Source organism: Xiphophorus couchianus, chromosome 11 (genome assembly GCF_001444195.1).
Source record: "Xiphophorus couchianus chromosome 11, X_couchianus-1.0, whole genome shotgun sequence".
In the NCBI taxonomy this organism is placed as follows: domain Eukaryota; kingdom Metazoa; phylum Chordata; class Actinopteri; order Cyprinodontiformes; family Poeciliidae; genus Xiphophorus; species Xiphophorus couchianus.
The window spans coordinates 19422935-19538071 of NC_040238.1; the positions used below are offsets into that span (position 1 = coordinate 19422935).

Below are 115137 nucleotides of genomic sequence, written 5' to 3' on the forward strand. Positions count from 1 at the left end.
ACCGAGCAGTAGAGAAAACCCAAAGAAGCATGAAGTGTCCATGTTCTAAGAGTTGAAAGCGTTAACATAAAAAGGTGTAAAAGTTGAGTGTTTATATTCATTTGTATTGCATTTTCTTTTAGTATTTAATGCCTCCGTTACAGTTGAGAAGAAATGCGTTATATTTGTTTTATTAGACATCTTTGATTACAGTGTAGATAAATTGTATTATATCATTTATCACCATCAGGATAAGGAGCATTAAATTGAACGATAGACTCATCCTCCCCATGTCCTTTTTTGTTTTATCAACATATGAAGATTTTCTTTTACTTTATATACAAACAAAATTATGACGCGTATTACTTTTATTCTGGAGCAAATACAGGACTCGGCACACATGGAAAGTGAAGGTTAGAACAATTCACAGTGGTGCCGAAACAAGACGTGTGGGCATGCACCAGTGACGCAGGTGAACTAAATTTGCGGTGCATTAAAAGAGCTACCAAAAGCAGAGATGAAGAAGTGCATCACTTCCTGTCATAATGAGAATGTTGCAGCAAAGAAAAAAAAAAAAAAAAGATGCCATGGAAATATTTTCTGCCACGAGCTCAGAGCAGAAACACTCCGAAGAGAAACTCATCTTCCAGTGCCTGGCACAGGTTCACTTACCTCAGTGGGAGACAGTCTGATGCTTTTAAACAGATTTATATTTTTGTGGACTCCAGGCTTCATAGAGGCCGATGCCCTCAGTGAACTGCATGGCTGCATCAATTTTGAACAACATAAAAGAAAAAAACAAACACAGTAATGCTGGACCAATCTGCAACACACCTTTTTATTTATTTTATTACACCATCATACCTTAAATAATGTCTTTTTAAAGTGCCTCATCTCATGCACGCTCTTTTTTTTCTCTCAGCTTTATGGTTAGAGTATCACCAAGACGCTTCCTTGAATAAGAGAGTTCTATTGAAGTTGTTTTTTTTTTTCTCTCGACATGCTGCCACCCACGATGCTGTCATCTTGAATGGAGCTCCAGCCTTGAGTTATTACCAGAGGTACCAGAGCTGTCTGCAGCCACAACCTGATCTCCGCTGCTTCCTGCGCAAAGATCATGTGAACAGACAGATCAGCAGGCCGCTGCCATGCTCATCTTGTCACAAATGAATATTTACCTCAGACTCCTCTGGAGAGGTGGCGACATGATGCAACCGCATCTTTGACGCCGGGGTGTGCCAGTGCATCCGGGGATTTATATTAGTGACGATCCAATTGTCCAAAGCTCCTAATTTCCAGACTCTGTGCTCGGACCACATGGATGAATTAGCCCAAACCCGGCTTGGTGAGGAGCTCGCTCCAGGTAGTCGCTCCTGTTTTATGGAGAAACCATTACTGAAAAGGTTTATTTCATTTACACAGGAATAACGAGGCTAATCTGCATCAGTCGTCATATACATCACAACATAGGTCATCTTCCACTAAATGTAGATAGCCTGTTTATAAAATCACTTGTAATTTTTTTTCATGAGTCGATCAGGAGGATAAGAGGCGCTGAGGCGCAGCGGGAATCATCTCTGCCATAAGATCAATTATGCGGAACAAATCCGTTAAATGGTGAGTTGTTTTACAGAGCAACATGTTTACCATAGGAGACACAAGTAAGAGTTTGGAGCTTTGAACCTGTATTTTATTGGGGTTTTGTGCAATAGACCAACATTAAGCAGCACATATTAGTGAAGTGGAACAATTATTCATGCAAACCATAAATCTGGCCCCCTAAAAAATGAAAGAGTGGCAAGAAGAAAGAAATCCATTTATTAGGTGCCACATTTAAGCCACCTGGAGGAGAACTGGAAACTGGAAGAAGGTGTTCTGGTCAGATGAGACCAAAATCTAACCAAAAATGTAACACCTTGTTCACCACAGCAGGGAAGCCGGTAAAGGCTAACGGAGGATATAAAATGCTGGTCAATCATGGAGGAAAACAAAAGACCAAACAGTGGTGTGGAGGTTCGCCCTCCAACAGGATAACAACTCAAAACACACAACCAGAGCTACACCGGGATGTTTAAGATCACACTATATTTATGTGCTAAAATAGCTCAAAGTCCAGACCACTTTTAGCTTGCAGCAGGATGTAGCAGTTAATGTCGGTAAAGTTCTCCACCTTTTCTGCCTGAGCTTGAAGCATTCTGCGGAGAAGAATGATGTTAGAGCTCATAGTTTAACGTTTTTATTCAGTTCTAAGTTTAAATTTTGATTTACGTTGTGCTGCTGCTGTTTCCAGGTAGATAAATCAGTCGTTTAATAATCAGGTGCTTTATTTTGCTCAGTATATTTGCACCAGATTAAGCTGGCTTCCTAAGGTGGAGGTACTCTACCCAGACACACACCTACAGCCCTGGCCTGCAGAAGCTGCAGCGTGGCGTCATTTCAAACAGGAAACGAACCTGCTATCACAGAAACCATCAAGTTTCCCACGTCTTACAAAAGACAAAGTGAGAATAGATGTGTGACCTGATTTCCTCCCCGTTTTCCATTTGATCTTCAGAAGAAAATTAGACCTGAATTCTTCTGAAACTAAACAATTATCTAATTCTGACGATATATTGCTGTCTTTACAAGATGACGAATGTACTTACCTTCTTACCTGCGACTGAAATCATCTTTGAGATGAGTAAAAGGGGGAATGTAGTTATTATTAATAACATTTAAAAGCAAAATAAATGATAGCAGTGCACAGTAAGCTTAGCTAAAAGATTACACAGAGAACAAAAATGAGAAAAGATGAACTCTTTTCGTACAACGTCAAATTATCAACGTGATATGAAAATCCTGAACCTTCACTCGTTTCATTACACAAAATCAACAAAACCTTTTTAAAGATAGAGTTCAGTTTTATTCCTCCTTTTTTTGGAAACTAAGGTTTTGTTGGTTAGTGACTAGCTTACCTGCAGCATGAACTCCAGCATCAGCAGGGCATCACCTGAATCAAATGAATGGTTCGACACCAGGCCTCTGCAGAGCTGAATGACTGGGAGCTGTTGAGTGAATTCAGCCAACAACATTCAAATTCAAAAATACTTTATTAATCCCAAAGGGAAATTAAATGTTGTTGAAGCTCATCTATTCAGATTCTTCAAAGAGTTATTGAAGATGTTGATAACTGTTGGCAGGAAAGACTGTTGTAGCGGTCTGTGTTACAGCGAATCTGAAGAAGCCTCTGACTGAAGATACTCTGTTTTCTCAAGATAGTCTCATGAAGAGGTTGATCAAGGTTGTCCATAACTTTCTTGATGTTGCGTAATGATCTCCAGAAGTTCTATAGCTGTCCAAAGAACTATCAGGAACCTTGAAGGGTCTTAGCTTCCTCAAGAAGTCCAATCTCCTCTTATAGACGATTGTTCGCTTTACCGTCACTATGACTTAGAGTGCTTTAGATGAGATGCCAGAGAAAGTGCTGGACTGACCTGAATTTTGACAAGATAATTAGCTCTCTACGTTGTGTGAAATATGCCTTTTTACCCCTCTAGATGTTGGGAAAATGAGCAGGAAAGAAACTGTTTCATTACATGTTGTTACATTTAGAAGAATGGTTTATTATACTGGACTGTTCTGATATCAAACCTCCTGACCTACTAGCAAAAATCCTAAAGCCACTTACTCTTCATCTTCTTTTCCAGTGAGTTAGCCAGAAATGCCAGCACATTTGTCAGTCACATCACCACTATTGAACATTTTGCCCCAAGGCAACTGCTGCTTGAATAAGAAACCTTCAAACCTTAGCATCCACAGAGGAGTCAGGCGCTATGAAGGCCTCTCGGTATGACTCAGAGGAAGCGCTTGCCTGGTCAACATGACACTTCACAGCAGTACAATATGGGGGCTGCAGCCAATACAGTCATACCACCAGATAAAAACAACAGGATTTTATTACTTCCAGCCTTCCTGCAACTACTTCTGTCGCTTCTAATGCGTTCAATAAGGTACAACACTATGAATCAACAATGGACAAGAAAATGAATCAATAATCAGGACTGAGTAGTAGTAGAGTCTTTGCTTGATTGTGGGCTTAGTTATTTGGAAGTCAGTTCTGTGGTAATACACAGCCAGACCGCACTCACAACCACAGCCATTTGAGTGAAGCAACAGTTGTCTGATTGCAACAGCAGGAAAAAGTCACAGTCCGACTTTTCCCCTGTCACATATGAAACATGTAACATGTGAAAATCAAGTTTTATTCTATGTGGGGAACATTTTCCCACATGCGTTTCACATGGTGCAACCCAGTATAATTTCCTCATATGAAATAAGACAGAAAATGTTTCACATGTGGGACATGCAGTTTCCTCATGTGCAGCACATGCATCAGGGTGGAAAGGCTTTACACCCATGCTTTCTCTAGCATACAGTAAATCAAAGTCAAAATTTACCTTTTTTTCCCCCATTGTGGAAACTGATTCGATGGTACACCAGATTAGCCAGAAGGTCGGTGACCTACAACCTGCGCACTGAACACTGGGGGGGAAAAGAGTCATGCAGAGAGGAAGCGCATATGCAAATATCACTGTTTTTTTCTTTTGCAACAAAGCATAAAGCAACTGCATAGAATACATTTCATAAAATTTCTACACATATTTTATGTAAATTCTAGATATCTACAGATTTAAATTTCCATATTTTTCTCTCCATTTTTGACCACTTTGTACATTTAAATAAAAATAATTTCTCTGGTGGTCAGGATGTAACCACTGAACCTGCAGAGACCAGAAACGTTTAGGAAGATGGACGGGTGGATGAATTTACGAATATAACTTCAAACCTGAGAGGAAATGAAGTCTGCAAATAAAAATCTTTTCTTTCATCTTTTGTGGATGCAGTGGTGCTAACAGACCGAGCGTAAACTGCATCAAAAGTGTTGTATGATAAAGAAAGACACACAGATTTGATTTTTTCCATTTATTATCAAGAGGAGTTTAAGTACTAAAGGACATAAATACAAACTGCAATGAAGACGTTTGTAATAAAATGTTTACATTAATCGCACCCAAATAAAGCAAAGATAGCATCATGAAATCTTTCTTTACCTTGTTTTCTCATGTTTTGTTAGATGGTTTCATATTTAACAGAACTATTGATTTCAAGCCAAATTATATTTAATGTTAATATATTAATATCTATTAAAAGTTGATGGCTATAATTCTATATGCAGAATAAATATTGATAAGATGCCTCACTCAAATGTAACTTAAATCTCATCAATAAAAAAAAAACATGTAACATTATGCAACACAATAAGTCAAAAATGAGTGCAAAGTCAAAACCCGACTTATTGAGGAAAACAGCAGTAAAATCTCTTCAATACTTAAGAGGTAAAACATTTCGAGGTATGATGGTTCACATATGCATTTCTGTAGTTTAGTCTGAAATATGTAAACAACCAGGTGTGAAACATCTTTAACTATATTCCGGTTCAATTTGAAGTAAAGTTTTTAAAAATTCATAAACAAATTTGTAGAAGAGTCGATGTCTGTGAGACAGTGAAGGCACAGAGAAGCAATCGCGTTCAGGTTTACTTGAGCAACTATTTGGCACAACATTTAATCAACAATCTGTCCTTAATGATGTTAACTGAACGTTGCTGAACTTTGTCTGATTCTATGAATGCTACCTTCCCATCATAAACCATTTTTCTCACTGCGTCAGAGAGAATAAATCAAACATTTCACCTTTTCAGTCTTTTTAAAAATATCTCTTTCTTTAGATAAACACTGAAATGTTTGATTTAAAAAAAAGTGTTGAAACAAGTTTACAAAAAAAAAATCACCTTTACTTTTAAATCCAGTTTGTCTAAAATTACCTATTAACAAGAAAACCATAACTGACAAAACAACAATTATTTACTGCATAAAACATAATTACATATAAGAGAAAAAAAACATAATTACATATAAGAGAAAAACAATCGTAATTGATTGAAATATATGCAACTTCTTCAAAATATAATACATACATTATGCCATTTCTTCTGTTTCTGTAACATCATTTGTTGAAAGAAGTTTGATATAAATGAAAAACAAAAGCGACTCTAATACGATCCACCCTTTTGCACAGACAGCATAATCACATGTATTTCCACACCAGTAAAACACAAAGGGGGAATCTATCATCTATCAATATGAAATAAAGAATAAATACCTTCATTCAAAATGTACAAATGCTGGGTTAATTTCAGATATCCTGTTTTATGATGTTTTATCCTGTTTTCAAAAACTAAAACCATTAAGCTAATCATCAACTCCTCCCGACTTCTCTTCCTCATTCATAATGCTCCCTTGCCCTGTTCCATACCTGCCTTGCATTTCAGCGGCTTACGTCACCTAGATTTGATTAAATAACGCTAAACCTTTGACTTTATTTGCATCTACTAGTGTAAAATACATATTCTGCAGCACTGAGCCAATAATAATGTTACCTAATTGTTACCTGACATGATGTGCAGAAGCTCTGTCTGCGCTGGTGAAGATTTACCATTTGGTATGCCAAACTAGAGGAGGCTCTGACTTATTATTTTGAGTATTTCTGCTTATTTGACCATTCAGGAACAATTTATGGACTGCATAGAGTGAATCAGACTTTTATCTCTAGATGGTCAGGGCATTTTGAGGCACTGAAGAAAAAGAACAAGACAGTGAAATCTCAGAAAAGGCAACATAATATGTCCTTATGCAGTAGCACACTAATATTTACATCCTTCATACCGATGCGCCTGCACTGTACAAAACAGTAGTTCATACTTCACGGATATGATGATTGATGTTCTGCGAAATATGCATCATTTTCTCACATTTAGAGCCAAATGCCTAAATATCAGCAAACATGGAAAAATAAGAAACAGTGTGACGGCAGCTGGAGGGAGGAGATTATGGATTCAGAAATATTTCACTTTAATATTGTGTCTGGGCAGAATGATGTTGGGTTACATCTTCCTAACTGGTACAGAAAAGATCTTAAAGTGTCCGGTTTAACTTCATTTCTTTCGTTTTGTTATTTTCAAATTTTATTACTTTGGTATTGTGGTGATTTCCCCTAAATTTCATTGTGCTAAAACTTCTTAAATATACTCTACACACATCTGGGTCCTTAACTGTTAAAGATTTATAGGTAAATTTCACCATCATCTATTGGTCAATAAAAGCCTGCCAAGAGTTTAGTAATATGTTTTAATGTAACTTTAAATTTTTAACTTTTGTGCTATAAAGTCCCTCAATTTCCTATTGATGGGCAAATGACCTAAACCTCACTGTGGTGGTCAGAATGAAAAGTCTTCAGACTTTTTGTATGTTAAAGTAAAAAAAAAAAACTATATACGTTTTCAATTTTAACAAAGAAATATACAAAAGTCTTATTTATTGGCTTATGCAGCAAATGTCTTCCTAACAGTTCTGCATCTCATTTCATAATGGCTTTAATCTCTACAACAGGATGCTTATTGTACAGCTTTAGTCTTAAATATCATACAGTAGAGGCATGCTTTTCTTAATAATGTTATGTAGAGAAGAACAATTGCTATATTTACACATTTCCCTTGCATGCTACCATCCAAGGTGGCACTAATTCCTCCTCTTTTTCTTCCACTTACGAATCCTAACCAGACACCCAGCTGTGCGAGGTGCTCTTCACTCTTTGGGGAAATCCAGCTGCAGGGTCAAAATTAAAGTCTAGCGCCCCGCCGTCCATGAGGGTGTCATGGAGGACCGACTCCAGGTCACATTCCAACCTCTCTATGGGCATGTTGTCCAGGTCGCTGGGTAGCCGCTCCTGATGATGGCTGTGAGGGTGAACCAAGTTCAGTTCCTTGTAGCTGTTGGTGTAGCTCGCTGAAAAGTCATTAGTGTGTGCTAGATGTCCTTGCGGAGGCTGCATGCAAGTCCTCAGCCTGTTTAGTCGTTGGGGAGGCCCTGAGACAGTAGTCAGGCTAGCCAAGGGTATCATGTTGCAACTATTCAAGTCTCTTGAGGGAGAAGGACCTTGCCTATGTATAGATTGTGGGTTTACATGTAGACCTGGGTGACTCTGAGGAGGGGTAATTATTTTAATACCAGGATGACTCGCTATATGGTTGTGACTGTTGTAAGCGGACATGAGACTACTTACTCTTCCAGTGTCAGACACCCTTATGTCACTGGAAGGCATTATGTCTCTACTGGAGCCTGCGTCAGCGGTCAGTAGCTCTTTGAGGAGTCCGGCTGGACAGATGTACTGGTTCTCATAACCTCCAAATCCAGGCTTGTTCTCTGGAAGTGTCTGCATGGGAACAGGCGACAGAGAGTTCAGCCTCACCTGGCTGTACATGCACTTACTGTAGACCTGGCTCATGCCAGGAGATCCGTAGGAGCCGCTCTGAAGCCCGGCGTTGTTCGGGGAACGTGGTGAGTCTGAGCCGTGCTGGGGGGCTTTAGGAGACAGCAGGTGGAGGTTATCCAGCAAACTCTCCATGACCCTTTCTGAGCCGTGTTGGCCCATGGATCCAGACACCTCAGAGAGGCTGGGAAGGCTGGAGGTTATCTTGGTCCCAGATGTGGCGGGGAACAGCATGAGTCCGTCAGAATCCACGATATCCTCCTGCTCAGAAGGAAACGGAGAACGGCGTCCACTCAGAGTGCTGGCGTCGGAGCTGGTGCGGGTTCTGAAAGAGCTCCAGGCTTCAAAGTCCTCGTTGTTGTGGGACTTTGGGCTTCCCAGCCAGTTAGAGTACTGGGAGCCTGGGCTGCTTCCTTCCCCCTCCACGCTTTCCTGCAAAGACATCTGAGGACAGAAAAACTCATGAAAACCTCCCACAGGCCGTCTTAATAACGGAGTTTTGCTGTTTGTCAAAAACCTCATACCTTTTTCTTTGTGGCTCTTCCTTTACTCTTGATAAATTTATTGTTGTTGTCCATGGAGACGGCTCTGCGTCGAGGCGACTTTCCGTTCTTTCCTCCTTCAGGATTCAGCATCCACCAGGAGCTTTTCCCCGTCCCTTCATTCTGTATGCGCACGAAGCGGCTGTGCAGCGACAGGTTGTGTCGGATGGAGTTCTGGGCAGAAAAAATACGAGGAACAAATCAAGCTCAGAAAAATTATTGACTGATGTAAAGAAATTTATATTTAGTTTTTGGTCAAAGAGTGACAAACTGCCTGTCTAAATGACGTATTTATTTTCTTTGGAGGATGATAAAGAATTTTGAAGTGCCTGCTGCTGCAACGTGCAACACAAATAAAATTTGTCATAAAAAAGGAGACGTTGGTAGAAGCCATGATGGTCGAAGCAAAAAAGAACAAAAATCAACGTAACACTGAACGACAACAGACTGCTGATTCACAGCTAAAGAAAATCATTTCCTCCGTATGATGCTGACATTTCTATATGTTAAGTTTGATATGAAGTAATACATTTTTGCTGCACATTTTAAGCAAGCTTAAAAATGCATCAGAGCACCTTCATCAATATGTTTGCTCTGCCCAGAATTAGCCTGAGGCAATTTGCAAAAGACATCTTATGACTTTTTTTCAACAATGATTTTCTCCCTATACTGCTCTGCACGTCTACTCATGACTTTCATCAATTTTGTGACTTCCAACAGCAAATTGGTTGCACTGGATTTCATTAAGGAGTAAATTGGCTTAATACAAATGCACACCACACGTTTCTGATTTTTGACAATAAAACATTTTGAACTGATGTCTTTTCCCCTCCCGTTTCATAATTATGAGCTACTTCCGATGGTTTAATCATATGTTTGTTTTGCATGTCTTATCCCTCACTTATGTCTTCTGAAATAAACTGAAAAAGGAAGCTAATTTTAAACTTAGAATACAAATCATATATCATATTTGTCAAACTTTGATAGGTAAAGCACGAATTCGGACTAGTTTGGAACAACTATGTCTCTATCTTTGTATGTGGTCACATTTGTCTTTGTCAGAGCATCTACACAGCTAAAGCCAACATTCAAATCCTTTTCTTTAATGTTATGTTAGGAGCCCTAAAAATGACTCAGATGATCCTCCTGTGGCAAAACTCAGTAAGTTGAAAGAGTGAAAGACAAGCAGCCCAGCCCTCTGTAGACAAAATAGGGTCCCGTTATGAAATCTTGACGCTCTGGACGGTGGGTGTAATGAAAGACTAACATACAACACAACATGTACCAGCAGGGAATTTCCCCTAAATAACCATGTGAGCCTTTAGTAAAGCCAGATGTCCTCAACCACAGCATTCAACAGGGATGCAAAAAGAATGGAGACAAAGTTGAATCTACAGGCGGATTATTTGAATCTTGGTCCTACACAAGGTCTTAGTCGACTAAATGACCCACATCTGCTGATTAAAAAAAAAAAAAAAAAAAAACGTTGCAAATTATGTGTTTGCAAAATATCAAAACTTTGTTTAAACATTGTTAAATTCAGACTAATCCCCATAGAACGGAGTTCAACGTCAACCTACACATTCACCTAAAGAGGATTAGGCACAATGGGGATTTCTACAGAGTAAGGAGAGGTTACAGAGTTCGCAGCAACGATGGTGAGGGAGGGTGAAAAAGACACAGAATGTTTTCAGCCTGCAGAAGTGGGGTCACTGAGTTCGTTGTGCTGAACATGAGCTCCTCGGCCCTGCGCTGACTGAGACATGCAAACAGGTTGCATGGAAAAGCCGCAGAAAGGAGGAGAGTAGTCCGAAGTGTGGCCCGTTGACCTGTTTTGTGACTCACCGTGACGGCCCCGACGACCCCACCCCTTCTCTTCCACTGACTCCTTTTTTAAAAATAAGGCTTCCTGTGTCAGAGGACATCCTGCACATGGAGGCTGATCGCACACCAAAGGTGGAGTTCTCACTTTCTGCACGGCCACAAAATGCAGAGCTAATTCTGACGTTTGTTCGTTCTATTCGTGACCTTTTCTCCATATTTCTCCCCTTTTTAGATGATCTCAATCTGTAACTGAAGACAGGAAATGAGTCATTATTGGAGAACCTGAGATCTCAGCAGTTTGCAGCACAAAGTTAGTCTGCACACTGACTTTTATTCCATCAACCAGGAGGCATGTCTTGCTGAACCAGGGCTGAGATCTGTGGCCCCGGTAGATCATGGGCTGCATGACTGCACACCTCAGAGGGGCTCCCTTGGCCAAGGATAATCCTCGTCCTTGACAGACCTCACCTCAGCCCTTTGAGAACAAAAGATATCCTCACTGCTCCACTAATTCAGGAGCGTCGCACACAAATTATGAAAGCCTGACATGAGGTGGCCTGTTTTAGTGTTGCTACACATTTCTCTAATCATGTGGGCCTAATTTTTAATGGACTTTGAGATATGCACAGTTCCCAGAGCGGAATATTTACCTGAATGTAAGCCAAGTTTGTCTGATTAAAGCCTTAAATTCCAACCTGATTTATTTAGACTTTATGTGATAGACCAACAGGAAGCAAAGGAAAAAGGACACCCAGTTTGAATATTTTTCCAACAAATTAATATCTGAAAAGTGCGGTCTCCATATATGTTCCTGCCTCCTTTACTCTATTTACCCTTAAATAAAAAAATGTGCAACCAACTTATGTTTCAAAGCATGTCATAGACACAACTAGAAGGAAGAAGTCACCATGGTGACGTGAGGCCAAAATGTAACGTTTTACAAATACAAAATGGGACTCGTGCTAAAATATTAAAACTGCACATCAGATTTAAATCCCCATCACAACTATAAAACACGGTGGAGGCAGAATGATGCTGTAGAGATGCTTTTCTTGAGTAGGGGCAAATGGTTTGAGTTGAAGGGAAGTTGGATGGAGAAAACTGTTGGGCAATCTTGGGAAAAGACTCATTAGAGGCTTCAGAGGAGAAAGATTCACTCTAAACCAGGACAACAACCCTACAAAGGCCCAGTGGTTTGGATCCACGTACATTTATGTATTATAATGATCCAGTCAAAGTCCAGCCCTATTCCCAATTTACAACTCAGGATAACATGTAAAGCACTGCAGGTCTTACTTACTTGCCTCAGTTATGGTCTTAGTTCTTGATTCTCCAACAGGACAACTTTACAAAAATACTTAGCCGAAGTCCAGCCCCATTTCCAATTAAAAATCTGTGCCAAGATATGTTTTCTATTGACATGCTCTCTTTAGAAACTGTCCAAAGTTCAGTTATTATTGTAATTCTCCAGTTGTGCAAACTACACAAAGGAGTTTCGGCTTCAGCAAAAGGTGGCGATAGAAAGTGTTCAGATAGTGGGGGGATAAATACAAATTTATTCCATATTTTCATATTTTTATTTGGATATAAATAATTTCAAACTATTTTTTGATTTTTATTTTAAATTTCAGTCCAGAGCTCTTTCACCCCGAAGCAACCCAGTGACCCCTGGATCATCTGCGATCAGATATTGTCAAGTGGAGCTGCGGCGGCTGCTCCTGCATCAAAGGATTCCTCACGATGGACTTCAAAACAATCGAAGTGACACAGCTGCTGTTTCTTGTGTAGCGAAGCATGAGGCTTGCAGTAACGGTCACAGGATAAGTACACAAACAGGGCCCAGTTGCAGCAACAGGTGCAACCACAGTGAAAGTGGCCTCACTTGCAATTAATCCAAACATGCTACAGCACACCAGAACCAAACCACAGAAAAGGACAGAGGAGTTCTCAGGGGACGGACAGCTGGAGAGCTGCAGCCTCTCAAATTAGGAAGTTGGTTTTGTGTATATGATGGGGGCTTTTACTTAATTATTCATAACAACAGAAAACAGCCGAAATCTTCTGTAGCTATCTAGCTACGGAAGATAGCTAGCTAGCTATTTTCTACATAGCTAGCTATATAGCTAGCTATGTAGCTCTGGCTATTTTCTGTAGTTAGCTGTTGTTATGAATCTATACATATATAGATATACTGTAGATATATATAGACCTATTACGATAACTAATTTTGTTGGACAACAAATTTCCCCACAAGTTATTATGATAAACCATAATATTGTTGTGAGACAATTTTCAAATAATATAATAATGGTATAAAATGCAAGAAAATATTCTCAAAGATCAACACACTTTACATTCTTATGAATCTTTAACACTGGAAGGCATTTTAAGTATCCAAAGCAACAGAAACAGCAAATAAAATAAATTATGACATCACTGTAAACAAAGCAGAACTTCAAGAAAGGGCTAGTTGAGACCAAAGCACCAGACTGAAGGTTTTTGTCATCTAGTTTTTGGTAGAAAGAGAGAAAAGAAGAAAACTATAAATCATGCAAATGGGAATTATTGAGCTAGTTTTATTTTAATTTATCATGTGATTAGTTTATTTACTGCTTATTGCAACAGGCCTAGTCATATAGCTATAGATAGCTAACTAGCCAGCTATCGAGCTAAGACAAACAAACATGTAGTTGTTCCACTTCCCTTTTATCTTAAGCTCTGGCAGCTGATTGACTATCAAGCCTTTTCTTTCAATACTTTTATTGTTTTATGTCAACAATGCGTGCATCATGTACTTTCCAGTTTTTGACCAAAAACTGCCAATCATCAATTCTAGAAAATGAGGAAATGGTGAACAATTGTTCATGTTTCAAATGCAAAGGACCGGTGAATTAATGAAGTAGAGAAGTAGACTGTATTCAGAACTTATGAGTTGGTAGGGAAAATTGGGTGACTAAGATGTTAGTGATACAGTAATAATTGCCTATAACTGTAAAATTGATGCTTGACTGTGCAGAGATCTTCATTTATGGTGAAGGAATCAAGAAATTACCTAAATAGGATTGTTTGAGAACACAATATGGCCAAAAGAGCTCAAAATGTTACACAGTATGCTCCACTCGAAAGAAACTGCATGTTTCTGGAAAGGGTCAGAAAGCCATTTATTTTCTGTTACTACACTAAACTGCAATGAGATCTAAGAAATAACATCCACGACGGACGTAAATGCCCATCTTGTTATTTGTCAAAACCATCGTATTGAATCCTAATACTTGTGCGGCAACATCTGGTGCTGCTTTGCGTACCTGGACGACTTGCTGTAGCTGATGGAACGATGAATGCTGCTCTCTACCAGTTAAACAATGACCGCTCATCAGAATCGTGATCTGTTCACTTGGGTTAAGCAGAAGGAAAATGGTCCAAAGTACACATCTGAATGCCTCAAAAAGAACAAAATGATGTTTGGGCATGGCCTAGTCAAAGTCCCGGCCTAAACTGGACTGAGATGCTGTGGCATGAGCTCTTCACACTGCACATTTAGTAGTTATTTTTGTATCTTTGTCTGATATTAAAATTTGTGATCATCTAAAACATGTGACAAAAAATAAGATTTGTAGGAGAAAAAATACTTTTTTTACACCACTGCATAGTTTTGATGTGATCTTTTTTTTCATAACATAAAACAAACCCATTGGATCAAAGAAAATTTTTTATAAATCTAACTTGTAAAAAGTTGCTGTTTTGCATCAGTACTCTGTTGATTTAAGGTGGAAATGTGCTGAATCAGAGCCATCTTGTAGAATGTACCGGCCACTACAAATCTAAGGTAAATAAAAGAATAGTGAAGCACAAAACGTGACGATTACAGTGAAAGGACAAGCCACTTCCTGATACAGTCTTCCTGTGCACCCCACCCCCGTCTCTCCTCTGACCCCGGATGCGTAAGCGTGGGACCTGAATTGTCTGTTGCAAGGCGGTAAAAAAAAAAAAAGCCTGCTGAAGCGAAAGAGCACTGCAGTCCCTCGAGTTCTGACAACTCCAAGGACAAAAGCAGACTGCTTCATTAACACCAAGCATCAAAAGGAGTGACCTGTTTCCTCAGACGAATGGTCTAAAAGAACGAAGAGCTTTGTATTCTGAGTTCAACTACTGATAAAGAAGAGGCAGACAAAGGAGATCTTCTTTAAGACATGACCACAATCTTGGTAACAATGGGCAACAAAACCCAAACAACTTTTGGATCCATGCATTTCACCGACACAGTACATTTAAGGCCAAGTTTGTTTTGCTAAAAACAGAGAATACAGGAGGGGATTATTATCCAGTACAGGCTGGAGGACAATGTAAAGATCCACATACCACAGATTCCTCTGACTCACACGTGTAGACAGTGAGTTTGGTTAGGGACAATCGCCTGTGCACAACGAGTCAGCTGACTGCTCCTTTTACTCATCCCAAGTTAAACTCACTCCTCTTTAAAAGTCTTCAAGACTGAGAGCTGTTCTTATTTTTTTTTAAATCTGTTTAAGTTGTTGGTATAGTTTTGTTGGTGGGTTTAAGAAGGGTTTTATGTGATAGACCAACATAAAGTAGTGCAGAAGTAGTTTAATTATGTAGTGGAAGGGGGGAAAAAAAGTGAATCGCTTGCAAACTTTTTCTAAATGAAAATCTGCTGTGTGCATTTGTCACTTTGGTGTGAAAAAGGTGAATCTGCACCTCAGTGTCTTTTACAGCCTGCAGCAGTTTTTCCTTCCATCTATCCATTAACTCTGACTACCTTCCCCACAGCATGATGCAACCACTACCATAACTCATGGTGTAGTTGGGTGGTGCTGTCACTCATCATGTTCCTGGTGTAATTTGACCAGAGAACCTTCTCCCAAATGTTTGCTTTTTCCCCCTACAGAACTCATGGTAAACTGAAAATAAGACTTCTTATGGTTTTCTTTGGACAATGGCTGAGCTTCTGCGCTAAAAGATATTGGCCTGTCAACAACGGATTGTCCCACCTAGAGGATTTGAAGAGCGCTCCACAAACATGTAGAATACTGCTTTATATCATAACCTTGCTTCAAACGTCTCTGCACTCTACTTGCTAATTGGCTGACCTCTGAAGACAATTCAGGGTTTCCCCCAGTGTATTATAAGCCTGGCGGGCCACCAGGCTTTACTTGTGCCCCCACCAGGCAAAGCATTGCTAACTTATTTAATTAATTATTTTTTATGTTTGCATTTTTAAGATTTTATAGTTGGTGTTCAGATATTAATCTTCCAATCTTCCATTAATGCATAATTATCAAGTGATATTTTCAAGTCTCTTATCAACTTTAAACATTTCTTAACTCAAAAGCACGACGGGCCGCTGGATGAATGATTGCCCGAGTTCCCCCAACACCGGGCATAGCAACTTTTCTGGGGGAAACCTTGCAATTAGTTGCACTGGATTTTATTTATGGCTATCAGACAAAAGCGTGCCGACACCAGAAGTATGCCATAATTTTCAAGATCCTTTTTTTAATGTGTAGCTATGTATCAGTGTCTTTCCACTTCACAATGTTGCACTGCCTTTTGTTATTGCATCACATAAAATCCCAGTAAAATAAACTGAAACCTGTGGTTGTAGTGGAAATGCTATTGTTACTGGAATGTATATTCATAGAGTGAACTTGCTATGAAGGTAAATTTAAATACACGAATATTTTCCACTCAAGCAGCGCTTCAGATTTCCCTTAAACTGAAAACAGGTTTTGCTAACTTTGCAAAGCCAGTAATAGCTGCTTTCATCAGTTGTAGCTTGTTTATGTATGGGGTGTTGTTAAAAAGTGGAGCTTTTCCACTGGGCAACTCACCTCTTCCTGAATAAATACTTTCAGGCTTATCTACCATTAGTTTCCACAGCGAGTGTACGCAAATATTTGGCACCAGACAGCACAGATCTGTAGTTGAGGGGCCCTCTTGACGCCCATGTCAGATGAGAGATAAACCATTTCATAACACATTCTGCAAGCTGCCACCAAATCCATGTAGGGATTTATCCTCATACCACTGCTGCTGCTAATCCAAACCGGCATAAAAAAAAAGTTTGAGGAACTACGTATAGAAAAAAAATGCTTCGATTAAAAACAAACGGGTGCCTGTTGAACTCAAGGGTGCCACTTCCTTTTCCATCAACGTCACAGTTCGTTGAGAAAAACAGTACCAGTAAAGCGCTTAACGTCTGCTGCACGCTGAACCCGGGCACCTCACAGAGCCACCGACATCCCAGGGGAAGTCCACCACCCCCTCCACCGCCTCCCTGCCAGGTCCCTGGGGCCGTCGCTTGTGGCAAAGGTATCGTGATCGCTGAGCTGCCGCAGCAATTTTTAGAAGGAAAACAAAGAAATCTCCATGACAGGAGAGTGGGGGGGGGGGGCCACAGGAAGCTGTAAAGGCACCGGCATCGCTCTCGTCCTGCGCTCCACCCATCGCCAGTTTAGATTGGGTTAATCACAGGGGCTAAAACCTGACGCCCTCCACCCACCCTGAGGTCACTGGCTTTTCTCCATCCGCCACCACAGGGGATTCATCGGGAGACGCAGCAGGCCAGACATTTCTTTAAGTGTGTGTAAAGAAAAAGGAGGCGGAATAAAACGAGCAAATGGCCTGAAAACACGTTTGTTTTAATATGCACAGTGCCTCACAATATTGCATAATTGTGGAGTGGATATGAAGTGGATGTGTTTTCACCATTCTCTAATCTTAAAAATCTGGAAAGTGTGGCACACCAATATTTGCCCCCCCCCCCGCCCCTTTATTAAATGTGGGCTTTTATCATATCATTTAATATTTGTCAAATTTATTGTTATCCTGATAAATTCGAATTAAAATGATGTTAAATAAAAAAAACTAAACTGACTATTTTATTTTATTTTAAATAAAATACAATACAATTTTGACCATTTTTTGTACAACATGAGCATCAATAGATAACAGTAAATTAAAAAATATGATTAGATGTGCAGAATGTGCAGCTTACTGATATAAATTACCCTTCATTTAGTAAGTGGCGTCCTGAAGAAGCCCGTTTCAAAAGTTTATGTTTTTCAAAGGCAGAATGTTTACAGAGCTATGGATGCTGTGCACAGTTTCCTAAAAACGGAGCAATAAATAGATTTTTTAATCACAACTTTACCATTATCACAGTAGCACCATAAAATATTTCATAAAATTTAACCCACCTCAACCCTTTACCGTTATACACCTAATTAAAAGTGCAAAAATCAAAATTAATCTATTTATCAACAAGATTTCAGCTGTGTAGCATATTTGAAAAAATAAAAATGTTGTTTTTGGTTAACATGCAAAAGACTCTGTTGCAGTAAAAGAAAAAAAAAATTAAAATCCCAATAAAATACATGCAGATGTATGGATGAAATGTGAACGACTTCAAAGCGTATATGCAAGGCACTACACGCTCCATCTGATCCCCTTTGTTTTGTCCAGCAGTGGTGCTCATGTTTTGCCGGCTTGGAGATGTTAACACATGGCCCTGTTTTCCATCCACTCACCAGGAAATGCATCATAGTTCATTGTGGGGGGACTTTAGTGTTTTTTTAACAGGGAAGTGCAAAAATAACTATCAGCCTGTGGTTCCTAAGCCAGCTGGAATGCCAAGATTCAGGAATGCAGAGACAAAGAAAAATGTGTTGATTTGACATTAAACAGGTAGGCTGGGGGGGGGGGGTTGTTCTTGATTTAAAAAAAAAATCCCTTCCAGATTCATTCTTTTAGTTTTTAAGGGAGTGTGAAACATAATTCAAGTTAATTTTTTTTTTTAAATACAGAGGAAAACATTCTATAGACTAAGAAATTATTCACTGGTCGATAAGAGGGAAGAAAACATGCAGTAGAGATGAAGAGTAAACCACAAAGCTACAAGGAAATAAAAGGAAGCCATGGGATTAAGAGGGGGGATCCCTTTATCCAAGCTTTAGCATCCGCTGAGGAAACTCTAGAAGACACGGACGCAGAGATATGAGTGCACAACTCAGGAATGGAGGATGTTTGACGTGGTTCCCAGCATCCCCCCTTTTCCCTGCCTCTTCCCCTCTGACACACTCCACAACGCTGATTGAGTTGTTTGCATCGCCTCCTGTTATTGCCAAGGGAACTTCTAACAGAACCAAAAACAGAAGTAGAAGAAAAAAATCTACATTCCCATCAGCCAGTTCAGCTTTACATCTACAAAGGTGCAGATTGAGACAAGGAGGAGAAAGAAGCTGTAAGGGAGCCGTAAGTCATAGCATGAGAGGCGATCAAGTTTTTCACATGGGGGTGCTGAACAATGGAGACTATATTTGCTTGAGGTTTCCCAAAGGCATTTCCTGACAGCTTTGAAATTACATCTCACTCGATTGCAAGAAGGTTGCGGGAAGCGCTGTGAGGCCAGAACGTAAATTTGACTCACGGTTTGATTGCAGGCTTTAACTTGCCTCATCTTTTTTGCCCACCTTTGACTTTCGTCTGCTGGTTCATTTCTATCTCGTTATCATTGCTGAGTAATTTCCTCACCAGGTGGGACAGTATTTAAAAAAACAATAATAATGGATGTTTGTGCAGACATGTCAACTTGTCTGCCTTCCAGGTTTTTTCGGAGGTTTTCCATACATGTGGAAACCAGATTTCATCAAGTCCTCCTCCCACCAACTCTGACCAACTTCAGAAGAAAAGCGTCTCAACAGCATGATGCTGCTGCCGCCAGGTTTCACCCTGGGGAATGTGTATCATGTAGATATGATAGCTTTTGCCAGAGCCTTTTGCTAACAAAAAGTAAAATTCTGGCAAAAAGCTAAATTCCAACAGGATCTCTTTTAGATTTCTCCATGGCTTTTTTCTGCTCTGTCATAAAAGCTGGATTTCTGAAGAGCTTAACAAACAGACGCCCTGTTCTCCCACCTGAGAAGTGAATGTCTGCAGCTCCTCCAGATCTGCAATGAGCTGTGAAGACCTCAAACCTCTGAGGTCTTCACAAAGCTGAGATTAAATTTAACAGATAGACTCTGTTTTCTGAAAGCTGCTGGGCGATTTTACTTTGAGGTCCCAAAATAAATGGGGGTAAAGGCAAATATATGACACTTAACTTTTTACAGTTTCAAACTCTTTATTCTGTCTACCTCTCATTTATGCCCTACTTTAATGATCTAGCACATAAATTACCAAATATACAAATAAATATGTTAAAGTGTGGAAAAAGTTGAATGTGGTGTGAATATTTTAACAAGGAAGATAACAACACTCCCTGATTTTTTTTATGGCTTTGTTTAGTCGATAATCAATCCAGATGTGCTTCTGTCCTGAGCCGTATGCAACGAAATTTCGTTCTGCATACACCCTGTGCATGCAAAATGACAATAAAGTCAGTCTAAGTCTAAAACCTCTGCGGTCAGCATCAGCATCACTAAAGCTCGTCCGTCATAAAGAAGTCTCAGCTCTCTCACACGCGGTAATAATCTCACCTTCCAGCCCGCAGAGCTGTTGCTGTCTCCCTTGTCCTTGAAGTAGGGCACACTCTTCACCATCCAGTCGTAGATCTGAGACAGGGTCAGCCTCTTCTCAGGTGAACTGTCTATGGCTTTGGTGATGAGGTCAGCGTAGGACATGTTACCCCAGGCGTTGCGACGGGACGAGCTGATCTTCCTCTGACCGGAGGCGCCCAAGGGTGGGACCCCTGAAGGAGGCACCTGTTGCTGAGGCGGCAGCTGGGGACCCGGCAGCTGCTGCTGCTGCTGCTGCAGATGATGATGGTGGTGGTGGTGAAAAACATGGCAATGTGCTTTATCCTCTGCGTATTCTTCATAGTTCTCTTCCAACAAGCCGAGGCTGCTGATGAACTCCGCATTTCCTCCGGGCTCCTGCTGCACTGACGGCGCCGGGGAGGATGTGTTGGACCCGGCGGGGTCGACGAGCTCCGGGCGGTGCAGGGGCCAGGTGCAGGACCGCGGGCGGGGCAGGGGCTCAAAGTCTGGGTCAATATCGACAGGCTGTACCTGCGGTGGGGGCGCCTCAGCCATGTCTGGGTCACACCGGTGCTGCCCTTCACATCAACGTTCACATATAAAAGTGTAGAAAAGGGAAAACATAGGACTTACAAATTGAAAAGTGGATGCTGCGTCCACTGGTGGAATCACAGAAGTAGATAGAAGTGTCCAGTTTATCCGATAGAGATATTGCTCTGGCTTTTGACTGAAGTTCACACCTTCCTGCATCGGTAACTGAACTCTGCCGCTCTGTCACGATTAACAAGTAGCCTGGCAGTAGAGTTTTGTGATGCCTTCACGGTCCGCTCGTGGGCTCGATATTTACATCTCCGCAGCTTGACATGCGTTCTCATGGTGATTGATGATTAGCCGCGTACAAATCGGACCTTTGTTTTAAGATTTATATATTCATCAGACATTAAAAAAATGTATTTGAACTATGTAATAAAGCGAGGGTTAGTTCATTTCCATTTTCAATGCGTTTCAAAATCTGAGCAATTTTGAGACGCATTTACAGACTTTTTAAAACTGGTGGAAACTTTAAGGTTTCTGAAGTTTTACAGATTCCCTTTTTTTTTGTTTCATTGAACAGAATAACACGATTATCTCTACAAAAATGTATTGCTGCATTAAAAATCAATGAAAAGACTCACATGATAAATATACACTGCTGTTCAGCTACAGTGCCTTTCAAACACATCACTGTGCCTTGCAACTTTTTTCCTACTTTGTCACTTTACAGCCACAAAAATGAATTTACGTAAACTGACACAATGCACGCAATAATTGTAAAATGACTCTTCACAATCCTTTTACTGATACCTCTAAACAAGGTTGTACAACCTTCAGAGCTCATCTGATTCTGATAACAAAATCACTGAATCTCAGTTTTAATCCGGGTGTTTATAATGGTCACAGATGTTCGTCAGAGAACATTAGTGAACAAACAGCATCATGGAGATCCGGGAACACAGCAGACAGGTCAGGGGAAACAAATGTGTAGATGATTAAAGTGGAGTTGGGTTATTTAAAAAATCTAAACCTTTGAACATATTATGGAACATTTTTTAACCCATCTTCTGAAATGTGTAAGACTCAGACCATTAATAAGAGAAACATGGTAGGGACAGTATCATGCTGTGGGGATATTTTTCCTTTGCGAGGCCAGGAAAGTCGGTCGGAATTAATGGGAAACTGCTAGAGCTAAATTCAGGGCAAACGTTCACCACCCAGCAGGTAAAATCTAAACCTACGGCTGGAACCAACACAAAACGTCAAAAGGTTTCATTAGTCTGCAAGGAACCAGTAATATCTCCATTCAGTGTTGAATTAGCCTCGCATGTGACTGCACTTAAATCAAACAAACATGCAAGAAAGAGGCTTTCAATTCTTTCTGTCCATTTCAGTCGAATGTCAACAGTTGTACTTTTTGAAGAGGTAACCCAGTTTTATTCACAATGATTTCAAGGATATCAACAAAATAACAGCTTATATCGATATCAAAAGCTAATTGAACCATATAAAAGAAAAAAATGCTAAAATTTTTTACTTGGATGTAATTTCTTACTTAGATGGAAAGTTGTTTTTTTTTTCATATGGCACATTAAGAGGCTACTTGTTTGTAGAAACAGCATCACCTGTCAGTATTGCCATCTAGTGGCCAATCTGAGCCCTTTTAACGCAAATCATTTTCTTACATTACTCAGCCCACACAAACAGAAATAAGGCGCTGGTGCCAACATCCTATCATGCCTTTCGCGCCGTTTGAGGAAACGTGAACAAAAAGTGGAAATGGGGTGCTTTTAAACATCAACCTGTCATGCACCACTTTGTCAGACAATAGCTTGAGTAAAGTGTTTTTAGTGCAGAAGGAATCTGTGAGGCATATTGTTGAGAGCTTGTTTAACTCTAAAAAGCACTTCCCGAACAAAGAATACAAGGTTCAAGGTCTAATGTTCTTACTGTAAGCTGAGGCCCAGAGTACGGGCACACAGGTTTCAGGTTTGGACTGAAGATCTGGAAAAACATTAGGCTAGTAATCACGCTTGTAGGCGTTTGTGTGAACTCAGACACTTAGAAAATACGAAAATATTTACCTCAGCATATTCTTTCTTTAAAAGATCTCTGAAACTCCATTGAGGATATCAGTCATTGCTGAGTAGTACCCGTCGTTGGACAATCAAAAACTAGGAGAGATTTGAAAAAAGTATCTCAAAATCTGTAGTCTTTCAATTGTGTCATGTTAAACTGGTTGAACTTATAAGTAGTATTAAACTCTAATGACTGGCAACTGATCAGATCCTGGAAAACGACGTTGATCAAAATTACATCAGTGAATCCGCTATTGACTAGCTGAGAAGAACAAAATGAAGAGCACCGGGCCTAGTCAAAGTCTGGTGACCTGCAAACGAACCTTCAAAATATCTAGGAGCTGAAAGTGAGAAGTGGGACAAAACTTTGCTCAGACTGAAATCAGTTTGATAGATGGTAACAGCTATCTGAATTAACAATCTTACACTTTTCCAAAAATGTGTTAAAAAACATAAGGTTCAAAATGTGACTTTTTTTGTGGGTGTATTGTACATTCTACAATACAATAGAATGTACTATTTTTCACAAGAGTACATTCTGGTGGAGATCAGAGTTAAAATCTCATGCTGTTATGGAAACTACCAGCACCAATCAGCTAGAGTAAAATCTGGTTACCATGGAGACTGAACAAAGGCTGGTGGAGATAAATTACTGACTGTCAGCTTTCCAAACTCCTATCCTTCCACAAAGAAAACACAATGTGGTTTCATGACATATTTTAATAGAATACAACGTGACAAATTTAACAAAGAAAGGTAAAAATTAAGAGTTGTATGCAGCTATTTCAAAAGATGTTGTATGAGTCCACACTAACTGCTCTTCAGAGAAAGAAACTTGTAATTTTCTGTTTAGAACCTGTGAATGTACACAAGTGCAAGGATGAACAAAGGCAGCAAAGCCCTGCTGAGAACAATGATGTCCCATTTTTGTACGTTTATGTCCAGCAAATATGGGAAACGTCTTTAACCCTCTTGGGTTTAGTTTAGAAACACATCAGCTTCGTTAAGAACCTCCTCCTTTTGGTGAAAATAGTCTCTAAACCAGGAAATGTGCTCCTTCTTCTGCTCAACGGTCAAGTAGGGGTTTTTAGCCAGACCAGCCACAACCAGGTCCATGAAGTGACGCACAGGCCCCTGACGGGGGAAGCCGTCCTCTAAGTGTTTCTCTAAGAAGACGTGCTCATGGAACGGGACACTGGCTTCATCTTCAAGGCCTAACAGAAAGAGATTACAACATCAAAGTGATTAGGAGACAATATTGTATCTGTTTGGTCTTGTAAAAGTTTTTTTTTTCTGATTTTGCCACTTTACAACCACAAATTACAATTGGACATGAAAACTTAACACTCCTCTAGAGACAGATGTAGTCCAAGCTTCTGTTGTTCTCATAATTTCCAGCTACAGTGCCTTGTCAAAGTTTAAAGGGAGTTGAAACCACTTTCCCCCAGATTATTATTGGAAAGACATTTTGAAAATAAGCTCTCATTTTTGTTCCAACTCAAAGTTGTGTGCTTCTTTATGTTGGTCTGAATGCAGTTTGTGGTTGTAAAATGAAAAAGAAATTAAGACGTATAAGTATTCTGTCACTCACCAATTTCATTGTTAATCGGGTACTGCCACAGTTTTCCCTCTTTGGTCCACTGGATCATTTGCTCAAACCCGTTACGTGGCATTTGGTTGGTTAACAGAGATAACTCATTGGCAAAATCTATGTCCCACAGGGTCGGCTTAGCTGGAGATATGACACCAGTGTTATGAGCAACGTCCCACAAAATAACAAAAACTGATTTTTTATTTGACGGCAAATTTATTACTACAGCACAGCTCTTTCTATAACACTGAGTTGCAGCTTATTGACTTGTCCAGCAACAGTCAAATTTGGATACCTAAGCTGTTCTACTGCACGTAATTTCTATATTAGATGCACTAACGGTGTAAGAGATAAAAATAGCCAAACATATATAAGAAGTTATTATTACCAAGTGCCGATTCATCTTCCCGTTCATCAGTGGTTTTAGAGAAGATATTAAGTCTTTTTGCTGGGAAAATATTCCTCCTAGAAATAATATTTAATTTTAAAAAACAAGACATGTTCACTTTATTTCTATTATTAACTGACAGTGTTATGAATGTGCTTACCTTTTCCGAACATTGGCCAGCTCACTGGTAATTCCTCTGTCGTGTACGTATCCTTGTCCATCATCGTCAAATCGGATCTGATTAGCAGGCCAAGCGTTCTGCCGACCAGACGTCTTCCCTACTTTCATGTCAGTTAAAAGAACTCTGAGGAAGTATTACAACATAGTGCTTAGTAAATATAAATAAATTAAGTCTGCTACCATTCTTTAAAATGCAAAGATTCATCAAAACTATCTGCTGATATTAAAAGGCTGACCGTGTTAAAAGACTGAGATGGAAACACTGTCAAAGGATTCATTGGAAAATAACTGACCGGCTTAAAGAATATGAAGAGGAATATCAAAATAAATTTAGTGGAACACAAGAGGCAGTCAGATAGTGTTATTCTGATGCTATCAAACATTTCATTATTGTTGATGCACTGTTTTTGTTTTCATTACACAAATTAAAAACAAAATGAAGTTGCTGGTCCCCATAACACGCCCTCCCAGCTTCTGACTAAAGTTGTTCTTTCCTCTGGTTCTGCTGTCCACCAAGGATAGCCACTGCTTTTGGCTGGCAGAGCCAGAGTTTACTTTGGTGGAAATACAAATAACTGGCTCAGCGAGCACTTGATGGAAAACACCCTGCATGTGTGTGTTCAGCTGATGCACACTCAGACATTGTTTTTGGGGTATTTAGAGCGAGCTCTCGAAAAGGATGAACTAACACATTACTGTTAAAAGCATATATTAATGTATCTATATGCAGGTAACATACCCAAGATTGTTGATATCGCCTTTTTTCTGAGCTTCTGTGAGAAGTTTGCGCTGCCTCAGCTGTTTCAGCAGCTCTGATTCCGCCTTGCTGCGATTAGGAAGGGTGGAGGCTGCAGCAGATGCTGCTGCAACCAGATCAGGATCTAATGCCTCACTAAAAATACAAAATGGAAACAAAAAAAAAATATAGAAAATTTCAAAGAACTGCAGGTCAGTAACCACAGGTTAACTGAAATGACTGTGTAATGGATAGATGGACTGTGTAATTACGTCATCCTGTGAACTTGGAATGAAAACACTCAACAATGAAGCAAAAATAAATGTAGTGTAATAAAATTTGCTTGTAGTAATTTAATTTTTCTACATTTTATCGCTACACAACCTTACTTCAATGTATTTTACTAGGACTGCATGTGCTAGACAAATACAATACAACTTGGGTCACGCCTGTTAGGTATGCTTCCACAAGCATAGTTTGCTGATCTCTCACATAAAACCCAACAAAAATACATAAAAGGTTATGGCTGTAATGTGAGAAAGACTTTAAAAGTTAACAGAATACAAATACGTCTGCAAGGTGCTAAAAATAACTCCAAGGTTTCCTACCTCTGTGCTGAAGCTTGCACTGTTGCCTTTTGAAACATACTTGATGTGCTCTCCATGCCTGCTGCAGCCGATTCAAGACTTTGCTTCGTCTTGAGGTTTTTGAGCCTTCTTTTACTAGTAACTTCAACCTTCATGGCTCCAAGGAGGTCCAAAAGACTCTCCTTCCCACTTTTAGCTCCATCAGTGTTTACTTGTGATGGCTTTGACAAGACCTGTTCAACTTTAACATTGCTGTGCTGTTGACTGCTACCGCTATTATTTGCTTTCACCTCCTCTGCCTCCTCCTGTAGTTGGGTAATCTTTGTTTGAGTGTCTACATTTGCTGCCTCATCTTGGTTAGAGGAGATTGCATTGTCTTTCTTTTCACAGCATCTGACTGAACATGTGCTTAGAGGGTTTACTCCAACTCCAGTTAATACCCTGCGTGAGATGGAAAACAAAAATTACAATTGCAGTAAGTAAAAGGATAGCCAAATAATATTCAATACTAAAAAGTGCCACGCAAGTATGCAATTTCACAAAACCACTGTACAGCTAATTTAGCGATATGGGTCATTGTCTGTTTGGCGGATCGACTTGTGCTCAAGTTGTAATTTCTTGGCTGGTGAGTATCCCCACTTTATATTCTTTCCTCATTATTCATTTATAAAGTAGAAGTCTCTCTTGCAGCAAAACTCATGATGCGGCTACCACCATAATTAACAGGCTAACAAACTCTTTTTCCATGGTCACCAAAAACAAACTGTTTTAAAAGGTTTATTTTAACCACTTCTACCATTAGAAAGTAGAAATTGTTTAACTTAATAGTAATAATTAAATACATCTAATAACTGTCATTTTGTGATTTTGGACAGCAGCCTTTTTATACGTTTCAACTTAAGGTGAGGAAAGTCAATCGAACCACTGGGCTTTTAAAAATTTTGCAAGTTACCAGGTAAACCACAGCCTGGCTAATATGTCAATCAATAAGCCCCGCCCCATCCGCACAGGTTAACCAAGCTAACAGCTAACAGTATGTACTTACCACATGGAAAATGAATGTTAGGTTACGTAAAACTTAAAGATGTTGTGTGACACCATCACATTACAGCGAAGACTTGTAGTCATTTGTTACGAAAATTTATTGCTCATTTATTGCGCTCATATTATTTCTTTGGCAAAGTAAACTCACCTATAAACGTCGTATTTGGCGGAAAACACACAGCCCTCGTAGACAAAAAGTGAGTGGTTTCGTGTCGTACAAAAGGCCCGGGATAAAAATCTATACATATTTGTTTCTCGCAATGTCCTTCCACGCTCCTTACCTTCTCCTCCGTAGTTACACAATAACGCTCCCCCTATGAACGTAGTAATAACAATAGTTCCGGTTGGAGAACTGGTTGTTCTGTAAAGGTTTAGCACGGGTTTTCGTGGTAAAACTTATAAATTCTAATAGTAGACCCTCAAAATTATTTATTTCTTGATATTTCTGCGCAATTTACGGTTCAAAGTGCAACCGTTGTTTTCGTATTTACTTTTAAACAGAACGACTCTTACTTTAGCTGTCAGTTGTAATCTCGCGATCTCTGAACTGGAACGTGACTCAAAATGGCGACAGAACATAGCGCTAATTCATGAGCGGATGTCCCAGCTTGCAGTCTGTGATCAAGTCAGCCGTTAACAACCAGTGATGGATAATACCAGAGAAGAAATAGCTTCGCGCCATTGTCATTTTTATAAATTTTGATATCGTTTGTTTGTCTAAAATCCAGAGTGAACTCGAACGAGAAAGGAAAACTTCACAGGTAATAATGTCAACGGTAGCTACGCTATTAGCATGGGAGCTAACAGGCATATTTTAAGCGCAAGTATTAGTTAATTTAAAAGTCGCCATGAGCTCTAAAGCTAGGACAATTCGTTTTCTTGTGATAAAATTGAAGGACTTTACTGCATGCTTATGTTTGGCGGAACTTGTGTGTTACTACTTGTTCCGTCAGAGTGCCTGACCCGCTCAATATGAAGCGCACTAGTGTTTACATATACTAGTAAAATTAATATAACCCCCAAGAGCAAAATTGCTTTTAGTTTTATCTTATTTTATCTCCTGCTAAATAACATTTAAAGGTGCAATTGAGTGTTTGTTGCTTTGATAGTAAAACGACTGGTGAAATCGTGTTAAATTATTTCTTCCTTGCTCAAATGAAAGTGTCATCCAGCTTTGAAATAGCGCGGATATCTTATGGAAATATGTGCTTTTTTTGTCCTTTGAATAAGGCCTCCTTAATTTTCTTTATTTGGACACCCTGCAAGGTTGCATGTGTAGCACTTATTTGATTATATAGCTGCTCTGTACAAACACAATCCGAATAATTCAGTTAAAAAAAAAAATGTTTATAACAAATAAAAGATATGTTTTTATTAAGTATTTATTTTTCAGTTTTATTTTGCCACTCATAATTCACAATCAACAAGTGGATTTCATAAATTACAATATCATCAAAAAGTTTATTTCAATTAATCAATCAGTTAAATCTTGCATATATGTATTACACAAAGTGAAAAAACCCAAAATTCAGAAAATTTGATAATTACATATGGGCAAAAAAAAACTAAATATGGAAATGTCACGTTGTGATTTGTGCTTTTTCTCAGCTAGATGTCATAGCCATCTAGATAAACAGAAATAGATATTTTATATATAGTGCTTTGTGTAATATGAGTGTATAAATATTAGCTTCACATTTTGAATTCAATTACTGACATAAATAATATTCTGATTCACTGAAACGTATTAAACCAGATTGTTGTTTAGATTGATCCTGCACCAGTTTGTCTCTCTGCACATTTGTATGGTACTGCCTTTCATACCTAATTCATTGCCGTTTTGTGTTTTCTTACTTCAGTTTCATTTCTCTTTCATTCTCATGTACCTAAGCGGCTGAATTTCATTTTAATGTTTTTTGTAGTTAAGTATGTTCATAAATTATGGAGAAAATGTATTCATATAGATGCTAAAACCTTACATATATACTATATTAAAATGTATAACATTTTCTGAAAATGCACTTTACTTTCTTCCATCCATTTTGGGCTGGTAGTCTAGTGAAATGAGTACCCTTAATCAAACTATAATAGCTCTACTAGTATTTGCAGCTTGTATTTGCTGCTATTTATTAGATATATAGTAGATATTGAGTTGCATATCCACATTTCCTTTCAATAGACGATGGGTAAAGATAGTGAAATTGTCGAAGCAGGTGTAAAACTTGCTCCTGGTGGGTAAGAACTGACACTTGATCACTGTACAACACTCCCATTTCGGATAAAAATAACAAAAAACAAATAAAATATACAAAATGGCGAAGGGACAGGATTACCTGCACCTGTTAGACTGCTTTACAGAATCGTGGTTGACTCAAAGTTTCATTGCGCTTTTTAATGGTGTGTTGATGAAAAGGAAACAGTTTATAGTAATGCTTCTTAAAGGGTAATTCTGCACCTATCACACTTTATTCTTGTTTTTATTCTTGTTTCTTACCTTTGGAAAGCACAAGACAAACTTTCAGTGTAGTTTCAGTTTGTTTTTGTTGTTTTGTCCAACTCTGTCACTTGTTCTTGAGACTTTTTCCTGTCTCGTATTTTTTTTCCTGTCAGTTATTACCGTATTTTTGTATATAATTGTACAAAGTCTTAACAGGGATCAGAACCAAAGTGAAAGGCAATACGCTGTTTACACAACGTCTTAAAAATAAACTGGAAAATATTCATTAGCCCATCATGTTATGGGAAAAAAACACTAATATTAATGCGCTGATGTCCTGCTTTGTTTCCCAGTCATGGCGGAGGAACGTAGGCAGAAGCAATGTTCGGTCAGCCTGCCCACAGAGTCCATGAAGGCCATGGCCGAGTCAATGGGAGTGGGGCAGCTACAGGAGGAAAGCTGTGCGGCCCTTAGCGAAGAGGTCAGCTACAGAATCAAAGAAATTGCACAGGTAATTTATTAAAGCTATTTTTGTTTTTTAGTCTGTTCTGAGTCTGAAATTAAAATCTCCAATATCTTTTTGATGATATGTTTTCTTCTTCCCCACAGGACGCTCTAAAGTTCATGCATCACGGGAAGAGACGCAAACTAACCACCAGTGACATAGACAATGCCCTGAAACTAAAAAACGTGGAGGTAAGGGGTATTTTAGAAGTGAAGCAGGACAGTTTTGCTGTTTCATGTTTGTGCGTTTTACTGATATTTTCCTTCTCACTCTCTGTGTTGTTAGCCCCTGTACGGGTTTCAGTCACAGGAGTTTATCCCTTTCCGCTTTGCGAGTGGCGGTGGAAGAGAACTTCATTTCTACGAGGAAAAGGAGGTCGACCTCAGCGACATTATAAACACACCTCTTCCAAGGGTTCCTTTAGATGTTTCTCTCAAAGGTACACAGATTATCAAGATTACTAGCTGGTTTTCTCTGCTTTAGGCGTTTTGAGTGACTTATGAATAAGTTTACGATCAACCTTCGTTTCCTAACAGCACACTGGTTAAGTATCGAAGGAGTTCAGCCGTCAATTCCAGAAAACCCACCGCCAGGTTAGTCAGGTTTAACATTTATTTTCAGTATCTTAAAACTGGAAATTATGATTTTATTTTGTCTTAAAAGAGAACTTGGGTATAACTTTTGTTCCTCTCCTTTTCAGCATCAAAAGAGCAACAGAAAACTGAATCAACAGAACCGCTCAAAGTGGTCAAGCCTGGTCAGGAGGAGAAAGGTGCAATTCAAGGCAAAGGTCAGAACACACCAGCTCCTGATAACAAAGGTCAGTATTACTCCTTTTGTTTTGGAGGAACTTCTTGAATAATATTTTTGTGCGCTTCCCCATTTTATATTATTATTCCACACATTCATCACCATTTCTACACCGAATTGTTCTGTTTTTTTTATGATTGCTCTGAGGAAGAATGCATGATCTCCATTGAATCTGAAGATTTTGTCCTTTTCACAGGAAAGGAGAAGGGTCTAATCAGGCTGAAACCACGCAGCACCCACGAGCTTTCTGTAGAGCAGCAACTCTACTACAAGGAAATCACAGAGGCGTGTGTTGGCTCCTGTGAAGCAAAACGAGCCGTAGGTTTTACTGGTTTTTCAGTATGCAGGGGCAATAAATTATTATTTTAATTCAAGGTTTCCTCCAGAAAACTTGCTAAGCACGCAGGTTGGGTCCTAGTGCAGTCATTCATCCAGGGGCCTGTTGTGTTTTTGAGTTAAAATATGTTTAAAGTTGATAGGAAATTTGAAAATATCACTTGATGATTATGTGTTATTTAAAGATCGAAGATGAATACCTCAACACCAACTATAAAGTCTTAAAACATACAAACATTTTTAAAAGACTTAAGTAAATAAGCAATACTTAGCCTGGTGGGGGCACAAGTAAGGCCTGGTGGCCCGCCAGGCTTATAACACATTGACTATTAATTACTGTAAATGCCAACTCATATCTTTCACACCTCTGTTGTTTTGGGTAAGCCGCTTTTTTTTCTTCTCACAGGAAGCATTACAGAGTATTGCTACCGATCCTGGACTCTATCAGATGCTCCCAAGATTCAGCACATTCATTTCTGAAGGAGTAAGCATGTCTCCCAACTATTTATCATTTTCTGAATAGAGATGAGCCAGTAAGTCATTTCTGAGTTCTGAGTTTGATCAGTTCTGCTTCTTTTTGTAATATAAAACACAATAGAGGGAAAAGAAGCTTTAGGATATTTGATAAAAGTGGAAATCTTTAATCCAACAGAAAATAAGGAATTACAAGATTCTCCAGATTTAAGCATCAAATCAAATGTGTGTAACTTGTATCTGATTTTTCTGATGCACTTTTTGGAGATTAACAAAGCAAATGTGGCTGATGCGTTTGTAGAGGAAATAACAGAGCATTTTAGTTTTTAATGTCTATAGTTTTTCCAAATTTGACACCGTCAGCCAATAATCACTGCTGATCAATGAAAAACTGACATGTTTTTGTTTATTATTTTGCCAGTGCGATTGTTGTCTCTAGTTCCATAACATTTTATATCAGACATAACGCCCACACATATCTTTGCTGACTTCATTCTCTCTCCAAAGGTTCGTGTAAATGTGGTCCAAAACAACTTGGCTCTACTGATTTATCTCATGCGGATGGTCAAAGCCCTAATGGACAACCCCACTTTGTATCTGGAAAAATACGTGAGTATAGAAAACAAACGAAATATAACATGTATAACTTAAGAGAAATTGTTATGTTTTTGATGCAGAGCAATGCGTTGTTGTTTTTAGCTGCATGAGCTGATCCCGGCGGTGGTCACCTGCATTGTGAGTAAGCAGCTCTGTTTACGGCCAGATGTCGACAACCACTGGGCTCTACGAGACTTTGCGGCTCGTCTGATGGCCCAGAGCTGTAAAACGTTCAGCACAACCACCAATAACATCCAGTCCCGTATTACCAAAACTCTCACCAAGGTGACTTTTCTGCTTCAGCTTCATTTCTTTTTTTTTTCTCTGACAGAATTGATGTTTTTTGCATAAACCTACTCTTTAAGAAGAGTAGGTTTTTGACAGTCAGTTAAACAGATGAACCAAACACTCCTATGTTGGACTCTTCAGATGTCTTCATATTTTCCAGTTGTACCATGATTGATATCTTTTTTTGGCTCTAAACTTTTCTCACATTAAACCAATTTTCTGATGTATTATTTTTTGTTTGTTTGTTTTTGTCCTCCAGAGTCTGTTGGATGACAAAACCCAGTGGACGACGCGATATGGCTCCATCGCAGGGCTCGCTGAACTGGGAGCTGATGTAAGTAGGATCTAATTTCCTCATTTATCAAACTATATAAAAATAGAATTGAAATATAAAAAAAACAAACTTTTTAAAATCCTTTTTTCAGGAATTTTGTTTAAATATTTTACTATCTTTTCTTCATCTTATTGCAGTTTGTTCAGTCCTCAAGTTGTACAGATTGTAGATTTTTATTTAGATGATGAAGAAGATGATGTAAGGAATGTTATAAATAAACATAAAACATGCTTAAAGTTAACTTCTTGTCTGTCTAAATAAAACTTGAGCTCATTTTGTCCCTGCCTTCTGTCATGACTCTGACTTTTGTTGCTTTTTCTAGGTGATAAAGACTCTGATCCTTCCTCGGCTCGCTGTAGAGGGCGCTCGCATTAAAGCAGTGATGGACGGGCCGGTAGTGTCCAACATCGACAGGATAGGAGCTGAACACGTTCAGAGCCTCCTTCTGGTAAAGAAAGTCTTTCTTTTCCGTTTTTTCTGTGACGTATTTCCGTACGCTGAATACATAACACAACGTCTACACATTTGATTTGAAAGTTGTGCTCATATGTTTTTGTTATCTTTCAAAGAAACATTGCGCCAGCGTCATCGCCAAAATACGGCCTCAGCCGGACAACGTGGAGCAATACCGGACGGACTTCGGCTACCTCGGGCCCATGCTGTGTTCTCATGTAATGAAGGCCAGAACTCAAGCAGCGCTGCAAGCTCAGCAAGTCAACCGGACCACCTTAACAATCACACAGGTCAGAAAAACACAAATGGAGGTGAATCGATGTCCGCACCGTTTGGACATAAGTAAATAAAGCTAGTGGCAATAATCTAATTTAGATTTACACTCAGAATCCATTAAGATGAGACGTCCTAAGAGTAGCATGCTGTTTATTCATATGTGATGAAATGTTCTTGCAGCCTCGTTCCACGCTTTCAGTCTCACAAAGTGGGTTGAGTGGATCAGGTGGGCCTCGCACTCCCAGCATCATTAAGGTCCCGAGCTCCCTCACCCTCATGTCTCCAAGACCCGGTACTCCGTCTCAGCCGTCGCCACCGGCGACAAAGTACATCGTGATGGGAACCAGTGCGGGAGCTGCCTCAACCCAGCAGGTAATCATTTTTCAGTTTTAGTTTAGGGAGAGTACCAATAATCAGGAACTCTGTCCAAATACATTTTTCCTAAACGTAGAATCTGATTTAAAGTTTTTCTAGTTTTTCCTTTTTTCCTGGTGTCATTGTGTAAATAAGATTTCTCTAATCATTAGTCGTTGCCTCAGCTGATCCATTTATTCCTCCGCCTCTCCCTCCACCCTCCATCTTTCTGGTTTTCGATCTGGCCACTGATCTTTTCAGACGTCCGTCCATTTGTCCATTCATCAGTCCTTCTAGTCTTTTGTCCATTCATCTGTCTGTCTATCCATTTCTTTTCTTTGCAGTTTGTGGTTTTTCCATGTCTGTGAAAAGTCTATTTTTTGTATAAATTTGGACCAAAAATTGACAGAACCTTTGAGATGACACTTTGGGAAACTATGGAACTTTGAAATAAAAATTGTGCTGGAAGCCTGACATAAATGCTCCAACAAAACTTTTACTAACTAACTTAAGTTGCACCTCTCTATTTTAAAATCAATTACCACTATACGGCAGTAAACTTCTCTTTTGGCCTTTCGTTTAGGTCATCACCATTAGCTCCTCCCAGTCAGCCTCACCAGTAACCAGCACTGTTCCCAGTGCAACTTCCACACTGCAGCCCTTGGTAAAACTGGAGCCCGGCAGCGGTTCTGGACTCGCGGCTCCCCGGCCAATGCAGAAGTACATAGTCGTATCTCTTCCCTCGTCTGCCTCCTCTCTGGAGACCAAAAGCTCTGTGCTTCCATCCTCCATTTCCTCGACTCAAGTCGATGGAGGCATCAAGCTGGAGCGCTCCGATTCCCCTGCAGCAAGCACCCAGTCCCCACACTGACGTGTTTTGGTGCAGAAGAGTCTTCTCATCTTTGGGTTTTTCTCGACCGAACCTAAGGGGGTCGACTTCGGAGCGATGTGAAGAGAATTATGTGAACTCTTGACTGATGAGAGCAAACATGGCCAGACTTTGTAAATATCTTAATGCTCAGTGAAAGCTGATCAGTCTGTGAAATCATCAGCGTTTCAGCTTATATTCTAACTGATTTCATGTCTTTTTTTTACCCTAAAATAAATTTGATTTTGTATTAAATCTTGTGTGTTGTGTTTGTGGAATTACGGTTAGACATCCGTTTGTTGTATGAAACATAATAGAAAAAAAAGAAGAAAAAACAGCTTGGTGGCTATCAAATGAAGCAAGAGGTGTTAAAGCAAGAAAAAGAAATTGTTGGAAGTGGGAGTGCAAAAAGATTAAAATAGGCAACATTGATAACATACAAAGAAGTGTGTTTTCAAATCATTTTAACATTATTTAATTGTTAATACATTATTTTTTAAGGCAGAAATGGGGACTCGGGTTTTAGACCCTTAAGTTGTAAAAAATAACTTATGGTTGCACTTTGACTTGTATCTAAAGACTAGAGACTTGACTTGGAATCCTGGCCTGAAACACAAGTCTTAACAGTTTTTATCTCATGTAACAAAGAGTGAAAGTTGAAGTGGTGTTTAGGCACAAATTGTTCTTCCAAATCAATAATGATCTTGAGCATTTTGTCTTGAGTCAATGTTTTCAATTCTTTTGTCCTTTAAGATGTTATTATTTAAACTTAACCAAACTTCTTAAAACTACTTCTACTTCACTACCTACATACAGTATGTTACTATAATAGGTTCCTTATTTTGCCATAAGTCAGTTACAGCGGTTCTGTGTGAAAAACGGGTCGGTTTCCCTTAAACCTATAGAGAAATTTGTAAAATGTCATACAGTTTTAAGGCAGTTCTACTAAACATTAAGGAATTGTGTCCAAATTTCTGAATTTGTTTAAAAGAAATCACTTCTATTTTTGGCATTTGTGTCTGATTTTTGCCAGAGACATAATATAAAATGTCAATTTTCCTTTTCACATAGTTTGGGGTGAACGGATTCAGCCATAGGCTTAACAGCCATTTTATTTTGAAAGGACAGTCCTACGGATCGTGACTATTTCCTCTTTGGAACTAGAGTGAACAGTTAGCAGTTGTGATTTATTCAAATAGAAATATATCTATCTGCTGTTGTAATAATGAATTTCAGAGTACGACCTTCAACAAAAGAAGACTGCAAAGACATATCGAGGATGATAATGGTGAGTTACAGGCGGCTGGCTGAAACTCCTCTGCTTTTGAAACACTTGCAAACCTGGAAGTTATTTCCTTATATTTTGTGTAGCAGTAGTTGCGGGGTTATTACTCTTTTTCATTCATTTGTTGTGGTTGGAAGATGTTGTATGAAGTAATTATATTTATGAAATTCGCAGGAGCTAGCGGTGTATGAAAAAATGCCCGACCAGGTGGAGATCTCTCATAAAGGTGAAAATAAGTTATAAAAATGTAAATATCTGCTTGCGTAGTCCAAATAAGACTTGTGTATTTGCTAGTTTCACATACATGTTCCTGTCAAAGTTCAGACTTACCTAATAAAACGAATGGTGCCCTTTAAAGTATTTGCCAGCAGATGTCGCCAATTCACAGTTGTTTAATTGAGATAAAGAACTTACGATAAGGTTTTATTTGCATTATTTTTGAGGAAAACAGTAATTGAATTGTAATCTCATTAAACATATCATTATCCATGTGGAAAGTATGAATATTTGTGTAATGATATGTAAATTTTAAAATGTAATGGTTTCTGATGAAGTGACCACAAGTTTTTGTTTTAAAGTTGTGGTCCAATATCTGCAAAGGCAAAAGTCAAGCAGGTGGAAATGCAGGACCTGTGAGGTCATACATTAGAGAAACTGCAACCAAACATAGGTAATTATACAGAGAGCGATACAGCAGCACTGCATTGTTGGTGAATGTTTAGCTGGGTTGGGTGATCGAGTAACATTATGCAAGCACCACTTCTTCTGTAAAAGTCGAGAATAATAAAAACTCAAATTACTGTACAAAATATTCAAATGAAATTGTAAAATGTAATCTAGTCAAAAAAGCACATTATTTATACATATCTTTATATATGGCATGCAGTTTGTTTGGCCTGCGAAAAGATTAGGAATAAAAAGTGTTTTTTTGCTAATCTGTCCTTGTGTACATTTAGAACTGGAGCGCGACGGTTTCTGCCAGAATCCCTTTTTTGAATGTCTTGTTGCAGAAGTTCCTGAGGAGCACAAATCTAAAGAAGGTAAATAAACACTAAGGTCCCAACATCGGTTTTCCTGTCTTAGAGATAAATATAATGCATACAGAGTACACCTTTCTAATTGTTCTTAGAGTCATTTTTTTATGTTTGTGGGTGTTCTTGTTGATTTTTTGTTTGTGTGTGTTTTGTGTTCTTTTGTTAGGATTTACCGTCGTGGGATATGCTCTGTACTTTTACACCTATAGTACGTGGAGAGGACGATCAGTATATCTGGAAGACCTGTATGTGATGCCAGAGTTCAGAGGTACAAAATGTGTTCTCCTAAAAATAAAACTTTTGTATTATCTTAAAAGTATTATTTTAGTTACCGTCTTTGTAATGTCCCCATATGTTCTTGAAATTCTTTTGCTACAGGAAATGGCATTGGCAAGGGTTTATTGTGCAAAGTTGCTGAGGTATGTTTTACTTCATTTAGTCTCAACTCTGATGCATACAGGTGACCGTGGAGATGCTGCTGCAGCTCAGGAGAAAATTTATTTTTAACCTGACTGCCAGTATGTGAGCATATTAATAATGTTATACTGTGATCCAGTGCATGGTTAATCAGAGGAGTGTTGTGTTTACCCAGGTGGGGAGAAAGAAGGAGTGTGTGCGGCTGCAGCTGTCGGTGCTCGACTGGAACACACCATCAAGAGACTTCTACGCTGCCAAAGGAGCTCAGGATCTTACAGTCAGTGAAGGCTGGCACTTCATACGCTTTGATGGACAGAACCTGGACAATTTAGCCAATGAAGCTCCTAAAGATTAAATGTATGAAAACAGCCGTAAACTGTGCCCTGCTGTAATATTTTTTATCTATGAATAAATTAAGGTATACCACCTTTCATGTGTGTCTTCACATATTTGAATGCACACACTGACTTCATTAAGTAGCCAGTTTAACAGATATTGTAATTAGCTCCCGCACGTCTGTCAAGAGACATTACACACAGAAGCACATTGTCTGGACCTTAATTTGGCTTCACATGTGAACAATGGTGTCCAAAGCTTCTTCTTGAAAATAATTGCATCAGTTGTTTGGACCTCACGTTTAACCATTGAAAAGAAGGTGAATTATTAGTGTGTGTGAAAGAGATCAATCCGGTAAGAAACATAATGGCAAATATGGAACCAGCAAAAATATAAATCAATAATTTATATATGCTCATATTCAGTAAATTTAAATACAATTGGAAAGTGCATTTCAGAAACTCAATCTACAAAGTGATGCACATTATATAATTACACATAGACTGATGTCTTCAAGTCTTTATTTCTGTTAATTATGGTGAGTGCCAGTTAAAACTACATAGCATTTAAGATTTCAGTTTAACAGACCAATAAAAACATTTCAATATAAAAATGTGATCTTAGTTAAAAGTATGTTATATTTTTAACTAAGTGCTTAAAGGTTGCTGTTTCCAGAAGGCGCTCTTAGTCTGACAAATGAGCCCCATTGGACACATTTTCTAATTTATGAAATATGACTGTATAATGTTTAATGTATATACATGAGTAATTTATTGTGCAGCTTTCAAAGGCCGTAACGTAATTCATAAATACCTCCTGCCACCTTCACAATCAGGAGAATTACATCAATATAAGTTACAATGTTATACAGCTATATTCTATTTAATTATTAACTTTTTGCTCCTACAAAATTACAGCATTCATCGTCCTCTTTATTTAATTTCTGTTTGGGGTTGATATGTGCTGATTTTTTAAAATGAAGTGAACTGAATTAAAACATAACATAGCTGCTCTACCAACGGTTGGCCACCAGGTGTCACCAAAGATGACTTTGAAAACTTTATTCGACAGATACGCAAAATGCGACACCATTTGTGTGGACTGCGGGGTAGTGAGCAACAACAGAAAAATCTGCTATTTCTTGGAAGGCGTCATCATCACGAAATTGAAGCATATGTTGTTGATGTTGATTTTAAATTTTTAAATTAACTAAACTTATACTCAATCTTCTGAATGAGAGCTTATAGGGGAACAGTAGAACTGACCGGCCGATATTCACACCAGTCTCAGCAAAAACTATTTGAGTCACATTTCTTTAAATAATCAAGCATTTTCATTTGTTACTAGACTGTCCCATGGAGAAACGTTTGGAGCTCTTTAATGACTCCACAGAAATCTGTACATTTCTGTGTGTGTGTACAAGACATGTCTGTAAATATATAGACATGTGGGAACCTTGGACAGTCAAGATGTTTCTCAGTTAAATTAAAGCATTAACAGAAACAAAAATCAAGACAAGCATAAGAAGATGTAAGCAGGTTTGTTAAAAGTTCTTCCTGGTTGCATCTGAAAAAAAAAAGAGTATATATTTTTTATTTGGAGCACAAGGAAAAGTAGCTTTCCATGTATTTCTGGAAATGTTCTACCATTAGAGTAAGAAAATAGCTTCGGGGATGTTTTTAATGTTTTCTGGGGAAATACACTGATTTTACCTTGTTTCTAAAGGTTAAACAGAGGTTTTCAATATTTTTGGATTTGTTTTCAGCAACCCACAACATGATGCAGCCACTAGTAGTTTTAGCAGAATATGGAGTATTGGTTTTCTATTAAACATACCAGTTTAAATGTATCGACAAGCTCCTTCCGAACTTCGTATAATTAACAAGGCATCATGTTAACAGAGTCTAACATCTCTGCTGTAGGTTTTCCATGGGTTTTTTTCATCCAAGTGGCATCGTTTTACTAATTTGTGACTTTTTAAGGCAGTTGTTTGCGATACATGGACAATGACACTCCACACTTGTCAGATTTTTATTTGTAAATAATTTTGAAAGCCATGTATCCTTTTCTCTCCACTTAACAACTATGCCCTACTTTGTGGTGGTTCACCAGAAAAAATTGTGATTTTGTTGTAACATGAAAAAATGTAAAAAAAAAAAGTTTAAATTTCCATATCATGAATCTGGAGTTCAGGGTATTTCCTGTTACTAGGTTACAAGTATAGTTGTCACCTGGACTCTATCATTAGTTAGTATATGGCTGAAATGACCAGAACTACCAGACTTACTGAAATAATCAAGTTTTTTGCTTGTCCAACTAAATATGCGGCAGGTTTGACAAAACAGGTACAATAAATGTGTTTTATACAATAAAGCACATTCAAATCTTCATTGCAAACAAGCTACATCATAATTAAAATGATCACATATTCTTAGTTCAAATAATCTCATCCCCTGTGGTTGTCTAAATTTTTTTAATGGATTCATGAATCTTTACGCAATCCAATTGTGAGTCATTGCAAATCCTTGAGTACAAAAAAGGAAAAGTAACCTGCAGTAACAGTTTATACAGCACAAATCTTACTTTGCATTGATGGAGTTAATATCTGATCAAATTTACAGCAAATCCACAAAATCAAATGCCGTCAAAATATTCATGCTGTCATTTCTTAGTATACTAAGTAAATTTAAACCTTCATCATTAGTTAAGGAAAAGAAAGGATCTGCTGATGTTGCCTCTCAGACATAAGCGTTCCTGCCATAGTTGATCTGTGCCGACTGAGACGTTGCCACAGTAGACAGCACGTGTCTTCTGGAGGCTGGCTGGTATGGGTAGGACCTAAAAGAGAAAACGTATCTCAGGACAAAATATAAAATCTTGAGCTGACTGATGTAACGACAGATACTCACATCTTTTCACTGGAAGAATTTAGCTTGCAAGCGCACAACAGGCAGGAGCCTCCACAGAGGGCGAGTACAGCGGATGACCAGCCGATGTAGAGGGCCTGTCCAAGCTCATACCTGAAACATGATAATGTTTATCTCCTATTTTCTTATCTAGTGTCTGACATTTATGCACTGCTTTACAAGTGCTTATGCCACGGTAAACTGCATATAGCTATTGTTCTGTTGTGTAATGTTGAGATGAACTTACTTTGTCCCAGCATAAAGCTGGTCGAAGAACTGCTGGGTGATGTTAGCTGCATACCAAGACACAGCAATCATGGTGCAAAGCCCTACAAAAAGACAAAGACTTGTTCACCTTAAGTATGTGAAATACGGAGAAAAATACAAACACGTTAATTATGGCAAATACATAGTTTTAGGGGAATTAAAACATTTAGTCCTGATACATAATAAAAACAGATGGCTTGGCATAGAGGCCAATGAAGGAATCGTACAGGTTTGTGATAAAAATAGTATTTTATAACGGCTGTGTGCTTGTCTGAGTTTTGTTATTTGTATGGTTGTGTACTGTAGAGTTGACTCTGGTCCCAGTCGAACTGTAGCTTTGATCATTCTTACCGACCCTTATATTCATAATCAAACCAATTTTTAGCAATTTATTTAATCATCATTCCATATTTGTTTCATTCCTTTGGTAGCATCTGTGTGTGTAATTTTAATGAACAATATTAGTATGACGTGACATAGTAGATAATAGAAATGTTTTTTAAATCATTTTCTGTCTTCACGGTGGGAACAATGCAAATTACTGCAGGAATGGGTTCTTCGTATGCCTCCATTTTAATTTCAAGTTTGACTGATCTACAAATGTGGTTTTTAATCTTGACTCAATTTAAAAGGGTCCTAATGCCAAAAATACAACCAAAATGCTTTATTGTGTGTTTATTCTGCGCTTTAATGAATCGCTGTTTGGTGTAGAATATCGAACTTCGAATTTGACCAATCTGTTTATTTTAGATTCTGAAACCGAAGTGGCCAAAGGTAGTCCAGATTTCTCATTAAACTATCCAACATCCTATTTTTTAAATCATCAAACATAACGATAAATTAAAAGAAATCAGAGGCTAGCTTCAGCATCATTAGCAAGTCGCAGTGTACGGCTACTAGTAGCAACACTTGCTGCCGGCTAAATCAGTCATAAATCATAAGCCCCCACTAGTTGGTACAACTAGTACAACCAAAAATAACAAACTGGTAGAATACCTTTTTTAATGTGTCCTCTAATGCTTAGGTCTCTGACCTTGAATTGTTCATGTTGTGACTTCCACAATTTTCAGACTTTTGTTAATATATAGTCGCCTGTGAACAGACAGTTCTGTTACCTGCAGGATAACCTCTTCAACAAATCATCCATTTACTGATAGCTTATCTTCTGTACACAAAGGTTGGAGCATTTGACATATTTACCTAACAAGGTGTTCAATGTGGAAATGAGGTTAGGGTGAGTTCTTTTAACACAGTTCTTTGGTTATTCAGCTCTGCTGGTCACACCTTTTTTTTATTATTATTATTATATTTGAGTAATTTCAGTTCAGTAACTCCACTTTTATTGTGATGTTAAAGTTGTACCTTGAAGTAAAAAAAACACCCCGCCGATCGCCACGATCCGGCCTTTCAGAACATAGTTTTCTCCGCATACTTTGGTGCACTGCATCCCCACGAGGGTCCCCACAAGGCCAAATGTCCCAAACACAATGGAGGCAATCATCAGCGCTCGGGCGGCCTGGATGTACCCTGTGTGAAAACATTAAGTGAAGCATTAGTGATTTGCTTAGAAACCTAGTTTCTCCATGTAAAATGGTGTGTCAAAAATGTTTGGCACACCATTTTACAAGTGTTTTTTGTAGAAATGTGGTTAGAAATTTGGCTTGTTCAGCTCATGAAAGTGTGTTATTTTTGTGTAAACTATTAAACAAAAATATTTTTTCATGTTTTGTTGATTTTTCTGTCACATTTTGATCGAAATGCTGTCAGAACTCCTCTTGTTTTGGACGTTAATTTCCATTGGTGACAGTGATGTTGATGAGGAAAGAGAGGTGTAGCTTCAGCCACATCATTCACTGTTGCACAAACTCTGCCAATGTTGTTGTGAACATTGCATTTGTTTCCTGATCACAGTCAGAGTTGTGTAACAATACAACAGGTTTTAATAATAAAAAAACATTTTAAAAAATTCTTAATATTGTATCACTGCAGGGCTGCACAGTGGCACAGTTGGTAGAGCTGTTGCCTTGCAGCAAGAAGGTCCTGGGTTCGATTCCCAGCCCGGGGTCTTTCTGCGTGGAGTTTGCATGTTCTCCCTGTGCATGGTGGGTTCTCTTTGGGCACTCCGGCTTCCTCCCACAGTCCTAAAACATGACTGTCAGGTTAATTGGTCTCTCTAAATTAGGTGCGAGTGTGTGTATGCATGGTTGTGTGTCCTGTCTGTCTCTGTGTTGCCCTGCGACAGACTGGCGACCTGTCCAGGGTGACCCCGCCTCTCGCCTGGAACGTTAGCTAGAGATGGACACCAGCACCTCCTGACCCCACTAGGACGAAGGGTGTTAGAAAATGGATGGATGGATGGTCTCACTGTACTGTTAATGCTTACAAATGTTTATCAGATCAAATTTTGAAGCTGTAAAATATTTTTTTCATATCTGCTAATATATCTGATGCCACATTATCATGTAGAACCACATGAACAGACACTACAGTAAACTATTTCATGTTCCTTTGGCAACTTCTGACATCTTAATATATAGTTTTGTGAAGTGATAAATGAAGAGGTGAAGCCAATATGCCAGATTGACTGATGACTAAATGATTGTCTTTGAAAGCATTTTAAAACTTTATGACTTTATTGAGTGTTTCTTTTGGTTTTTCTTTTTGCTGCTGAAGTTATTGCACTACTTACTTTGTTCTTTCACCTTATCATATCTTATATTCCATGTGTTTATGACATACTGCATCCTCTACAGTAGAAAGCTTCTGGCTATAAAATGCTCCACACTGTTATGTGGATTAAGTCAAATATTGACCACAGTTACATTCATACATACGTTCTAAAAATGAAACTATTTCCTCCTTAGACTATGCTACTTTTACATCTGTCTAAATGTCTCCATTATCTTATTACCATTTCCAAGCTCTTAATTTCTTGGTCAAATTAAGAGAGAAAATCAAACACAGTTTTTTTCAGACCACATACCATTTAGCTCCAGCAAGGATGGGAAATCTCGGCAGTTGTGAACCCCTGTGGCGTCCGTTGAGCAGGACATCCACAGATTTTCATAGACGGCTGAGGTGGTAATAATGTTACCGTCGACTGTAGACTCTCTCCAGTATCGATTTGGAAGGGCCACACCAACCATAATCCATCCCAAAAAGCCCAAAAAGCACGCAACAGCTTCCACAATTGGATTCATTTTGTCCTCTTTCTTTTTCCCGGCTTGTCCAAAACGAAGACGAATTACCAATTTTAATCATCCAAGCTGTCTTGTTGCCCAAGGATCTATTGGCCACACGCCAATACAGGGAACAGACCAGTTCCCTGTAAACCTTGCTCTAAAGTACGGCAAAACCCTATAAATTAATGATTAATTCCAAATACCCCACTTATAATTTTCCTATTACTCAGGTTTCTGTTGAACCTTCAGAAAGGGTAAATGTTTACACAACTTCCAGGACATCAAAGTGCCAGAGCCTTTCAGTCTTCCTCACAAACGTCAATAGACCTAACGGCATGTATCTCCCCTGGTCATTTGCTCTGGACTCTATGTCAACAAAAATTAAGTGAGTTCTTGATGGGATTTATCAAGCTCCGACTTCTTGATACTCCCTGAGTGGAAAGGGATAATGGGAAAATGTTCAGCCCCTAGAGGTTGGGGTTGGTCAATAAATATTGACCCCAAGATGACCAAGTTGGGACATAAGGATGTTTACTGTTTAACATCTCAAAAGGCATAATCAAAGTTTGAAAGATAGACTAACTTCCCTTTAAGACAAATTGTCTAGTCTTGTTCAGCTAGTCGAGACCAGACAACTTGCCAATGACCATAAAATTGAAAATTTTTCTCTGTTCCAAAAGTTTAAACTTTGATATCAAAATCTTTTTGACCTCAATGTCGTGTTGCTTAATGAACAACTCTAAATTTACAAGGTATAGCTGACCATTAGTAACTGCCTTGAATTATTTGGATCTCGATAAGATCAAGAACAGTATCCACAGACAGCTTAAACTGATATTTAAAGTTTTCTGAAGCAGCATTGTGCATCAGTAACATGCAATAAATTACGTTCACAATAGTTTTTTGCATAATGATACTGAAGCAATTGTTTCACCTAAATAATTGGACTTTTAGCCCAAATTAGGCACTGTAATTTCTGTGCACACCTCAGAAATTAATTTACCAAAGTCGATGCGTCCAAAATTATTCTTCTTATGAATTTGAGCTCTATATTGCTTTCAAACAAGCCACACAGAGTTTAAGGAGGTAACTGGTGGAACTGTGCACTACACAACAGAAATACACAGATTTAACAAGCTTTTCTTGTCTGGTTTCTATTGCAAATATCTCAGTATGCCTGAAATATGGTAAAACCTACTTGCAAGTAACTTTTCAGTGAGATAATGGAGCTTCAATGTCTTATTATAAATTAAATAATTTGCCAGTGGAACTAGTACATTTTCAAATCAATATTAATCAATTACTGACTTAAAAGAAGCTCCTGAAAAATTACTTTTAAATTATTTTTTTTGTCTTGTTTCAGATTAACTACAATATTTGCAATGAAAAACCAGACAAAAAATACTTAAGATTTTGTGTTTTTGCATTGTACAGCATATCACACATGCATACAGTTAAATCTGACTGTACAGTTTTAGGGTTAATAAAGAAGTATGATTGATTTATGTAAAAAAAAATCATAGTAGAATCTGACTTTTCTCAATATCTGTATGTCTTGAAAGTGTGCAGTCAGCTGTTTACTTTTATGAATCATCAGAAAAATTTTAACAAATAGAATAGTGTGCAAAAGTGATGAAAGCTCAGATTTGCTTTCTTTGCACAACTATCTCACACTGCATATTTTACAGTTTGTAAATACACATGTATACCTGGCATTCTACATGGATTTTACTTTTCTGCCGTGTAACATTTTGGCAACAGATGAACCTTTCAGTCAGTGTCGTCTTTGAGTTACCTGGGAGAGCTAAGAGGGAAGGAAACTCCCGACAGTCATAGACCCCCGTAGAATCGCTTGCACAAGACATCCACAGGTTCTCATAGACGGCAGAAGTTAAAATTACGCTCCCATCTTGGGTCGATTCTTTCCAATATTGATCCACCAGTGAAACGTAAACTAGTATCCAACTGCCAAAACCCAGGGAAAGTGCTGTAACCTCCATAAAATCCTGCATCTTGGAAGTAGTTTTCTATTAATTATTAAAGGTTATAGTTCTTGCGTCTGCCGGGAGCTCTATTCGCCACATCTGTGCCTGACATTCATTTTGGGAGTGTGAGAACTGACTCAAGATTTTTTTTTTTCTTCCACGTGCAGCCAAACCTGGAAATTTGGACAATGATTTGTTGCTGCAGATGCTATTCCCGCCCAAAATTGATGGCTTTTCACCCACAAGCACCAACCTAAGAGCTTCACATGTAGGAAGGATTTTTTTTTGTCTATGATAAACTCAATTTCAACAGGGATTTAAATTGAAGCACCAAAAGTTTACAAGTACAAGTGCATTTTTAAAAATAGACTCTCTTACACTACATTTGGTAACTAATTATTAATAATTAAATGTTTGATAAGGAATACCGAGTTTATTGTAGAAAATGAGCTACAGACAGAGTAAAGCTTGATTATCAAATGCTATTTTGATTTTTTGATTATTATTATTATTTTTTGCTTTAACTATATCTTGTGTTGCATTGTAACGCAAGTTTAATCTACAGATTCTCAATTGTTTAATTGAGATCAAATCATCTTCTTCTTCTGCCCTTTACCCTTTAGATGACTAATTTGGTAGCTAATTGGATGTTGAAATAACCTTAAGCAAGGTTATAATTGGACTTTTAGCCCAATTAACTTTAAGGAAGGTTATTTCAACATCCAAAAGCAAATACTTGCATACGTGGAGATACTAAACTGAGGACAGAGCAAACAGAGAGAGCTGCTTAAAGTGTGTAAGTGATATATTGAAGGCAGAAAGAGTTTTTCTTTTTTTTAACACCGGTTAACCATTGATAGGTTTTGCTGCAAGCCAATAAATGCATTGACTAAATCTTCAGGTTTTTTTGTTGTTTTTTTTACTTTGCATTTTTCCGGTTAAAACTTGACCGTGACTCGCCTCTTCTGAAACCCTCTCATAATTCATCTTTCATGACTATCAAACATACGGACAAATGCAACAAAACTCTTCAGCTGTCTACCAACGTGACTGCTTAAAGGAAGCGAACGTGTTTCCCTACTGGATCCACTTAGACAAATCTTTGTTTAGAATAAACTTTAAACTCTTTATTTACAGTCTGCATCTTATCGCAGACGAGTTGTTGTCTTTAAAAAAGAAAAAACGGTTCAAAGTGCTTTGTCGTACAGTGCTCGCAGTGTCAAGCAGGTAATTAGTTTGGTTCCTAATCATTAGCTTGTTAATGTTTTATTTTTTTATCCCTCCCTTCTGTCATCTGAATTATTTATGAACTCGTGTCCGCACTGACCTCCTCAATTTCAAACCTGGCAACCTTGGGGGGGTTGCGCCAACCTCAAGGCATGAACAATGTTGAGCTTAAGTGGAAGCTCTTAATCTCATCTAGGTTTGTTCTTCTTTGCTGATGTCAGTGAAATCAGTTCTTGCACATGGCATAAAACGTGTCAGGTAACGAGGTGTCTATGTGTGTGTGAGCTGCAGGGTTTCTCTAATATGTAACAAGTGCAAGTTATATTTGCTGAAGAAACGGTGGCGTGTGTCAGATAAGTACAAGTTGCTGCCGGTGTCAAGCTTTGATTACAAATGGCTGATGAGTCAAATCCATGTGACACCATCTTTATTTGTAATTACTGTGCCAGCTATGTGATGACTCAGTCTCTAACAATCTAAGCTGATAAAGGCGTTTGGCTGATTCACAGATTTCTTTTATTATTTACTGACTAGTATGAAATGTCATAGTGAGAAGTTTAAAAGAGTCTCCCTTTCAACCAGCCACCTGCCTTTGACAGGAAATATTACCTAACTAAGCAAAAGATGGACTGAAACAATTCTCCCACTGAAACCAGCAGTGTTCTTTACACTGAAGCAGATTATTTTTTTTATTATGGTAATTAAAGATTTTGCATTACTTATTCATGTTGTGAAATTAAAGGGTAAGATAAACTGACAACAAACAATAAATCCTTTCAGTGTGTAAATGTCAAGCATGCAAATGTGGTGGAAAAATGTAACGCATAAAAAGAATGTAGTTGAATGTGTGTGAAAACTCTTAAACTGCTATTACTCTGTTGAAACACATTTAGATTCAGATTCACCGTTTTTTCTTTGGCAGTAGTTTATTATCACAGCTCACATGTTGACTTGGTAATATTTGTTCACCTTGGTTTGGAAGATTTTCCCAACTCAATCATTTCCTGTCTTTGGATTTTCTGACAGATTTAGCTGTGGACTCAGGTTTGGCTCTTACAAAACCAAATATTTCTTATTTTTCTGCTTGGACTCAGTAGGAGGGTGAAAAATAAATTCCCTCCTGGTCTTTTTCCACACACCTGAATGTTTGGGGCTGAAACGCACTGGAACTATTTATATCATGATTTCATCCACCTTAAGGAAAACACAAGACATGAATAACACAAAGATGCTGAAGATCCATTTATTATTGGGTCTATTATGACTTCACATGTTCTCCATCTACAGGAACCATTTACTGCACATCTGAATTAGGTGCATTATCACCTGAAGTGAGCAGTGCTGACTTCTTCATTGCTGCATTTCCTTATCAACAACGTCTTCATTAATAGTCTCAATGAAAAGGTTTTGCTTTCCTTGTGTTTTGCGATTTAGGATTTTGGGACTTTTCAGAGTTTTAGAAGTTTGGGTTTTGAAGAAGGAAAACGTTTGTTAAATTTCCTCCCAGCTATACTTAGATTTATGAGTCATTTATGTGCTCAGTACAGTGTGCTCAGCTAAAGCTGATCGATCACTCTCACTTTGGTGTCAAACTAATAGATCGGTGTTTGCAGACTGAGTTATTTTGAGGTCAGTTATTCAGTACGGGTCTGGATTAAATAGTTTACATATTCAGCCTTTTAACATCTTGTGTAAAATTTAAGACTGAGCTCGATTTAAAGAGCGTTAAACCTTTTCAGCTGTCCAGGTTTAGCATTTAGCTTGAATTACTGTTTGGAATAATGTAATAAATTATGAATGGAAGTATAATGATTTTTACTGTGGTACTTTAGTCTCTAACTATTTTCTAAATAGTCAGGAAATATTAGCCCCCTGGCCAAATATCCCTGAAAAAAAAAATGCCGGTGGATCAAGTTTTCTGTTTTTTCTGAGTTGGATTTTGTTCTAGTGTTGCTAAAACTGTATTTTTAAGTTTCTCCTTAAATAAAAGGGAATAATAAAGATACTTCTGAGTAACATCTACTTTAGCACATCGAAACGACTCAGAAAGTTGTAAATCAGTGAAAGTAATATTACTTTAATGTATTTGTTTTACTTATTACTACTTATCTAATGTGATTTAAAACGACCGTTATCGTTGCTACTTACCCATATATGCTGAGTCTGCATTTTACTCGCTTAATGATGCCAGTCCACGTCTTGCACGTATCTGGCTAATAGCTTGTGAACGACACGTTCATGTTGTAATACAGTGTTTGCTTGTCTGCGTTTGAATGAGTGCAAGGCATTAAAGCCTGAAGGTTACTTCAAGGCTTTGTGGAGTTAGAAGAAAAGCACTGATCTGGATAGGAATGTCACAGGTTGTTCCTGGAAACACAGGCGTGAAAATCATAATGAGTTTTCAGGTGACTGTCAAAAACGTTTCTGTTTTTTAGACTTTATGCAGCTAACTTTTTATGTGATTTTCACCTCACTCTAACAGCTAATGCTTTCTTGTCTACTTTCGCAACAACCGAGATGTCTGGTTGTTTAGATGTCTGTCTGTCAGTCTTCACCGCTTTTGCACATATTTTGCACATTATTCCATCCAGTTGGTTGTAGCATTCAGCATATGCCCTGCCTGCCAGTATTTGACTCTCAGCTGGTATGTGCTGAACTGTCTGCAGGCAGCCTTTGGCTTGTCTTCAGATTTTTTTTCTGGGTCCTGATTGGCATGATAACCATTTTCTTTCTCTATTTTTTTCATTGTTCATGTGATTGTTATGTATTTAGTGTCCTTCAGTCAAATATTTTAACCAAGTCTTCAGTCTCCCATCGCTCGTGGTATTTCTTTGATTTTTCTCTGTTGATGATTCTGTGACGATTTCAGCAGCACAAAGCGTCTTTAAGACAGAATATATTTTTGCTTGTCACATTTTTATTAAATGCTTTTAACTATCATTTTCTACAGCATATGTACATAGACACATTTTTATTCATACAACAGTGGCAGATAGTCTTATAAGTTTACATTATTTTCATTTGACTAGCCACATTTACGTTTGTTAGGTAATATTTTAACACTGTGATATTTTATAGACTAAAAAATAAATGCAGTTGTGTATTTGTGCTTAAGATTTACTGAAAGGTGTTTAGGAAAAATCTTTATCGTTTTGGGAGAGAGCGAAACACTGAATCAATCAGAGAAATGCGCATTTGTTTTTAGATATTTTATTTAGAAAATCAGAGTAAATATCAGCGCCTGAGAAAAGAAAAGTAAGAGAGAAGAAGGAAGAAGGAAGGAAGTGAAGCTTAACACATAAAATTCTCCTTTTATATCTTATCAGTCACGTACACGGTGCCTTCCACCCACCTCTCTCCTGCAGGGAGTTTCTCTACGTTTCTCCCGTCTCTGGTTAATTGACCCTGTGACCCTAAATCAAACCTGGTTCACAGGAGTTTCGGTTGGTAAGAGAAGACAAAACATCTTCACTGAAAACTCTGTTATCAGTTCCATAAGTATAACACTTGCTCAGAAACCTTCATTACCAGTTCATTCTTCCCAGTAAATAAGCGACAGTTTTATTTTCCAAGACAACTCCTCCCTTTTGATTAATTGAAAATCACCTTAAAAATCTTTGTGCTAGAAAAAACAAATACCTCACTGTGAACATAAGTAAGAAATACTTGCTACATAAAATTGAAAAGTAACAAAGTGACTGCTTAAAGCAGGGCATCAAACTCCAGTCCTCAGGACACATCTGAGGACTGGAAACGAAAATCTTATAATGTACACAAAAACTTGAAACAGAATAAATAAAAAATAAAAATGCAAAAGGAATAAAAATGGTTAATACAATAAAGCTAAAATAAATGCAACATAATAAAAAGAATTTGATCAAGAGATCATCATCAGACTCAAGTGCTACATTTTGGTTCACTGGTTCAAAATTCAACAAATCAGTCCCATAAGGAATCAATGTTGGTGGGAGCATCAAAAGTGAAGCGTCAGGTCAGGAACGGGGCCATAAATATAAACCCTACTGGAAAAAATATATATAAGTCAGTTCGTTCAAGTTAAAACATAGACTATGAATGTTTTACCTAAGATTGAAAAGAAATACATCTATGTTCAGTGTGCATTTCCAATGAAAAACAACCAGAAAAAATAAATATAATAATTATTAAAAAAACAACAGCGTGTCCTAAAAACACAAACAGTGTTTGGCCTTATTAAATTCAAACCCATTTTGTGAAAGGAAAAATATATTTTAATTTCAAACCCTTTAAGAGGAGGAAGACAGAATATATTTTTGCTTGTCACATTTTTATTAAATGCTTTTAACTATTATTTTCTACAACATCTGTACATAGACACATTTTCATTCATACAACAGTGGCAGATAATCTTATAAGTTTACATTATATTCATTTGACATTAGCCATGTTTGTTATGTAATACTTTAACACTGTGATATTTTATAGACTAAAAAATAAATGCAGTTGTGTATTTGTGCTTAAGATTTACTGAAAGGTGTTTAGGAAAAATCTTTATCGTTTTGGGAGAGAGCGAAACACTGAATCAATCAGAGAAATGCGCATTTATCTTTAGATATTTTATTTAGAAAATCAGAGTAAATATCAGCGCCTGAGAAAAGAAAAGTAAGAGAGAAGAAGGAAGAAGGAAGGAAGGAAGTGAAGCTTAACACATAAAATTCTCCTTTTATATCTTATCAGTCACGTACACGGTGCCTTCCACCCACCTCTCTCCTGCAGGGAGTTTCTCTACGTTTCTCTCTTAATTGACCCTGTGACCCTAAATCAAACCTGGTTCAAAGGAGTTTCGGTTGGTAAGAGAAGACAAAACATCTTCACTGAAAACTCTGTTATCAGTTCCATGTGAGCCGTCTCTCGCTCACAGCAGCACACAGGCTCCACCTTTGGCCTCTATGTAGTTTGGGTCGAGATCATTGGGCAGCTTGCCGCCCTCGTCCCAGACGTTCATTTCTCCAAACACGCCCGTCTCTATCATCTCTTCCTGCCAGGGAATTGGGATGTTTCCAGAAGCAAAGTCATTGTAAAACTCTGCATCCTTGTCGTCCAGGACCACTCCTTTGATTGTGCTGAACACACCCACTTCATCAATATCTTTGGCGTAGACCATTTTGGGATCAGGGACAAATGGTGGAGGTAGCACGCCTTTAAATGAAAAACAAGGGAGATTAATCAGTATTACTTTAGCATATCTATATTTTTTTTAAATCTACGTTCATTTGGGTATTAGAGAGATGTTGATTTTAGTTGAATGCCGTTGATTTGACCTGCTTCCAGGCGTCCCCAGTTAATTTCTTTGAAGAATGGCTGATTTTTGAGCTCTGTGCATTCATTGTCTTTGAAGCCCAGTCGTTTTTGCGGGTCCTTCTCCATCAGACCTTCACAAAGGTCTTTGCACTCCTTGCTGAAGCTCGGCGGGTAGAAAGCAGGATCATTCAAGGTTCTTCTAGCAACCTCGTCGTTTTCCACCTGAACAAAGAGAAAACGCTTTTTATATGCTGCCTTGTCACATTACAACTATAAATGTATTTTTAGGATTTAATGTGACAGGCAAATATGATTTTATCATCTTTGGCTTTGTGGGTTTTTGTCACTCTGTGCTTTCATTATTCTGTCAATTTTACAGTTGTATTGTGTGTTTTCCAGGGACATAGTGCCATTTTGTAGAGCAATCAAGTAACTATGTTAACTGCAATTGTAAAAAAAAAAAAAAAAGATAAAGAACGCTCTAGATCTTGAATAAGACTAAAAAAAAATAAGTTTTACTTTGTAATTTAATGCCTTGGATGTCATTCTAAAAACTCCTGCTCTTTCTAAAACTCTGCCTTCAGGAAGTCATCACAACAGCATTTCACTGAGAAGTAGCTCCTATATTACTATGCACAGTTCTACCAGGTGTTTGCTAATTGCAGCTGGCTAGTCTGAAGGAGCTGGGTGGGAGAGTTGTGGAGGTAAAGTGCTCTGTGAGGCAGAAGCAGCGTGTCTAAGGCGGCGCTACATCCATCATGGCATTTTGCATTATGTCTCAATGGTTTCCCCAAGAGATCAAAGGATTTCTCAAACACTCCAGGTGTGTTTTTGATGAGGGAATAACATGAAAACATGATAAAAAGCTCAAAAAAAGTCAATTTCACATAATTCTGCCCCTTTAAAGTTTAAATCATTATTTTCTTTTGATCTTTATTGTGTAACCTCTTTTCTTGAGATCTGTCTTAAACTAAGTTCATGTTTCCTGTTTCTGAATTTCGTTGTTAGCTTTGGGTCAGTCGTTTCTTGTATTTCCGTTTAACCTCAGTTCCCTTCATGGCTGACATTCACTTTGCTAAAAGTGAACTATCATTTCTGTTGGCTCTAGTAATCATTATTATCTCTCATTATTCCCCCTGGTTCTTGTGTGTTTTTCCATTAAATCTCAGCTGTACACGTCCCTCTGTCATGCTGGCATGAGTCCTTCACAGACCACTAACTTAACATGACAAATAGAAGCAATCACACCGTTTTAGCTAATTAAGGTCTGAAAACTCCATAAGTTCAAGGATTTATAATTTTGTAATGTTGTGTTTTTATGATGTAAAGCACTTTGAACTGCCTTTCTAAAACTGCTGAAATATGCTGTGGCAAGCTTTATAGCTAAACTTATCAAATTAACAAAGTACCTGTTCTCCTCGTACTCTAAATGGACCTTTAGCAGCAATCATCTCGTACAGGGTGACACCCAAAGTAAAGTAGTCCACCGTGTAGTCATATTCTATCTTCTGTAGCAACTCTGGAGCCATGAAACCTTTAGGAATAAAAACAAGGTGATCCTGAATTTACAACGCAATATTTGTTTTATCTGGACAAATTTTGATGGCACTTTTAGTACTTCGCATTTACCTGGAGTCCCAGCATAGCCTGTAGTTTTATCCTTTCCAGGTGGAAGCTCGACAGCAAGACCCAAATCTGACAGCCGGACATGACCTGAGCAAAAAGGTTATGGTTTCAATGTTTGAGATGAGGGCCAGACAGCATAATTTAATATTGAAAAGACATGAATCACTTGGTAAAATGGATTAACTGGCCGACCTGTGTCGTCCAGCAGAACGTTCTCTGGCTTCAGGTCCCGGTAGATGATCCTGTGCTGATGAAGATGCTCCAACCCACAGATAATCTGAGCTGTGTAAAACCGTGCTCTCTTCTCATCAAACCCTGGATTCTTCTCGTCTACGTTATACATGTGAAATCTGAGGATTGAAGAGCGGATGTAATATTGATTATAGTAAGAATACAGGAAATCATTTTTAGGTAATTTAGCATCTTTAAAAGCACAGCCAATAACATCTGTTTAGTTAGCATATTACCTTAGGCTTAATGAAAGGATTTTACTCTGATCTCAAAGAAACTTTTTGCCTGCAGGAATTATTCCATGACATGTTTCTTTCTAGTTCTGCTGAGTGTTTAGAAAGAGTACCTGAGATCTCCCCCATTCATAATGGTCATGACCAGACAAAGGTCAGTCTTGGTCTGGAATGCATAAGCCAGTGTCACTATAAAACGGCTGTGAACTTTTGCAAGGATACGCTTCTCCACAATCGCTCCCTAAACATAAAAAAAAAAAAACGGCATCAATCAGCATTTCCAGGAATAGTCAATGTTGTCCTTTTTACAGAACTACACAATCTACTGTTCAGCATATCAGACCTTTTCCCCCCTTGTTGAGCCGCCTTTGAAGATTTCTCCTTGAGGCATGTGATTTACAGGTCAGTGAGATTTATTAACCCCTCTTCTTTTAGATACTTTGCAATGGAATTACTTAAAGAAGAAGCTACAATTTTAACAGAACAAATACATTTTATTGTCAGCTTGTCTGTGATAAATGCACAACATATCTTTCTGCTTTTGAGATATGATACATATTAAGATATTTCTCCTCACAAAACCGCATTATATAGTCAAAGAGCTTTTTAGCAGAGGAAAACCTACACTTTTAGGATTAGATGGATTAAACTTGGCACAATGACTACCACCATTTCATATTTTTCAAACTAAAGTTTTACTTATTTTTAGGTAAATTTGTCAAATGTAAAGTTTTGTTTCTGTTCCCAAAACAGGTCAAGCGATTCCTGACGATGGTAAAGTGAAATGTGTCTCTGTGTTTGAGTTGCTTTGTGCTGGGGTTCAACAGTCTTATCATTCAGCTGTTGCTGTATAGACTCCATGCTAAGAGACCAGAACCTTTGAACCTGGTCACGTACCAACTGAAAAGTTCTACATGAGTTAGGTTTGGATGTGAACTTTAACTGGACCGTTCCAACACATAAATATACTTGATCTAAACCATTTTTTGTAACCTTGACTGAATCTTTAGGATCATTTCCCCTCAACATATTGATGGAGTATTCTGGATACAAATAATGCATATTGTCTTATCTGTCCACCTTCTCTCAGGTTTTATGTGTCCCCAACAACTTCTGTTTTTTGAATAAGTTCAACAACCTTCTCCCAGATTTATGCAATCCAAAACTAATAGTTGTTTGACAAAATAGTTGGATTTATTCACTCCAGTGTATTTTATTTACTATTTTACAGAGTTCAAAAGGTCTTTAATTGGAGGGGATTGTATTTAATGGTTTAAGAGTCTGAAAACAAAGCCATACCACTATTTTCAAAGTTGTGTGTATAGAAAAAGTAGTATTTCTTTCATTCCATAAATATACATTACTTTGTACTGGTCTGTCTCTAAAATCCCCTATAAAACACATATGAGTTTTGTGTGTTTAAATGACAAAATGTGACTAATATAAAGGGATATAAGGAAAGCACCTCAATTTCTCTTGAAGTTTCCAAGAGAAAACATTTTTATCAAAGGATTTTTTACATTTCATACACAAAAAATGACTGCTTTACCTCGTAGCCTTTGCGTTTTTTAAGTCTCTTCTTCTCCAACTTCTTGTTGGCGTACATTTTACCCGTTGCTTTCGCCTGACAGGCAAACACTTCCCCAAACCCTCCTTTACCTAGAACCCTGAAGTCCATGAACCACTCTTCATCAAAGGGCTGGCTCTCCAGCCATTTGAACTGAACGAAACGTAGGAAGAACATGCTGTTCTTGAACTCATCTAAGGCCTTCTTCTCCAGGTGTTGGAGCAGCTGCTGCTCACTTTCCTTGAACAGGTCAGCACGGGCGTTCTTCAGGTCTTCTTTAATGCGAATGATGGCTTTCTCCTCGAGGAAACTGCAGAAATGCTTTGAAGCCGTCTCATAATACGTGTTGACCATTCTCCGGGCCTTCTGCAACCTGTCGGTTTCCTGACTTATATCGTAGTCTTCTATGTCTTTCCATAGCTCTCCAGCATCTTTGTAGGCGGCACTACTCTGGAGGAACTGCTGAAACAAGCGCTTGCCGATGGGCTGTTTGGTACACATGCTTTCAAAGGTTGTGTCTACAGTGGTCTTCATGTGTTGGCAGTCTCTGATGTGAGGAAGTTTCAGCCTGGCACGCATTTTTTTGTCACGCATGGCGGCTGCTGCACATCCATCCGCGCCGCCTCGGGCTGACACGTAAGCTGAGTTTGCTACGACAGTTTCCAAACCACCGATGTCCATCGCTTTACCTTTGTCAAGAGAAGGAGGATAAGCATATCAAGAAAAGCAGAAGTAGTGCCTTTAAAGTGCTTTGAGCTTAAATAACTACCATCAGTTGTTACATGGGCACTCTTTGCTGATTGCTTAAATACTTATCACTGTTTTTCTATGTTTTAAGGATGTATTGATAAATGATCAATCCTGGATTTGCGGATTGTATTGAGCGCCTATCAGCTCCGTTCAAACTAAAAGCCAATGGATGATTGGTAATCCTGGGCACCTGTGGCTGTTTTAATCTGTTTCTCAGAACATAAATCCTGAAAGAAAAATATATATTAAAGATTAAAATATCTTTACAAAGGTTTTTTTTCTCTCTCTCTCCCTTTAAAGGAAATTATACTTTGCCGTTGTTCTCATAAAGCTAAGATTTTGCTTTTCCAGTCATAGAGGGTCATTGTCCTGCATATTTAAAATGACTTCCTGTTTGAACACATACTGTATGTTAAACGAATCCAGGACACGTCTCAAAGATTCCAGGAAATTTGTCCTTCAGGACTGGATTTCCCCACCCACGGCTTAACGGTGTAAAGAGTTAAGCCGATGTTTCCTCCAGTCCCTGACATCCAATCAGTGGCAGTTTCTGATATGGGTGATATGGGCAACCGCCCAGGGCGGCATCTTGTGGAAGAGCGCCATCGATGACATTTCAAACTATGCTGGTGATTAGGACCATATTTGTGGTTAATTCAGCCACAAACAATTATTATATTTAGTTGAAAGCAAAGATGACATAAGAAGGGAGATGCAATTTTATTTGAGAGATACAATTTTCACACCTACTGCATGTGAGGGATGTGTTTTTTCTAACATTCCCACCTTCATTTTCGGGAGGTTTTTCTCAGATTCCTCTGCCGTTATCTTTCCCTTCTGCAGCAGCTGTTTGTCAGATCATGGTGACTGACCTCATTTCATTGTATTCCTCCTTAGATATTTATGTTGCAGTTACGAAAAGTCACAGAATTTCAACATGTCATATGATTCAAATATTGGAAGTAGAGCATAGGTAACTTTAGATTCGATTTGAGTGAGAAGTAAGTCCTCTGGCACCATTTATTTATGTATTAATACAAATTATTCGCCAGTCTTTTCAATGACAACTGGAGTCAGGCAACAGGTGGATATAAACGACGAATGGTTGACATTTTGGGGTAGCACTGTTTCTATTAAAGACCAGATTTCATATTGTGACAGCATTTAGAAAACCAGGTAATTCTGCTCAGATTATAAATGTTTCTGCTTCTTGTTCAGGCGGGTCCAATGCAATCTGAACACACAAATGGGAAACATATTTTAAGATGCTTATTTTGACTGTGCGTCCAATATTCATTTATGATTCCTTAAATACTCTTTCTTTAAGTATTTAAAGAGTACTTAAATACTTATCTCTAATATATTATTCCAAAGGTTGGCTGCTTAATCTACTCCTGGACACCTGCTTTAAACTACAGATTAAGGTATTGGAACTGGTGTTAAATCATGTTGGGATCTGCTGCACTCTGCTGTTCACAAGTCAAATATGAACGATCGCTTCTGTCAAAGCAGAAACATCCTTTTATATAGTCATGTGGAAAAAATAGGACACCCTTTAAACAATCAGTGCTTTCAAAAGAACACAAAGTTGTTTATTACAGGATAAAAAGAGGGAGAGAGAGAGAAAGAACATAGTTTTAGCCAATAACTTAAAGAAAAAAATATTGTATTTTAGCTGTGGAAAAGTTAGGACATGGTACCGCCTTATAGCTGGTATTGCTCCCGTTGGTCAAACTATCTTTTGTGAGATTCGTCCTGTAGCAACACTCCAGTCTCTCACATCAATTGTGTTCACATTCATCTCTACGATGTTTGTTTGGGATTCTTGTTTGCTCAAGTCGCTCCTCTGCATCTCAGAATATCAAAGAGCTGATTTTTTACTCTGTTCACGACTTTCTATTTTTTAATTCTCAGCCAGTCCTTGGTGGATTTACTTGCATGTTTTGGATCGTTGCCTTTACATTTTCTGCATGCAACTTCCGATACATGGTAAAAAATTAATTACGGAGGATACAGTAATGACCTGACCCGACCCTACTGCTGGAAAGCATCCACAAACCATGACACATCCCCCTCCATGCTTCCCAGTTGTACGTGTACTTTTTCTATTTGGAGTACTGTTATTTGGTTTACACCAAGCATGTCTCTGTTCAGTTTTAGATTCCTTTATCACCAGACTCATAACCTGCATCTCAAATACTCTTTTTTAAACTGAAATTTTTAAAAGGTCTTTTTTTTGTTTGTTTTTTTACCATTTTTCAATCAATCAATCAATCAAATTTTATTTGTATAGCACATTTCAGCAGCAAGGCATTTCAAAGTGCTTTACATCATATCAAACACAGAAACACAATGCAACATAGAATCAACAATCAAAACACGACATTAAGTCAGATTCCATCAATAAATTTGTAATTGATTACATTTCAAATACAATTCTAAACAGATGGGTTTTTAGTTGAGATTTAAAAGAAGTCAGTGTTTCAGCTGTTTTACAGTTTTCTGGAAGTTTGTTCCAAATTTGTGGTGCATAGATGCTGAATTTCATTTCATTTTTATATTACTTGATTCTTTTAGTTTTCTCAAAATTTGTATGAAATATCCATATGTCTGAATATATAAGAAACTAGGAATTTGGTTAATTATAAGTGAATGTAAGCAAGCATTTCATTCTCAGCTGATTTTTTTTTATTTTCTTATGCTCTCTCTAATAACGTCTCTCCATAAATGTAAGTATTATTTTTTTATCTAAATTGGTTTCCTTAATGCCTCACAGCTTTTTGTTTGTTATTGTTTTATTTTACAAACATTTGTTTAATTGGGTTTAATTAAGTTCATAAATTAATTAATCAGTTTATAAATGTCAAATAGTTTAAGACTTCAACTATTTTTTTTTATCTTGCAAGACTAAAACAAGGAGCAGTTGATCAAATATCTTTTTTAAGTCAAACTATTTCTTTTTATGGTTTATGTAAAAAAAAAACATTTTATTATTATTAAAAAAACATTTCTTTGAGACACCTGAGCATAAGATGTGTTGTGGATCAGCAGGTCACCCTGGTTGTTTCTTTCATTCCTGACCCAGTGCTGTTGGAGCAGATAGTAACACGCTGGCCTCTGCAGGTGCTTTTAATCCATTTAATCCTGACCGTTAACACCACAGCTTTCCGTATAAATGACTGATCTTCACTTTAATTACCCTTCATGAACCGATGACTGTAATTTAGCCCAAATTACGTGGTTCTCTGAGACCAAGCCTGACTGTGCTGTGTTTCAGTTGTATGTAAAAGATAAACAGAAAGTAATCTGTTTTGATTGATGTTCAATCACTTTGCCACAATTTTATTTCAGCATATTTATCACAATGAATAAAATCATCAGCAAAACCAAGAAATGTTGTGATTTTTGATTTTGCAAAGATCCTTCTCTTAATTGTAACATTCCTGAGATAAAGTGAGTAGTGCTTACCGTGTTGTTTTTCTTCCGCTTCTGGAAAAGCTGACTACAATTTTGGATTTTAGATCCAAAAACATAAATATTTTTATCCCTGTTGGCTGCTTCTTCTTTTTAAATCAATCAGCACAAGCAGAATGATCTCTGTCCTGTTAGAGAGCTCCTCTCATCTCCTCTTCCTGCAGCGGGATGTGATGGGAAGGTGAAGACTTCAGGTTGAGGTTTACTCTGCTCCTAAGATCCCGTTTGGCAGCTCACTGGCTGCTGAGGATTACAGCCGGATAATAAAAAGGCGGAAGCGACTTGGATCACTCAGACAGAGCCACGGTCATAGGAAATCCAGCTCACGGGATGGTTTTTCTAAAGATTGTAGTGTCATGGGTTTTATAGTCATCCAGTCAACCTTAAACAGGACTATTTGATACATTTCTCAAATAATGTGCTATTTCATTGTATTTTTTTAATATCCTAGCAAGGTAATCAAATTAACAATAATGTGATTTCAGTTTGATGCGGTGATTGAGCCACAGTCCAGCTCAAAGGGAGGACTGCGGATCTGACCAGGATTATCCTTGAAGGTTCAGACAAATTCACATCCGCACAAGAATTCAACATAACTTTTGAACTTCTCTCCCAGTAGGCCTCTCAATAATCAAGTGAAGACTTTGAATTTAATGAAAATGCATCTGCTCTTCTTAAATCGTTTGTGTGTTTTAAAAAGGAGGACATGGGAATTAAGAGGGTACGTTTTAGGTGAGAGGATTTAGTGGGTGGTTAAGGAAACGGAGAAGAGGGATTTAGATCACGTAGCTAAAGAGGACAGACACAGTGGTAGCACAGAACACAGAGAGGCCCAAAGTAGCTTATAATAGGTAATTAATTACTATAAAGCAAGGAGAATTCAATTTACACACTAAAATGATATCAAGTTACATCTCTAAGTCATTGTTAGTTGATCACAAAATCTGAAGGGAAAATAAATTATATTCAATTAATTTAACTCAGTAAAAAACACAGTAAGTATATTGCTTTATACAATATTGCACATTATAAGATTAAAGGCTCTAATATATTGCTCTTCAAATCAACATAAAACACACTTTATTTTCCAGTCTAATCCAGCTCAGTGACACGTCAAACCTACTTAACCAGGCGGGGCTAGAAAGTAAAGTGGCCATGTATAAATGTAACAATCCAGCATTCATTTTATAATTCTAATGTGAGTAAAGTAAGTAAGTAAAGTTTATTTATAAAGCACTTTTCACAGACATAAATTATACAAAGCGCTGTACAATAGAAATGAGCCTTCAGACCATACAAAACATAAAACCAACATATTGTGTTTAGAAGAAACACAATAAAATCAGGAGATAAAAGCCTGGGAAAGTAAAAAATGTTTTTAGTTGCTTTTTAAAACCCTCCACAGAGTCAGTAAAACAGAGCTGCAAGGGCAAACTACTCTACAGCTATGGGGCCACCGATTGAAAGGCCTTCTCACTTATCGTCAGAGGACATATCAGTGTTTCATAATGCCCTAAAGTTAAAAGAAGGAAAAAAAAAACTCCAATTACAAATATTGACATTGTTGTTGCTATAGCGTTTACATGTCTGTCAACTGATTAAATAGATGTAATTAAATGAGGTTTTGGACGTCAGCGTTCCAACTCCAACACTAATCTGTCATGAACTCAAGAGACTAACCTGGTAACCTCTGCTGAACTCACTTTGGTTCACGCCGATTAGTTTGGAGAAAAAGACTGCAGAATGTGCCCTTAATAAACTGTTGATATTCATTTCATCCTACTGTTGGATTTATATTATTGGGGCAGATGTTGTAGTTTTTAAAAAAAATAAAGGGTTAAAGACCGTGACCCTCTTGGATCATAGGAGAAACTAAAAGGAGTCTCATTACAGAACGTCTTCCCTGAATCTTAAATAAGATGTTAAAATTGGGCTGTTTAAAGATGTTAATCAGTGGATTGTGCCAGTGATTTTTCTTCCAACTATAGAAAACCAGTTTGTTTACTTAAATAACATTAAATAACATTAGCCTTTCACCTGCTAAACTTTTAGCAGCAGTTTAATTTAGTCTTACCACCCTGCAATGAGATAGTAGTGGTGGACTGATATATGTATACAAATAATAAATTTTAATCTGACTTGTTTAATCATCTCAGCTTTAGTTCAGTTTTAAATCCAATTTTTATCTGCCATTACATTGTACATTATTGGCTTTAAACCATTTTTTGAGTTGGAAACTCACACCAGTGTGCTGGATCATGATCTGATCTAAACTGTGTGAAATAAACCCAAGCCTGAATCAGTTCATATGACACACTGGCTCATTTCAAAAACAGCAGTCTTGTTATTGAAGTAGTTTGTAGTTTTGAGTTGGCTGTTTTCCCAGCTTAACCAGTGATGCTGTTGTAGGTCTTCTTCTATGTGAGCAAGCAATGGACAATTTATTACTACTTCAGAATTTTATAACTACTTTATTATTATAACAGTTATGATTAATATCTATTATTTTTCTTTCTTTTTTGAGCCTGTTCGCTTTGAGGTACAGGTGGCTGCCGCCCCCTAGCGTAAAGGAATTTTGGCCAATTAAGGTCAAAAGTCAATATTTGGCTTCCGACTTTCGAACTGTTCTTCACCACCATCATTTTACTTTGGTAAACTTGGGTTGACTTTATTTTTCTTTTTTGGAGCATTAATGTACAGCGTAGCAAAAATGTATTTTCAGTGAAGCTCATACATTTATTTATAAAACATTGTCCAATTTTACACGCTGCTTTGCAGCTTTGGTTTTAGTTACTTTATGCACGATTCTATAAATATAATCTGTAACAAGACAAAGCCTATTCATGGTCTACGATAAGGTTTAAGGACGTTTTATGACGAACACTCGTATTGTTTTCTTTAAGATGAGATGTTCAAGGGAAGGATGAAATGTGGGTTAAAAACTGGGTTAGACGTAAATGTGGGTTTGATGTGACTGTATCGTGTGCCAGAGAAACAGAGAGCAAGACGTTACTGTTTCTAGTTATGATGGGCTTAATGTTGCCGCTAATTTTTGATTGTGAAAGCACAGAAAGTAGTGACTTTCTTTCTTCTTTCTTCGTTTTTATCTATCATTTGTGTTTCTTAATATGCGGCTTAAAAATACAAAATAGATTCAAATCAATTGGAAATCACACAGAATAAGAATTAAATTCAGACACATTTGTGAAGAAGCCATTTTCTTTCTCCGCATTCAGCGGATATTTCGCGTTTGACTTTTGTTTATTAAAATTCCGACTGTACAGGAAGCTCGTGAAGCAGCAACGTCTGCGCGCTTCAGCTAACCGCCATGTATCTGCGGCTTATGATATTACAGCGCGTGAGGGAGTTGTACAGTAAACGTGGGCGGGGACATCGCAGCTGAGCAAAGACGTCACAAACATGAAGGACAGGAGCCAGTGTTAGCAAGCCCGAACTCCGCCGCTGCCCGTTGTGTCGATCTGACCGGGATGGACTTCGTCTTGGGCGGCGCGGCGGCCTGCGGAGCGTGTCTCTTCACCAACCCGTTGGAGGTCGTCAAGACGCGGATGCAACTTCAAGGGGAAATGAAGAGCCGCGGCACCTACCAGGTTTACTATCGCAACGTCTTCCACGCTTTCTACACTATCGGTAAAGTGGACGGACTGGCCGGCTTGCAGAAAGGGCTGGTCCCCGGGCTGTTTTATCAGTTCTTCATGAATGGAGTCCGGCTCGGCTCCTACGCCATCATTGAGTCGGCAGGTTACATCCACACCAACGGAAGGGTCAGCGCGGTGAAAACCACGTTAGCGGGAGCCAGTGCTGGGGTGGTGGGCGCCATCATGGGCAGCCCTGTGTACCTGGTCAGTGTCTGACTTCACTTTGAATTAGTCAGGCGTCACCTCTGACGTATAACGATGAACTCTCCTCACTGACAGGTGAAGACACATCTGCAGAGTCAGTCTACCTCCTCCATCGCAGTGGGACATCAGCACAGACACGAGGTAAAGCACAGTGACACAAAGTGATAATAAAAATGTGAATGCAGTTTTTTCATGTGTTCCTCCCCCTGCTTCTTCTCCGGACAGGGGATGATCCATGCTCTCAAAGTCATCTACAGGCAGCATGGCATTCTGGGACTGTGGAGGGGCTCCAGTGCTGCTATACCAAGGGTCAGCATAGGCTCTGCGACCCAGCTCTCAACTTTCTCCTCCTCTAAGGAGCTAGTCGTCGACCTAAAGGTTAGAAAATATTAATTCTTCGGGTTTGATGAAGATGGCATCCTGCCAAGGTGTAAAATTCTGTTTTATAAGCTTTCTAGGGTGTGTGTGTGTGCATGTTTTATAAATGACTTCACTGTTTGAAAGTATCTGGGTTAACTAACCATATAACTTGATAGAGCTGTCTGAATATTTTTGGATTTAAGGTTGTGAGTTTACTGGAATCAGGTGCATCAAATGTTTCAAAAGTTTGAACAAGATCCCGATTACAAGTGGCCAAAATTAATTTCCCTCATAGAGTGATCAGACTCAGCCTTAGTAGACAAAGCAACTCTTTATCTGGGCTGAGGTTGAAGTAGAGCCACTGTTTCTCCATATTGAAAGGAGTCGGTTGAGGTGGTTCTCCTGGGGAGAAGGTTTTCCGGACACATGCCACTGGGAGGAGACCCTGGGGAAAACTCAGAACTCACTGGAGGGACTGGCCTCTGAACCTAGGAATTTATCAGAATGAGATGAAGGGTGTTGCAGTATTTCTGTAAAGCAGCTACTTCAGTCTCTACCAGAGCAGATAGCCTGACTAAATAACCAGTTATTATTGCTTGTTTTACTCCCACTGTTGCTCTATACTCTATAAAGAGGGAAATAATTGTCAGGTTAAATTTTCTAGGCTCTTCAAAACCTAATACTAAATTTAGTAGATGTTTATTACATATTTTTACTGAGCTCTACATGCCAAAATCACCATAACAATTAAGAAATGTCAAGGCATGTTTAACTATGACTGTAAAAGTTATCATGTGCTTCTCTAGCAATAACTATATAACTATTGCTTTTCTGTTACTACAGCACTAACACCCGCCTCCTGGCTCTGATTGGTTGTTTGTAGTGAGCGCAGGGAGCACTGGGAGAAGGCAGAGGAGACAGTGAAAGTTTCAACAAATATGTAAAAAAAAATATTACTTGCAATATATTTTTTAAAGGCGCTATATTTATATATGAACATTTTCTGCAAACTATTTTTCACTCAAGGTTATCACACCTTGTGGTCCAAGGCCTATTCTTAGCCTTACAGAACAAATTGTTCCAGCTGTTTCAGCTGCTAGGGTTATAAAGATGATCAGGTTCCCTCGTCACTAATATAATCATTTGATCCAGAGGCGATCATTTGTAGTCAGTAGCTGTGCACCGATTACACAAACAGTCATTGTTGCAATGACAAAACGCTCTGTGATGCACTCCACTGGGATAGAAATCCAACACCTTTTACTGGGCCCCTATGGCTGAAAACGTTCGACTTGCACAACCAGTGCTGCAGTTTACTGGTGGGCCTTGCTGCCTAAACTCTAGCTGAAGGGAGTCCTTGATACTCCAGACGTTTTCTGATGATTAAAGAATGTTATCTTTACTTGACAGGAAGAATTCTAGGAATTATTCAACCATTTGCAAAGTTGTGTAACTTGCTCCGCTGTGAAAAGTCACCGGGAGGAAGCGGGGGGCCGAATCCCTCCTCCCAACATCCCCGCCAACATTGGCTCATTTACAAGCTGCTAAACGTCTGAAATACAGGACAGCCTTATGTTTTATATAAAGAGACACATACGCTGCTCGCCACTCACTGGTCTACAACTATAACCCATTTAAATAGGTAAAGGTGTTTTAGCCAGTGTACTGTGGATCTGTTCCCTACGGAGACATTTATTGGTACTTCTGGTAAAGTGTGCAGTAAGCCTTAAATAAATTCATCTTTTATTGCAGGAGGTAGGCATTTTACACAGAAACATTTAGAAAGGACATTAAAAAAAATGCAGTTTTTCAGTGGAGGAAGAAAAATGAAACCACCTGATCTTGCTCTTATTGACCAATATTAGAAAGCAGAGTAGTACAGACATTGTGAACCTGAAAAAAAAAAGAATAGTTTATTAAAATATGCACTGTCAGAAATGCTTAGTTTATGGCTTATATAATTGAGGATACTACATTCTTTATGTGTGCAGCTATATTGAATACTAAATTCAGTGTCGCTTAGCGAGTTTCACTTTTTCCAGTCAGGATACTTTCCTCAGGGAGGAGAATGAGAGCTGCTACTATGTGACAAAACAACTGTGCTCACAGTTATGCACTGGATACTATTTGATGCTGTTTGCCTGTTTCTCTTTACTTGACAGGAAGAATTCTAGGAATTATTCAACCATTTGCAAAGTTGTGTAACTTTGTGTTTCTTTATGAAGTCTCTAAAACACGAGGACTTTTTAAATGAAAATCTGATCTGGTGCAGTTAAGAAAAATAAATAAAAATGTAAATAGTTTTTACTTAAGCTGGATAATGATAAACTCAATATCCATCCATTTAATCATCCAGATAAATGGATGGATAGCATACTGAAATGGTTCACCAGACCCAAAAAAGAGCCGTTTCAGTTCCTTGTTTGAAACCTGTGGGGTTTAGAGAAGACATCATAAGTTTAGCCATCGTCTTCCTGTGCAATTCTGCTTTCGCTTCCAGCAAAATCTGGGCTTTCTCCCATTCACTTGGATTGTCTTCAGTAGATTTTTCTACCGGGCCAATCAGTGAACACAAGAAGTTGTGAACGATGATTTCCTGCGCTGTTTGAGAATACTAATCTGTAATTTTAGAAAGGGCAGCAGAGGAAATGAACAATGCTTTTTAGTCCGGGTTGGTCACGCTTCCAAATATTGAATGAACATTAACAGCATTTCTCTCTTTGCAGCAGAGGATGGTTGTTTACAGTGCAAGCAATTTCCTGCAATTCTAATTAGATTTTTCTAAAAATCTAAGTACAGTACTGAGAAATGTATGTTAAGACTTTCTCGATGCCTTTATCATACTGAAAACCAGTAACCAGTTGCTACTGTAGTATGCATGTAACACAGGTGCTAAGTTTAGATCCAGTCCTCTGTTTCACTTAGTTAAAATTAGATATAGTTTCTATGTAAGGATGGGCTCATTTTCTGCCACTGCACAGTCAGACCTCTTCTCAGAACTGCTTTAGAGCCCACACTCGCTCATCGCATGCCTTACGACATTTCCATCTTTGCAAAGGTTTTCCCGCAGGACAGCTGGTTGGTGCCTCTTAGTGCCGGCATGATCAGCAGCGTGATGGTGGTGCTGGCAATGACGCCTTTTGATGTGGTTAGCACGCGACTCTACAACCAGCCTGTCGACCAGATGGGAAAAGTAAGTGAAATAAAAATAAAGGGAAACGATTGGGTGCCCATTTAGGGGGAACTTTTTGTCGGTGTTTTTCAGTACATCGGATCTACAGATACCTTGTGTTTACGCTACACGCAGATGCTAACATCTATGGTTTCACTTACAGTTTTTATATACATTTACCCTAAAATGTAATGTAATAGATTCCCATTTAGACACTCAGATAAGTTTTAACCTTTGAATATTATAAGGTTAAAACCTTACCAAGTAAGGGGGTACCAAGTAAAACAACCCCTGTTGTTTTACTTGGTACCCCTGTAAAACAACAGGGGTACCAAGTGGTATTAAAACCTCCAAAATAGCAGTTTCACCTTATGTGACAAGCTCTTGGTTAATATTGTAAGCGAGACAAAGATAATTCATCTTTCTAAATGCAAAAAATTACACAACATAAATTGACAATAAGGCAGAAAGAGTATAGATTTAGTAAATGTTGCTCAAGCCTCACATTTCTGATGTGTCAAATTATGTCCAATCGATAATTTAATCTTTACTTGGATTTGTCAAAAAATTACAACTCATAATAAAAGATGCCATATTTTCTGCAAATATGCACCATTGCTACAAAATGGACAAAGGGACTACTTGAATGTCACAACAACGTTCTGATAAACAATGTGACTTTATTTCTTTCTATGCTATGCAGACGTTTTGTCTTCACTAATGAAGATTCTGACTTCGTAGATGAAGGCCTACAGAAAGCCTTCAGAGGCTGAAATGACTCTGTATTTTCTGATCATTATTTCAATAATTTCATCCCTTGTGCGTGCCAATTGGATCCATTTAACTTTCAGCCCAAGACAGTCAGGCGATCATTTAGTCTGGCAAAGTGCTACAAGGTGAAGGCATCTCTGTCCTGAGGCGTGTACCGCGTTGTACATGTCACACATGTTCCAGCACACACTGAGTGGAGGAAACAAGGGTTTATCATAAGCCGCACAAATACTTCGTAGACATGAGAGGCGTTTTCAGAAATTACAAAAGATATGACGCCATGTGAAAGCCGCTGTGGCTTGGCTGATTTCGAATGAGAAGATTGACGGTTAAATTTTTCTGGCTACGTTCTGACGTGAAAACATTCCAGGTGTGAGCTTATTAGCTTGTGCTCACTTGTAAGTTGCTTCAGATGATATAATATGATGAATGGCAACTTTAACAATGTTCTGTTGATAACAAGAAGTTTTACTTTCAAATCGATCGCTTCAAATTTTTATTAATATTAAATTAAGAAATACTTTCTCTAAGGATGACTTTTTTGTTTTAGTCAGTGCCATGGATTGTGTTTTAATCCTTGCCTAATCCTGTCACAGGTTTATGTACATTGTAGCTTTCAGGCCAGTCTGTGTGTGTATTGATGCCTCGGGCTCCAGCTCTGCATTTACATTCGCCTCCAAATTTTGGTCAAGATTCAAAGGCACATAATGTTCTCTCTGTGCCAAATCATTTGAAAATGCAAAGGTGTGCAAGTAACTGCTGCATTCCTCTTGTGGGAAAGTCATAGTTCGTTGTTAAGGCTCCCTGAAGCTCTTAGTCTACAGGTTATTTATAGTGTCCACTGTCCCTTTGCTCTTCAAGGTGTTGTAAGTTAAACTGCGATGGTCGTGTCATTATATCATCTGGAGCATGAAACATGTAAACTCAAACACAAGGACACCTGATACCGGAGAAATGTGAGAGATAAGAAGACATTATCTCTTCTTCTGACTTTTTTCCCATTGTTGTAAAATTATAACCACAAACCTTTTTATCTGGTGGACCAACACAAAGTAGGGTTTTTATTTTGTTGTTGTTCTTGTTTAATAAAAACCTGAAACGTGTGGTGTGTGCATTCGTACACAAGCCATATATTTTGCCACGTCAACCCAAGGTGAGTCTAAACATCAGTTTCTAAGGATTAGCTCCGTCTATATTTCCATGAACTCTGACCAGTTTCCACAGCATGATGCTGCCACCACCCTGTATAACCACATGGATGGTGTGCTCAGAAGGATATGCAATGCTAATCTCTTTCCACACAAAATATCTTAAATGTAAGTTAATTCTTGATCACATCTGACCAGAGCACATAGTTGCTTAGTCTTTTGCGCAGGGACTAATGACTTTTATTTATTGTATGCTTTTATTATTATTGTTGCCTTTCATAACTTGTATTCTTCTGTTACATAAAATACCCCCATAAAATATGTTGAAGTTTGTGTTTGTAACGTGATTTGGGAATGAAAAGGAAAGACAGAGAGCTTCTGTTTTATTGATTGGATGCAATTTTCCCGTCTTTTCGTATAGGGGCAGCTGTACAAAGGATTCAGTGACTGCTTCTCCAAGACTCTGAAAAAGGAGGGCCTCACAGGACTCTACAAAGGCCTGGGAGCCTCTTATTTCCGACTCGGCCCACACACCATTCTGTCCCTGTTCTTCTGGGATGAGCTGCGCAAATTGTACCAGAAGCTCAGATAACATCAGGGAAACCAGAGGAAAAAAAATGGGTAATTCATTATGCAGAGGTGAAATGAATCTTCATTCAAGGAGGCAGAGAAAAAACTAGGAGCTGATCTGTTTACTTATTTTTACTGCGAAGGAGCAAAGGTTACCTTTAACACTCCATCGAGAAAGCACATTAAACCCGAAATATGCAATTAGATCTGAAACTTCACCCAGAAGCTCAATCATTAATGGAACTGTCTTGATTTGTCACATTGTTATGTGTGCACAGACAAAAACACACGCAGTATGTCATATAGGCAAACACATCTACCCCTTATGACTCTAATTACATCATTCCAATGCATTTCAAATGTGCACTTTATGCATTATGAAGAAAGCATCACATGAGCCAGTGTGGCAGCCAAATAATTTCTACTGTCTGAATAGACTTGTGATCCCGTCGCAGCCTGACTTTGCCCCAGTCTGACTCACATGTTGAAACAGCGTAATGCTTTAATTGCTGAGGGAAAATCTCTCCTCAGTGCAAGTGCTGCTTGTTAAACCTGAATTCCTTGAATTAGTTTCTGAAGAGTTTGTGATGAAGTGCAAAAAAGAAAGAATTGTTATTTAAAGTGGTCAAATAAAAAAAATAAACATGTATATAGAAACTAGAGGCTAAACTGATTTGTTGCAGGATTGTTAGTGGGAGAAAAAAAATCACAGAAAAATCCTTTGAAGTGTCCAGAGTGGGAGAAGTAAAACGGATCCAGTGCTGATCCATGAAAATTTTTTAAAACGGGAACTGAAACTAAAAGAAATGTATCTTCACTTTTTCCATTCTCAGGGTGCTGTGTTTCCTATGTGATGGGTTACCTCTTTTATACATTATGAAATCAACAAATTTCACTAAGGCCAAAAGCCATGATGTGTATTAATAACAGACAGGACCAAGAGTTGTAAAAACTCTGTAAAAGAAACAAAAGTTGCCTGAAAGAAATGTCAAAATAGTTTTAGGTGATTGAGTGATACATTTGTCATGCAGCATCAGTTTTTATTATACAGTACTTGCCAATGGTAATGAATGAACGTTTATTACTAAATTCTTGTTTTCCATAACCAGAGCTTGATTTTTCATTTTAGCGTAAAACCTTCTTTTCCTGAGGATGAAATTTTTTCGTTACAATTTTCTCAGATTTTCAGCAATTGTGCTGAGTACTTTGAAAATGCCTAAACACTTACAAGTTAGTGGACTTATTTTTGTTACTCTGAAAGCATATTTAATATGACGCAATAACGATTTTTGTGCCTTAAAAATTCATCCAGTGCATAAATGACCATCCATTCATCCATTCACTGTTTGTTTATCCTTGGGTCAGGTCAGCAGGGGGGCTGGTGTCTGCCTCCATATTGTCGAGAGACATCTTGGACATAAGTTGTCCACTTTTTTATTTAAGTGACATTTCATTTTAGGCTAACTGTTTATTTTTTTTATTACAGATTAAATAACAGCTGTAAATTTAGCAACATTTTAAAACAAAACTGAGCTTTATTATTCATCCCTGACCCGTGTCGGTCTGTTTCACTGCCTTCAGCAGATCCACATCATCAGAACAACTCTCATCAGAGGACAATCTGGAACATGCTTTGTTATCCTCTACAGAAGGGTTTCCAAAGCTGATGTCTCATCTGTCAGGCAGATTTGGTGCTTTTTTAATAACATGTAGGTTCCACCTACAAGTAGGGGTAGCCGATAAATAGGCCAGCCGATAAAATGTGGATTTCCTCGGCCGATACTAAAATGTGAAGCGGAGCTTATTCACCGATCTTATCTACCTCAGCAAAAGTCAAATTCCTCTGCCTCTTGTCTTCTGCTGCGCTGCTGTGACACCTGCCAAAACTGGAATCGGCAGGTCAGGCTTTTTAAAGATCGGCGATCGGCCAGAAAACTGCAATCAGTGCACCCCTACCTCCAAGAGTCATAAATGTAATGAGCTGTGTTTGAAAAGCCTTCAGCGTGCAAGCACTTTGTGATTTCCCTCTTTGTGTGCGTAAAGGAAGCGGGAGGTAGAGTGAGATTTGTTGAAGTAAATTCGATTTTTGGCCATTTGATGCGAAGCAGACCTATTGCCATTTTCTCTACTTTTAAAAAGTAGCTTGGCTATATTACGCAGAGCTTCTTTGAGACTATAAATGATTCCCTGTGAGGGCTTTTATGTCTGCAAGACTATGTATTAATATTTTGTTTAGCAGAATTGTGTAAATGAAGACTAGTGTGTTACATACCTTTTAAAGACAATATGACCAGAAAGGATCAGAAATCTGTTATATATAGATATAATATATTATATCTATGTTCCATAAAAAAATACACTGAGCTATTATTAAGAGTATGCTGACAAATCATAAAATTTATTTTTATGCCATACTGCTGAGAGCTCCTTGACTTAAGAGTTATACTTCTGTCTCCTCTTCACATCTGTAGCATCCAGTGTAAAAATGTAAAAAAAAACCTTATAATTTAGGTTCATCTCCTTAATATTTGGCAGCAGTATAATCTCACACAGAAAAGGAACAAACTCCCACCTCTAACGCCCTAAGTTAGCATTGCTAAAATGCACAGTCAGCACAACGATGGAGGCAGTTTAAAAAAAATTTAAAATCTCTGCTTAAGAACTGTAACGAATTTCTCAGGGAGAAATAATGCTAGTCATTAGGCTTTGTACGAATCTTTGTCAAGGGTACAAACAAATGTGGAGGTTGCTATTCATAGAGCCGAGCTGTTTTGGTTGTAATGTCGTAGATGCAGTCTTGAGTACTATAAACCAGCGTGTTAATCCTTAATCCCCATCGTGAATGTCTGCTTGATCTCGATTGTGGTAGTCTAAAAATACACATCGCAGCAGTGGAGGAAGAGTGGGTGAAGAAGGTCAAAATGAACCTCTATAAAATCTAAAAAAGCAGCTGCTCTGAACTTTCAATCAAGAAGTCAGGATATTGTGCCAACTTGCCTAAAAAAAGAGCAAATGTTTGTCTTTTAAGGGATTTTGCTTGTTTTAGGATCTTCAAACATGACATAAACACTGCAAAGACGTAACAAGACTTCATTCACACAAAACGATTCTTCGTCTGAAACATATTCATTCATATGAAAGATGCGTCTCATGTAATGAAGACAAAGCTGAGGCTTTTTTTCAGTCGATGTGTAACAACAGACTTGTCCATTTTCTCTTGATGATGGACATGTAGAGCAAATAAAGGATTTTTTTTTATTGATTCCTATTGTGTTTATCATTTTTTATGCTTTCTGTTCAAATACAAATAATGAGCAATCGGCTTTTGTTGAAAATACCCAAACGTTCACAAGGTTTTGAGGTTTACCAGTGTTTGACTCGACACAGGACCAAATATGAAATCAAAAGAATCCTGCAGCAGCTGTTGGAGAACAGAAAGTGTTCAGAAACTTTACACTCTTGCATTATTTTGGTTTGCACGACACGAAACCAGACTGGAACTGAGGAAATTGCTAATTTAGAAACTGAAGGAAAACGACTGAGATCATGAGCTTATTAACGCCAAAATACACGCTGGACTTCTCCAAGTATTATGTTACCCCTGGAAACATAACACTTGTGGATTGGTGGTATAGCGCGTTCAGAGTTTCACTACATCATTCAATGGATTTTTGACACAGAAATGTTATGTTATGGCCTGTACCGTCATGGGAAACATTTTTGACTGTTGTCCAGCAACCAATTGTTGCGGAAAAAATTAATCGCCAAGCACTGTTAGGTGAAAATCACTCAATCAGGTTTATTCAGTATCGAAGACGCAAGATCAAAAACTCATGAACAGATTAAAGGTCCAAGTGAGCCTCAGAGTTGGTTATGTGTGGATTCTGACAACAGGCAGACAAAATAACAGTTTTATACCAATGATAAGGAAGGACAGTCTAGCTCCTGAGCAGCTGCAGAAAACAGCATCTATGTTGCCTATAGAGGTTCATTTGGTGAAAGTTCATAAACACTTAGAATTAAAAATGTCCTAAAAAAAAAAGTCTTAAAAAAGCTAATTGCTAATAAAACTGTCTTTTCACACAGTGCTGTATCCAAGCATAATATTGGAAAGTTGAGTGGAAGGTTAAAGTCTAACTGGCAGCAGGGATGACTGCAGACCACACAGAGGCGTTAACAGGACATGCACCATATCTGTTGCTTCCGTCGTGTTAAGGTGTCAGTTACGACAACAATCCAACGTCTGCTATTCTTTAAATTCATAGAAACCAAGATCCCAGAGTCAGGAATCATGTGTTAAGTCTTCACAGTCACATATGATTTGGGAACTATGCCATCTACTGGTGCTGTGTTTTATCAAGTCTAAAAACATTCTGTTGTCTGCCAGGAATCCTCTGCTCCCTTTATCTGTCTTGTACCTCTTCATCTTAATTTGTATTTTCCCCTCATAGCCCAATACTATATCATATTTCATTTTTATGCAAATGACTGCCACTTACACGGCTCCTTTCAAATACCAAACTCACAAATGGAGGATATTCTGAGCATAAATAAGAACTGGCTGGTATTAAATAAAAAGAAGGCATTCACAAATCCTCATTAGGACTGAAATCTGAGAATGTCGTTTTTGGCAAAGCCACTAGAGGGCGCCACATGACGTTTTATTCTGCTAACAGTTGTAGCTAACCTATAGACACAAGGTATTAAAAACTTCACAAAAATTCTAATAACAAACACAACATGCGCCTTGTATTAGAGAGGAAATATCCTTCACACAGTGTTGCACAACAACTATATATTATTAAAATCATTCATACATCAATATCTTAGTCATAGAAACACTTGCTGCCTCTGAAGCTAATCCGTCTTCTTGGCAGCAGAGCCACTGCTCCTCTTGTAGCAGACTATCTGAGCCACTAGGACAAAGCTAAGACATGTGGACAGTATGTGAGACAAAGTAGTGAAAGATCCTCCGCTCTCCTGTAAGAAAATGATTCACAAAGCTGGAGTTAAAAATCCCAAATAAGACAGAAAAAGAGTACAACATTCAACTGTTTCTAGCTGCTTACCTGTACAGAAACAAAGGCAGCACCAAGAGCACCTGTACATGACAGTAACGCTGACAGGCTGGACAGCTGCCCTGTGTGGCCTTTCTGGTAGTTTGTTACTGTTTGAACAACCTGGGAAAAGTAATAAGGACACACATCTGTCCGCATAAAAGAGTCCATACATCTGCAGAAAGAAGAGACTGATAGATTGCTACCTTGCTTAAAATGAAAGCTGCCAGAGTGGAGGTGTACACCAGTCTGATGACGGCCGCAGTCGCAAACGAAACCAGGAGGAGGATTATGCCACCAAAACCCAAGAGCAGTAGCATTCCTGGCAAACACATACACACACATTTCTAAGATTTAAATCGTACACTTGACCCTAGCAACACCAGAGAGAAAGCAAGACCTTTTTGAATTGATAGTTACAAACATGGTTAAAAAGTTTGTTAATTTGAAAAGACACCACAAGGTGGCGCTGCATTAAAGCCTGCAGGGCTCTAAAAGAAATAAGCTCTGTGAACAATTATCCAGTTTGGACTTGCACCCTAAGAATTTAAGATTTTAGAATAATAACAATATATGTACATAATTATGTATATATACATACATATATATCAGTGCTATCAGTGGCAGTGTACAGCTGTATTTTCTTTTAAAGTGCTATACACACATTTCACTAGTTGTGAAAGATTTAACCAATAAAATGTTTGCCAGGTATAAGGTAGTCGTGAATAATCCCAGCCATGGGATACTGGTATGTTGAGGTACATAATTCGATAATTATGAACTGAAGATAAAATAATAATCAGCATGTCCTCCTGCTTCCCTTCATTTTCTATATTTAGGATGAATACCGATTCAAATCTGACCTTTGAGGGTTTCACCGCGATAATGCAGGATGAGGAAGATGATGGTTGCTGTCTGAGCCAAAGTGAAGAGCCTCTCAGCCCAGGCACTGTGCAGACGTTAAAACAGAAAGCGCAGACATACTGGTAAACATACTCTGCCAGACATTAAACAGGAAAAGCTACTTACTCTGCAGTGCTTGGACACTAATAGAACCGGAGTCTTTGAATCTGAATGCAGTCATAATGGGGAGTGCGGACCTGATAAGCTAAATATTCGGAAAACGGACGACCACCCAGGAAACCCTGCAAACAGCTGCACTCCCATTGATGGTTGTATTCATAAAGCAAGTATTTACAAATGAACCATCTAAGTGCTGCAACACGGAGATGAATAGCAAGTTAAATGATGCGATGGTCCTGGAGCAGCTTAATGTAAATCAAACTGTAAAGTAAAACAGAGACAGATTAAATAAAATCAGTCCTCAAAACTATTACATCAAAAAGTCGGTAAAGAGAAATATAAAAACCTCCTGAATAGTTCAGAAGCAATTGTATACTTTACATTAAAAACATGGCATAAAACGGCAAAAACTACAAAGCTAAAAAAAAAATACTTTAAATCTTATGATAATGATCATTAGTTCCCACATTAGACAACCAAAATAATTACATTTAGGGTTTGAAGAAAGAAGGCGGTAGATGTTTTCAGGAAGTCCTACACGACTGCTTTAGATTTCACAAGAAACACTTTATTATAAAACAGAAAACAGAAGAATCCTATCCACTCAAGAGAACACAATAAATGTAAAACAACAACAAAAAACTGTCAAGGAAACTCACTCAGTCACTCAAATCAACAATTCATTGTGCAAACCTGTTTAATAATACACATTTAATCTAAGAAAATTAAGAAAATATGTGGAAAAGAAGTTAATAGATTAAATTACAAAAAAAGTGGAGGAAATTGAAAGCTGAAAAGCACAAAATTAACAATTAATAATTCAGCTCAAATGATATACAAAGTCATGCATGTTGGTAATGTCTAAATATAAAACCCTTACCCTTACTTTGGGAAATTCCTGTTATGTTTCTGTTTTGAAAGAAATCTTTCATATATATATATATATATATATATATATATATATATATATATATATATATATATTTATAGAAGTACAAGGAGGAGATAAATGCTTTGATAAAACCCTAAAAGCGATTTAAGAAATCAATAGCAGAGAAATGAGTCTATGTAAATCAACTCCCACGTATTTCTGAGGATCTCAGAAAAGAACATATAGTCCCTCCGCCTCAGATCCCCCTAAGTGTGAAATGTCCAGAAATCCTTCAATAGGCAGGTCCCTGAAGGCATCCTGACACTAAGCCTGACTGGCATCAGTCCTTTTGATGAAGCGGCTCGTTGTTACTGTGAACCAGGTCTTCACCATATTTCTAAGACAGAGCCCAGCCACATATAGATGAAGCTCAATTCTGTATTATTTTATTTTCTTCCCTCTCTTTCATTTTTACACTATCAATTCAGAACGCAGGCCATTTTAAGTACCTTACTACAAACAAATCTAGTGAATAAACAGAAATACATAAACCATCTGATCATAAAGATAGACTCAAATTCAGCTACATTTATCCCACTTCAGTCTTACTAATAATTGTAAAAGCTTTCTTTATAAACGAATGAAACAAGTCACTTTAAAATAGAACAAACATTATTCTTATCTGTACGTAGTCTCACGTTTTTGTTCTCTAAATATTTCTTTTTGAAAGCCTCAAATTAGAGGACCTGATTAAATCCACTCAGCTGTGAGCTGCACCAATCTAGATCCTATCCAGAAATGTTGTATTATTTTGTGAATTTTTTATAATGAAGAGACCCTGACGTCTGGAAGAAAATATTACAGAGCGGGTCAACAGAGTCTCCCGCAATGTTGGGCTATTTGACGATTTTTGTGTCAGCAAGCAGAAAATACAAACAAAGTCACAAACAAATAACGGAATACTAACCCTTGACTTGCTTATTTAGTGGTTATCGATTACTTACAAGAATGGGAAGTTGTTGGATGCAGCGTAGACAACCGGACATGACAAAGCATAGAGCTGCAGCAGGAAGGCGGTCAGACTCAGGCCTTCTGCACTTCCTCTCCACAGCAGCTTCAGCAGCTGAGGGAACTGTGCTGCTCACAACAGATGATCGATGTGGAAACAGAAAATGAGAATGGAAACGTTAAAAAAGTGCGCAGGAGCTATTCATGATGACTTCTATGCTTTACCTACTAAGCATGTATGGTTATCTTGTAAGCAGCTTGCTGAAGTCATCAAACAACATGATTGCATTATAAAGTGGAAGCTTGCTGAAACACCCAGCTTCTGCATACAGGCAGCATGACAATGATGTGGCTTCAGGACCAAAACTTGAAAACAAACAATCTTTGTTTTCAAGATTGAGACATATCCTGTCACTGTTGTTTATCTGAGTTCACAGGCTCTTGTTCTAATTAGATCATTGCTTTCCATCACAAAGTAACGAAAAGTCAAAAAGCAAATTTAGATTTAGGCTCATTGGAAATAAAGACAACCCCAAAGTGCTTCAGAAAAGGAATCATTCCCATTTAGTGAGATTGGATGGAAAACATCAAATGTATTGTCACAAGTTAAGTTTTGGTGCTGGATTTTGAAATCATACATATATTTTGATATAAATTATTCCATGTTTTAGTTGGAGCTGGCTGTGTGTTTAGGGCTGCTAAAAAAAACCTCCCACCTGAGCTAGGGGTCTCTGCAGCTCCTCCAGTGATAATACTAACATCTTGGCTGTTTCTGATAAATGCTCTTGTTTCTTGACCTAACAGTTAAGCTGAACATTTTTATTTGATGGACCGAAACGTTGCAGGTTGTCCTACAACCTAAACCTGCATTAATCTTCTCCATAACTTAATCCCTGACTGGTCTGCTGTGTTCTGTGGTTTCAGTTGTTCTGTTTGTGTTCGTTAATTTACTCTAACAAACTTCTGAGGTTTTCATTATAGGATGCAGGTGGATTATTTATTTTTAATTGAATGAACCCTAAACTATTTAGGAACATGAGAGAGTAAAGAGGAGGAGATACACATGCAAGCTGAACTTTTTAGATATTTATTTGCAAAAAATATATACATATATATATTTTGCAATTTCCAAATGAAGCTTTACTTGATCAGTTACATTAAATCACAATAAAATAAATTGAAGCTTGTGGCTTTAATATGAGGAATGTGTAAACGTTTAGGGGTTCAAGCCACTGCACGTTTGTTGTTTTTTTTTAATTAATAATCCATTTTTGTTGTTATTTTCTGATATAAAACAGTCTTACCCAAAAATGTGTCCAGTATGATCCAAAATCCGACAATTTTGTTCAACACAAACTTTAGACAGGGACCTGGAAAATAATCATTGTAAGAAATAGCGATATTCAGATCACATCAAACTGTTGAACCACACAGTGAGTAAAGTTTAAATGCTATCTCCCCATGCGTTTCTGATTAAACTCGTAATAAGTTTGCAAGAGCAACATGTTCTCCACTCCTCTGCGGCCGCCATATCCTGCACATCTGGAAACTTTCCCCCCTCAAATATTTCACCTCAAACGTCCCTCACCGTGCAAATGCAAGCGGACGAAAAGCTCCTCGTAGCATTTCTCTGGCATTAAACGGCCCACAAGGAGGCTTTTCAAGGGAGACGTGTCCATCGTGGGCCAGCTGTGGACGGGAATGACCCGCTGAAACAGGGGGAGTGGTCCAACGCTTCCCAGATATTTACAGGGGGCGCCGTAAGTGAGCTGTCACGCTTAAATCAGAAGAAAATGGTCCGTCCTTTTTATTCTCGCTCTTTGAAAAAACATTTAAAAAATACCCTGCGTGTTTTTAATGACAGAATACTTCAAAAACTGGAGGGTTACTTCTGCAACCCTAACCTAACCCAGAGTTCATGAGGCAGACGGTGGATAGTTTCTAGATAACACTAGACATAGATTAATCAATTAATACAAGCCGCCATTTTGAATGACGTTATCACACTTTAATTCTTTCCACGGGATAAAATATGGTATATTTCTAGTGCTGTTTATATAAGTGAATTTTGTTAATTACTTCTCTTGACCAAAACGTTTTACCTTTAACTTATTATTTACCTTTTAACTGCTCATTAATAGCCACGTGCTAATTCTGGTCATATTCAATATTCACACTTTGACCCTCCCTTACAAAAACAAATCCCATGAAAATTACATGCGATCACATGTATGTGGTTCATACAACTTTTTACATGTGAATGATGTGAATCACATGTGAAAGCACATGTATATGTGTGATTTTGGAACATTTCGTGGTAAAATCAAATGTTTTCACATGTGAAAACATGATTTTCATGGGATTTTTTTGTAAGGGCTTGGTCCCAGAAAGGGAATAAACTAAACATATTTGTGTAATGATAAATATCCAAATAAAATTTTTAGTCTTTAGTTTTTTTGTTGTTTGATCAGCTTTGGAGCTGCAAGATGTAAATTATTTAGAGCTGCATTGGGGCCAATGGGATGGGTCCACCTACTGTTTTCTTCCATTATAAATGTCCAATGCTTGTATTCAAACTAGATTATAAATCCTATCTTTGTGTTAATAATTTATGAATGATTAATCTGCAACTAATGTTCATCTACCACACTAATGTTTTTCCCGCTTCACCGACAGTCCGTGTGCTCAATTTGAATACTGGTTTGATCTGTATTCAAATCTTACTTCTACTATAAATGCAAAATTCAGATTACGGTCAATATAGAGAAGTAGAGAAAAACTGTCCACTTGGCCATATTTTACACTGTCAAATTTCAAAATGAGTTTCACATGAAATAAAAGATTCACAAAAGAAAATGTACAAATGACAAATGTTACAACAGAAATATATGTAAAAAAAAAAATCAATAAAAGATTTTTATTTCTGGTCAATTTCTGGTTAACACAAATACCACATGTTATTATTAAAATTAGGTTCTATTTTATGAAAGAGTAGTTATCATGCCCTATGACCAGTTTTCTTTTCAAAACCATGCAGGCAACCATATTCCTGAAAACAAATTGCTCTTAGAAACAAACATACTTCCAACAAGATTTTGACTTCATGTCTCCTTTCACTCGTCTTTTATTATTCCAGTTAGTCAGTTTAGTCAGAGTTAACATTTGATAAGATGGAGACACAAGTTAATGCGCTGTGGTTTCCTTTTATAGAAATTGTATTTCCTATTCAAAATATTATCAGAGGCCCTACTTGGGGCTGTTAGTGATGTCGCAGTCATTGCTGAGACAATAATTGCTCAGTTGCAATTGGACACTGTAGAAAACAATCTAACTGCCATGTTGTGTTAAAATTAAATAATTCTTTCTTTGTTTATTTTCTGCCCCCATTCTTGCAAAATAAAAAAAGTATTCCCATCATTCTAAAGAACGTGTGGCATACCACAAGGCTCGACCCTAGGCCCTCAAATGCTTATTTCCAACATGTATCGCAAAACAACTGCAGCATAGGCAAACTGCCCTTTAAAACGATGTAGTTATTAGAAAATAAATTATTCAGCCTCTTCGTCACAGTCACACAGACACAAGGGCAAGCGCGTTGAGCATTTTTGGTCATGTTCAAAGTGGGACTATTCTGAAAACAGGAACTAACTTGACTAAAACGTACATGACTGGAGTTTTTGTTGCAGTCGGCGGGTTTTCAGGCAGACAACATGTGTACTGGAAAGTGCTCCCTTTTCATTGCGATCTCTCTGTACCCCCTGGTTCTTCTGTCCATCCTCTGCAACATTTTGCTCTTCTTTCCTGACTGGAGCACCAAGTATGTCAAAGAAGAACACATTACTAACGAAGTAAAGTACATGGGAGGATTCATCGGTGGTGGTGTCCTGGTAAGTAGTTGGTTGGTAAACGAGACTCCAAATGGAAAAATGTTCTAGACTTTGTGAAATTATTATTGAATAGAATTTTTTGGGGGGGATAAATTAAAACTTTTTGCACATCATTAATGGATTTGATAAATGCTTTTGTTGTCACGTAAGTCATTATCAAATGTCTTAAAACCAAACCGGGGGCTGCAGAAAGTGTGTGCCGCTAAAAACCTTTACCTGACTCTTATCATGCAAACTGAATGCAATCCACTGATCCACCCAATGTGTCCTAATGCAGGTACTGATCCCAGCACTGTACATTCACTTGACTGGAGAACAAGGCTGCTGTGCAAATCGCTTCGGGGTGAGTTACTCTGACCTAATTTCAGGTGAAACGGAGCAGCAAACACAAGTTGTAACCAAGTTAAGGAAGATCTGCAACAAAACAGGCTAAATTCAGACTAGTTCAGTTGTTCCTGAGCTGAAGAAATATGCTGCGTTGTGCTGCATCACCATTGCACAACACCAAGGTACTTTTGATGCAGATAACAAAACCACAGTTTACCATAGCACACAACATACATTTCCTCACTTTTGTAGGTGTGATGCATATGCACTGTGGCCATTAACTTTAGCATAAAACAATCAAATATTTGCAAATTGTTTCATTGTGTGCATATATATATATATATATATATATATATATATATATATATATATACGTAAATCTGTGATGAAGAGAGGGAATCAGTGAATATTTTTCCTGTTTAAAACGAGTGAAAAAGGAGGTAAACTCATGATTAACTATTTTAAAACCATCTTCCATTTTAAACTGACCTCTGCTTCTCATTTAATGTTGGCAGATGTTCTTTTCCATCATATTTGCCGCAGTGGGAGCAGCTGGTGCCGTATACAGCTTCGTTGTGGCATTGCTCGGCCTCTCTAACGGGCCTCTGTGCAGAACCTCATCTCACGCATGGGAACAACCGTTTATAGACAAGTAATAAGTTGAAATGCATCTGTGGCTGTTCTTGTTGCGATTTGGTCATTTATGACCTTTTTGGTCTTATCCTCAGGAACCTGAGATATCTGAAAAACCCTAATTCCTGGAGCGAGTGTGAAGAGCCAAAGAACGTGGTCCAGTTCAACATGGGTCTGTTCATCACCCTGATGGTGGCCAGCGTTCTGCAGGGTCTCCTCTGTGCCAGCCAGGTGATCAACGGCTTCGTCGGGTGCATCTGTGGAACCTGCAACGACAAGCAGGTCAGAAAAAGCTGTGTGACTTCAAAACGTCCTAATTTCCACTTCCTCATTCAGACATGTTTTCATTGTCTCATTTCTTCTTCTTTGCAGGAACCCTGAGTTTGTAGGCATGAAGAGTTCAAAAAGCTGTCGCCGTGCAACATCTGGGAATAGGCTCCTGGTGGCTTTTTAAAGAAAATGCTTACTTCAACACTGATGTTCTCTTCAGCTGTACTAGCTTGTTATTTCCACAATATATTACAAATTCTTGATTCTGCTTGCAGTGTATTAATCTGAGGAGATACGTGTTGGAAACACCATGCACATAAATTGAATAATGAAATAAAATGTTTTAACAGGTAGCACACTTTTGTTCCTCGTGTTAATATTTTGAAGTAGCTATTTCCTGTTTTTTTTCAGTCAGCTAATAAAGTCTGAGGTGAAAGTTTGTGCAGTGACGCCTGTGGCCAGAGATATCAGATAAAAGTTTTAAAAAAGGAAATTAAAGATGTGGTTCTACATAACAGAGAATTTTCTTTTTTTTTGATAACTGCTAATTGTATTTGAAAGCCAAAAAAGTTGCGAATATCCATGAGTCTTTCATAATAATGGGCTTGTCATAATGTACTCCTATAGAAAGGGGGTTCCAGTTTTTCAAGGAGCCTTTCCTGGTTGTAAATCTTATCACAATGAGTAACACTGCCTCGCCCAAATGTTACTAAGAGACCAAGCTTCTTCTCAAATCACTCACTTCCTGTCGTTACTGATTAGAGACAATAACCTTTAATCATTTGATGAACACCAGAGAAACAACGAGAGACGCGCATCAATGTCCAAATTGTATTTGGTTCTTCATAGTCTGGATATTTTCCAGGTTTTCACCGAAGCCAAACATGCTCTGTTTGTCTCTCGCTCCTGCAGCTGCAAGTGCAAAGTTCAACTGCTCAAAGCTCCTACTGTGACAGAGTAAACATTATGAGCTAAAGGACCTTTAAGGAATGTTGTGGGTGTCACGCAAAACAACAATCAATCAGAATCACCTGTTACAGCAAAATGCAAACACAAACTTTCTTATATCTCTTATTCAGCATGCGATCACTCAAGAAAGTAAGACTTGGTGCAGCCATAGGGACGGCACAACAGCACGTCTGGGTGAGATGACCTAAATGCATTGATATTAGCCATAAAAAGTTTAATGTCCACATTAGCTTTACTAACCCAACAAAACAACACTCTGCCCATTTCCATGACAGCAGAGAGTGAGTCACATTCACTTCTGCAGCCTATCCCTGACTCTGTTTGCCTTTCTTATCTTATCAGATTTAAACCTCCCACAGTCGAGCCGTTTACCAAAGACGCCCCGCTCCAAACCGGACTACAACTACCTGGTCGCTCCAGGGTCAGAGAACAGCAGTCGCCTGAGCTGAAATTTTTAACCAAAGGAAGTTTTTTTCTTTCCAGAAACCGGCCAACATGTGTACTGGAAAGTGTTCCCTCTGCATTGCGGTGACTCTGTACCCGCTGGTGCTCATTTCCATCATCTGTAACATTGTGCTGTTCTTCCCTGATGGAAGCGTCCAGTATGCTCAAGATGGACACATTACAGATGAGGTGAAGTACATGGGAGGAGTCTTTGGAGGAGGGATACTGGTGAGTTTTTCCTTTATTCAGCTTTAGTTTTATCTGCCCAGTCTAATGTTTTCTTATTCATTTTAAGGTGAATAACAAATACCTCATGAATCTCACTGCTAAATATTTATTGTCTCCTGAGTAAATGTTGTCTTTCCTATATTTTCAGTAAACAATTTATGCATTCTGATTCTGACCTCATGATAAAACCTGAGTCTGAATACGTGCTAAAATAAACTCACATACAGGTTCTGATCCCTGCACTTCACATTCACCTGACTGGAAAGCAGGGCTGCTGTGGAAATCGTTGTGGGGTGAGTCAGACAGGAAACAGTGAAAACAGTGACAGATTAACGATGCGAACTCCTGAATAAAGCGCCTACTGGATATAAAAATGTCAAAATTGTATCACAGAGTTAAATAATCATTACACGAGTCACCAAAAATAGATATTCCCCAAATATATGATATATGGAGTCAAGTTTAGTCAAATAATGATTCCAACTTAAATGTACAGTAACTACTGTATTTCTGAACAATTTACTGTAAGCATACATATGTTTCCAGATCCCTTTATTTTGATTCAACTAATAAGCATTTACTGTAATCATTTGCATTTTCTGACAAACTTTAGATTTTTATTTGTAAAAAATATTGAAAACTGTGGATCATTTTCCTTCCACTTCAGTGCCCAGTGCTTTCTGTCGGCCCATAAAGCGAAGTCTCAATAACATAAGCCTGGAGCTTGTGATAACAGAGAAATTTTACGGGATAAAAAGAGCTTTGCAATATAATTTGCAAAGATAGAATTTATTCCGGTTTTTATCATTGTTTGAGTACACCATCTTGGGTTTAGGAAGGATTTCTTTTTAAAATAGAGAAAACATGTTGAGGCATCAAACTCCCTAAAGATTTCTTGTAAGAAGTTGATTTTAAACTGAGGACTGTGATCAATCTTCCCATGCAGACAGGACAAAGTCAAACAGTCATAATTTGTTTAGATTTGAGTTTATGCTTTTGCGTGAAAACCAAACCCACATTGATGTTGTCGAGGTAAATAGACAACTGGGGAGAAGAAAATCTAGTATTAAACTGCAACAAACATGATCCTGACCCTCTCCTCTAATCTCTGCAGATGTTCCTATCTATCGCTTTCGCTGCGGTGGGCGTGCTCGGTGCCCTGTATAGCTTCGTTGTGGCCGTGCTCGGCTTGCACAACGGGCCTTTGTGTAAAGTATTACTGGTTTGGGGGAGGCCTTTCAAAGACAGGTAAGACCCAGAACTCTAAGGTGCTAATGTTGGTGTGCCGTCTGTAGCATAACAGCTTCTGTTTTTCACAGTGACAACAGTTACCTGGGCGACAGCTCGATGTGGTGGAGGTGCACTGAGCCTGAGAACATCGTCCAGTTCAACATTGGACTGTTCAGCACTCTGCTGGTGACCAGCGGCCTGCAGGTAATCCTCTGTGCCATTCAGATGATCAATGGGCTCTGCGGCTGTCTGTGCGGCACCTGCATCAAGAAGGAGGAAGGGATGATCTGAAGATTTAAAACCAGCAGGTATCCACATCAGCCTTTTCTCATTGAGGTTTCAGTAATTCAACTTAAAGCATTAAGTATAAATTAATACCACACATAAGGAAATTGTTAGGATCCTGATTGTTTAGTTGTTTTGGAGTTTAATTTATTATTATATGCCTTTTCTTTGTTTAGATCAGTCTTGTTTCTGTTTTACTTCAGTTCAGTTCTTCGTGTTTCTTGTTATGTTTATTTCTATTATCAAGTTATTCTTAGTTACTCTAGTTTTACATTTTTTTAGTTATTCTTTGTTAGATTTATTTACTCCAGTGTAGGCTCCCCCTCACTACATCTGCAACCCTTTATTTCATCAGTCTGGGTCTTTTATTTAGCATTCACCCTCCACAGGATTTAAGCACCTTATCCTCAGTCACTCCTTGTCTGTTCCTCTCGTCACTTTGATGGGTATTCTCCTCCTGTCTCTGGTTCCAGGTTTTTAATTTAACCAGCAGGCAGGAGCTTTGTTACCCATCACCCTTTTTCCTTAAAATTATCAACTGCTCAGCGTCTCAGCCCCTCTGCATTTTGGTCCACTTTCAAAGTCACCACATTATGACAGCTATATGTTCAAACATTTGCTATTGGTTTTAATTTATTATGTATGTAATTTGAAGTTTTCATTAATCTGCAACTGCAAGCCATAATCACTACAATTCACACCAGCCCTGGCGGGATGGACGTGCATCAGGGACACTGTTTTTAAAAAACATGTTCACCTTGGAGTGGCCAAATTTCTATTATTCCTATCTCGATTTAATAGGGACTCCTCGCACTGTATTTGTTGCCCTCTGTCCTCCGCACTTTTTTCAGCCATTATAACAGTTTACGCCGTTGTTAACGTGTCGTGGCGTGTTTTTCCGAGCCACATTTAAACGCAACATGAGCGTTTAAGATGCCCGCGCTGCACCGAGTCTGACTCAAACAAATAAACACCTATTGTTTCATTCTGGGCGCAATGAATCTTAAGTTTCTTTTTTTTTTAATTTAATAACAAACAAATGTTAATACTTTACGAACAGCGGATTGCAAATCACCCGTATGAACGTGATTTGTTACCGTTTGTGGTCAAGTTTGGTCAAAATTAGGTAACTTTTGAAAATGAATAATTATTGAATGCCAACATATTTAGCAAAACTGCTAGTTTGACAAGTTTAATCAGAGTCAAAACGTATTTATTTGTACATTAATACTGCTGTTTTAAGTAGTCACTAAAACAGTAAATAAATGAGTGAAACCTTAACGCTCTTTTATTTTTCTCTTTCCCAGCTGCTGCGAGTTTCTCACTGGCGCCCCCTGCTGCATCCTTTAACAATAAGAACTGCAGAAGGCTACAGAAAGTGTCTTAAAACTAAAGGTTTGATGTTTTTGTCAATTTTATGCTTTTTACTTTAGTACGGCCTTGCACTTACATTCAGTAGTCTTTCTGTATTGAAAGACTGTATCATTTTGCTTAGGAGAGGCTTATTTTATACCCATGTACATGTTTGTAATTGTATTTCATGTCATTATTAAATTAGGATAACATTCTCAGAGACTGAGATATGAAACACTGGACCTTATGAGTCGTTTGATTTTTTTTACCTGCATGCTGAAGAAGCTGCTTTTAAGCAGCTGTTGAGTAAATTCAGTGATTAAAGTCTGCTCAGAGATAATTATTTTCTTTAAAAAAAAACCAAAAAACTTTGTGATGTTTATGTACTAGCCAAAAACTTTATTGCACTTATGGTGAAACAAATTATATCATAGGCTGTCCTTATGCAGCTTCAAAAATGCAGCTATGTTTTTATCATTTACTTTATCAAAAAAGTGTAACCTCTGTTTTAGTGTTTAATTGTTAAAGTGATTTCCTTAAAGAGAAAATAAAATACATGAAAACCCCCAAGATCTTTTTTTTAATTCATTTATTATTTAATGCATTTTAATGCAAAACCATGTTTGCATTAAAATGTAGGTTATTCAACAATAAAAACACAGAACATGGAATTAGGCTCAAAGAGCAAAAAGAGCAACTAACAAGGCTGATATGTTAATGATTTCCTTCTATATAACAAAAACCAACACAGGAGAGACGTGAACATCAAGAGTGAAATAAAAGAACAAAACCGGCGTGGAAAAAAAAGTATTTGAAAGTAAGGGTTTTGAGTGTTTTTAATAGAATCTCAGGAGGTTTAAAAACACTTAAAAAATACAGATGAAAACAGATGAAAGCAAGATTTCTCCTGTTTTTAAAATGTACAGAAAAAAAGGCCTGAGGAGGTCTATTGGCATGAAAACATTAAGGTTCCTTAATATCAGGAAAAGGTTCTTTAAACAAGGTTCCTGCATATTTCTCATGTAGAAAAACGATCCACGCTTGACTCTGAACAGTTAACCTGTGCTTACTGTTAAAAGCAAAACATAAAAAAAGTATTAATGTTCACTTTGGATTTATGGCAGATATCTCTACATTTGGCGGATATGGGAGCTAAGAACAATAGATTGGAAGGAAGGAAATAAGAAAAAGTAATGAAAGAAAGGAAAAAGAAAGAAAGGATTTGTGACAAGGATGGAATATCAGAAAGAAGGAAAGACAAAAAGAACAGGAAAGGTAAAACAGAAGTCAGAAAGAGATGGAGAAAGTAAACACCAAAGGAAGGAGGCATGGATGAGGAAAGGAAAACATTTCAAGGCACAGGGGTTAAAAACTATAAGAAACAGAAATATTAATCTGTAATCATATTCTTTTTCGTATGGAGACATGGGAAAAAAATGAAATCAAATTCCAGCTTTCTGCAGACTAGGAACCTGTTTAAATAAAAAACAGTCATCTTACTACATGTTAGGCAACCTATATCAATTAACATGACACTTTACGATCACCTTTTTCATATGTGATCTTAATGTTAGCTTGAAAACAGGAGTTAATTCATTAAAGTAAACTGCACCGTCTAACAGAGTCTTCCTCACTCTTATGTGTCTTCTGGCAGAAGGTTGTGCGGCCACCATGTTGTTGAGGTAGGAGAGAAACTACCAGCTGGAGTGTTCACAGCTTCAGTATTTCACTGCACGCCTTTTCCTCCGTCACATGTTCAGAAACCAAGTTATAAAATTTAAAAACACTGACAATCCAGATAAGGATGCTTGTAAATACTGTATCACTGGTTTATAGGCAGTGCAACTGAGGGAGTGTGGCAGTTTGACGGAGCAGCTCAGTTGTCGAACTGCTTCATCATCAGCTTCCTGCTGACCTCGTAACCCAGGAACAGCGCTCCGTTAGCGGGGAAGCAGCGCACGATGGTGGGGGTGAGGCCGGAGTACAGCGCCCTCACTCCTAAACACACCACACAAGATTGGAAACAGCTCAGAAAGCAGAACGCCACATGTCTGTAGTTCCTCCCTTTCCTGCCGGTGCCTACCTTCAGAGCGAGCGATGGTCATGAAGGTTTTGAAAAACCCCGCCTGCTTCCTCGTCATGGACATGACCTGAATCCGAGATTTGACACAGTCCATGGGGTAGACCACCAACCAAAGGCACACGCCTCCGATGCCGCCGCTGAATACGATCGGAGCCACACCTTCAGCACATGCAGCAAACACAAAGTTACTGCATCGGAATCGGACCGAAACAGAGTTATCGTTCCGCTCCCAGTACCTATATCATCTTTTTCACATGTCATGTAGTCTGCAAATCCAGTCCTGCAGAGTTCGTAGGCGCCAAAGAAGCAGAAGTACCCGGGAATCTCTCTGGCTATAGTGGTGGTCAGTCCCTGGAAGAAGCCCTGCGGACCCTCGTTCCTCATAATGGACTTCACCATCGACCACACCGAGCTTCAGACACACCAGACACATTTTCACTCTGACATTAGCCGGGCTCAAGTACACACACATTGTAGTCGATCGACAGATGTGCTTAACAATCACTGACCACACAGTCGTGCCATACATGCGGCCGGTTGTGTGCATGTGAAGCCAAACCATCTGCAAGTCCTGCTGTTAGAAAATAACGATCTGAAGACGTTAAGAGTTCACCAAAGGACACGCTAGCTGCGTTTCTATTGATAATATAATGGCGAAAATTATTTTCCCATTACAAAAATGAATTCCCTTATTGGAAGAAAGCCAATTTTGGAAAAAAAAAATAAAACCTTTCGATAAAAAGTTTTTGTGCTAGTATGAGGTGGTTTTTTTGGTATTTCACAAAACTCCAATGGAAACACTTTTATTATCAGACAGGTCATGTGATCGATAACCAGACCTTATCGGAGAAGATGACAGGAAGTGATAGGAATGCTGGCGTCATTCAAAAAAATATCGACAAATATCGTAGAATCGATAACACAGCCCTTTGTTGGGTGTCTTTTTCTAAAACGCAAGTATGTGACCACAAATACAGTCAACTGAAATAATACTGGCAAACCCCCCCCCAAAAAAACAAAACATACTTGTTGCTTTTGGCAATCCTTCCAGACATTTCCATCTCATACATGGCTTGTAGTCGACATTTCACCAGCTCAGTGGGGCAGAGGACGAGTGAGGAGAAGATAGAAGCTACAGAACCAGCACAGGCTTTCTGCATGTTGCTGATGAAAAGGGAAGAATAATCAAACCCACACTTAGAAACTGGACATGTACGTATGCTTCTTTTACTGTTAGAGGCGGCGAACCTCAGCACAGCGTCGTGGTGCAGTCCAGCTGCAAAGCGGATGACCTGCTGGCAGAAGCCGTAGCTCATGAACAGCACAGAGTTCTCTGCGATGTTGGCCATCAGCGCCGGGATGGTGCCCTGGTACAGCCCACGCACGCCATCTTGTTTGTAGGTGGAGACGATGCAGTGGACGAAACCCCGGTACAAAGTGGGAAAGGTCTGCATCTTTACCTTCGCTGTGTCCAGAGGCTGACCGCTAAAGACACAGGCAGCCCCTCCTACGACACGGGGGGTGAAACCACACACAAACACAAAAGAGCAAGGTACACATTGTGTAAGGAGAGATAAAGATCTGAGAGCGATGCAGACTGCTGCACTCGGCTGAGCGGAATAACCAGCAGCGAGAAACGAGCCGGAAAAAGTCAGGCGTCATCAGAATGATCATCTGGGGTGTCAGACACATAACCATCTTATTATCACTTCACTCAGTTCAGCTCCGGTTTTATTTCCACTAAAAACATCATTTGGTTTAGCAGCCCAATCAATTCTAACATTGGAGCAATCTGACAGAAACCAAAATGCCTTTAAGACATGTACGGCGTATCGCAACCACAGACCTCTACGGATTTTATGAGATAGACCAAAACAAAGTAATGCCGAAGTAGAAGAAAATCAATGCATAGTTTGTTCAAAATAACTGCATTTGTATTCAAACCTGTTGATTGATATCCCTAAATAAAATCCAGTGGAACAAACTGCCTTCAGAAACGTCCTCGTTAGTAAATCAACCTGTGTTTAATTTAATCTCAGTTGAAATCCAGATGTTATGTGAAGGACTCCAGATGTTTGTCAGACAGCACAGCAGGGAAAATTTTTTAAATTTTAAATGACAAAAAATACCCTATGTGTTTGCAGTTTGTGGGAATCCATGTAAGGGATGCAGCATATATGCAAGAAGGTTTGCTAACACAACATAAAATACAACGAACACAAAATAAACATGATGTGCAAAGTTGATAGAGAGACGCACCCTAAAAGGGTTGCAGCTGTAATTGCGACAAAAGCTTGAAACTTCAGCTTTTTATTTGTAAAAAACAATTTTTTTTGAACCATGTATACTTTTTTTCCTGCTTCACAATTGTATGCCACTTTCTGTTAGTCTTTCACATAAAATTCCAATGAAATATACTAATGTTTGTGGTTGAAAAATACGGAAAGGTGAATATTTGTCCTTTGGCGAGGCATTGTAACTACTGCCGCAGACGCTTCGTGTCAAGAGCAATTGTTTGCACAACATTTAAGGCTTTTAATTACCAACTGCTCCTGCAGAGAGATCGATGATGGCCTGGACCACTTGGTGTGGAGCCATGGTCACCTGAGTGGATTTCTCCTTCTCTCAGCAACCTAGAGGCAAGAAAAAAAAGCACATTTTGTTACAGACTTCCAGCTGTGAGCAGTTATTCAATACTTGGCCGTCTGCAGGAATGTGTGCGCTTTCGTCTAAGGACTGGATCGGGTCAGAGAGCAGCAGCTGAGCCACACATTCCCCCCCAACCCCAACACTTGCAGCTGCTATCATGTGCGAATGAGTTTCAGCAGCCGGTCACCCTGACCCCTCACTGTGTTCTGGAGTGGTTAAGAAACCCTGAATGTTGGTGGAAAAAAAAAATACAAATTAAAAAAATAAAAAATCCATTTGCATTACTAATACAAAATGCAAACCCACATAGCCTAATTTTCCTGGAATTTGTCTTTGTTGTTTTCAACAACCTTATCGAATTTACACACACAGCGTTCCTTTAAGTCGAGTAAAGCACCAGACAGAGTAGTTTTAGGTTTTATAGATAGACCCCTTTGACGTCTCTTAAAAGAGCTACCAGTAGAAGGCGCCAAAATGCTACCATCTGTCCAGCATTCAAACTATTTTAAATGGCGAACATGAACAAAAAGAGTCGAATGTGACTTTTCTTTGAATGAGTTTTGCTATACTAAAGCTGAATGCCAACTAGAAGAAAGTTACTATTTCCCCCAAAACACACTCCATTAACTCCACTCTGAAAGCTGAAATATTACAACGGACTGTTGCTTGCATACACAAACCTAGCAGGACAGCGAGGATTTCAAAACAGCGCATCGGAGGTTGAAGTCGGAGTTTGTGAGTCAAACATTAAGAGTAACGGTGACCCTGTGAACTGCTGACCGACGCTAGCATCCACGGTGGGCCTCATGGTTTGTGTTAATGCTATCTAATGGCGTCCAACATCAGCCGCCGACAGAACCAACTGAACGGTTCGGCCATCAGAGATGTCAAACCGATGGGAGATGATGGGAATCTACGGTTGTTCCCTCACATCCGAGGAGGAGCAAAAACTACAGACCACTCGCTCTGAGTTAAATTTCAGGTACCAAATCTATCAGCGTCCGCGCGACAAACAAACGTACGTTTGCGACGAATAATACTTTACGTTAACACAAGCAGTTTTTGTTTACTAAGAATACAAAAGGATAGCAGGTTAGAAGGGTTTTATTTTACACGATTCTAAGTCTTAGCATACGTAACGGTGGGTTTGAAAATGTTACGGTGTGATTGTGTTCATCCTAATTTAACATCTTTGATAGGAAACAGCATGGCACCGAGCGAACTACAAGTTCCGGTTGTTGTTTTTTTTTTCTTTTTTCAAAATAAAATTTCCTCTGATTATAGGAGAGAACAGCGCCGTCGTGTGTTACCTTTATAAATATAACGTGCCTTCCAATTCGTTGATCTTTTTCCCATTTTATGTTAGAATCCCAAACTTAAACGCGTTTAATTGAAATTTAATCAGAAAGATTTACACAAAATAATGCACAATTGTAAAGTGGAAGAAAATGCATAGCGGTTTTAATTTTTTTACAGATAAAAATATGAACATATGAAATATGATGTGCTAGTTTTCTGTCACACAGAATACAGAAACAAGTTAAACGAATATCAGTGCTTCAGAATCCATTCTCCTTTTAAAGAAATTGAACGTATCAATGCAGATTAGTATTAGAACAGGTGGGAATAGTGAGGGTTCCCTTCATATTAACCTGATTGTGTTTTTAGAAGAAATTGTTTTAAATATTTGGAAATGTAGTAACTAATTCTACTTATTTTAGATACATATGTACCAAATCCATCACAATGGATAAATGTTACAATGCATTTCTTCTTTTACCAAAAAACATCTTGCCACCTCAGAATGGACTCTTGCAGGAGCCATTATGAAATATGTAACAGTGCAGGCGTCAAATGCAGTCCTATCAAGGAACTTCTCAGAATGTCCTGTTCTTGATCACAGCAATCCAGGGTACTCTGAGATCTCTGCTCTTCAAATGGCTTCATCCATAATTGCCTTTCCTGATATTAGGGCTGTCTGAGGGAACATGTCCTTCTTTTTCTGAAGCAGGAACATCCCACACTCTCAGGGCTGTGAAAAAAACAAGATCAGATGAGACTTGTTAAAGAGAAACACCTTTTATTCCCCCTATTTATTTTTTTATTTTTTTAATCAGTGGACTGATGAACTCCAGTTATGGCAGCTAGTTCTCCATAGTGACGACCTCAAGTCTCTTTCTATTTTCAGTTTTTGTTTACAGTACTATTGTTTCCCTTAACTAAGATTCCAGGAGTTATTAGATTTTGGGTGTCTTCAAGGCTTTAATACTGAAGTTATTGCTTTTCTTAATCTGTGTGATCTGTTGTTGTAAAAAGGGAAACAGATTGCATCCAAACTTTAGAGAAAATCTAAATTTTTTGATTGCAGGTTTTTGTTTTGAGAAACAAACAAAAATAAGTCTAAATTCACAACCCCAGCAGACTACACAGAAAAATTAACATTATCATTTGTTCTCTGACATGTATAAAAATATACATGTCAGACAACAAATATCTATTGTATTATTTTAGCTAATGTCATTTTTTGTTTAGGTAGAACAAATCAGATTTTTTTTATTTTAATTAAATAAGGAATGTTGTATTTTGTACAGAACCCTATCACAATTAAGATTTGTGAGATTAAAACTTGAAAAGGGAAATTGAGATGAAGATAAATATGTCACTAAGGTTTAAAGAAATGAATAGTACTGTATTGTAAACTATGAGCTCTTAGAGGAATGAAACATATCCCTGTAAGTCTTGCAATTTACAATAACAAGTTTTAGGGACTTTAGTTTTAGTCCCTAAAACTAAATAACATTTTGGTCAAAAATTTAGTTTCGTGACTAAAACTGTCAAAATTAAGTATGGATCAAACAGGACAATGATCCAAAACTAGTTTTAAGCTTCTTAAAAGACAAACATCCAACCAGAGTCATGCTTTATGCACCTTAATGAAAACACAATGTTTGTGGGTTCTGTGAAATACAAATTTCCTATTGAAAATACGTTGATGTTACTCACAGGGTAATAAATACTGAAACTAAAACTGTCAAACAGCAGAAACCTCACTCAGTTGTTATTTACCCCAAAACCACCCAAACTCCATCTGTTAAACAGAGGAGGCAGGGATTAAAGAAACTCCATCGACAAGCTTATCCTTTAAAACTCAGACCTGTGGCAGCTTACTGTGCATCAGTCTAGACTCATTTGACTCCGTGTCATTAATTCAAAAATAATAAAAGAATCACAGAACACTTTTTTTTATATCACTTTGCCTTTTATCAAAAGAAAAAAAAAACATTGTTGTTGTCTACATCACAGACAAAAATCATCAATACTCTGTTTGAAACAATTTTGCCATAAACAGAATGAACCCCATGCCGCCCCGTCCCCTCCCTTCCCTTGAAGCAAACTTCTTTATACACATTAAACTTTACATACCTATAGTTCCTGTTCATCTTTTACAATTACATCATTATCAAAGTAGGATCATTTGATTTTAAAATACATATGATGCTCTTTTACTGTAGTTATAGCAGGTATCCTGATTGTACATACAGTATCATTTCCCACATTTAGAGTCCGTGGAGCAGCTTGTGCACCGTGTTAAAATAGCTAAAGAAAGCAGCCACCTATCTTCCAATGGTAGAAAAAAAAAAAAAGAAATACAGCAGATATTAACATATTAAGCTACAGTGGGTTTGGTTGTAAAGTTCTGCACTCCTCTTAGCCGTTTGCACCCACTGAGCCGACATCAGGCTCTCCCAGGGGCTTTACAGTAACACCAACTGTTGCGTCTGCTCTGATTTGAGATTATAAGGTACAGTCAGAGATTCTCTCTAATCCCCAATTAGAAAGGAGGCTAACACAAACAGAATAAAACATACCTCCGATAAGATAAACTATGACAACAGAAGCTCCTGTATGGATTTGGTTAAGATTGTCAATATTGAGTGTACACTGAGAGTGCAGAGACTATGTTAAAAATATCAAAATTGTAAGGAATCCTGAAGGAGCCACAGTGGTGCCCAACGCTTGGTGCTTAATATGTCTTATTTGAGCCCAAAATATTATCTTTGGTGACAAAGGATGAGAAATATGGTTGTAATAATCAAACTATGAAATAGCAGGATCTATTTTTAAAAAATTGTGATTTATTTTGAAAAAGCAATAAAGGTCATGCTTAATTTAGGTGTGTATGTCAGCCGAATTTTGCAATATGCAAATATACAAAAGTTTGAAACTTCTTATGTTGAAGAAAATAAATGCGTTTTACTTTAACATAATTGCTTTTTTTTTAAAAGCAGGATTGGCAACCTTATTTTGAAAATCCAAACGAACTTGTTTGTTTGGATTAGGCCAAACAGTAATTTGTATCCTTCTTTACTTGTAGTATTCATTTTTAAAAAAGTACCTGTTAGTCTTACTGTGAAAGTCCAATTTTAACTACTGCATTCTTTATGAAGCATGCACATTGGTTGCCATGGTGATTCCCGCCTTTTCCTCATTTTAATGGAGTGGCTCCTATTATTACTGTTATTAAGAGGAACGAGGCAATCAGGCACCAATAAGTACTAATAAAAAGCTAAATACTTTTAAGAAACAGATGTAGTTTTTGAGATAAACTTTAAACTGACTTGACCACACTGGTGCTGAGTCCTTTAAATAAATAAACAAAAATTTAAATCAATCTAAATGTGGGAAAAGCTACCAAATGTCAGAACTCCATCAAGAAAACCTTTCATTTGTTTTTACCCTGTGTGCACTCAGCCAGAACCCTGGACTCAGAACAAGTTTGCATCACCTTATCAACAAAATACAGCAGACATTTTTTTTTATTTCTAAAAGTATTTGCAATTAAAATGGTCTGCAGTTTCAGCAATGTCACAACAAGGCCAAATAAATGTTGCCACCTGTGGCCGTGATTAAACACCCCCCAGTCAAAGTACTACAGTCAGAGAAACACAATATGAGCTTTAAAAAGGAAAGAATATTTTGACTGATATCTGGATGTGTGTGTTTCCTAAATTAGACCAACAAATTATTCTAAACCTTTCATTAATTTTAGACTTTTGTTTTTTTTCTTTTCTTTTGGGTACTTTCATTGGCTGCAGCAGGATTTATAAAAGAGGAGGCAATGAGTGTAAAGACTTGGTCCACAGTCCAACAGATGTTGTGGGTGGAGAAAAGAAGACAATATGATAGAGAAACAGAACTACTCACAATTACTGGAAGCTCAATCAATATCTGTATCACCAAATCACTGAAAAGCATGTTCATACAGTTTTGACACGAACAAGCTCACAGCCACAAGCACGCTCCATTTTTCCAAAAGCTTGTTAAGGGAGTGCTTTTAAAACGTAAAAGTTAATTCATTAATATCGTGTTCATTATTTACATACAAGATGGCAGCTTCTTCGTGAAGCAGAAACCAGGAAAGTTAAGATGTAGTGCTTTGCAAAGGTATTCATCAATTCCACATTAGGATCTTATCTGACAAACTAACATGAATACAGTATAACTGTGGAGTACAGATTAGATGTTTCTCAAAAATGATTTATTAATAAAAATCTGAAAAGTGTAGGCCTATATCCAATTGGGAATCTGTGACTTGGACATTTACTGTTCCCAGATGCTTTACAAAGAAGAATGTCTACGTTGTTTGAGCAAAGCTGATTGAAGTACCCCAAAAGACCTTTCTTATTTGAATTTGTAATTATTTCGGAAAAGAAATACATTTTGTCCAACTTTTCAGCTGTGCACTACGTTGTGGTGGTCTGTTTTATAAAATCCCAATAAAATACAGTTTGAAGTTTGTGGTTGTAATGTTCAAAAGCAATGAATAGTTTTGCAAGGCGCCGTGTATGACTAATGTATCGTATATGCTTGTTTTTTCAGGTGGGTGCATGAGAGTGAAATAGAAAGACGGGACCACTACAAAAAAATATATGAGGAGAGGATTCTTTCTTCTTTTTCTTCATTGTCTTTTCTCTTTTTCTTCTTCTTTTTTTTTTTTTTTAGCAAAACCTCAGTTTGACAAAACCAACCAAAAAAATAAATAAAATAGCGAGAGGGGTGCATGTGCTTACATTGTGGCTTCAGTGTTAGGCACTGCAACAAAATCAAAACTGCTTCCTTTTTCATGTCTCTGATAAAACACTTTAAGGCAATCTAATCACTGTTGAATGGCAGCAGTTTTACGTTTCTGGTCTGTCCTCCTTCCACAAATTTAAGCTTTGAAGAGAAATGTTATTGTTTTCCCCCAGCCCCGTTTTCACAACCCATTTTAAGATAACCTGTGTAAAAACAGCTACAATCAAAAATGAGGCACTTTATAAAAGAGTATATAGATATCTAGGCTATATAGTATTATTCATTATATGCATACTGTATATTTTATATACCATTGTAGTGTGTCACTTTATATTAAAATTGTGTTAACTGTTTCGGAAATGAGGAAAACTATAACCACAGTATGTACTATAGTTTCTGTCACTCTACTCTTATTACTATAGTATATACCATAGTGTAATATACAGTTGTAATAGAAAAGCTGAGATGCCAAAAAAAGCATTTATAATGTTTCTACTAAGTTTGTGTTACTTAAAAGTTCAAAATGATTTTAAGTCTTCAACTAAAAAAAAACAAAAAAGCAACGTATATCTCTATTTTTTTTCCTCTGATGGTCTCTCCTGCTGAAGCGCTCGTTGTGTGACTCAGACATCATGTAATTGATTTGACAGTCATGTGTCAGCCTCATCTGATACACTGTTATTAAGAGGAATCCGAAGGCGGACGAGGGGGGAATATTTGCAGCTCTCTGTCCATGTAGACGTCGCAGACCGGCTGCGTCTGTTCAACTTCTATGCGTCTAACGATCGGGAAAATCTTTGAACACTTAAAGTGGGACATGAAGAGCCTTGCTAGTTTTATGTTCAGGAGTCTTTAGCACCTATCAGCCAGGACATTTCCATAAATACAAGCAAAAGTATTTTTTCCACTTGAATGGGGCTGGACTTTAAATGCGTCACAGCAATGGGGATTGATAGGTAAATGGTGGGGACGCATCCTTCACTTTAACTGGCATCTCTGTAAGGACGTGCAAAAAGCCTTAAAATAAATTCCTATTTTATGTTTATATAATTTAAATCTCTTTATTGTATTGGGAAGCCTTTAATTTGTAATGCATGACTTGCGGCTTCCTTGGGGAAACTTTTATGTGACGCAGAGGCACATTGCTCTTTTCCGTTCTTCAACGTGGGAAAGACAAGAGAACATGGCACTCAAGAAAAACATCAACCCCATAAGTTAGGAAATGACCACAAACACCCAGCTGATGATCTAAATTTGGCCATATCTGCAGAAAGAGCAGCAATTAAAATCAAGAAAGGGAACAAACAAGGCTGGCCGAGGCAAACGTATAGTTTGAAAACTCCAACAAAGAGTTTGTCAGATTTGCATTACATCCATTGGATACTAGCTACATGCCAGCAGGTTTTTGGGCAGCTTGCAGTGAAAAGTGAAATTTTGCTACTGCAATAAAGGACAAATTTATTTTAAAGATTTTTAAACATCCTCACCAGGAGAGCAAATAAATGTGAAGGGCTCTGTAGTGAATTTACATTTCAAAGCATTTGGCCAGTATTTGGAGCACCTCAGTAACACAAGAGCAGTAGTCTAAAAGTATAAAAGCTTTTTTGGGGCAACTTTACAGTAGATAATAATTTAAAACTGTTTACAGTGAGATGGTGTGAATGTTTAAGAAACGTATGTCCAGCAGTTATCTTCTTACTTGCTTGAACCTAAGGGACATCTGTTGATCATTTAAACTATGTGTGCAAAGAAAAAGAATGTAACACTGAAGCGAAATTAAATAAGCGTACTAATTGGCATATAATTACTTTCCAATCTTGTGGCACAGAACTTCAACGAACTGGTTCGCTCAAAAGTGACACATGGAGTTTTTGCCAATTATAAAATTCAATGAAACTAACATTAACACACATAATAAAACATTTTGGAACAATTATGATTTTTAATGAAGTACAAAAAAAGGTGGCAACCGTATTTTGTAGCCTGTCACCTGTGAGCTTCTCTGTACCAAGTTAAAAAAAGATCAAGTGTCTCCTTAGTTCAAGCAACGTAACGTCTTTTCCTTACGCTTTGATTGTGTGTTGAGTTTGTAAGGTTGTGTGTGTGTGTGTGTGTGTGTGTGTGTGTGTGTGTGTGTGTGTGTGTGTGTGTGTGTGTGTGTGTGTGTGCGCGTGTGTGTTTGGCACACATTTGGTTGACAGGAAACACCAAACAGGAAGGGATGAGCTTTCCATAGTTTCAGCGTTCCGACTCCGGCGTCCAGTTCTGTTGTGGCAACACATGGCGAGCCGTCGCATCAAAGACAAAGACGGAGATCAACAGTCTGGAATGAAAGAATCAAAAGAAGGCAGAGATGTTCAAGATAGATAGATGTTTGACACAAGGAATTTTCTCATCTTCATGCAGTTAAGAGCATAAAAATTTTCTCTCCCCCCAGCACATCTAACGTAGACTTCCTGAGCACAGAATGTTACAACCGATAAAGCTGTTCTGTCTAGATTATATATTCGCCCAGGCATATTGCTTTTGTTTAATCTAGAAGTCCTGCTGGCAGCTTGAGTAAATATCACATGACGCTTGATATCTTTGTTGAAGGATTTTCTGATTGGTCTCATGGCCGTTGTTGCAGATATCAATATTGTGTGTGTTTGTGAGAGCTTTATCACTTCCACAGATTATTGTTTCTTCTTTTCTTGATAACCACCTGAACAGCACAAAGTGTTCACTGATCTAATCTGATCATTTCCATACAATAAAGTGGCAGCACCTACAATTCTCGTCACAGGTCTAAACGTTTGGCTTTAGATGATTTATTTGAACCAAGGTTTTCATGTCTGGGCTGTTAAATGAATGATTTCTTAAAAAGTAAGACAGAAATTTGAACTCATTATGGATTTTCTGTAATCCACACAGTCATATATACTCAAATATATATACATACATCCCCACAGATTTTTGTTGATGTTGCTGTAGTATCCATTAACAAGCTGTGGAGCACCGATGTGGGTTTTGTAGCCAGCAACACACTTCTGGATTCAATTTTCTATGCAGAACTTGTAGAACTAATTTAAAATTCCCAACATGGATCTAGCTTTAAAGAAAATATTTTCAATAAGGTTGATATTAATGGTAAGTTCTATCAACAATTGTTTCAACATTGAAGAATTGGGGTTTTCTTCCTCATGTAGTCGACCAGTACTTGTAAACTAGACCATCAGGAAGAATCTAAGACCACCATGGTTGGCATTTGGCTCAACATTCTCAAACTTGAATGTCTAACCCCGACTTATCTAGACATACTTCTTCTCAATGAAATGAAATATCTTCATTTTTGATAACAAAACACGTCTCTGGATGGCGTTAGGCTCCAAGCCTCAAATTTTAGGAGAGCTTGATGCCAATAGTTTTGGAGCAGGGCTTTCTCTTTGTTGGCAGGTTTTGTCTCCATTTTGATGTTAAATTTACTTCACTGTGGAAAGTGATGCTGGTGTTCCAGGATTTACAATTAGGTGCTTGAAGTCACCCCAAACACAACCTGTTGAAAATTGACAGACTATGCATAAAAGTCAGATCCATGCCAGAGAAACCAACCAATTTAAATATATTATACTAATTCTGCTAAGAAGAGTGGTCAAAAACCTTGCCAGAATTTGTCAGAAGCTCTTTTATGGTTAAAAAATATTTGCTGTCAAGGTACAAATTTCTATGGGACGTTTGACCAAATACAGTTATAGACCTGAGCCTGTATGTATAGTTTTGACCCTGTGTGGATTACAGAAAATCTTTAATCAATTCAAACTTGTACACTCAAATCTTATTAACGTTATTGAAGCCGTATATTGTACAAGCTTTCGCTGTAGAAAGAAAATCAAACCCACAAATAAATAGTTAAAAACCCAAAAATCAATATAAGAGTCATGGCAGGGATGAATGCATGTCAACTTCTGATTGGAAATGGAGTAAACCAGGTTCTTTCTGGGTTTATAATGAAGTACTGACACTGCTCTGAGGTACAGTTTATCAGAAAACAGTTACAGTTAATGAAACCAGGATAAATGGGCTTATAGAGGTTTGGATTACTGAAAGGCATGATCAGTCATTAACTGCAGCATAAATAATTACTTATGGACAGAGTACTCCCAGAGCCTTGATTTCAATTATGTAAATGCTAAATAAATAGCTGCACATTTAGAATATGATTGTCCATAGAATCATATTGCTGATAGAGTGCATATTTTTGTAGATCTGCACATGAAAGTCAATTTATAAAAAATAAATAAAAGAGTGAACCTTAAACAGTATTAAGCCAATCTTTGGAATGCAACTTAACGCTGCCATCAGAAATTCAGTAGCCATCAACCCGCCCACATATAAACATATAAACACCTGGCCCGCGTTTTGTCCCCTGTGCCTCCATTCATGTGAAATGGCTCATTACCAGCAGACAAATCAATTGGCCCTGCTCTCTGAACACCCACTTGTGATAATAAGAGACTCTACAGACAGCCCACAGACTGGAAGCGCAGCGCTGCCCACCAGCTTGAAGCCATGGAAAACATCAGTGCAAGATGAAAGCAGCAGTGACTAAGATCCAGACGACGATTTTATCAGATGACTATTAACATCACGTCAAAGCATGTATCCAATCTGATTAGTGTTAAATGTTTTTTTTCTCCTCTTAGCTATATTGAAATATTTACATCATTGACAGGGTTTTTTCATAACTGTTGGGACTGCAGCTAGTTCTTATTTTGCTTATAAAGCCATTGTGAATGCCAGACAATGTTCTGAATGTCTGCAATTGTCAATTTGTCATTTTACAATTCAGAATGAATACTTTTTAGATATTTGTGGTCTGAGGACTCACAGCACTCACCTTGCCCATCCTTCCTGCTGTTCTGGTTCGTTCGTAGCTCCTCTGATTTGTAGAAATCAATACTGGCATAAGTGTTGAGGGAAGAGCCGGCACTGGTACTCACTCCGACGTTGTAGACAGGAGAGGTGCGCTCTGCTCCAGCTTGAGGGCTCTCCTTCATGGCTAAGTCAAGGTCTATGTAGTTAAGGCCTTGTTCAGTGGATGTGGTGGAGGCTTGGGGTGGAGGCGTGGCAGACAAACCAGCAGTCTGGCCATTCTCCCACAGTGAGCAGTCCAAACCCTGCCGATGACTCGCTGCATGGCTGCCCTCGGGGAAGAGGGAGGTAGAAGAAGATGCGTATGGTGGCAAAGATGGCGGTGAGCTAAATGTCTCTGACCGGTGGCTCAGGTGTCTCTGTTGATCACCTCGGACCAGTCTGCTGCTCTTATCAGGCGACTGGAAGGACTTGACTGGGGAAGAACCCAAACTTGCATCCTGCTCTCTAGATAGTGGTTGACCAGAGTGAGTGGCAGGTCTTGCTAAGTTGCTTGAACTGGAAATTTTGCTGTCTATAAATGGAACATCCGTCAGCCCTGTTGCCATCTTTATTTTTGTTCTGTACCCTGCGCTGCATTCTGCTACCAGCGGAGAGGGCGAGCTGTGTTCATGCCGGGCCTTGGGGGAAACTGCCGGTGGGTCCTGTAGGGTGCTGAATGTGGATCTAACATGAGTCAGTGGTGTTGAGGATTTCCCTAAATCCATGTTGACATACTCAGCGGAGGTGGAGAGTGGTGCCGAGAAGCTGCGGGGAAGGTTAGCAGGGTTATCATGACAGAGCAGCGGTTGGTTTATGGGCCAAAGAGTTCCATGGATTAAAGGTGGTCCGTGATGAGACCCTCCACTTTGTTCTTTATCGAATGCACCATCTTCCTTAAAGATAATACTTACATAGTCCCCGACATTCTGGGACCCTGATGGTGGTAGATTCTCCTTAACCCTTGGCAAGGTGTTCGCTTTAGCAATGTCTGAAGATACACTCAAAGGACGCCCCCTCCTCTGTTGCTTTGGGCTCTTACTACTGGATGCACGCTTTTGGTGGTGACGTCCGTCCTTTGTGGATGTTCCTGCACTTTTGTATTCCGCCCCAGTTCTTAATAAACTTAACCCCCGCCCACCAGAAGTTGTCTTATCTTCAAGGCTTTCACTGCTAGCAGAGCTGGAGGAAAAAGAAGAGGAAGACATGGAGAGCTGGCAGCTTCCTGCAGAGCCCACTGCAATTTTGTTTCTTTTGCTGTACCCTGTTCTCCCTCCCCTACCAGCACTTTCATGCCCACTGCTGTCTTTCTTTTCTTCCCCTTTGTTCAAGTCCTCCTCAAAGCGAGTATAAAGGGTATGCTGATAGGCTCGTGGCAGGGAGAAGTATGAATTGAACATTTTTGGTTGCAGTTGGTGCTGTTCAGGGTGTGAAGGTGGTGTGCTGCAGGCAGAGCGACTGCTGACAGGGGAAATGTTCATGTAGTCACTGGCTGCTCGGCTCTCCATGCTGGCTCTGCTCTCCCATATGCCCAGTCCATGCAGGTCTGTGGAGCTGCTGCTGTTAGGAGACATGACCATGTAGCCCTCTGAGGAGGGTTGGCGGATGTGCTGAGGAGGGGACACACTGTTTTTGGGGGTCATGGCCATGTACTCATCATCTGCCCCGGGTTTAGCACTGGCGTCGTACATACCCATTGAAAGAGATAGTGAAACAGGTGGAGATGTCACCCCAGGTAACATTGACATGTAGCCACTGTCTACAGCTGCTCCTCTGTCCCCATGTCCCCTGCTTTTGTCAGCCCTCTTCCTGTTCTTCCCTACTGCGTCAAGCTGCCCACCCTGAACTGCTGGATTCCCTGAGCCTTGATGCAGATCCGCACTCTCTCTATTAGCACTCTGTGACATGATGGCATACTCTTCCTCATCGTCATCATCTTCATCTTTTCTGTGCGGGGTTAGTCTTTCATGGGATGCCAAAGGCAGGGATGCCCTCTTACTCAGCAGCCTTCGCTCGGCCTCAGACTCTCGACTTGATGAGCGTCTCAGAATCCGTCTGCCTTTTGAATGATGATGGGAACCAAGCAGACCTTCTCGTTGTCCCATTACTATATAGCTGGAGGAGCCCTCTCCATGTGCATGATGTCCTGATAAACTTGGTATGAGCAGAGAGTGTTCACCAGGACTGGAACCATACTCATCTGAGGACCCGTAGTCACTCGGTGAACCTGAAACAGAAACTCTTTGAGAAACGCGAGCGTAGGAGCAAATCGACATGCCTCCCACTACGGACCCAACCAGGCCACACTCTGACCCATGACCTGAACTGGAGGACAGGCTTGGTGCAGGAGAGGGAGCAGGGTTAGGTGTGTAACGTGCAAGGCTTAAGGTTATCTTAGCAGGTGTTGGAGCCCTTGTGGGTTTGGGCCTAAGCGTTGGAGTAGTTGAGCAGGATCCATTCAGGCTTGGGCTGGAACTAGCCCACGTCCCTCTGGCACTCGCTCCTCCCTCTTCCGACCTGGCTCCAATGCTGGCTGTTCGTGCCCTTGGAAATCCATGACGTGACGTGGGTGATGTGCTTGTGCTGCTGCCACCTGTTCCTGGGGTCTCAGTGCGTGCTCGTCTGGAGAAGCCCACCTGGCTTGGTGGCAGGTTTGGGTGATGACGCCGACTCGGGACACTAATGGGGTTTGAAGCAGTACCGCCACCACAAGAAGTTCCCACAGACTGAGACTTGCTGCGCTGACGGAATTCCTCACTTAGGGCTTTCATAGCCTCCAGCAGAGTCTCGTGCATGTTTTGAGCCACAACAGAGTCGTCCACTTGCATCCAGAACTCTCCGGGGCCTGTAATGGCTGAGCGTCCCACCTCAATGAAGAAGAAATTCTCTGAATGGCCACACCTGCGGACATTCATCAGCTGCAACACCACAGCAGCCACATCTGAGTTGAGTTTGACAAAGTTGACTGTCTTATCAGTTAGGCACAGTCGATAGATGCCCACCAAGTTCCTGGCATGTCCAAGACCTTTAGGCCAAACCTTGACTTGCCATACCTCCTTAAAAGTCGGGATGGGAGATGGAGAGCTACACTCTCCACTGCTGCCATAGTCTTCAGGAGTTTTACCTGGGAAGAAACAGAGCAGAAAACATATATTAATCAATTACACCTCTAAATGTTATTAAAAAAAACAACAACACTGAATTTGATTATTTATTGTCTGTCATGATATAAAAAACTTAGCAAAATATGTCTCTGCCTAGCAGCTGTGCTCAATTAATCTGCATCACTTTAAGCTCCAGCAAATAATAATTATTTATGTCCTATAAGAGGCTTAGAATAAATTAGCTGAAAAGTAATACCACAGTGGTACAGGTGACCATTATTTTTCAAGGTAAATGAAGATATGTAGTCGACTACAGTGAAACTAGGAATTAGTTCAACATTTTCTCTAAATTAGTTGGTAGTTTTGGATATGAGTGATATGGCTCACCACCCAGGGCAGCATAGTTCAAAACCAAACAATTTTTTGTCACAACGTTTCTGTCGATTATTTGTATGTCCAGTGAAATGGGATGTGACACCATACAACGTAGGCAGTTAAACAAAATTCACCCCGCAAGGCTAACGACACTAAAGTTGGCATGAAATTCACAGGTTTAGATCTAGTGCCAAATTTAACACGTTTTTCATGGGCCAGATTAAATAAATCGTTCTGATTCACATTTATTAAAGCACAATTTGTGATTTCTCATCCTTCATCCCCTGAGAGCCACACAAAGAAAAACCGTATTGTGGGTAGGAGAGCTCAGAAGGTTGGCTGGTCACATTGCCCACACAGCATTTCAACTTTGAGGAGTTTATCTGTTATTTTTTCCTACTTCAGTGGTTCAACTTTTGACTTTTGTCTTCAAAAAGCCAGTAAAGATACTGTTACTTGAAAAAGTACACATTTAGTAAGGTGTTATTTCCATTTAAAGGTTTTAGAAACACTGAAATAAACGTTGGCCAGAGGTTCTTACAGCTTTTTAAACAAGTAGCATCTCACTAAACTCCATGTTTGTCCATCATATCGTCATGCTGTTTTGAAATAGTATTACAACATGGAGTTGGATTTTTTCCACTTTTTGTTTCTGTTTTCTTACAAACATGTTTTCATCCAAGCTCTGTGTTGGGAGCAAGAATATCCAAAAGTCAAATGTAAAAATAAACAGGATGCCCCTCCAATGTATAATAGAGAAACATAGGGTTTTTTCACCAATCTCAAACCTCAAAGTCCAATATTAAAAAGTGCTAATCAAGACTGTGAAAAGGCGTAAAAAGTAAAAAAAAAAAAAAAAAAAAATGGTTGAAAAATATCTAAGATGAAAATATTTCTAGTATACGAGGAAGTTGTGCCACTGTTACGACAATGACTACTGAGGATCAAAATAAATAAAGCAGACAAACAACTGCTGGTTCTGAATCTGAATAAAAAAGGTAGGTGCATGACAAGTATTTCAAAATTGAAAATGAAATGTGTTAGAGATTGGCATCATGGGTGCTTGCTATCATGTTAACATTGACCAAAATCTTGGAGGACAACTTCCTTTTAAATACACATAAGCCCAACATTATTCAAAAAAAAAGAATAGATTTTGGCTTAAGCAAACTTTTCAATACCATGTTTTTCAATACCATGAATTTGACAGAGAATCCAAGGAGGGTGAATAATAATCACCAATCATCATCAAAGATAAAACATTAAATACCAGTTTAAAAAAAAAAAGTTAAGTGACTATAAACATGGTTTGATGGCTGCAACCAGATATTTCATTAACTGATTACAGAGAAGTGGATCAGTAACGCACGATATGCTATTTTTGAATAGGAAAATGTAAACAAGACATGCACGCATAGAGATATATGCACATACACACACATACGCACGCACACACACACACACACACACACACACCACGGCTCTATTGATGCTGTCCCTGGCAACAAGATGTGGTCTACGCACTACGCTCTGAGCGCGTATCTGCTCAGGCTTCCACAACAACACGTCGGAGAGGGGCAAGCCCATCAGTCTACACTGACTGACTGAAACGCATGAAATGCAAAGGGGAGGGGGACGGGGGGCGGTGGTGGTGGTCTGCTCCCATCATAAGGATAACAACGTAAACACGAGGGTAGCCAACAGAAACATCATTTCCAGTCGGATGCCGTCCCGATCCTGCCTTAACCGCGCCGCGCCGCACAGCGCGAATGTAGGTTAGGCGAGCGGCAAGTCAGAGCTGTGCAGAAAAACAAAAACACAGGCTGCAGCGGAGTGCACCGCGATAGGCTACTACTATATGATGCATCCCTTGGATGGTTGCTATATGCCCACTGCGTCATGCAAAGCACACCATCGTGCGAATGCGGGCTTCATTTTAGTCAGAAGAGGTAGCGGTTTTCCCCTGCTGTACGCACGAACAATTAAATATGCATCACATTATTATTATTATTATTTTTTTGCCGACTGGAATTGATCCTCTATGTTGAAACTTGGTGAGACTGCTGCACAAACACATAACGCGTGCCGCCCGTTGCGTGATGGTCTACCCCGCTCAGTCAGATGAACCACCTCCTGTCTTTAGAAACAGTCTGATTTGCGGAATACAGTGAGATTTAAAAATAAATGAAACAAACAAACGATTAAACTACACATGTCGTAAAAAAAAAAAAAATCAACATATTCTGACAATACAAGCTGGGCTGTGCTCTTTTTTTTTTTTTTTTTTTTTTTTAACAATCTGGAATGGGCGAGACAGATATATGGAGATGAACCAGCCTATAGGGCAGGACAGGCCTGATGGAGAAACAGACAGTGGGAATCACAGCCCACGCTTCATGTCTTACAGTTGCACTGAAGATCCAGCATGGCTTGGTACCACTCATTCTGGACCTCCTCGCTGTCCGCAGCGATGGCAAAGCTCTCGCTGCGGGTGTAGAGCACGATCATGTGCTTGTTCTTGGAATCCGCCCGCTTGTTGATGTTGAAGCAGGTCTCCAGGTTCAGGACCTTCTTGGGCACAGGTGATTTACTGCGGAATTTCTTTTCGTTCTCATAGTACTCAAGACGAGCGGGACCATGCTCCGAGGCCGCCTTCAGCACGAAGAAGCGCCGGTGCATCGATTTGTGCTTGCGGAGGTAGCCGCTTTTCTGCACATCTTCATAGTTCTGCGGCTCGACCGCTTGGCTCTCCATGACCAGAGCAGCGCGATGAAAGCCCGGTTTAGACCGTAAGAATCTCAGGGGAAAAGCTGAAGTCCATGTGTTCTCCTCATTTGTCCTGCTGCGGCTACATCCCTCCTCTTCTCCGTGCGCACGCTGGAAAAATCAAGCATGTGTGCGGGGGATCAGGACGGGGGAAATCAGCCGAAGCATGTTTTTTTTTTTTTTTTTGTATCTGGCATCAGCTGCAAGGGGAGCAAATGAGGGATGAGGGGGGGGATCCGTGCACCGAGCGTGCACAGCGAGCGCCGCCGCTCGTCCTGCAGCCCAGCCCAGTCCTCAAGTCCGAGCCCGGTGCAGTTCAGCTGCTTGAGGACGTCTCCTCCACCTGTCTGAGGATCCCCAAAGCCTGTGGAGACTCCCCCCCTCCCCTCCTCACAAACACACTGTCAACGTAGACGTAGTGATAAACAAACAAGTTCCGTTATGAGCTTTCAAAATAAAGTCTTTTCCCAATTCAAACTTTCGAAAATTAATACATGTTCAATTGTGGTTCTGCTGAAGATATCAATGCAGTGCAGTTTATCTTAACCAAGGAAGGATCTATGAGAATGGGGGACCCAGGTCTTGAGACAGTTTTGACATCTATACCGACACCACTTCCTTTCACATGTCCGCACATGTGAAAGGAAGATAAAAGATGAAAATGAGTCCGTCTACATCAACCGCATGTGCTTCCACCCACATACTACAATTGCATGAAGTCATTCAGAGGGGCCACAATTGTCCCCCATTTCTCACTTTGTACATCCCTACAGTAAATATACCTCACACTGTTTTCTAAGGAGAGGCCAGAATTTCTAATAACCTTAGCATGGCACACGAAATCTCCAACCGACCAAAAACAGAATTTTATGTTTTATTATATCTCTGTCATGTTAAGGTGGGAGACAAAAAAAAAATGTCAAAGCACATTTCAAATAAGTAAAATTCAATTCAGTTTATTTATGTAGCACCAATTCAAATCAGAAAAAATAGGCAATTCAATCTAATTAAGTGTGTAGCGACAGAGGACAGTCAGGTGCATTGTGTTGTTTCCTCTAGTGGCTTCAACTGGGAGAGAAAACACGTTTGTAGATGAGCTCCGAGCTAAATTAAAAGGTTGCATGTTGACAGAGATCACAGTTGTTTTCAGCAAAGCTCCACCAAATCCAAGTACCTTAACAGAATCTTTAGAGTTTTATTAATCTATGTTGTTATGGTACAACTTACAATAAAAGTGATTTGATATAGTAAAATAAGTTTTTCAGGGTCAATGATTTTAGGAAACGGATAAATTGTAACATATATAAGTGATCCTTGTGAGTGGAGCTAAATGTAACTACCTCGAAATTGGATGTTTTGAAGGACAAAAAAGGAGAACATATTTAAGTAAACAAATAAAGTGTGTCATTTATTTACCTCTTTGTTTCATGCATTTCAGAATATCAGGCATAAAAGACTGTGTGGGAAGGCTACTGAAATAAATACATAAATGTTGAAAGTCATTTTTCTATAGGAGTAGCAGTTGCTCCATTTTAAATTGTGTTTTAGGGTGCAAATATGATCTTATGTCTTCTCAGTAATCCGCTTGTGAAACTGGAATATGCTAAAATATGCTAAGGTGTAGTCCAGGTGTGCAGGGTCATCGGGTTAATGGCGTACCCATCCGTGCTTTTATTGTGCAAGACCGTCGCATGGTTTCCGGAATCGCCCTTGTTAAACTTGACGCAGGAAAGCTGGCACCTCCAAGCCGGTGTGTAGGTAGAAAAAAAATAAATAAAATAAAATAAAATAAAACCTAACCGGGCGGCTGCTTGGCTGGGGTTTAACCGGGGGACGCTCTCACGACCGTGCAGAGGAACAGGCAGTTTGTGTTTATTAATTCAGCTTCTTGATTTCACAAAAAAAGGAACGGCGCAGCTGAACATGTTGTTCCAGAGGTCGAATTTTGTCTGCAGCCTCTATGTTCTGTCATTCAACCTCTAAATGCTTATTAGAGAAGAAAAGTTTACAGAACATCCTGCATAGTGGTGAGCATGTGGCCTGTTGTTTTATTGTAACCATAGCTATCTAATTATGCTGTTTTACTCTTGTGTAATTTAGCAAGTTGCTTATCATTGTATAGCTCTGTTTAATATAAACTTAAAGATTTTATTTCAGCCACCAGCTGATCAGGAATGTATCAGATGTTGCCAATAACAATTTAGCATGTGGAGCTAATAAATTAAATCTGTGCCAATCTAAAGTTATGCAAGACCTTCTACCCTCGGCTATCATCACTGCTGAATAACTATTAACTTTTTATTATGGAAGTTTAAACATTCACTCATTATGCATCTAACAAAACCTTTTTCAGTTTGCATCTGGGAACTGGAAACAATAACTATGTATGAGATGGTTGAATCAATTTCACATGACTTTCAGGTGTGACAGCGCTTAAAATCGTAATTTTTTTGTTTTTAACGGAACAGATCAAAATATTGCAGTGCTTACATGTAATGTGATGCTGCCACCACCAACAATCACAGGGCAAGTTGATGTGTTCAGGGTGAGATATAGCAGTTTCCACTCAAGAACATTCTTGCACAATGTTTTCTATCTTCCCCATGTCTTCAGACCAAATTTATTGGCTTTCTTTCAACAATGACTGCCTCCGTCTGCTCTGCGCTAGACCTCAGGTTTCAAATCTAACAGGTGCATAATTTGTGTGAGATAACTTTCTGGAGTGGGATAGACTGCAGGGCAGTTTTGCTGAAAGCACATAGTATAGTCTCCCAATTCCCAGCAGCAAGCCGGGGGTGCCAACTCTACACACGGTGGTGCTATCGTCTCATCAGTGCATGTGCATAAAAGCAGCACAGCACTTACATGATTGTAGCATGCGTTTTATTTTAACTGCAGCTCATTCATCTCCCTTTTAATGCTGCCCTGGGCAAATCCCCATACGGCCCAAATAAAAACCACAACTGTGTGGAGTGCGTGTTTTTAAACAGCAAAGAACAATGACAATGAAGTGGGAAGGCAAAAAGGAAGAATCAATCATGGACGGTATCTACAGATTAATACGTTAGGCCTGTTGGAACTAGAAGACAAAAAGCAGGACCAGAGACAGGCGTCGACCTTTAACCTTTGGGCCAAGTTTTCAGTCTAAAGGTGTTTGGAAAACTTCACTGATGCTACAATAGTTCAAGTCCCACAAGCAATTTCATTTCTGGGGGTTATTTTAAAAAGGTTCAACAAACAAAACGACAACAAATGAAGTTTTTAATGACACATAGCTCAGAATCCGTCCAGGTTAAACTTGGCTTGTTGCTTGGATAACTATGAGGACACAACATTGGCTCATCTCTTGAGTCCTTCAAGGTTTGGGTAACTTATAGGTCAGTATTAAATGCCAAACACAAGTAGAAGATCTATGTATGCAAATACGCATTTCTGGTCAGGTACTGGAACTCCAATCAGCAAAAAGACGCCACAAAAAAAACAAACTGTGCAAACAACATTTAAGATGGTGAGTGTGAAATATAGCATATCTCAGAGGATAACCTCTTAAAATGATCTCGCACAGGCTCTTGGAGATATTGTGTTGTTTAAGACCCATTCTTATGTCTTTAAGAGTATTTTCCACCGTAAAGCAGAATCACTGAGGCTCACAGAGACAAAACAACAACTAATAATTAGCCACGACTGTCTGAGAGATTGGGCTCCACAGGAAATATATTATTTGTGACATGTTTAAATGCAGTTCTTTAGCCATTTTAACACTGATGTACTGGCGTCACTGAGTGTTTTTATTGATTCAGGCAACAGTCAGGCCGCCACTTGGGAGATGAGCCTCTGCAGAACAGCGAGTCAGACATAAGAGGACACAATCTTCACTAAAACCATAATTTATTTACAGAAACAAATTGAGATCACTTTCAAAATGAACAATGCAGTCCATTCAGTTTTGACGTGACCTACCTGTTTGGCAAATTGGTTATAAATCTAAAAAAAAAAAAAAAAGAACAGGTATTGCCTTTAAAATAGGATTAATCATGTTGCTGTTCAGATACCCATCAATGAAAGAAAAGACCACTCCTCCCATGTTGCTCATCTTGATTCAGGATTTTCTCTTTGTCATGGGTTTAATCGTGCTTGAAAGAGTCAGAACTGCTAAACAGTTAATGGTGTGTAACACATCATATGCAGCCTGATAATTAAGTCATCAGGCGTCCAGGTTTTTTTGTTTTTGTCTCTATACACTAAACTACTGCAGCAAGGTCAAAAGTGATAATCAGCAAGCTGCCAAAAAAAAGTCTGCAGCCTGTTTTTAAGAAGAAGTTCATAACTTGACATCGCCTGCCTGCTGATACATCAGTATAAGATTTGTGGCAGACTGTGACTGAACCGTTGGGATTTGTTTGCATCTCCAGTTCAGTCAAATAATTAGGAAATCCAGGCAGAAAAATCAAACAAACAAAAAAAAAACAACCTAATTGTGCAGGACACAAACTATGTACACATTTACATTATATACAAATTAAGCCAAAGAAAAAACAGGAGTCCAAGCAGAAGTTCTAGGTTGAAGAAAAGACACACGGACATTTCCCTCTGAGAGACGGAGATCCTTCGAGTTTAGCCCGCTGAAGCAGAGCATGGGAAACGATCATTTCAGCCAATTGACTCTAAAGATCTGTGCATCATTGTGGAAGAAACATGCTGTATTAAATAAAGGCCTGCAATCAGCCATGCATGAAGCATGCTACTGTAACAGACTGCCTATAGAGGAACGGCACTGATGAAACCAAGCGGCCATATATAGGATACAGCGCTTACAGCAGTATGTACACCATCAAAAACAACACTGTGAGTCG

The 115137-nt window shown here is 38.7% G+C and overlaps 12 protein-coding genes across 13 annotated transcripts; 5 read left to right on the forward strand and 7 right to left on the reverse strand.

Moving 5' to 3' along the window:
- Nucleotides 1–4926: 4926 nt before the first annotated feature.
- On the reverse strand, nucleotides 4927–20972 carry LOC114153516 (forkhead box protein O1-A-like). The gene is made up of 3 exons (XM_028032119.1): nucleotides 20207–20972; nucleotides 8871–9062; nucleotides 4927–8790 (listed from the first exon to the last, which is right to left on the reverse strand). Exons 1-3 carry the CDS (start codon nucleotides 20759–20761, stop codon nucleotides 7630–7632), a joined length of 1908 nt encoding a protein of 635 aa, XP_027887920.1. The 5' UTR covers nucleotides 20762–20972; the 3' UTR covers nucleotides 4927–7629.
- Nucleotides 20973–23520: 2548 nt separating this feature from the next.
- mrps31 (mitochondrial ribosomal protein S31) lies at nucleotides 23521–27664 on the reverse strand. The gene is made up of 7 exons (XM_028031927.1): nucleotides 27493–27664; nucleotides 26322–26741; nucleotides 25717–25869; nucleotides 24958–25101; nucleotides 24798–24874; nucleotides 24410–24550; nucleotides 23521–24032 (listed from the first exon to the last, which is right to left on the reverse strand). Exons 1-7 carry the CDS (start codon nucleotides 27588–27590, stop codon nucleotides 23797–23799), a joined length of 1269 nt encoding a protein of 422 aa, XP_027887728.1. The 5' UTR covers nucleotides 27591–27664; the 3' UTR covers nucleotides 23521–23796.
- Nucleotides 27665–27883: 219 nt separating this feature from the next.
- On the forward strand, nucleotides 27884–35331 carry taf6 (TAF6 RNA polymerase II, TATA box binding protein (TBP)-associated factor). Its single transcript, XM_028031926.1, has 15 exons — nucleotides 27884–28105; nucleotides 30135–30292; nucleotides 30391–30477; nucleotides 30572–30725; nucleotides 30823–30879; nucleotides 30987–31106; nucleotides 31293–31414; nucleotides 31839–31916; nucleotides 32414–32515; nucleotides 32606–32788; nucleotides 33051–33125; nucleotides 33448–33573; nucleotides 33695–33868; nucleotides 34035–34226; nucleotides 34792–35331. Exons 2-15 carry the CDS (start codon nucleotides 30137–30139, stop codon nucleotides 35077–35079), a joined length of 1914 nt encoding a protein of 637 aa, XP_027887727.1. The 5' UTR covers nucleotides 27884–28105; nucleotides 30135–30136; the 3' UTR covers nucleotides 35080–35331.
- An 872-nt stretch (nucleotides 35332–36203) lies between these two features.
- On the forward strand, nucleotides 36204–38243 carry sat2b (spermidine/spermine N1-acetyltransferase family member 2b). The gene is made up of 6 exons (XM_028030568.1): nucleotides 36204–36364; nucleotides 36536–36587; nucleotides 37318–37401; nucleotides 37562–37663; nucleotides 37774–37814; nucleotides 37988–38243. Exons 1-6 carry the CDS (start codon nucleotides 36302–36304, stop codon nucleotides 38165–38167), a joined length of 522 nt encoding a protein of 173 aa, XP_027886369.1. The 5' UTR covers nucleotides 36204–36301; the 3' UTR covers nucleotides 38168–38243.
- Nucleotides 38244–40165: 1922 nt separating this feature from the next.
- LOC114152639 (claudin-15-like) lies at nucleotides 40166–46635 on the reverse strand. 2 transcript variants are annotated; one of them, XM_028030572.1, is made up of 5 exons: nucleotides 46299–46635; nucleotides 42684–42848; nucleotides 41302–41383; nucleotides 41058–41168; nucleotides 40166–40986 (listed from the first exon to the last, which is right to left on the reverse strand). In XM_028030572.1, exons 1-5 carry the CDS (start codon nucleotides 46513–46515, stop codon nucleotides 40887–40889), a joined length of 675 nt encoding a protein of 224 aa, XP_027886373.1. In that variant the 5' UTR covers nucleotides 46516–46635; the 3' UTR covers nucleotides 40166–40886. The 2 variants fall into 2 exon arrangements, with proteins under 2 accessions (XP_027886373.1, XP_027886374.1); XM_028030573.1 differs by lacking the exon at nucleotides 46299–46635 and adding an exon at nucleotides 44305–44947.
- A 5294-nt stretch (nucleotides 46636–51929) lies between these two features.
- grk1b (G protein-coupled receptor kinase 1 b) lies at nucleotides 51930–61494 on the reverse strand. Its single transcript, XM_028032571.1, has 8 exons — nucleotides 60871–61494; nucleotides 56635–57341; nucleotides 55199–55326; nucleotides 54814–54971; nucleotides 54625–54708; nucleotides 54405–54529; nucleotides 53016–53217; nucleotides 51930–52893 (listed from the first exon to the last, which is right to left on the reverse strand). The coding sequence occupies exons 2-8, from the start codon at nucleotides 57331–57333 to the stop codon at nucleotides 52610–52612; spliced, it is 1680 nt and encodes a 559-aa protein (XP_027888372.1). The 5' UTR covers nucleotides 57334–57341; nucleotides 60871–61494; the 3' UTR covers nucleotides 51930–52609.
- Nucleotides 61495–64170: 2676 nt separating this feature from the next.
- Nucleotides 64171–74019, forward strand: slc25a35 (solute carrier family 25 member 35). The gene is made up of 5 exons (XM_028032573.1): nucleotides 64171–64736; nucleotides 64812–64877; nucleotides 64962–65114; nucleotides 68155–68289; nucleotides 70609–74019. The coding sequence occupies exons 1-5, from the start codon at nucleotides 64365–64367 to the stop codon at nucleotides 70777–70779; spliced, it is 897 nt and encodes a 298-aa protein (XP_027888374.1). The 5' UTR covers nucleotides 64171–64364; the 3' UTR covers nucleotides 70780–74019.
- A 512-nt stretch (nucleotides 74020–74531) lies between these two features.
- LOC114153807 (mannose-P-dolichol utilization defect 1 protein-like) lies at nucleotides 74532–81619 on the reverse strand. Its single transcript, XM_028032574.1, has 7 exons — nucleotides 80305–81619; nucleotides 80021–80086; nucleotides 78713–78845; nucleotides 76678–76763; nucleotides 76021–76136; nucleotides 75827–75937; nucleotides 74532–75737 (listed from the first exon to the last, which is right to left on the reverse strand). Exons 1-7 carry the CDS (start codon nucleotides 80393–80395, stop codon nucleotides 75615–75617), a joined length of 726 nt encoding a protein of 241 aa, XP_027888375.1. The 5' UTR covers nucleotides 80396–81619; the 3' UTR covers nucleotides 74532–75614.
- A 666-nt stretch (nucleotides 81620–82285) lies between these two features.
- Nucleotides 82286–84189, forward strand: LOC114153810 (transmembrane 4 L6 family member 4-like). The gene is made up of 5 exons (XM_028032576.1): nucleotides 82286–82603; nucleotides 82881–82946; nucleotides 83446–83582; nucleotides 83659–83845; nucleotides 83936–84189. Exons 1-5 carry the CDS (start codon nucleotides 82427–82429, stop codon nucleotides 83942–83944), a joined length of 576 nt encoding a protein of 191 aa, XP_027888377.1. The 5' UTR covers nucleotides 82286–82426; the 3' UTR covers nucleotides 83945–84189.
- Nucleotides 84190–85190: 1001 nt separating this feature from the next.
- Nucleotides 85191–88714, forward strand: tm4sf21a (transmembrane 4 L six family member 21a). Its single transcript, XM_028032575.1, has 5 exons — nucleotides 85191–85474; nucleotides 85702–85767; nucleotides 86589–86722; nucleotides 86794–87012; nucleotides 88297–88714. The coding sequence occupies exons 1-4, from the start codon at nucleotides 85298–85300 to the stop codon at nucleotides 86993–86995; spliced, it is 579 nt and encodes a 192-aa protein (XP_027888376.1). The 5' UTR covers nucleotides 85191–85297; the 3' UTR covers nucleotides 86996–87012; nucleotides 88297–88714.
- Nucleotides 88715–89165: 451 nt separating this feature from the next.
- Nucleotides 89166–93977, reverse strand: slc25a15b (solute carrier family 25 member 15b). The gene is made up of 7 exons (XM_028032572.1): nucleotides 93755–93977; nucleotides 92969–93058; nucleotides 91674–91932; nucleotides 91452–91589; nucleotides 90662–90837; nucleotides 90426–90584; nucleotides 89166–90340 (listed from the first exon to the last, which is right to left on the reverse strand). Exons 2-7 carry the CDS (start codon nucleotides 93021–93023, stop codon nucleotides 90219–90221), a joined length of 909 nt encoding a protein of 302 aa, XP_027888373.1. The 5' UTR covers nucleotides 93024–93058; nucleotides 93755–93977; the 3' UTR covers nucleotides 89166–90218.
- A 3484-nt stretch (nucleotides 93978–97461) lies between these two features.
- LOC114153803 (insulin receptor substrate 1-B) lies at nucleotides 97462–110682 on the reverse strand. Its single transcript, XM_028032570.1, has 3 exons — nucleotides 109924–110682; nucleotides 104026–107163; nucleotides 97462–101472 (listed from the first exon to the last, which is right to left on the reverse strand). Exons 1-3 carry the CDS (start codon nucleotides 110270–110272, stop codon nucleotides 101465–101467), a joined length of 3495 nt encoding a protein of 1164 aa, XP_027888371.1. The 5' UTR covers nucleotides 110273–110682; the 3' UTR covers nucleotides 97462–101464.
- Nucleotides 110683–115137: the final 4455 nt, after the last annotated feature.

What these genes read in the sequence shown, in the direction of transcription:
- grk1b (XM_028032571.1), bottom strand. Translation starts at nt 57,333, where the DNA reads ATGGACATCGGTGGTTTGGAAACTGTCGTAGCAAACTCAGCTTACGTG. An exon ending in ATGAATGGGGGAGATCTCAG is followed by an intron (nt 54,972 to 55,198) that starts GTACTCTTTCTA and finishes TTCAATCCTCAG; the next exon opens with ATTTCACATGTATAACGTAG. An exon ending in TTAGAGTACGAGGAGAACAG is followed by an intron (nt 53,218 to 54,404) that starts GTACTTTGTTAA and finishes CTCTTTGTTCAG; the next exon opens with GTGGAAAACGACGAGGTTGC.
- slc25a15b (XM_028032572.1), bottom strand. Translation starts at nt 93,023, where the DNA reads ATGGCTCCACACCAAGTGGTCCAGGCCATCATCGATCTCTCTGCAGGA. An exon ending in CACCACGACGCTGTGCTGAG is followed by an intron (nt 91,590 to 91,673) that starts GTTCGCCGCCTC and finishes CCTTTTCATCAG; the next exon opens with CAACATGCAGAAAGCCTGTG. An exon ending in ATGTGAAAAAGATGATATAG is followed by an intron (nt 90,585 to 90,661) that starts GTACTGGGAGCG and finishes CATGTGCTGAAG; the next exon opens with GTGTGGCTCCGATCGTATTC.
- LOC114152639 (XM_028030572.1), bottom strand. Translation starts at nt 46,515, where the DNA reads ATGCAGGATTTTATGGAGGTTACAGCACTTTCCCTGGGTTTTGGCAGT. An exon ending in CAGCTTTATGCTGGGACAAA is followed by an intron (nt 41,169 to 41,301) that starts GTAAGTTCATCT and finishes ATCATGTTTCAG; the next exon opens with GTATGAGCTTGGACAGGCCC. An exon ending in AATTCTTCCAGTGAAAAGAT is followed by an intron (nt 40,987 to 41,057) that starts GTGAGTATCTGT and finishes TTTCTCTTTTAG; the next exon opens with GTCCTACCCATACCAGCCAG.
- LOC114153516 (XM_028032119.1), bottom strand. Translation starts at nt 20,761, where the DNA reads ATGGCTGAGGCGCCCCCACCGCAGGTACAGCCTGTCGATATTGACCCA. An exon ending in ACAGCTCTGCGGGCTGGAAG is followed by an intron (nt 9,063 to 20,206) that starts GTGAGATTATTA and finishes TTTTCTGCCCAG; the next exon opens with AACTCCATCCGACACAACCT. An exon ending in GAAGAGCCACAAAGAAAAAG is followed by an intron (nt 8,791 to 8,870) that starts GTATGAGGTTTT and finishes TTCTGTCCTCAG; the next exon opens with ATGTCTTTGCAGGAAAGCGT.
- sat2b (XM_028030568.1), top strand. Translation starts at nt 36,302, where the DNA reads ATGAATTTCAGAGTACGACCTTCAACAAAAGAAGACTGCAAAGACATA. An exon ending in ACATATCGAGGATGATAATG is followed by an intron (nt 36,365 to 36,535) that starts GTGAGTTACAGG and finishes TGAAATTCGCAG; the next exon opens with GAGCTAGCGGTGTATGAAAA. An exon ending in GGTGGAGATCTCTCATAAAG is followed by an intron (nt 36,588 to 37,317) that starts GTGAAAATAAGT and finishes GTGTACATTTAG; the next exon opens with AACTGGAGCGCGACGGTTTC.
- LOC114153807 (XM_028032574.1), bottom strand. Translation starts at nt 80,395, where the DNA reads ATGGACACGTCTCCCTTGAAAAGCCTCCTTGTGGGCCGTTTAATGCCA. An exon ending in CAGCTTTCATTTTAAGCAAG is followed by an intron (nt 75,938 to 76,020) that starts GTAGCAATCTAT and finishes TACTTTTCCCAG; the next exon opens with GTTGTTCAAACAGTAACAAA. An exon ending in CTGCCTTTGTTTCTGTACAG is followed by an intron (nt 75,738 to 75,826) that starts GTAAGCAGCTAG and finishes ATTTTCTTACAG; the next exon opens with GAGAGCGGAGGATCTTTCAC.
- slc25a35 (XM_028032573.1), top strand. Translation starts at nt 64,365, where the DNA reads ATGGACTTCGTCTTGGGCGGCGCGGCGGCCTGCGGAGCGTGTCTCTTC. An exon ending in GACATCAGCACAGACACGAG is followed by an intron (nt 64,878 to 64,961) that starts GTAAAGCACAGT and finishes TTCTCCGGACAG; the next exon opens with GGGATGATCCATGCTCTCAA. An exon ending in AGCTAGTCGTCGACCTAAAG is followed by an intron (nt 65,115 to 68,154) that starts GTTAGAAAATAT and finishes ATCTTTGCAAAG; the next exon opens with GTTTTCCCGCAGGACAGCTG.
- taf6 (XM_028031926.1), top strand. Translation starts at nt 30,137, where the DNA reads ATGGCGGAGGAACGTAGGCAGAAGCAATGTTCGGTCAGCCTGCCCACA. An exon ending in TGAAACTAAAAAACGTGGAG is followed by an intron (nt 30,478 to 30,571) that starts GTAAGGGGTATT and finishes CTGTGTTGTTAG; the next exon opens with CCCCTGTACGGGTTTCAGTC. An exon ending in TTACCAAAACTCTCACCAAG is followed by an intron (nt 32,789 to 33,050) that starts GTGACTTTTCTG and finishes TTTGTCCTCCAG; the next exon opens with AGTCTGTTGGATGACAAAAC.
- mrps31 (XM_028031927.1), bottom strand. Translation starts at nt 27,590, where the DNA reads ATGTATAGATTTTTATCCCGGGCCTTTTGTACGACACGAAACCACTCA. An exon ending in GTGCAAGCTTCAGCACAGAG is followed by an intron (nt 25,870 to 26,321) that starts GTAGGAAACCTT and finishes TTGTATTTTTAG; the next exon opens with TGAGGCATTAGATCCTGATC. An exon ending in GGAAGATGAATCGGCACTTG is followed by an intron (nt 24,551 to 24,797) that starts GTAATAATAACT and finishes TCATATCTCCAG; the next exon opens with CTAAGCCGACCCTGTGGGAC.
- LOC114153810 (XM_028032576.1), top strand. Translation starts at nt 82,427, where the DNA reads ATGTGTACTGGAAAGTGCTCCCTTTTCATTGCGATCTCTCTGTACCCC. An exon ending in TCATCGGTGGTGGTGTCCTG is followed by an intron (nt 82,604 to 82,880) that starts GTAAGTAGTTGG and finishes GTCCTAATGCAG; the next exon opens with GTACTGATCCCAGCACTGTA. An exon ending in GCTGTGCAAATCGCTTCGGG is followed by an intron (nt 82,947 to 83,445) that starts GTGAGTTACTCT and finishes TAATGTTGGCAG; the next exon opens with ATGTTCTTTTCCATCATATT.
- tm4sf21a (XM_028032575.1), top strand. Translation starts at nt 85,298, where the DNA reads ATGTGTACTGGAAAGTGTTCCCTCTGCATTGCGGTGACTCTGTACCCG. An exon ending in TCTTTGGAGGAGGGATACTG is followed by an intron (nt 85,475 to 85,701) that starts GTGAGTTTTTCC and finishes ACTCACATACAG; the next exon opens with GTTCTGATCCCTGCACTTCA. An exon ending in GGGAGGCCTTTCAAAGACAG is followed by an intron (nt 86,723 to 86,793) that starts GTAAGACCCAGA and finishes TGTTTTTCACAG; the next exon opens with TGACAACAGTTACCTGGGCG.
- LOC114153803 (XM_028032570.1), bottom strand. Translation starts at nt 110,272, where the DNA reads ATGGAGAGCCAAGCGGTCGAGCCGCAGAACTATGAAGATGTGCAGAAA. An exon ending in GCTGGATCTTCAGTGCAACT is followed by an intron (nt 107,164 to 109,923) that starts GTAAGACATGAA and finishes GTTTCTTCCCAG; the next exon opens with GTAAAACTCCTGAAGACTAT.